The sequence below is a fragment of the Triplophysa dalaica genome, chromosome 17, assembly GCF_015846415.1.
Source record: "Triplophysa dalaica isolate WHDGS20190420 chromosome 17, ASM1584641v1, whole genome shotgun sequence".
In the NCBI taxonomy this organism is placed as follows: Eukaryota; Metazoa; Chordata; class Actinopteri; order Cypriniformes; family Nemacheilidae; genus Triplophysa; species Triplophysa dalaica.
Window position 1 is genome coordinate 21,284,810 of NC_079558.1, and position 144,179 is coordinate 21,428,988.

Genomic DNA, 144,179 nt, shown 5'->3' on the forward strand with positions numbered 1-144,179 from the left:
TTGTTATCAAAGTGAAACTGCACTCTTCCATTCTGGATGGTTCCTCTACAGCTGGGGTCATTGAGATGAAAAACTTGAGCTGAGAAACCAGCTTCAAAGAGCTGACAGCGAGACAGAGATATAGATCCTGAACTGCTCTCACAGGTTTGAGACGAACCTGAGAAAAAAATTGTCAGCTTTAAAAATATACATTTTTAACATTTGAGATTATCTTGTGAAGTAATTCTAACCAAAGGAGTGAGGTTCAGGTCTGGTGTTGTTGTCTTTGCAGAAACAGCCGTAAACACCATTTCTCTCTCCACACCGTTCATTTTCAGTACAGTTGAGTGAAAGGCATGGATCAGTCACAGCTAAAAGAAAGAACACAGAGCGATGAAGCGCATTCATAATACCCATTGAATAGTCCACTGAATAATAATAGATGAGGACTCCACACCTTCATAAAGGTAAAGGATGGAGGGAATGGGATGGAAGTTTATTTCTATATACTTAATAACTTTCAAAAATGACATGATCTACAGAAGTCTATTCTGTTTCATAGGCTAGGAAGTTGCTGGATGTTACGATGTGAATGTCTAATCCATTTACTAATTCACATGAGCACATACTCCTTTTTAAACAAAATAACATAAAAGTACTTATGGATCAATTTGGCACAGCACATACTGGTTTTGGTTTCTGTGGTTGACGACATCTTACTGGTCGTTGTTTCTGGGGTTGTGGGCGTGTCAGTTGTCGTTGTTTCTGTGGTTGTGGGCGTCTTAGTTGTCGTTGCTTCTGTGGTTGTGGGGGTCTCAGTGGTAGTGATTTCTGTGGTTGTGGGCGTCTCAGTGGTAGTGATTTCTGTGGTTGTGGGCGTCTCAATGGTCGTTGTTTCTGTGGTTGTGGGCGTCTCAGTTGTCGTTGTTTCTGTGGTTGTGGGCATCTCAGCGGTCGTTGTTTCTGTGGTTGTGGGGGTCTCAGTGGTAGTGATTTCTGTGGTTGTGGGGGTCTCAGTGGTAGTGATTTCTGTGGTTGTGGGGGTCTCAGTGGTAGTGATTTCTGTGGTTGTGGGGGTCTCAGTGGTAGTGATTTCTGTGGTTGTGGGCGTGTCAGTGGTAGTGATTTCTGTGGTTGTGGGCGTCTCAGTGGTAGTTGTTTCTGTTGTTGTGGGCGTCTCAGTGGTAGTGATTTCTGTGGTTGTGGGCGTCTCAGTGGTCGTTGTTTCTGTTGTTGTGGGCGTCTTAGTTGTCGTTGCTTCTGTGGTTGTGGGGGTCTCAGTGGTAGTGATTTCTGTGGTTGTGGGCGTCTCAGTGGTAGTGATTTCTGTGGTTGTGGGCGTCTCAATGGTCGTTGTTTCTGTGGTTGTGGGCGTCTCAGTTGTCGTTGTTTCTGTGGTTGTGGGCATCTCAGCGGTCGTTGTTTCTGTGGTTGTGGGGGTCTCAGTGGTAGTGATTTCTGTGGTTGTGGGGGTCTCAGTGGTAGTGATTTCTGTGGTTGTGGGGGTCTCAGTGGTAGTGATTTCTGTGGTTGTGGGGGTCTCAGTGGTAGTGATTTCTGTGGTTGTGGGCGTGTCAGTGGTAGTGATTTCTGTGGTTGTGGGCGTCTCAGTGGTAGTTGTTTCTGTTGTTGTGGGCGTCTCAGTGGTAGTGATTTCTGTGGTTGTGGGCGTCTCAGTGGTCGTTGTTTCTGTTGTTGTGGGCGTCTCAGTGGTCGTTGTTTCTGTTGTTGTGGGCGTCTCAGTGGTCGTTGTTTCTGTGGTTGTGGGGGTCTCAGTGGTAGTGATTTCTGTGGTTGTGGGCGTCTCAGTGGTCGTTGTTTCTGTGGTTGTGGGCGTCTCAGCGGTCGTTGTTTCTGTGGTTGTGGGGGTCTCAGTGGTAATGATTTCTGTGGTTGTGGGGGTCTCAGTGGTAGTGATTTCTGTGGTTGTGGGCGTCTCAGTGGTAGTGATTTCTGTTGTTGTGGGCGTCTCAGTGGTCGTGATTTCTGTGGTTGTGGGCGTCTCAGTGGTAGTGATTTCTGTTGTTGTGGGCGTCTCAGTGGTTGTTGTTTCTGTTGTTGTGGGCGTCTCAGTGGTAGTGATTTCTGTGGTTGTGGGCGTCTCAGTGGTCGTTGTTTCTGTTGTTGTGGGCGTCTCAGTGGTAGTGATTTCTGTTGTTGTGGGCGTCTCAGTGGTCGTTGTTTCTGTTGTTGTGGGCGTCTCAGTGGTAGTGATTTCTGTGGTTGTGGGGGTCTCAGTGGTAGTGATTTCTGTGGTTGTGGGGGTCTCAGTGGTAGTGATTTCTGTGGTTGTGGGCGTCTCAGTGGTAATGATTTCTGTGGTTGTGGGCGTCTCAGTGGTAGTGATTTCTGTGGTTGTGGGCGTCTCAGTGGTAGTGATTTCTGTGGTTGTGGGCGTCTCAGTGGTAGTGATTTCTGTGGTTGTGGGCGTCTCAGTGGTAATGATTTCTGTGGTTGTGGGCGTCTCAGTGGTAGTGATTTCTGTGGTTGTGGGCGTCTCAGTGGTAGTGATTTCTGTGGTTGTGGGGGTCTCAGTGGTAGTGATTTCTGTGGTTGTGGGCGTCTCAGTGGAAGTGATTTCTGTTGTTGTGGGCGTCTCAGTGGTTGTTGTTTCTGTTGTTGTGGGCGTCTCAGTGGTCGTGATTTCTGTGGTTGTGGGCGTCTCAGTGGTAGTGATTTCTGTTGTTGTGGGCGTCTCAGTGGTAGTGATTTCTGTGGTTGTGGGCGTCTCAGTGGTAGTGATTTCTGTTGTTGTGGGCGTCTCAGTGGTTGTTGTTTCTGTTGTTGTGGGCGTCTCAGTGGTCGTTGTTTCTGTTGTTGTGGGCGTCTCAGTGGTAGTGATTTCTGTTGTTGTGGGCGTCTCAGTGGTCGTTGTTTCTGTTGTTGTGGGCGTCTCAGTGGTAGTGATTTCTGTTGTTGTGGGCGTCTCAGTGGTCGTTGTTTCTGTGGTTGTGGGCGTCTCAGTGGTCGTTGTTTCTGTGGTTGTGGGCGTCTCAGTGGTAGTGATTTCTGTGGTTGAGGACATCTTAGTGGTCGTTGTTTCTCTGGTTGTGGGGATCACAGTTGTAGTGTTTTCTGTTGTTTTGGGCAAATAAGTGGTAGTATGAGTAAAGTTGTCAACACCGTTAGAAATGGTTAATTAAGAACCAAACAATCAGTTATCACTTACAAATTCAGAAGCATCTGTAAATTTATTTACGGACACAGTATGTTAAACTGCAGCAAGTTGGTCTCACAAACTAATAAATGTTACACGATACTACACAATAATCAATACACAACTGATAGCTAATTATTTACTATGCTTTGGTACCCCCATCTTTTCAATATTATAACTGTCAAAATATTTTTGTACTTTAAAAATTTGTTTTTTCCAGAACTTATTTATTTATCTTCTTTGCTGTGAGAATTTGGAAATGTTATCAAAGATGACCGTCACCGTACATGCTACTCATTGACATCTCACAGAAGCAGTCACGTCGTCGTATGCTCTATCCCATATTCGATGGGCAAGGGCATGAAGAACAATGCAGATAATTTGGGGCAAAACAATCACAGCGCCCCCTGCGGACTTTGTGTCTCAAAACTATTAGCAATAGTAACCTGATGGTATGTATTTTGTGGTGCTGCAAACAGTTTACAGAGGTATGTATATCCTTTGACACCAGGTTGAAAAATATCGTATAACAACTTTTGGAGGAAAATTAAAGTAATGAAATTGTGCTTAAAGAACAAGTGCTCTGTCAGGAAAGCTAAGAACACTGAATCACTATACAAGAAGAATAGCTAACTTTAGCCTCAAGAGGAGAGCAATTCGTAAGAAGTGAAGCAAGTTTTATATTGTGTATCATGCGCGATTCTCATTTTTTTTATCACTAATGTTAATCTTTAATAGCACACCATTATGTAGATGACTTTGGGCATTAAAGATAAAGAGTTTTTTTAATGGACAAGCTGATAATAAGTTGGGAATATTGTCTCACTTAGACCGCATGTCCGTTTGTAGTCATGGCAGCAATCCTTATAATAGGTGCATTTCTCATCACAATAACATCCTCGATGGCAGTTGTGGTCTTCTCCAGGACAGCAGAGTACTGGGGGGCGAGCACATGATCCTGAAAGACAAGCAAATCACACACATTAATACAATGAGCAGAGAAATCAATTCTGTCTTTACTTACCCACCCTAATGATTCTGTGTACAAAAAGAGATGATGTATCAAACAACATTCTTAATTTGTTTTGAATATAACAAAATAAATAGTACAAATATCTTTATGTAATTATAATACATTTTTAAAGAGACAACTATTTTTATATCTGTTTGTATTCATTGGGGTCCAAACCTGCTTTAATCGCTTTGTGTTTGTAAGGCATTTTTCCATATTCTGGGAAATATGTTAATGTTAACTCAGTGTTATTGAAACCGTAATCATGAACTTCAACATGTTGTCTTGCCTGTTCTTAAAAACATTTCACCTGAGGCCCTGTTTCCCATTTCTCCAAACACATTTGGACCCCGATACTCGTTGCTTGTGGGCCATTTGAACTTTATAATACTGCAAAAGTTTTGTTAAGGCTGGTAAGGATGATAGTAAGATACTAATTAGTGATGCACAAATGTATCTGCCGCTTTAACATCATCGACATTTAGGCAATAGCATGAAAAAGGCCGATACCTATGGTATATTAACTAACTGCATGGAGGCACAATTGAATGTTTTTGGAATTATCCAACTTTTTTTTATGAGCAAATAAGTAACCTTGATAAAACAAGATGCAATCTTTAAAAAATATAGCTTATAGTTATAAAAATGTATTGATGTTCTAATGTAAACCAAGCACCGGCAGAAAACAATTGTTCAGGGATGGCCAAAATGTCTTGGACAAATTTCTAACAGACTTCACTTGGGCTGCCCTTGACTTGAGATTTATCTGGTCGACTAGTTGTTCATTTAGGTCAGTATCCTATTCTCACGTTTAAGATATAAATTTAAATATTTAAATAAATAACATTCAGATGATGGTTTAAGCGTCACATATTAAAAATATACTTTATTTAACATTGCAAACGTTCTTATTGTCAAACAAAAGCTATTAAAAACAATAATAATGAGCTTTTAAATATGAATTAAGCGCTGAAGTGCATTCATAATGCAATCCGCTGTGACACCACCATAAGTTATGAAAATACGTCTCAATATAATTTTTGTCTAGTCTGCATAAGTGTCTTCTGGTCGAATAAGGAATACGTGACTGAAACGGGGGAGGCCTAGACTTTGCAGTTTGGCAACAACGATAAAGTTTATTAAAGAAATGTTCAAATAAGAAAGGGTCAAATATGAGTTAATGTTCTTGATAAAATAAATTTTGGATATCAAAAGTCCCCTTTGTAGATTGTCATGTTGTCTTATTGTTATTTTTATCTTAACTTGCACCTCTCTGAAAAAGTTGGTCAGTTGAATGTGAAACGGATACAATCCATGTTCAGTCAAGTTAATTTCATGCATAAAAACAAGCTTGTATTGTATAGTACTGTATGTAACAGACCAATATCGGTGTCGGAATCGACGGATAGTTGTTTTTTTAAATCGGTATCGGCCCCCAAAAATCCTATCGGTGCACCGCTAATACTAATACTTAATGTTGGATAATAATAAGCATTAAATGAAAACATGAACAAGTTGAAAAATTATGATTAATGAAATTAATAATGTATGAATACACTTGTTTGGGTGGACGAGCACATACTGTAGGCCTTTATCAAGTTTATGTGAATTTTTGTAGTTGTCTGGCAGGGGAACATATGAGTACTGGAAGTCAACCGTTTGTCTATTCAGAGCTACTCGTTTAATAAGAACTACAACAAGGCTTTAGCGAAACACAACCCAAGTGTATGGTTTCTGTAAACAATTCTTTTAAATAACATTAACAAACATGCTTCAAAGCTTGTCGCAGAAATCAAAGATCATCAAGGTCAAGTGATACAAGTGTTAGTTCACTAAAAAGAAAACTGCAACAGGAACTATAAAGCTAAATGGACCTTCATTTGCACACTCTGTAAAGTGCTGGGTTATTTTCAACCCAGCGTTGGATCAAAAAGGGATGAACCCAAACATTGGTTTGTCAATTAAAATGTGCTGTTTTTTTTCAATTAAAAATGCTGGGATGTTTGAACACATTTTAATAAATAAAGCAGTTCTCTGTTAAAGACTGGAGAAAGAAAAAAAACACCCTTTAGAAAATCCTTATTAAATAACAATTTTGATTTTAGCAAGGGAGAGCAAGGGATCAAAACATAAAGTCAATGTCAGTACAGTAAAGACATAAGGTGGAAGATTAATGACAGTCAGTACCTGGTTTGTGTCCATTGATTATTTCACCTGTTATATACAAAATACAGTATAACTTTGATGATGTAATATTTGAACTGTTCACACATTGAAATAATTATTGAGGACAACACTTATTAGATGTAAAATGAAAGACTCACAATTAATCAGCAACAGAACACTCACATACAATGAGATTAAAAGCCTCATTGCGACAGACTACCCGTCCTGCACCTGCACACATAATGTATGAACATGAAACATTCACAAAATATGTCAACATTTTTAATATAATACTAAACATTCTTTATTGCACATTTGTAGTTAAAAATTTAATTATTCAAAGAATTTACCATTTTATATTAAAACACATCTTACCTGAATATTACTTGAGATAAACTGCTTCTGCAGCACAAAATCAGAAAGATTATACCTTCAGCAGCTGAAGCAGAGAGGTGATGCTGGTGGTAAGATGCTGCTGGTTTATATTATTAAATGTGGGTGGAGCTTTAAATATTCACAGAAATTAACATACTCTAAACTAGTTTTTCTTCATGTGACAGGGAAATATTCAATGAACAGTGGGCTTCCTCATAAGTCACCGATTAAATGATCTCAATGCAGATGGAATGCATGAGGATATACAGTATGATCTTTTCATGATGACTCATATGGTTAAATCACATCAAGTATGGTTCTCCCACTTTAAGAATAGCTTTTTTTTTTAAAGTTATAAACACAAAGCACAGTCAACAGTAAGGGCAAATGCTGTGAAAAATCATTCATGCCTCTGACAAAGGTGAACTCCAACATTTTATTTTATTCATCATTTAAAATAATGAATTCAATCCGGCTTCTGTTATTGAAAGTAGTCGAACATTATTATATGCTCTATGTCTTACACGCTATTGGAAAAAACTTCCCCTGTCCCAATGTGATAGTAAACATAAATAAGTTGATTATTTCATGGTATGACATTAACATTTATTTACCTTATCGCTAAATAGTTGAATTGATGGACACTAACATACTGGATTATTAAATGTGATTCTTAACATACAGTATTCACTAGTTTAAGTGTTTAAAAATATGGACATAAATGAATTGAAATGAACCTAATTTATTCTTCACAATTATAACACGGTCAGTTCTGGTACTTGATTCTGGATGGCTGAGCGGAGTTCTAAGCCATTATAAAAGCCTAGATTTGTAACGGCTGACCGCAGAACATAGCCTTAATATATATATATATTTTATGAAATCTTGCCACGCACATGGAATAACCGTTTTATAAAAGAAATGAGCCCCCGTGAAGAAGTGAGTTACAGTGCATTTTTTAACAGCTATGAGGTTTAAAGCACACCGCTTCGCACCGTGCCACAACGCCCTTACCTGTTATAAAATTTACTGTAACCCACTGCTTCGTGGGGATTATTGCTTTATTATAAACCATATTTATGAATAAATTCATATGTTACATGTATATTATGAAATGTACAAAATGCTTGTATTAAATCTGATAACCTTTTACGTGCAGCAAAAGATTTGTAAAGTACATTAATTATACACTCTTTATGGGAAATGATGAGGCCTACAATGGAAACAAAGGAACATTGAGTTATAATGTTGACTCCCTCTTCTAAAATACTTTGTGTTCTGCTTAAGAATTCAGATCTGTAAGCCAAAATTTTAATGCAGCAGTATACAATATTTCAAAGAATTGCATGTCGCAACAGTTTGGGAGAGGCCTTTTCTAATGTAACAATGCCTCTGTACAAAGCAAGTTTCTGGTTCAGAAGAACTTGACTGTCCTGCTCAAAACCCAGACCTGAATCTACTGGAACACATTTGGTATGGCTTGAAATCCAGATTACCAACCTGTCATTACCCACAATCAGTGCCTTTTAATTAACACAACAGTGATTTTGAAACAGATACAAACTCTTTACAAAACTGCAACAACGATGGATTCAAAATCCTTTGGAAAGTCATTGGCATAGTTTTTTGTGTAATCAATTTTTTTATAACCATTATAATTTTGTTAGAGTGAACTCACTGAGATAAGTTTAACTGGTCCTACTCGCCAGGCCTTGGACCAGTGTCAGTCCGACATGGGAGACAGGGACTCTGACGAGGAGGCTAAAGACAAAAAGACAAAACTGAAGAACGGCTAAAGACAAAACCCACTCAACTTTCTCTCTCTCGCTGGCCTATGTTACATTAGGTTTTAGAGTCCAAGCTAGAAGACCAGTGTTATATGAAGACTTGGAAACAAGCGTTTTGTAAAGAATCTTATTCTGTAATGTCACATTCAATTAAATTTTGACATTCAATTTTACTTGCTGATCTTCTTCAATTTCCCTTCATCAGACTGAGCACAATAACAATACTAGAACTTTGTTTAGCCTTTGTAAGGCAAGATGTATGAAACTTTGGTCACTACCTGAAACATTTAATCATGTAATTAAGTCTCTGTGATGTTCTGTTGAACAACATTAGAAGTAAAAGTGAAACAAGACATTTCTCCCGTAAATGAGTATCAGTGCTGTCACATTGAAAAATAAAAAAAGATTTTATAATTATAATACAATAATTAAGGAGATGTGAAGATCCACACCTCTGTCAAAGAAACACGCCTAAAGAGGGAATGCTTTTCAACGCATGATTAAGTCTATATGTATGCTGTTAGAATGCCCATAAAATATAAACCACAGTTTTGATTTCGTCTTAATTGTCTTGAGTGCTGCTCTCCATGGTGCAGCATAAGAGATTCTAATGTGATAAATTGAGTATTTTATTAAACATTTTGTTACATTTTAGACACAATATTATGCTTCGCTAACAAAAAGCCATAAACTAAACGAGTTTCCAGCCCTGACATGGTGATGTTCGCTATTTTTAACCAGCATAGACCTAATTTTGTTTGTAAACAGTGTGACACGGTTTTTGTAGGCATAGAAAAATTGGTGGTAGAAAGCGTCACAGGTCAGCGTTAAAATCCACCTCGCAACATTGGATCATGGATTGTCCTTATACCTCCTCGAACTATTTGATAGTTTACAAGCAGAAAACCAAGTGTCTTGAGTGGTGTCTTTTTTCAGGAGCAGCACTAAGGCCACTGAAAAACTGATTGTTGCCCAAGAACGAATGGGCAGGCAGTCCCTGAAGCTTCTTCATGAAGTGGACACCAGATGGAACAGCACGCATGATATGCTGCAAAGACTTGTTTTCTTCAGAGAGCCTGTTGGTGCTTTGCTTTGTCAAGCGATATTATGCCACTTTCTAGTGCTGATTTTGACACCACTTTCGAAAGCCTGTAGGTTCTGACGCCCTTTAAGTATTCCACCGAGGAGCTATCTACAGAGAAGTGAGTGTCAGCTTCCCAATAATTATGATGATTCAGCACAAGGTGTCCCAAAAAACAGCCCTGGCAAAACATTCATCTGCTATATTCTTAGGGATGTATCTTCAACAGTGCATCAACAAGTAGTGCGGTAATGTTGAGTCTATAATGTGCTTGCAATGGCCACATTGCTAGATCCCAGATTTAAGACCCTTGGGTTTGGCAACCAGGATTGTGCTCGTGAAGCTGAAAGGCTTTTGACGGGTGAATCCGGCTTACCAGGGAGCATGCCTCACAAGCAGAAGCATCTACATCTCAGGCATCTGCATCTCAGATTCCACCATCCTCATAGGACCTGTGGGAGCTTCTGGACTAGCCGGGTCTGTGAGACAAAACAGCATCATAGCTTTAATGCTGATGCCATCATTGAGGTTAATAGACACATCAATGACGCATAGCTGCCCTGAAGTGAGGACCATATCAAATACTGGCAGGCCCATAAAGTGTACCCCCATCTGCATCTTTGTAGCTAGAAAATATCTAGCCATTACAGCCACATCTGTTCCATGTGAACATATATTTTCTAAAGCTGGGGATGTGATTTTTAAAAAACGGACCCGCTTAAGCCCCAGCACAGCAGAACAAATAATAGTCTTGAATAAATATGTGTTATTGCATCTGCATTTGTGCATTTGTGTTTTTAATTATGTGTGTTTGTGCCCCCCTCCCACAATGTTAACGTTCCTTTTTTTACCTGCGGATTCCAAGTGTAATGAACAAGACACTGCAGAGGGTTGAGAATCCAAGAGCAGGTGGACTGTGAGATGCTTGGTATGCAGTAAAACATAGTACTTCACAAAGCATACACATGGTACAGATAAGGCTTGAACACAGCTCAAACAGGAAGTCTGTGAATAGTGAGTGTGTCCCTAGACCATAAGGGGAGAGGATGAATGGATAAAAGGCCCATTCCTTGAACACAGTTGTAGAAAGTGAATGTTAAGATGATAATGAATATGAAAACCATTCTCGCTCTGCGTCAAACTCATGCGTCACGCTAAAAATAAATTGAACAGAGTTTATAGAAGTGTAATTTTAATTTCACTGCGAAAAATCAACAATGGAGCAAATGAAGGCGTGTGAAACACAAGTCTTTAATTAACTATCAAATATACATGTATTTAATGAATCAAAAAAACAAACAAAAAATACAACATAATATGCCCCTGTGACACATGTCTGTAAACATCAAATCATCAAGCAAAAGATTCAGAAAATGCTATTTCAATGTGCTGTAATTTGATAAATAAGTTGTTTTTTTATTTTAAAACAAGTTAAGTAACATAAAAAACATGTGTTGCCATGATTTGTTGATCATATCATTTTTAAAAGGGTATCCACAGAGGTCTTCTAAAGGGTTTGGGACCCATATATGAAACATAGATAAACATTTGTTTTCATTGGTTTTTCTGTACCAAACTGAATGCCTCAACCTTGAAGCCCAGGGCCCCCCTGGGCTCATGGTAGTCAAGGGCCCCTGGGCACTGGCTTCGTTGCCCCCGGTCAGTAATCCTTCCCTGGTTATATGCTCCAAAGTGGAGGGACCTGAAGCTGCTTGATGTGATAACCAGAGAGCAAAGGTGGGTAGTTATGCGCTACATTTACTTGAGTCACATTTTAAAAAAGATGTAGGCTTACTTTTAAATCAAAGTTATAAACTTTTTCTCTTACTTGAGTAAAATTCTAATAGAAAATATGTACTTTTACTTCGCTACATTGCGTGACGATCCTTCGTACCTTCGTTTTAAAATATGCATTTTAAAACGCGTTGTTTATTTCAAGGTTGTCGTCTCTTTTTACGTGATCAATTCTTCAATTCACAATTCTGTTTGAAAGTTTGAAAGCCATTTACATTTAGGCATTTGGCAGACGCTTTTATCCAAAGCGACTTACATTGCTTTATCCTATACATTTTACATAGGTATTTGCAATCCCCTGGGATCGAACCCACAACCTTGCGTTGTTAACGCAATGCTCTTACTTAATTTAACCTTAATTTAACAATGGGCAAAACCATTTGAATGGGCTAATGAATCAGTTTAAATGATTTGTTCAGTTCGCAGGACGATCAGAATCATATGAAACGGCGGGTCACTCGCTCCTCGTAGCGCAAAACTTAAAATCACGCAGAATACAAAGAGTGTTGGATGAAGTGGATATGAATCTATTTCTATACATTCAAAACTGCAAATGTTTCATATTGTCTACCACCAATGATAGATGCCCTGCATATCCACGCAACCTACTCTGTCAGACACAGACACGTGGGTTTGCAAAAATATACATTTGAAGAACAAAAGGAAGAAAACTTGTTGATGGGCGTGTGGTTCACTGTTTACTGTTTGTTACAAGTAAGAGCGTTTCACAACACACAAGTGACACAACACGAGAAAACATGAGCTTTGTCAAAAATCTGTATTTAATTTAAGAGAGCACCGCAAATTCTAGATCATCTGAGGAAATGCACTGAGTTTTGTTACATGCATTTTAAACGCTTCATTGTCTATTATTCTAAATAAATTGTGTAAACTTGACATCAGGACAAGATTAAATTTATAGAAATGCTTGTCACTTCTGTGTCACTTTACCCACCTCTGCCAGAGAGACCTTTTGATAGATTCAGCCCTCTTTCTCTTCTAACTAAACCTATAACCAAAACAAATAATGACCAAGCAATATTACATAACATTCCTGTAGCTTTCCTGTATCTCAGTGGTCAGAGCATTGCGTTAACAACGCAAGGTTGTGGGTTCGATCCCAGGGGATTGCAAATACCTATGTAAAATGTATAGGATAAAGCAATGTAAGTCGCTTTGGATAAAAGCGTCTGCCAAATGCCTAAATGTAAATGTAAACATAAATGTAAATAACATATACTACCACCATTTGGTAAGGTTAAATTATAGCAAATCAAAGAAGAAGGTTTCCTCTCTATTTGTTTGAGCATCCACACACTGAAAGTCTGGTCATTCTGGATCCATGGCTGTCTCCCTGAAAGACGTCCTCAGTCAAATTATATGATCCCAAGGTTTATCTAAGATTGAGCTCTGTCTAGTGCACAGTAGCTACATGTCATATAAGACATATAATATTACTGTATGCCCCGTTGATTAAATGAAACTAATGCTGTAATAGTTAAACTTTATTTGAGAAATTTGGCATTAGTGTGAAAATCTTTGCTTGACAGGGACAGCTGCCTCTCGACCTGCCACTGCTTCACAAGTAAGAAGGGAAAGTTCTCATAACTTTGGGTAACATTCCCTACTGGTTATGTTAATATTTTAAAGAAAACATTTACATGTCATGTTCAACGAATGGTTTAAAAAATTGAATAAGGTTAAACGTGAACTGGGAAATAACCTTTTGATTAGAACATTCCAACAATGTTCTTGTAATGACATGTGTGAACAAATAACATTTTGCCAGGAGCATTTTAAAAACGTCTTGGGAATGTTGCAAGGCACCAAATTAAAATGTTCTCGTCACATCATCGTCACAATGTTTCATAATAACAAAGTAAGAACACATGGTAACCACCTTAGAATACTGTTTCTTACTTAATGTGTAACTAAGAAAGGAATTACTGCAGAACTAACAGCTAATTCCTCATTAATACTGACATTTGCACTCTTAGAAATGAAATGTTGTAATTAATTAATAAAGTTATGTCAACTTGTCCCACAAAACTTAGTTGCTTAAATGGAAAAGGTAATATACAATTAATCGTAACATAATGTTTTAAGTAAATCGCTCATAACTTTGTTAATTAAATGGTACATCACACACTTATTTTGAATAAATGTCAATTATTGTCTTGAATTTAATGACTATAGCTTGATCTAAGATGACCTGATTTAGTTCAATTTATTTAACAGAAATAAGCTTTGCTAATGTTATCCATTTGTGTTGATTGTACTTAATGATTGGAACTTAGAGCAACTAAGTCTGTAGGTCAAATAAAAACACTAAAATAAAATGAATTGCTCAACATTTTTTATATTATACATTTGTAACATTTAATAGACATTATCTCAGTTAACTTCAAGAAAATAGAACTCAACAGAAATGCAAAACAATTATTGTTACCGCCCACGAACTAACCAAAGGCAACACTTTTCTGAACAAGGGTAACCACCAAACTCAAAAATATAACTAACTCTTTAAAACTTTTAAGATAAATGAACATTAAACACTAAAAAGTGTTTCTTTTTACTGAAAAGTGCACAATATAAAACACTTATTTAAGAAAATAACTCTCAAAATGCAGTGTACGCAAAGCATGCTGGGAAATATAAGTCCTCTGCCCTATTATAACTATTTTATGTTAACACATCACAACTCCTTTATGTTGTCCCAACATGAATGGATTCAGTTATATGACTAAACATAAAACAATCATGTTGTAACCATATTTTCCAAAAGTTGTGTTGATTTAACTTAAGCAAGTTAAGTAAATTGAACAGGCAGCAAAAACATTTTTTTTGAGTGTGCTTTATTAGCTATATGGAAGATGTGTTAACAAATCAGTATGGACTAGCATTTTATAATTTTGTCAAGTAACAGTTAATTTAACTATAGCTTTTGAATTCACTCATTCATCCTTACGAACTACTATTAGTTTTCTACTTATTCAGATTCTACATATATAACTATGAAGTAACTACTAATAAACCATCATATACACAATTGACCATCACAATGATCAAGTAGCGGATATATCTTTTTTATTTACTATTGAGTACTACTATTGTGGAAAAACACTACTATTCCCACTATTACTGTTATAGAAATGCAATATGTATTTCTTGGAAAATGCGAAGTAACCAATTATTGATGTATGGAGAATTACTACATAATTCAGAGAGAAATACTTAGAACCTGGAACAGTATTCTAAAGTGGAAATGTAGGAAATCCATTTAGTTATGCGGTAATGCTTAAGTAATTATGAACGGGTTCCCTACATTTCCACTTTAGAACACAGTTGCAGGTAATTCTCTCGGACTTATGTAGTAATTCTTCATACATTAACAATGGGTTCCTTGTATTTTCACTTCCACCAGTTATTGCCTTACATACAGTGAAATTCTCTACGGTTACGTGATATATTCTGTGGAAAACAGACACAAATACTGTACTTGAAGATCATAAACCTGTTTGAGTTAAGTGGCTTATTATGACAAGATAATAGGAGTGGGGGAGTTCATTTCTGTTTAATCAAAACAGAACAAAATATGTTGTGATGACTCTTTTGGAATACAATAATTCAATTAAGTACATATTACATTTCTATAATAGAGGTAGCAATAGTTGCAAAAGTACACTGTAAAAAATACATGTGAAATCTACAGGAATCCACTGTGTTCATGCACTGGGAATAACTGTATTAGGGGTCACAGTGAATTACTGTAGTTTCAATGAGAAATTACAACACTGGTAAAAATATTGCGAAAATCAGATTAAAGAGGATGTGCTGTACAAAGTCACAGAAATCAGTGCTGTCCTGTAGAACATTACGTCATTTAGCAGACGCTTTTCACAACAAACAGCAGACGCTTTTCACAAAGAAAGTCACAACAAACAAGTTCATGCACTGGAAATAACGTATTGTGTGTCACAGAGCATTAAAGTATATTCAGTGAGATATTACAATACTGATCAAATATTGTGAATATAACATTAGAGGAATGTGCTAGAAAAAAACGACTTTGTTAACCTAACCAACCTGTGGTAAATCACAACAATCAAGCATGAATGTTCATAGTTCTTTATTATAAAGGGTTTAAAATATATATTTTCCCAGTTCACAGGTATTACAGTTAATCTTGGAATTGAGAAACTTCTGTGTGATATTCAGGGCACCTCTGAAATGGGACATAATCCAAAACAATATGATCATTATTTAGAGGATACAAATGTCTTGCACAAGCTTTTAATAGCTTTTATTCTTTTGAGTCCAGCACAACTAGACTTTAAACATTGAACTGTTTTATAACCTTCTGTAAATAGATACTTAAATATGTTTGTGAAAATAGACTTTTCTCAAATAAATAATTTATTGATTTGTGATGAGGTTTCGTTTACAAGCAGCAAAAATGCATGGCATTGACACAGGCTTATGATGTAGGGTACTGGTGGTTCTAAACTCTGTGGTTCTAAACTCTGTTTGTAACTCCCTAGTAATGACTTTAACGTCATGCAGCGCTGCGCAAATCCGATCACAGAAATTACATCAAAATACCGTGGCAGGGGAATCTGAGTGCAGCTTGTTCCGTAACTATTACTATCGCTCTCGAGGTACTTTGATGTCACACGCCAAAGACTATAGATACCAAGAGCCGAAACTCAATAGAATGTTCCATTAATGACTTCTTCATTTTCTTTGGCATATTAAAATTCACAGAAATCTTGCAAACATCAGATTTCAGTGTGGGCATGCAGAATGTCCTGCTGCATTTCTGACAGGTTCCTTGTCAGTATTAACCAGAGTCCAGTAAGTGTAGTTCCAAGGTTCAGAGAAGCCAGAAAACTGGAAAGTCAGTACACCAAAAGAGGTCATACATGAACCCACATGTCATTTCCTTCATCCCACATGTCATTTCCTTCATCCCACATGTCATTTCCTTCATCAGAGACTTCACAGAGTTTGACAGGCAAAATAACTTGTAATAACTAGATAAGGTCAATATAAAATAACTAGATTGAGGTCAATGCTTATTTAATCTAAATATTTTGTAAATCTATATATTATAATTTACTATTTATTATTTGTTTTTCAGAAATCTTCATGTGGAACAACACGTTCAGCTGTGAATTATTATTATTTTTCTTAATTATATTTTAGCATTTTGTTGTTTGTTTAGGAAATGTTTTCAAATTGTGTTTTACCTTAAAATAGAGACAATGTATTTGTCAAACAGTGTGATCCACTTGTATAAGTCCAAGCATAAAGTGCTGGAACTCCATTGCATTTGTACTGTGTTTTTTTTCCTTAATGGTATTATTCTTAAAGTCAGAAACTTTAAGTCGTAAAGATACCAAACCAGAATAAGTGATCTGTGATTCATTTCGGTTTTGGCTCTGGTTCACTTTTAAGCAATCATCCTAAGAAAGTAAGTAAACTAAAACCACATTAATAATTATATTTTTAAGTCAGGGGCTGTTTCCAAATCATACATTTTCTGTAGAAAATCACAGTAACTAACTGACAGCCATTGACAAGTAACTTACTGTAATAAACAATCATAGTTAATAACTGGCAGCAATTGACAAGAAACTTACTGTATTTTTAAATACAGTGTACTTGTCAATGGCTGCCAGTAAATAACTGTAATTTTCACAATATATTTCTTACAGTGTAGTGCATTTCCAAAATATGTGGTTACTGTAAGTTACCTGATAATTAACAAAATTATAAAATTCAGTAGCCTACTTATGTTATCGTTTAGGAGTCTGTATGAAGAATATTCACATACTGTGCTTAAAAAGAGTGTTTGAATAGCTGTATAGGCACTGAAACCAGTCTGTTTAGTGCATCTCTCTAACAGTCACACTAGTATTGATAACATTTCATGTTATTTTTATAAATAACCTTGCAATACATTGTAATCTTGTTAATGGCAATTTGGTGAATTAAAGTCCCAATGTCCTGAAAATCTGTACATTGTTCCATTGTCCCCCCAATGTGAATACATACATGCAAACTATTTTTTTGTATATATATGTGTTTGTGTGTGAGTATGTGTCCCTGTACCCTTTGTGGCATGCACGACATTTACACCTGTTTAAAAGCATTGTTAGTTATTAGTTTGCACTACATCAAAACAAGAAATTTAACATTTCAACAGAAAGCAGGTTCCCCATAACTACACTAGGCCTAATCGTTAAAAATACTTGATGAATAAAGTTTTTTGTGTTCTATTCTACAAAAGTGTCATGTTAATGTGAAATTCTTGTAAATTGTATATTATAAATTGCTGAGATTCATTCTTAAAAAATCGTTTTCAATCATTGAAACCAATTCCTACTTGGTATTAAAAGTTTTAACTAATGTTTTAGTGTAGTCCGAATTTCATTGTTCAATTGAGTGAATTGTTCGCCATTGAAAAGGTAAGTTTAGCAGTTAACGGTATCTTATACCGTGTTGAGGCTGAGTTGGTTACAATTTGAAGAGAGGATGATTTCCAGGCTAAAAGAATTATAAAGTCAAAACTGGGTCTAACTCTAAATTATACTACATTTTGTCCGTCATGATACACGTGTTAAAAATAACATCCCTCCTGTTTCAGAACTTGGCCTCCTTAAGTTCACCATTAAAAAGTTTTTTATACTGTGTACCTTTTCAATATAATGTTAAAAACGTACAGCCACGTTTAAATGTGTAGCTACCAATAGTATTTGATATTGTAAAGTAGTGGAATTCTTAGCCGTTATGTTTTTACTCTATTCATTTGAGATATCAATTACATGTTTTCAGTTGCTTTGTTTACTCGTCTATGAAAGGATAACATTTTGTTTGGTTTGTGACTTCTGCTGCAAATTAGTTTGAATAGATTACATAGATTCGCTTAATAGGACTAGGTTTTATAATCCCACTATTTCAGAACAGTTGAATTGCCCAATAGGACATTTACCACGCCTTATGCAGGGGGAAGCAGTCAAGAATGTGTAAGGTGGAAAGAAGGTCTGAGGTTTCACTGGTTCGTCGGGTAGGCATCCTCTTTTCTTGCCAATATCAGAGAGACATCTGATGATTCAAGAGATCGCCCTGCAGCTAAAGAACTGGGATCGCCCCTAAATTGTTTAAATAATTAAAGGCATGATTGTGTAACGTAACGCTAAACAAGGGATGACAGAAAATGATTGATACATTTTTTATCATCAATTAATTAAATATTTCACCTGGGTGATGAGGATCACTCAGTAGTTTTGTTTCAAACTTAAATGCTGTTAATGTCACAGGGTTTTTGACTAGCGAATGTGTGCAAATGTGCATTTTGTTCCTCTTTATCTAAACGGAGACATCACTGTTTTAATCAACAGGTTACAACGTTTTTGTAGCTATACGGGTGCTAAGTTTTTCTGTTGTAAAAAAAATTGGCCTAAATCCTTTACAAATTGCACAGGCTCAGAGGTGAGGATCTAAACGCAGTTTATTTTAGGGGTGATCCACAGGCAAATCCGAGAGTAGGCACAGGTCATACAATAAAAAAATCCAGGGCAAGACATTGAACACGATGAACGGAAGGATCTGTGACATAAACACAAAACCAAACAACGAATTACTGACAAAGCCAGGTTTAAATAGACAGAACTAAATCCATAATAAAATCAGATGTGAATGATTAAACAATGAGTGCAGGCACTTATGGGAAATGTAGAGAAAGATATTATGGGTCATGTGGAGAGTGGCCTCTTGTGGCTTTGAGACAGAAAGCAGCTGATGACTGTGACAAAATCTAATTTATAAAAGATGAAATGCTACTGTGCGCACTGACAAATAAGTGTAGGTAACTGCTAGCCCTCCGGTCCAAAGTTTCTTAGACCTCAAATACATAAAATATGGACATTTTCGATATAATGTTTTTTCCGTGAAGAAAACGCTGTACTTCTTCAATAAAAAGATCTTATTTCACTATATTTAGCCTTGCAAGACGTTCAGCTGCTTTGGAAAGAACTGCCGTTCATTCCGTCAAGATATAAGGGGATAGAGCCACAAGATTTTACTGACAGAGCCTACCCAACAAGATTAAGTCTCAAGGTCTTTTTAAACTCTCAATGGCTACATTTTTGTAGAACAGGCAGACAGATGTAAAGAGTCACCTATAGTATTGACTTAATGGAAAAAAACACCACCATAATAGGGCACTTCAGAGTGTAAGGCAAAAAGAGCATGTGCTCTGCTCAGGTTGAGACCTATCTGTGCATGTGCAGAGGTTACAATGAGGCAGGCACGTAACACAGTGACAGGTCGTCAGGCATGAGTGGCAGGTCGACTGGCACTTCCCTCTTCCACTCAAAGATTTTGCAACCTCTACAGCAGGGGTGTCCAAAGTCAGTCCTGAAAGGGCCGGTGTCCTGCAAAGTTTAGCTTCAACCCAAATCAAACACACCTGAACAGCTAATCAAGGTCTCACAAAGCAGACTAGAAACTTCCAAACCTGTGTGTTGAGCCAAGCTGGAGCTAAGCTCTGCAGGACTTTGTCACTCCAGGACCGACATTGGACACCCCTGCTCTACAGAGTCAGCTTTGTAATTGCATCTAAATTATAGTTCTTAACCACATCATTTATTTTGTATTTTTGTGTGATAAACAGTAGAGAAAATTTTACCTGATATGAAAAAACACTGAAACAAAAATTCCGGATGATTTCGTGAGTCCAGCCTGTTCTTTTAATGGCTTGTTTAGCTTAACATGGGGTATTCCACATCGGTATTCCATAGAAAATAATGCCATAATTTCTACGTATCCTATCTTGACATTCAACAACAACAATAAAACATGTTTTTGAAGGAATTGTCTTTTCCGTTTCACTCATTGCTGCCTTGTTTCCACTGTTTTTCTCACACCGGTATTTGCGTGCAGCTGGCAGTGACATTACATTTACATTTACTTTTATGCACTTGGCAGACGCTTTTATCAAAAAGCGACTTACATTACATTAACCTATACATTTATACCTAGCTATGTGCAATCCCCTGGGATCGAACCCACAACCTTGCGTTGTTAACGCAATGCTCTTACCACAGAGCTACAGGAAAAAAGCACATGATCGTGATGTCAACTACTTTAGAGAAAAAGGTTGAGGAAAAACATCATGTTTTTGTCCAGTGGTTGGCTGGTTTTAGCTAGATAAGTTGTCTTTTAGATGGGTTTTGGCCGGTTATTTAGCGTGTGAAATTGGTTTTTGCTGATCAGGATGGAAATTGGCCACATTGGTCTAAACGGTTGGCTGGTTTTAGCTGGTTTACGATGGAAGACATTGGCTTACACTGGACAACCCAGCCTGACAAAGCTTGTAAAGTTGGTCAATCTGAAGCTGACCAGCTTTAAAAAGTGACCTGATCCAAACCAGTTTGCTTTACCAGTTTAACCGGGCTGAGAGAACACCTTAATCTAACAAACCATGTAGTTTTAGCTGTTATTTTTAGGAATGCTGAGTGTTTTATGTGGAAGTGCATCGTCATTCCTCCGCTCACGTAGAGACCTTTTCCACCCCAACCTGTTTCCCCTTGCCTCGCCCTGGTGACCAAATATGAGTCAAATAAAAAAAAATGTGTGTTAGGATAAGAGAGAAACTTTGGAGGGCAGATTATTTACAATAATATTTATTATAAGTGTAAAAATTACACAAAATCGATATTGCTGTTTTTTTAATCATGATCTTTGTACAGAACCCCTCTAATCTTCTTAGTCCAGCTCCTTTAGCACCATACAGTACCTCCACAATACATCAGTCTAATGACTCATGACAAACAAGAAACCTTTAAACAACTATAAAACATAAACGAATAAACATAAAAACTGTCATTGATTGTTTAGTTAATATCATACAGTATTAAGAGTCATGGGCGTGTAATCTTTTGCACTGGGCTATTTTTAAGAAATTATTTTATTATTCTTTAGTGTGAACTTTATGTTAAGATTTCATTAGTGAAACAACTTGCTAAGGGCAGGACTAAATTAAAAATAAACCTTAATTTTCAAAAATCCTCTTTGTTCCCCAAACATTTCAGCTATTTACAGATTCTCCAAGGGGTGTGTAAACTTTTGAGCACAACTGTATGACGTGATTTTTCCTGCATCTGTGTTTCAAGTTGTTCATTAATATATAAGTCATGTAAATTTGCAAAATATAGAGTCTCAACCAAAAGAGATATTTTATTTAAAAGAGGAGGCTCATCCAAACCTGCCTAAACGCCATGTAAATACACGCCCCAACATTTCTACGTCAGTTTGTGAGAAGCGTTGAAGAACCAAAATGTATATACAAAGAAAGAAGGCGTGTCTAAGTACTAAGTCTAAGCCTGTAAGTATGTTTTCATTATTAAAGAATTTCAGCCATGTATCCTATGGTAGTTCTCCCCTGTAGTGTGATTCTTCAGGTTTGAAATATAAGACATTATATATACCATAACTATGTCCCTGCTGGAGGCAACAAATGCCTCGTTAATCATAATATTTTTCATAGAGTTTGTCACGGTTGGTCGAGACACAGCATCAAAGGCAGCTTATGAAGTTTGCTTTAGTTAGCTAATTGTCAAACCTTATAGTTTTTTTTAAATAAAACCTTACCAATCTGTTACACTCTTCTGGCAATTTCGCACTCGCAATTAATCCGCTTGATCAAATGCATTTTCTGAATCATATTCGGACTTGAACTCACACTTGAACTCATACCAGTAACATTATCAGCTGTCAATATGCTTTCAAGACTGTTGTTCCGAAATTATGATAAGGGGCGTACATTTCTACCACATGCTTGAGGTATTAGGCCAATCGGAAAGTTTCAGAAAGGCGGGGCACAGAGGAGAAACCGTAATGCACGGTATATGAAAAAAATATATATTTTTTTGGCAGTTAACATTGTAAACACACTGTATTACACCAAATACACACAATAATGTTAGTTTTAGCCATCCAATAACCCCTTTAAAGAATGAACTCGTATAATGAACGTTGCCTTTTCTAGCTTAAACTATGGCCATACTTTTCTGTCGTCAATGACAAAGTATTTTTAGCCGGTGAACTACTCTCCGAATATTTGTTGTGCCCATTCTCTGTAAACCCTAGATTTGAATGTACAAGTTGGTAATAATAATGTAGACGAAACACTTATATCGGCTCTTCTGGCACCAACAGCCAGCAAAGTTAAAAGTCAATGTCAATTTCAGATTGGTGTAAATTTTATTTTGACACAATGCAATTTTATTCAAACACATGAAAAATCTGTTTTTAATTGAGTATTTAAAAAAGAAAAAAGAAATCAACAATCAATTAAAATCTTATTTTATCATGCAAGAAAGAAAAACAAAATGGTCATAAAAGACCATTGCTGTATGTTCATTAGAAAACTAATTAAGATATACTAAATGAAAAGCAAATTTTAGGATATTTTATAGATTATAAAATGTAAATGCATTAAAAGAAAATTGTGTAAATATCCTAGTAGATGGTGCAGGCACTCAGTAGTGAAACCAGCAGAACGATCAAGCAACCACAGAGACCTGGAGCTCCAGATGTCATCAGTTTTTCTGGTCTCCATGTATCTGTGAATATGGTTCAGTGCATTGTAAAATTACAAAACATGAATTATTAGATTAAAAATAAATGCATGAAATTAAAACAATCATCATTGAAATTAAATAAAGAACAGTGAGCAAAAAGGATATTAAAGTAAATGTTTACCCGAAGTTCCACCAGACCAGACCAGAGGACCCATGGATATAGAAGAACTGTCGTAAAAGTCCAGAGACCTTCCCATCCTCTGGTGATGTCCAGAATGACAATCCTAAAGATTAAAAGTAGATCCGGGTAAAAATGATTACTATCATAATTTTTCGCAAATTTTTCCCTTCAAGACTCACATATACTATAATGTATACTATATTATCTAACATACAGAGATTTAAGCTGCAGTTGGTGTCCACGACACTATGATCCTAGCGCCCTCTAGTGACGTAGCACGCAAGAGCAGCACAAATTCCCATTCAGAATGCAACGGTTCTTTCCTGAGACCTGGCGACGACACGGTTATTCTGCTGGACACCAAAGCGTTTGTGTTATATACCACGGGCTATTGAATGCTTCAATCTGATTGGCCGATGACGCTCTACGGGTTCATAATTTTTTTCAATGAAACGCACGTCTAAGAAGTAGTTCTAGACTTTCGACCGAATTATAGCTCCATATCACTACAGCAAGTTTAACTGAATAAGTTTATACAGTAAACTACTGTCCACCACTGCATACGGATCTAACAACAGACAAACTTACAAATTCCACTGTTTGAGGAGTAAATATGAATATTTATGGACAGCATGAAGATTTCAACAACAATGTGGCGACAGCGCTGCACATGACTGTTCGGAAGAAAAACTAAAGCATATATCAAAGGTAATGGCAAACTACATGACACAATAAACTGGTTTAAGATAGAACATGAAACACGAAAATAACATAACCAGAAGTGTTCACGCTCAGTTCCGGACAACTGGGATTTCGGATATTTCCACCTCAACCCAGAAATAAATGAGTGGAACGGGACTCATAGTCGGATATGGGACCTCTAAACTCTCAGATCAGACAACCCCGTCTTAAGTCAAGGTTTCGGCATTGGCTGTTACGCTTTTTGGGCGTAAGGTCGCAGGCTTTCGATTTATTGGCTTTGTCGGAGCTACCCAATTTCAAAAGTTTGACCAATCAAATATGGTTCATTGAATTCCAGCCATTCAAATTAGAGATTGCAAGCAGCATTTCAGCCAATCATAATGAGGAAGTTTGAACATTCAGCCAATCAAATTAAATAAGACCGAACATGACTGTCGGGAGGCAGGCACTCATGACGGCGGTGTAGTGAGATGCGAGAAGGCAAACATAACAAAGCTAACCTTTTTACAATAAAAATGAGAAATGGTAGGATTCAGAGACTCAACTACATATCCTTTTCGAATTTTGCCATTTTGAAACATGGTTTGTCACATGATGTAAGATTTAACGTGTGTCAGACCTGATATGCTAAAAACATAACAAATAACTTTATAGCATATAAAGCAAAGGATATGACTGTGTATGTGATTTATTTAATTAAGAATTCAATAGACTGCAAGAGTATTATCACAGGTAATGAAATGATAGAAATTATGTTTTTGTGTTCGAATTTGTATTAAACACTGTTGAATCAGTTGTTAGGAAAATTATTCCTTTAGTAAATAAATATGTTTTACCAGCATTATGTATAATTTCTGTTTGTTGCATATTCCAACGTGCATGTGTTCATTCTTGGTTATGATTCTGTGTGAGTTTATAGATTTAATAGACATACATTTTTAATAGATATATGCATTGTCACAAAGTGTTTATCAAAAGTCATTATGTGCATGATTATAGGTGATTAAAAGCCCTTCATCTTTCCTGGTTTGGGACCAGGGTTTCCGCGGGGTTTTGAAAAGAATGAATAGTCATTAAATGGATTTTGATCCAATTAAGGCCTTAAAAGGCATTAAAAAGCATTAAATTTACATTCTGAAGGCATTAAAAGTATAGGAAGTTTTGAAAAAAATAATATTACCACTTATTTTTAATGAACAGGTGTTTGGCTGTTGCAAAGTTGTAAATTTATTTGCTAAAAACACAGAACCAGTTTGGTAACTGCTTCAGGCCGGTGTGGATTTGCGGTAATGCTGGATGTTTGGATATTGGTGGGATGAGACCTAGCAAAGAAGGTGCACCATGGGGAAGTGCAAATTCCATGAGAAGTGGCTGGAAGACGATGATTTTTAAGACATGGTTGCTGCCCCTTCGTGGTCAACCAGGTGAAGGATTTTGCAGTGTTTGCAAAAAGAAATCTAAGCTAGCTACGATGGGTGTAAAAGCTGTTAAATCACATATGCAGTCTGATAGCCACAAATCGGCTATTAGGGTCACACAGTCGCAGCAATTCACTATGTCTAGTTACTTTAATGCGACCGACAAAGTACCCTCTGCTGCTGCTAGTACTTACAACACCACTACAAATGCTACTGCTGCTGCTTCTTCCATAGGAAAATCAACAACCTTCGACAGCGTTTGGTTCGAATGCAACACTGCAGGCAGAGGTGCTCTGCTGTCTTAACACTAAATCCACTTTTTTCATACTTTATTTTGCAGCCTATAAGAGTAAAGAGGTTTATAGTCTTGCTAGAATGGAATTTGTTAGCTGATGATGCCAATGGTTGTACTGTGGCAGTATAATTTACAGACAGTTAGTTTTGGCCAAATTTTTCACTCTTTATAGCATCCAGCGTGTAAATGATTGGTACTTTGTTGAATCAGTATTGAAATTGTAAATGTTACTGCAAATAAATGTTTAAGCTGTCATCGGAGTAATTTCTAATTCAGGTTAGTCGTTGACCGGTTATGGCATTAACCATTTTAAAAATGGCATTAAAAAGCATTAAATTACGTTTGGTTATAACTGCAGAAACCCTGTGGACCATTAGCCTTCAATTATATATGTAAATTATTTGTAAACTCACCGCTGAACAGTGATTGTTGGTCAGAAGACACAGATGAACAGAACAGTGCAGGTAAACTTTAGTTGCGTTTGCGTTGAAGATAAACATCCTGAAGGAGAAACGGCTGGATGTTGAGACACCATTCTGAAGAAGCTCCACTGTGTTGTCTTGTGGATTTGGACACCTGAAGATAAAGATGATGATTTATTGAACTCAAACAAGTCTTTAAACATGTTAAGAAGCTCGAAGTGATGTTTGTGTCTTACTCTCCAGTGATGAGATCCCAGCGCAGACTGTAATCTGGATCATTCACAGGTGTAGCCCAACATGTGTCAATCACTGTGACAAACTGACGACTGTCAACCCCGTCAACACCAACCTCAACAAACATCTGCTGGTTGAGTTCTGCATCCACACGACCAGTGAAGGGCTGAGAGAACTCAGAATCCTGATATGGAACCATTCTCACCCGATACCTCCCTTCACCAGCAGGAAGAACCCTGTGTGCAATGCTGGTAAGATAAACAATATTGAGAGTTAAAACACAGTATTCACACATGTAAAAAAAATTGCATTAAAGTTTAGCAAAGTAGAAACTGAGTCTCACGTCTCCAGTGGGTTGATATCAATCATAGAAAGTGTTTGTGTTTGTGGGTAAATACAGCTGAAATTTAGCTTCAGTATTTTCTCTCTGCTGATGAGACCTGCGGCTGACTCTGGTGTCCCCAAAATAAAGTTTCATAGATGATATGAGTGCCGTTGGCCTGTGGAGAACATACTCTTAGTTTAAAAGTCAGAAATAATTTTATTGACAATTGTTCAGTCTGAGTGTATGTGAAATGTATGTTAATATTGAGTCTTACCACAAGTCTGGTGCCACAGATGTGATCATTGTAATCAAAGTGAAACTGCACTCTTCCATTCTGGATGGTTCCTCTACAGCTGCGGTCATTGAGATGTAGAAGGTGAGCTGAAAAACCAGCTTCAAACAGCTGACAGCGAGACAGAGATATAGATCCTGAACTGCTCTCACAGGTTTCAGAGTAATCTGAGGAAAAAACATGATCAGCATTAAAAAGAGAGAGAGAGAAAGGTTCACATTCGTGATTTTGTTGTGAAGTGATTCTAACCGAAGGAGTGAGGTTCAGATATGGTTTGGTAGTCTTGGCAGAAACAGCCGTGAACACCATTTCTCTCTCCACACCATTCATCTTCAGTACAGTTGAGTGAAAGGCATGGATCAGTCACAGCTAAGAGAAGAACACAGAGCGATGAAGCGCATTCATAATACATATGTCCAATGAATAATATTAGATGAGGGCTCCACACCTTCATAAAAGTTAAAGGATGGAGGGAATGGGATGTTTGTTTATTTCTATATACTTGTAAACTCTCAAAAATGACATGATCTAGAGAAGTCTATTCTGTTTCATGCTATGCTAGAATGTTGCTGGGTGTAACTTGGTGGCTCTTAAATCCATTTACCAATTCAAATGAGCACATACTCATTTTTAAATGATAGAACATAGGAGTATGGATTAATTATGCCACAGGACTTTATAGTTTTGGTTTATGTGGTTGTGATCATTTCAGTGGTAATGGTTTGTGTGACCGTTTCAGCGGTAGTATGAGTAAAGTTATCCGTTAGAAATGATTAATCATTAAACACAGAACAATTTATCACATACAAATACATGAGCACTTGTTTATGAATTTTACTGTAATGTATGTGAAACTGCAGCATGTTGGTCTCACAAACTAATGTATACTAGTTTTGACTCTAACAGATGTGTTAACAAACCATTACAGAAGCTATTCGGTATAATGGCTCACTTTATGGGTAATGTTTCGGCTACACCCGTTTTGGCAATAACCGTGACATCAAGAGCCTTAGCAGTGTGTACCATTGATTATTTATTAACCCTCCTATTATCCTAGGGGTCAATTTGACCCCATTCAATGTTTAACATCTGTAAAAAAAAAAAGTATGGAGATGGTGGTCTAGTGGGTTAAACCACTGAACTGGTAAATCAAAAGGTTGCTGGTTCGATCCCAGCAGCCACCTCCAGTGTGTCCTTGAGCAAGACACTTTAGTCCATGTTGCTACAGGGGGATTGTCCCTGTAATAAGTGCACTGTAAGTCGCATTGGATAAAAGCGTCTGCCAAATGACTAAATAAATACATGATTACCATCAGTTTTTATCCTCCAGATTTAATGAACTTTCTTTATTTAATTAGGACAAATCAGTAAACACAATATTAACAATGTAAAGCCACCAAGTTTAACTTAAGCTTAGGGATGCTAAGACGGTGCTTGTATTTAGTACGCGCACGCTTGGCTTGCTTTTAATTAGAATATCCACACAAGATGTTAGAATGCTTATTGTTGTAGATTATCAAATCACATTGGGCTTCCATTACACCTGAGCAGTGCACAGACTGATGCCTCCATGCCACGCCACATTGATGCAATTCATGCCAAAGAAGGCCCAACCAAATATTGAGTGCAAAGAAACGAACATACTTTTCAGAAGCCCGACATTTCTGTTTAAAATATCATTTTTTATTGACCATATGAAATATTCCAATTTTTTGAGACACTGAAATTTGGGTTTTCATTTTCTGTAAGCCATAATCATCAAACTTTCAAGAAATGAAGGCTTGAAATATTTCACTCTATGTGTAATGAATCTATATAATATATGGGTTTCACTTTCTGAAATGAGTGAAACAAAATATTGACCTATTTCATGATATTCCAATTTTAAATGTTCCTGTATTTAAAATTAGGCACTATGACTAATGTTGGTGTTGCACAAAACAGGAGTATCTTGTTTCCCTCCTGCGTTTAAATTGTGATTTACTATGCTTTGGTCCCCCCATCTTTTTAATATTATGACTGTCAAAAGTCATAATATTAAAGAATCAAAAGATTTTTGTACTGTTCATCCAGTACGTATTTATCTATATTTCTTGCTGTGAGAATGTGGCAACTGTCATCAAAGGTGACATCCCCACATTTACTGCTCATTGACATCTTACCGTAGCAGTCGCGATGTCCATTTCTGACTGTACACTCCATAGTTGTTGGGCAAGAGGATGGTGAACAACGCAGATCATTTGGGGCAAAACATTCACAACGGTAGGAACATTCTGAATTCCAGAAGTGTTCACCAATCTAAAATAAAAAGGATAACGTTTACTTTTCTGGTTTCTGAAACCAAACCAAAACATGTTTACTACTGAGTGCAATGATGTCGCATAAAGAATATGTATGTAAATACAGTAGTCAACTACCAAACATCTACCAATATAACAGTATTTATAACAACATAAAATGTAATGTTTCAACACTCACATCATAGTAGAATCCATCATACAAGCATCCGCATTGCTCCACAGGCACACAGTATTCTCCACTCCTCACAAATCCATCATTACAGAAACATCCCTCAGAGCATGTGTGTTCACAACTAGCATCAATGCTGCTGGCGCATGTATGACCGCAGTCTGTACCACACAGCTCATAGGTACTGTTGTCTGGACATATCATGGCTGTCAAAGGAACAACAAAAAATCATTAAAAATTTTAAATGATCTAAATATTTGGTCTGTAATTAAACTGGAAAATTTCCTTAGCCCACTTATAGCACTTACCACAGGATGCTCTTTCTCTCCAGGGATAGACAACAGCATTGGCAGATTGACAGGCCCTCACATAGGATTGGATAGAATGACACAATACATCATGAAGGTTTCCAGAGAGGCAAACATCAAATGAACAGTCATTAAAGTACGCTTGTGGATCTACAGAAGGGTGACAGAAGCTAAAGGGGCCCAGGTTGTCTGTGATGATCTCACACATGGCATGAGCAGTGCTCTGATCTTGGCACAGAGGACAGTTGTCCCCACACCCGTCATTGCATGGCATATCGTCCTCAACCTTCCATTCTGCCCCAAACTGTTCTGCTGAAGCAGCCAAAGAACCTGAAGGAGTCATGAAGTCGTCCTCTGTGTGACCGTTAAAGTTGCCACAAAGTCCACACGTAATTCCTCGGTAGTCTGCTGGTACATTGATGTTTACCGCCCAGAAGCCATAAGTCACACTCAAACCGAAGTTAGTTGAAACAAGAGTGTTCGATCCAGTGGAGTAGATAGATACTCGGCCAGAATCAAGTAGGATGGGAAGGTTTTTGACCTCTCCATCAACCTTAATAGAAGAAGAAAATGCTTTTTTTACTTAGCAAACAGAACTGTCCCTTTCCAGACACATTATCCAACATTTTGACAATGCTAGGCTCTACAACCTAAAATCATGTTATAGAAACAGGAGTGTTCAATCTGGCCAAAACATGTGTTCAAAGCAATTAATATTAGATTGTCATGGCCTGATAAAAAGCCAAGCTTGTCAAAAACCATATGTTCCCATCATTGAAACTTTTGAGTCATGTTTGCTTACCTGAACAGAAGAATAACCATTTAGGTCCTGTGACATGTGGATGAGGTGTCCAGAGACATTGACAAAAACCTCAACGGTAATGGAAACGGGGAGTCCATGCCAAGCCTCATTTCTTGCATCCACCTGGAAGTGTGATAGACCACGAGTGTCATTACATACTGTGGCCAGCACATATCTACATGTGCCCTGGAAATCAAAGTAGGTCCCATCAAAAGAGATATAATGGGGGTCTCCTGAAGCAGAACAACTAGCATGTGGACTGGGATGGCAGCCATACTCTCCCTCGACGACACTGCAGAGTTCCTGTTCACTGCATGAGGATGGTGAGCAATGGACATTTCCAGTAATCCCATCACAAACACACAGAGACTGGCACTCCTCATCACGCCAGAACTGCTCTCCAGGCTGTCGATAACGTCCAGCATAGCGACAACCACAGCCCATGGGTGGCACACAGTGATCTCCATTCAAAACAAGCCCATCATTACACTGGCATCCCTCCTGGCACTGCAGGGTGCACTGAAAGGGAAATGAGAGACTAGGGCAGGATGCAGGACAGGATGTGCCACACAGATCATAATGGGCATTCGGTGGGCAGATGGGTTCTGGAATCACAAAGCACAATGACAAGCAGCAGAGTGAGCAAGATTCAAAAGTAATGAAGAGGATTCGGTTTCAGCCTGCATATCACATATGTTATAAAATACCTACCACAGTGGGTAATATTCCTCCACTCTCCAACTGCAATGCCATTCTCTTGGCAGAGCAGAGTGTATCCCCGCAGGGCCTCACAGAGAGCCTCCCTGGCTCCGCTGGTCTGCTCCAGCATCTGAATGCAATCTTGGATTCGTTGCGTAGGGTTTAGTGTTGTGCTGCACTCAGCAAATGGTCCATCGGGGAAGGTCATGATGCTGCATTGCTCACTGAACTGGCTGTTCTGATAATGTCCTGATTCCCAGCGGTCAGATGGATCCTCACAGTGTGCTGATAGGGACCCATCACGCCAACTGTCTGCAAATGTATGGGGATCATCCAGCAGGACACCATCTGGACTTATGAATTCATCATACATATTTCCATTGAAGTTCCCACATAGACCTCCAAGTGAACCACTGTAGGTGCTCGGCACTGTTATCCTGACAATGTGTGGCCAGTCAGCTCTAATGGTCAACCCGAAGTTTGTTTCCAGAACAAAACCCATGACACCACTGTGATAGATGCTGATTTGACCGGATCCAACACTAATGGGCAAACCAACCATCTGTCCATCTACCTGTCCGTGAGAATTAAATGATTAATTTGAATGCTAAGTTGGCTTTTTTAACACATGAAATTCTTATGAGGAAGTGTTCTGGCTAACCTGCACATTGCTACCTTCCCCCATTTCTATGGAGACATGAGTCCCTTCTGCCTCAAACTTCAGGAACCTAGCAAAACCTTGAAGGCCTCGTGGTACTTTCTCCGCTGTCAAAAGGAAGGATGGTAATTGGGATGGTGCCATAACCCTTGCAAGGGTCAGTCCACAAGCTCCTGGATATCTGAAAGCTTGTCCATCAAAGGTATGATAGAACCATAGGCCTTCAACTGAACAAGAAGCATAGCTGGTGGGTCTGCAGCCCCTCACACCGTGATGAACTTCACACACCTCTGCTGGACTACACTGGTGCTGATGGCAGATCATTGTCCGGCTGCTGCAAACACACTGTCTCCCACAGTCCTCATCCAACACTACTGACTGTCCCTCAGCATAATAGAATCCCTCAAAGGTGCAGCCACAGTCTGCGTCAGGAACACATGTTCCAGCACTGAGAATGTACCCAGCATCACATATACAGCTCTCTTGATTGGGCAAGGGACAGTTCATCGGGGCAGAGGGATCAGTACATGTTGCAGGGCAGCTTGTTCCTTGAGGCTCAAAATGGCTGTGCTCAGGACATTGAATCTCTGGAAATGGATGGTGTAAATAAGAACATTCAACAACCACCTATATTTAATCTTTCAAATGGATTGAAATAGTTTGGTGCAAAATAGCACTGTAAAAATAACAGGGGTCTTACCACAGAATCCCTGCTGTCTCCAGTGGCCAAGTTGTACTCCCTGCTGTTGGCATTGAGCAGCGTACACATTGAGAGCCTGGCACAGAATGGGTTGGTACCCTCCTCCTAAGCAAAGATCGTACACACAGCTCTCTGTGTATGTCTGAGTTGAAAGCACAGAGTGACAGGGAGCAAAGGGGCCAAACATGTCTTCTAGGATCCCACAGTGGTTTGTATCACCGTAAACACTCATTTCGTCATCGCTGCAACCAGCACAAGCCAGACCCGTGCACCTGACATTATGACATTCCGGGTCTGTGTCCCCCTCTACCTTCCAAGAGTTGGCAAAGTCCACATCTGAGCTCAGTATCTCCCCAGAAGGGGAACGGAAATCATCTTCAGGATACAGGTTAAAATTCCCACACAGACCACATGTGGCATTCTGGTATTCATAAGGTACAGAGATGGTGACCCAGCTGTATGCATCATATGTAACAACCAGACCAAAGTCTGTGCTGATTGCCAAGCTAAAACCTGACTGATAGACCTGGATGGATCCATTACGCAGACTGAAAGGTGTTGCTGTAAGGGTCCCATTAACCTAGAAAATATTGTCATGAAAGATTTTAGAAATTTGAAAACATGACCAAATTCAAGTCAGCATTCCAGCAAACAGTGATACGAACCTTCGCCTCATAATAGTGATCTTTAATAAGTTCAATTTCTTCATCATACACCAATACTCTGACCATCCGTGTCCATGACACATGTGTACTACCACGGTGGTCATTTTTGCCCTCAATGCGATAGTACGGCAAACCATTTCCACAAGCCTAAGCAATGAAACAAGATCAGAATCACTTGAAAACTGATACATTTATCAATTATTTATCATTAACCCAAAGAAACTGTCAGTAGAAACTAACCTCTGATAGAACGTAAGTACAAGTTCCTTGAAAGTGAAAAACCTGGTTGTCAAAGGTGTAATAGTGAGGATCTCCAGAGATGGTACAGGTTTGCCTTTGAATGTTCTGACAAGAGTATTGGAAAGCGTCTCTACGGCATGCCTGGGAATAAGTGCAGGGCTCCAGGCTGCACTGAAGACCACTACTGGTACAGATGCATCTCTCCTGACAGGTGGAATCACTCCAGAAAGAATCTCCCAGCTGCACTGCTAAGCCTACAACAATATATTATGAGTATACATATACCTAAAATAATATACTGAAAGAGCTCAAATAAATTCAACAGCCATTGTACAAAGAATACGTAGAGTATTAATATATAGCTTAATTTTAAATATCTCTGGAAACAAACTTACCATTGAACTGACAACCACGTGATCCATGATCTGTTCTGAATGCCCATCTGCCTGCTACATTGACATTGCTCCTGTATGTTAGGTCTGTGAAGTCACTTTGGAGTGATCCAGTGATTGAAAAATGGTGGCTCGAGTCGATTGTGTCATAGCCGGCCTAATGTTAAGAATTTGCAGATGTCTATTTAGACAGTTGGTGACAGATAATACAATCTATTGTTTTTTTTTCAGTGTGTACCTGCACATATCGCTGCGATGGAGCAATAGTACCATAATTCATTATTACAAATGAGAGATGGCCATCTGAAATCAAAACCACTTGGAAAGATGTTTCCTGCAAGAATATAACAAAAAAAATTATTTAATATTTGGATTGTTCTGTCATAGAAATGTTTTTTGGACAGCAGGGGAGTGAACTTCTTACTGTGCCTGAATTTGAATAATATGCCACTCTGTCCCATGTTGCAACAAAGACCCATGAAGCAGAAAAGCTCAGGTCAGGGAAGTACTGGTTGATGTCTTGTGAAGCCTGTGTCAGGACATCGCCAGAGGTGTACTGCTGATATGAGATAACACCATTTCCGCGGTTATCAATATCAGTCCAGAATGGTGCGATGATGTCTTTACCACCATGACCTGGGAATGTGTATGGAGAGTAGCTGGACCACGCCCCATCAAACGTCAAGTGTCCATTGTTGTTGACCTAAAAAATTATGGATTTTTTATGTTTTTCTAGATATAACAGTGTAGCAACAGAGCCATTCTTGAGTAATCATTCAAAAACAGATGTACCTTTAAAATATAGAGTCAAAGTCAAAACATGTTTCTCTTTTATAAACCTAACTTACATGTATTTGGATGTATGTATGTCCAAAAAATATAAAAGGTTGCAGAAGATAAATCACTTCAGAACTTCCATCATCAATGCGTCCATTCTCCATGTCTCCAGTTCCAAATGGATAAAATGGCCCATTGCCTGAAATAAATGAAATACAGTTGAGAAATGAGTAATAGATAATTCTCGAGAAAAAGAAACCATAACTTGTGCACTATTTTTAACATATCTATCACTATTTCACCATAGCATCCTCGACGTCCATCTTTGACTGCACACTCCATTGTCGATGGGCAAGAGTATGCGGAACAACGCAGATCATTTGGGGCAAAACACTCACAGTGTTGGGAACATTCTGATGCCAAGAACTGTTCACCAATCTATAAAATCAACAATAATGATTAACTTGATTTTGCTTTAACAGAGCAGTGGTGTTTACAATTTCATATCATGATGTCACCACACGTAAATAATCATACTAAATATTTGTATGCATATAGAGTAATCTACAAGGTATTTATTAAGTCGTTGCAATATCCTGTTCATTATAGTATCCAATGTTTGTGTTGTAAGGGACTAAGGAAATTTATTAAACTGTGATAGATTAATGATGTGTATTCAATCCCAAAGGTAATGTTCCAACTCCTTACATCATAGTAGAATCCATCATACAAGCATCCGCATTGCTCCACAGGCACACAGTAATCTCCACTCCTCACAAATCCATCATTACAGAAACATCCCTCAGAGCATGTATGTTCACAACTAGGATCAATGCTGCTGGCGCATGTATGACCACAGTCTGTACCACACAACTCATAGGTACTGTTGTCTGGACATATCATGGCTGTCAATGTAACAAATAATTGCATTCATGGTTAAATGAATGATGTAATTTAATGTTTTAAATGAAACAAATGACATATATCTTATAAACACATAAATTTAGGAAACTAAATTTAACTGAGGGTCTTCTTTAGTACGGTTTACTTCCAGTCACTTACCACAGGATGTAGTTTCTCTCCAGGGATAGACAACAGCATTGGCAGATTGACAGGCCCTCACATAGGATTGGACAGAATGACACAATACATCATGAAGGTTTCCAGAGAGGCAAACATCAAATGAACAGTCATTGAAGTACGCTTGTGGATCTACAGAAGGGTGACAGAAGCTAAAGGGGCCCAGGTTGTCTCTGATGATCTCACACATGGCATGAGCAATGGTCTGATCTTGGCACAAAGGACAGTCGTCTCCGCACCCATCATTGCATGGCATCTCGTCCTCAACCTTCCATTCTGACCCAAACTGGTCTACTGAAGGAGCCAAAGAACCTGAAGGAGTCATGAAGTCGTCCTCTGTATGACCGTTAAAGTTGCCACAAAGTCCACACGTAATTCCTCGGTAGTCTGCTGGTACATTGATGTTTACCGCCCAGAAGCCATAAGTCACACTCAAACCGAAGTCAGTTGAAACAAGAGTGTTCGATCCAGTGGAGTAGACAGATACCCGGCCAGAATCAAGTAGGACGGGAAGGTTTCTGATCTCTCCATCAACCTAAATAGAAAAGAAACTGCTGTTTTATACAAAGCAAACAAAACGTTCCCTTTCCAGACACATAATCCTAAATTTTGGCTATGCTAGGCTCTACAACCCAAATTCATGTTATAGCGACAAGAGTGTTCAACCTGGTCAAATTAGTAGTTTTGTCAAATTTGCTTATTACATTTAAGAGTTCAAAACGTTCAGTAAGGGGTTGACAACATAGTCATTTTGCTTGCCCTCGCTATGCTAAACATATATATATTTTTAAAAGTATTATTTATATTGGGAATCCAGATAATGTTCTGCAGTCCTCTGGTTCAGTTGGGTAAATGATTTAGGACAATTTGGCAAAAGTAATGTACAAACACCTATTAAAATGCACTTGTGCAAGTGTCAAATCGGAATCAATATTATATTGTCATGGCCTCATAAAAAGGCAAGCTTTTCAAAAACCATAAGTGCCCATCATTGAAATGAAGAGTCATGTTTGCTTGCCTGAACAGAAGAATAACCGTTTAGGTCCTGTGACATGTGGATGAGGTGTCCAGAGACATTGACAAAAACCTCAACGGTAATGGAAACGGGGAGTCCATGCCAAGCCTCATTTCTTGCATCCACCTGGAAGTGTGATAGACCACGAGTGTCATTACATACTGTGGCCAGCACATATCTACATGTGCCCTGGAAATCAAAGTAGGTCCCATCAAAAGAGATATAATGGGGGTCTCCTGAAGCAGAACAACTAGCATGTGGACTGGGATGGCAGCCATACTCTCCCTCGACGACACTGCAGAGTTCCTGTTCACTGCATGAGGATGGTGAGCAATGGACATTTCCAGTAATCCCATCACAAACACACAGAGACTGGCACTCCTCATCACGCCAGAACTGCTCTCCAGGCTGTCGATAACGTCCAGCATAGCGACAACCACAGCCCATGGGTGGCACACAGTGATCTCCATTCAAAACAAGCCCATCATTACACTGGCATCCCTCCTGGCACTGCAGGGTGCACTGAAAGGGAAATGAGAGACTAGGGCAGGATGCAGGACAGGATGTGCCACACAGATCATAATGGGCATTCGGTGGGCAGATGGGTTCTGGAATCACAAAGCACAATGACAAGCAGCAGAGTGAGCAAGATTCAAAAGTAATGAAGAGGATTCGGTTTCAGCCTGCAAATCACATATGTTATACAATACTAACCACAGTGGGTAATATTCCGCCACTCCCCAACTGCAATGCCATTCTCTTGGCAGAGCAGAGTGTATCCCCGCAGGGCCTCACAGAGAGCCTCCCTTGCTCCGCTGGTCTGCTCCAGCATCTGAATGCAATCTTGGATTCGTTGCGTAGGGTTTAGTGTTGTGCTGCACTCAGCAAATGGTCCATCGGGCAAGGTCATGATGCTGCATTGCTCACTGAACTGGCTGTTCTGATAATGTCCTGATTCCCAGAGGTCAGTTGGATCCTCACAGTGTGCTGATAAGGACCCATCACGCCAACTGTCTGCAAATGATTGGGGCCCATCCAGCAGGACACCATCTGGACTTATGAATTCATCATAAATATTTTCATTGAAGTTCCCACATAGACCTCCAAGTGAACCACCGTAGGTGCTCGGCACTGTTATCCTTACAATGTGTGGCCAGTCAGCTCTGATGGTCAACCCGAAGTTTGTTTCCAGAACAAAACCCATGACACCACTGTGATAGATGCTGATTTGACCGGATCCAACACTTATGGGCAAACCAACCATCTGTCCATCTACCTGTCCGTGAGAATGAAATGATTAATTTGAATTTAAAGTTGCCTTTTTTAACATATGAAATCCTTATCAGAAAGTTTTCTGGCAAACCTGCACATTGCTACCTTCCCCCATTTCTACGGAGACATGAGTCCCTTCTGCCTCAAACTTCAGGAACCTAGCAAAACCTTGAAGGCCTCGTGGTACTTTCTCTACTGTCAAAAGGAAGGATGGTAATTGGGATGGTCCCATGACCCTTGCAAGGGTCAGTCCACAAGCTCCTGGATATCTGAAAGCTTGTCCATCAAAGGTATGATAGAACCCTAGGCCTTCAACCGAACAGGAAGCATATCTGGTCGGTCTGCAGCCCCTCACACCGTGATGAACTTCACACACCTCTGCTGGACTACACTGGTGCTGATGGCAGATCATTGCCCTGCTGCTGCAAACACACTGTCTACCACAGTCCTCATCCAACACTACTGACTGTCCCTCAGCGTAATAGAATCCCTCAAAGGTGCAGCCACAGTCTGCTTCAGGAACACATGTCCCAGCACTGAGAATGTACCCAGCATCACAGATACAGCTCTCTTGATTGGGCAAGGGACAGTTCATGGGGGCAGAAGGATCAGTACATGTTGCAGGGCAGCTTGTTCCTTGAGGCTCAAAATGGCTGTGCTCAGGACATTGAATCTCTGGAAAAGGATGGTGTAAATAAAAAGATTCAACAACCACCGATCTTTAATCTTTCAAATGGATTGAAATAGTTTGGTGCAAAATAGCACTGTAAAAATAACAGGGGTCTTACCACAGAATCCCTGCTGTCTCCAGTGGCCAAGTTGTACTCCCTGCTGTTGGCATTGAGCAGCGTACACATTGAGAGCCTGGCACAGAATGGGTTGGTACCCTCCTCCTAAGCAAAGATCGTACACACAGCTCTCTGTGTATGTCTGAGTTGAAAGCACAGAGTGACAGGGAGCAAAAGGGCCAAAGATGTCTTCTAGGATCCCACAGTGGTTTGTATCACCATAAACACTCATTTCGTCATCGCTGCAACCAGCACAAGCCAGACCCGTGCACCTGACATTATGACATTCCGGGTCTGTGTCCCCCTCTACCTTCCAAGAGTTGGCAAAGTCCACATCTGAGCTCAGTATCTCCCCAGAAGGGGAACGGAAATCATCTTCAGGATACAGGTTAAAATTCCCACACAGACCACATGTGGCATTCTGGTATTCATAAGGTACAGAGATGGTGACCCAGCTGTATGCATCATATGTAACAACCAGACCAAAGTCTGTGCTGATTGCCAAGCTAAAACCTGACTGATAGACCTGGATGGATCCATTACGCAGACTGAAAGGTGTTGCTGTAAGGGTCCCATTAACCTAGAAAATATTGTCATGAAAGATTTTAGAAATTTGAAAACATGACCAAATTCAAGTCAGCATTCCAGCAAAAAGGGATACGAACCTTTGCCTCATAATAGTGATCTTTAATCAGTTCAATTTCTTCATCATACACCAATACTCTGACCATCCGAGTCCATGACACGTGTGTACTACCACGGTGGTCATTTTTGCCCTCAATGCGATAGTACGGCAAACCATTTCCACAAGCCTAAGCAATGATACAAGATCAGAATAACTTGAAAACTGATACATTTATCAATGATTTATCATAAACCCAAAGGAACTGTCAGTAGAAACTAACCTCTGATAGAACGTAAGTACAAGTTCCTTGAAAGTGAAAAACCTGGTTATCAAAGGTGTAATAGTGAGGATCTCCAGAGATGGTGCAGGTTTGCCTTTGAATGTTCTGACAAGAGTATTGGAAAGCGTCTCTGCGGCATGCCTGGGAATAAGTGCAGGGCTCCTGGCTGCACTGAAGACCACTTCTGGAACAGGTGCATCTCTCCTGACAGGTGGAATCACTCCAGAAAGAATCTCCCAGCTGCACTGCTAAACCTAAAACAATATATTATGAGTATATATACCTAAAATAATATACTGAAAGAGCTCAAATAAATGTAACAGCCATGGTACAAAGAATACATGGTTCATTCATTTAAAGCTTCATTGCAAATAAACTTACCATTGAACTGACAACCCCGTGATCCATGATCTGTTCTGAAGGCCCATCTGCCTGTTAGATTGACATTGCTACTGTATGTTAGGATTGTGAAGTCATTCACAAGTGATCCAGTAATTGAAAAATGGTGGCTCGAGTCGATTGTGTCATAGCCGGCCTAATGTTAAAATATTCAGATGTCTATTTAGTCAGTTGTTTACAGATAATACAAACTAATATTATTTATTCAGTGTGTACCTGCACATATCGCTGTGATGGAGCAATAGTACCATAGTTCATTATTACAAATGAGAGATGTCCATCTGAAATCAAAACCACTTGGAAAGATGTTTCCTGCAAAAATGTAACAAAAAATGTATTTAAATTTTTTTTTGGTTTGTTATACAAATGTTTTGCAGTGAATTTCTTACTGTTCGTGACTGTGGAAAATATGCCACTCTGTCCCATGTTGCAACAAAGACCCATGAAGCAGAAAAGATCAGGTCAGGGAAGTACTGGTTGATGTCTTGTGAAGCCTGTGTCAGGACATCTCCAGAGGTGTACTGCTGATATGAGATCACACCATTCCCACCGTTATCAATATCAGTCCAGAACGGAGCGATGATGTCTTTACCACCATAAGCTGGGAATGCGTATGGAGAGAAGCTCGACCACGCCCCATCAAACGTCAAGTGTCCATTGTTGTTCACCTGATGACAACAATTACAGTCAGGATCATTTGCTGTCTTATATTTGATACATGTTACAGGTGGAAATATTTTGGTAGAGTCACAAGACAATTCAAAATCAATTCTCAATAGCGTTAAAATAATTGTTTTAAGTAATGCATTATTCTATTTGAACATTTGCTTCTATGGTTTATTTGTTTGTTCTTTTTTAATTAATCTGAAGTTATATTTAATGTACTTGTATGTTCTTTTCTTTCATGTTATCATTCTAGCTCAGTGATGATATTTCAATTTTTATTTCAAATAAAAAGCTATAATCACAAAAAATCATCTCTCAAAGATTATACTGATGAGCATATTTGATACATCATTGCGTCCCATTTACAGTAGAGTTGGCACCTTTCACTCAAACATTGTCTAACAAAATCACCACCTACTGTAAAGAGCTGCGGTTTTGTCAAAATTACTTGATTTGTATTTGTATATATAGAGTGTGCATATTTAATGATAAGTTATATTCATGTTCACACACTCTTAAAATGTATTCATTTTAACACAAGGTTTGTGTCATCCCGTTTGTGTAAAATTGTATTTTTACCACAAGTTGTGGTAAAAGTAACACAAAACATGTGTCCCAAGAAATAACGTATGTAATATAATGAAGAAGAATATAATGAATTAACAAAATGTCTTTTTTTTAACACAAATTTGCTTTAAGTGTATGTGAATTTTTTTATTTTGTAAATCAATTTGAATAGCTAGGACATTGAATTTAATGTGTGAATCTATAATTCCCCGACCACCACATTCTACACGCTTCAGATAAGGACAACACACAAATGTTTATATTAACACATCCTTCTTAGAGTGTACTCATTATTCTAAACTTGATGTTACACAGTAAAAACCAGAACATGATTCTATTTTAAAATCCTAACTTACATTTATTTGGTTGTATGTTTTTCCAAAAAATAAAAATGGTTGCAGAAGGTAGATGACTTCAGAACTTCCATCATCACTACGTCTATTCTCTATATCTCCAGTTCCAAACGGATAAAATGGGCCTGTTACTGAAATAAAAAATCTCATATTATATATATATATATATATATACTGTTCATATTAGCAAAGACAAGAGATATAAGACATAATTTATTAGACCATAGATAATAGATATGAACAAGATGCTACAACTCTATTGCTATGAATGGGGAGATAATATAACGCTATTATAAATCCCATCTACGATAAAGACTGATTCTCATGAGCAGTCGTTCCCAAATCTAGTCCTCAGGTCCCCCAAAATGTTTAAAATCTCTTCTTATACAAAGCACCTGAATCAACTCATCTGGCTTCTACCAGAAACCTGGAGATAGTAATAACACTGACATGAGGAGCTGAATCACGTGTTTTATAAAAAGAGATATTTAAAATATTCTGTAGGCGGCCCGAGGAGTGGATTTAGGAATCATTGCTACCAAGGAAGGGCTCTGTATAGTGTTGCGAGATGCTTTCCAGTCTTAGCACATCTGTTGAAGTCAATTATAAGCTTAATGCATCAACAATTGTTGTTCTAGTTCTAATTTATGGTACAATTTATATCAGGTATAATTGTGGGTGGGTAATATGTTGTTTGATTGTGATCTTGGCAATCTGTCTCCCTCATTCAAGTACATAGAACTTGGATGACTGAATTGGTGCCCAAAGGTATTGCAAACATGGCAGCCTGTTCAACTTCCCTAGAGACTTTGAGATTATACATACCACCAGCTTTAAAAGAGTGTCAATAGTTTTGGTAAAAATTACATTAATTCCGCAAGAGAGATTCAAAAGCATATGGAGAAGTCTTTTCTCACTTGCGGTAATGTTATACGCCGACAGATTTGAGCAGTGGCGCATTCAATTAAACGCGTCTAATCCTTAAGATGTTGATTAGCTTGTTTAGGTGTGTTTGAACAGACTTGGGGCTAAACTCGACAGGAAAATGGATCTCGCGGGAGAGTTGAGAAGCACTGCTCTAGTCTGTAACAGTAGCAGAAAACTGCACATACCATTACCAGCTGTGATCGCAGTGGTTACTGTGGTTGAGGTTGTCTCTGTCCTGACAGTACTGAACCTTCTTTCATCTAAAACATGAATAAAATATGTATATATATAAAGAACGAAAGAGTATATATGTTTGAATTGTTTAATAGGGAAAATTCTCTACCTGCACAGTAAGCAGCACAATCCATTGGTCTTACAAACTCATAAACATAGTAGTTTCCTGGACAGGCTTTGACTCGTATGGGATGAGATTCAGAACCACAGCATCCATTCCATGAAGACCTACAGACGTGTTGTGTGACCACTCCATCTTCCAGCTGTGGATGAGGGTCTCTGAGATACAGTGGGTTATATGTGCCACACATCCCTTCACTGAGACATGATTCTGACATCTGAGTGCTCTGACCGTTGATGAAGAGTCTGTACCAGCCATTCCACTCAACATTATAATCACACATGACATTGTAGCTGTTGTAGTCATAGTTATAGTAAGAATTATCAGTGGATCTCCAGGGTTCATCCAGAGTGGTGTAGCTGTCACAAGGGTCCACACTTAGAGAGCTTAAAGGAACTATAATAAGAGAAAAAAAAGGTTTTGCAGATTAAAAGTATTCCAGATAATAATACAAGTAAGGAATCTTCAACAAGTCTGCACAGGTAGTGGTAGTAAATAAAAATTAAATGTAATTCATGACAAACATACAAAGTTGATCATGGATTGTAGCAGAATGAATGCACCTGCACAATATGAAGGAGCTGGGATGGCTAGATTTGGTCTGGTCAGTTCATAGACATAATAATCTCCAGGACAAGCTTTGACTTGGATTGGGTTGGATGTGAAACGACTGCACTGGTCATAATAAGACCCGTAGACTTCACGAGTAACAACTCCATCTTCTACTCGAGGATGAGAACCACCAAGATACAAAGAACTGACACCTCCACATGTCATGTAAGTAAAACACCACTCAGGCATCTGAGCACTCGATCCATTGATGAAGAGTCGATACCAGCCTTCCCATTCCTCAAGTGTGTCATCATGTCCAGTTATATATCCATACAAATACCAGTAATTGTTTGTGCTCCTCCAGTAGTCGTCCTGTATCTTGTAGCTTGAGCATGGGTCACCTGAGATTAAAATAATGTAATGAAACTATAAGAGTGTATTTAAATAATTGTGCTTATCAATGATGCAATCTACACTGACAATAAAAGTGAAAGATATATCTGTATGTATCTACATTATACTATTCAGTCATTTTGAACAAGCAATGTCACCAATTTATTTATAATATAACATAAACACAGCATACAAAAACAGTCACAGTTGTTTTTTTAAATGTACAAATAATCCAAAAGTACTGAGGTGAAATGATGGATTTTTTGGAGTAAATGATCACCATCTGCAGTAAATCTTCATATCTACTCAATTTCCAGGTCAAACACAGGTTTAAAATTATAGCCAGAGGAAATGCTGTATTATCTTTGATTATAAAGTGTAATTTGCCCTTGTGTATCTTGTGACCAACTGCGTCATTACGTCAGTTTTAATTGTGAAGTGTTATTTGCCCTCGTGAACCATTGAGTCATGATTTATGCCTGAACGAGATGTCTGTGTGTGTTGCATTCATGGAAATCTTCTGATCTGAGCCAACATTTCATGGCTTCAGATCAGAAGGTTGGCAACATACGTTGTTTTGTAATATTTGTATACTGTTTGACAATGTATGCACTAAATACCTCATGTGTTACGTTTTGTATGTTAAGGGTGGGGTTAGGGGCTACAAAATCCTCCAAAAGAACTATTGATACTTTTACAAATACAACTAATGAAATCCATAAAGTGAACAATCTAAATCAATGGAATACCCTGCACATCAAAACATGTTACCATAGGTCGTCATAAGCGGCTGCTAGAGAGTTTCTTAAACAACCTTCAATATAGGGATTTTTTTATAGTGAGTACAGTCTCTCAAAAAAGTTATCAAATGTCAATGTCTTTTTACTTATAAATGCTAATGTATGCCTGTAGTGGAGTAGACGGGGCGAGACCGTGGTTCGAGACCGGTGAGTAATTGTGAATGAGCGCCAGCTGTGCGCACACCGGGCTCGAATCACGTAGGAGATGGGAGCATATAAGAGAACAAGCGACCGGACCGTCGAAGAGAGAGGACCGGGCCCGGACACATGTTATGTTTATGTTTATGTTTATGTTTATGTTTATGTTTATGTTTATGTTTATGTTTATGTTTATGTTTATGTTTGTGTTTGTGTTTATGTTTTGTATTTATGTTTTGTTCGCCTAATGTGTAATGTTGCATAATAAAAGTAATGTTTTCTTGAATTAGAGAATTTGCAGAAGTTTGGTTTCTTCCATGAGATATTGTTAAACATGAAGATCAACTATAATCCCAAATTATTCATAATTTCGCAACGGTGGTTCAGCAGCACTTCTTGTTTAATTTTATATTTTTAATCATACATAGTGTTAGGTAGTTATTTTGGACCAGCAATGTTTATGTTTTCTGAAGTGGTCTATAGATTATGGGAACTTACTCAAGACGACGCTGGATCCAGTAAGGAAAGCTGTTGTTGGTATGAAATCTGTCTGTGATATAGTGCTGACATCTGAAAAAAAATGAGTAATGGGTTAGTGTTATGTACAGTTTTAGAATTGCAGTACATGTCCACAGCCTGGGAAGTTTTATTCCACCCTAATTGTCTTAAAATGTCTCTTCTTATCCTGATTGTCCTAATTTAAAGCCTTCATGTTGTCACTGGATTTCGTGGGCTTTTTTTATATCTATCTACTGTTAGGATACTGTTACGTTTGTCAAGTCTAGTTTAGTCATGTTCAAGTCTTTGTTTATTCTCTTTGTGTCAAATAAACTGCACTTGGCCTTCGTTGAGTTGCCTCTCGTGGATTACATGACAGAACACTGAAATCATTTTAATCCATTTGTAAGATATATTCAGAAAGTATGAAAAGCTGTACCTGTGCAGTATCCTGAACATTCGCCGTCTATTGGATTTACAAGTTCATAGACATAATAATTTCCAGGACAGGCTTTTACTCTGATGGGTTTTGACTTGTAATCACAGCAGCCACCCCAAAAGTCCCCCGTACAGACCTCCCGGGTCACCACCCCATCTTCTATCAGCGGGTGAGGACCATTGAGGGACAGACCAAATACTGTGTTACAGCTGTATGGATGAACACAGCTCTCTGACATCTGGATGTTCATCCCATAATGATAAAGTCTGTACCAGCCACTCCAGGAGAAGATTTCATCACAAACGTACAATCCACTTTCAGTTGTTGCTCTCCAGGGACGATCCAGAGACTCATAGTTGTAACAGGGATCATCACTGATGCTGCTGAAAGAAACTGTCATGGAGAAAAGAGATGTTAGTCAATGTTCCATTCAATTATTGTTTATAAAGTAGTTTGTTCTGGGCTTTGACTTCAGCCATGACCTACTCTATTACTTCATTGCTTACATATACAACAATTTAAAGTATAATATATACGAAGCAAAATAAAATTATAGATCAATGGTCTAAAACAATTACAGTATATTATAACCAGTAGTGTCAAGAAGAGGTTTCAGTTTCTTATTAAATTCCATTAAAATACAACATATCAAAACTTCCTTCATTGTGACCGTAAACACTTTACCTTCATTGAAGCTGAAACGAGGAAAATCTTTGTTAAGACATGTTTTGAGTAACTGTCAGTAACAGACTGTGTTACACAACATCTTTAGAGCTGTTTAAATCCATTAGGATTTGTCAAATTATTGTATTATGAAATATTATCCCTAAATGTGCAATCTTCTCGTAATACTCATTTAAAAATATCTTAAAAATAAAATATCAGAAGTGTTTGATCTTCACCTGCACAGTATGAAGGCTTGTAGATCGACACATCTGGTGTGGTGAGTTTGTAGACATAAAAGTCTCCTGGACAGGCTTTCACCTGAATGGGATCTGATCTGTAGCTGGCACACTGGTTGTGGTACCACCACCACATATTAGTCCCCATGACCTCACGGGTCACCACACCATCTTCAAGTCGTGGATGAGAACCACTGAGAAACAGTCCTGTTTCACCCCCGCATCCCATATTAGTCACACACCCCTCAGACATCTGAGCACTTTCTCCATTCAGATACAGCCGATACCAGCCACTCCACTCAACAAGACTGTCATCATGGCCGTAGTCCAGGAATGAGTTCAGGTGTATGTCTCTCCAATATTCATCAATAGTGTTATAATCAGAGCACGGGTCTGAGATGGTGGTTGTAGATACTGAGAGAAAAGAGAAGCTTCTCTAACAACACAAACCAACAGTAACAGCTCATGGAAAACAGTACCCCCCAGATTTTGACCCAATAAATAATACAGCACATACCAGTTACAGTTTCTATGTTTGGGGTTGGAGTAGTGTCACTGTATCCATCATCTGAGGGGGGAAATTGATGACTATAAAGTCAACAAAGAACTTTTGTACGCAACAAGAAAAAGTAAATGTATTTACCTGCACAGTATGCCAAGTGGCAAGTAGATGGACTGACAAATTTATAGACATAATAATCTCCAGGACAGGCTTTGACTTGTATGGGATTGGACTGGAAATGGCAGCAGTCATTATTCCAGTGACCACAGACGTCTCTGGTCACCACTCCGTCCTCAACTCTTGGATGTTCACCGTTCAGCCACAGAGGTGCATGAGTGCCACAGCTGTACTGAGCAACACATGTGTCCGGCATCTGAGCGCTCTGACCATGAATGAAGAGACGATACCAGCCCCCCCAATTCACGTACATGTCACACATTAAACCAGAGTTATACTGATTACTGGTGGCTCTCCAGACATCATCCAGAACATTGTAGTTGTAGCAGGGGTCAACTTCTGTTTGAAAAGCATTAGATAAAGTCAAATTTAATATTTTTTGATATACATGATACAATGACAAATAAGTTGGAACACTTACTAAAAAGAATTCACACTTGTCTCAAATAATTTAACAGAATTATATCTCATTGTATCATCTGTCCAAAGGACATTCACACAGAAGCATTGTGATGTCAATTTTTATTTTAGCAAGTTCCAGGTTTGATTTGATATATTGTCAACCCCTCTTTGGTTTAGAAAGCAACATGTGGCATGATCACACACTGATATATATTTATCTAGGAGTTCAGCTTGTTTTTTGCTTTTCCCTTGGCTTTTTGTTTACTACTATTATTTTACTACTATTTTTATATTCAAAATTTATATTTATTTTCTTCTTGCAGTGGCGTTCAGGAAGGCTGGCTAGAGTTCCATAGACCTTCAACATTTTTACTACAACTGTGGTTACATCTTTATCTTTAATACGTTATCTTTAAACATGCTGGTGTATACATTTTCCTAATGAGCTTCTTTTCACAACGAATTCCATTTCTTTTTTCTATCATCATGTGCACCGCAGTCAATATGACCCGAGAAAGTCATGCAAATATTTTTCTCAAATAAAATTGGCTCAAGTAACTGTGCCAGATTGATTAAAAATCCTTAGTTATAGGGTTTAGGGGACACTAAATGAAAAAAATAAGTTGCAAGAAAAAACCCAAGGAAACCTTAAGGATGTCCGTAAGTATTTGGCTTTGACTGTTAAAGCAGAGATCGGCAACCTTTTCGTCCAAAAGAGCCAGTTATATAAATAATAAAATCAAATAAAATTTGCCGGGGGGCGCAAAATATAAGTAACCTTTAAATTACTATAATACAGGTGATTATGCATGTAAGGTAGTTACCCCAGTAAGTATAGTGTGATTTTTATTGTATTTAGATATTAGCTTTTTTAAATTTGTATATTTTTGTCCGTGGCAAGAAATGGGAGTGTTGTAATAGGTGAGTAACGTTACGGTGTTGCACATGCTGCATTAGTTATACTTCAGCTTTTTTCTATAAACTTTTGTTTTCAGTTTTGTTTTTGCAGCGTATGATGAATGGCCACAAGAGACTACATACTACTCTGCATACGGATATCATGTGTAAAAATTATGAGAAGTGTATTATCCAGACAAGATTTAAACTGTGCCGGCTAAAGACCTCAAAGTCAACATGAGACGGAAGTTGCGATTGACTTCTTTTCCGTATTTCGATGTGTATCCGAGTGAAAGGCTTCTGAAATGAGAAGAAAATGTAGGTTGAGGCTTTATTTTGCACTTCCCTTTTTGTTTGGTTTCATGTAAATTAGGACTGGAGGGGAGGGCTAGAAATGACTGGCCATTGGACAATCAGTTTAGTCCTGCCTCTTTTTTGTTGCTGACATCATGTGGTGAAGAGTTTTTGTTGAGAGAGTGAGAGGAGCTTAATGTTTTTGATTAAAGATTACAATTGAACATTTATTTTGAAGAAATAATGCTGTGCAGGGATAAATCATTAATGATAATCACTGCAACACTGTAGGAAACACAAAAATAATTTTGCTGTGTGATTTCATTGTGGGGGGGCACGGTGGCTTAGTGGTTAGCACGTTCGCCTCACACCTCCAGAGTTGGGGGTTCGATTCCCGCCTCCGACTTGTGTGTGTGGAGTTTGCATGTTCTCCCGTGCCTCGGGGGTTTCCTCCGGGTACTCCGGTTTCCTCCCCTGGTCCAAAGACATGCATGGTAGGTTGATTGGCATCTCTGGAAAAATTGTCCGTAGGGTGTGAGTGTGTGAGTGAATGAGTGAGTGCGTGTGCCCTGCGATGGGTTGGCACTCCATCCAGGGTGTATCCTGCCTTGATGCCCGATGACTCCTGAGATAGGCACAGGCTCCCCGTGACCCGAGGTAGTTCGGATAAAGCGGTAGAAAATGGATGGATGGATGGATTTCATTGTGACGAAGCAGAATGTTTTCTCACCATTCCATACACACACTTACAGTGTAAGGCGCTGTCTCACATCGGTCAAAGCAGAAATAAAACCGCTGCACTCTGTATGTTTTTAAACTGTCCTCTCCGGTCACGCTCAAACGTATGTACATTGCATGCACTTCTTTTTTGAATTTGAATTAAATATCTAAAAAAGGAAACACATTTACCCGCCAGGGTGTTTGGCTGTGTATGCTTTTACAGATATTTCGCAAACAAATCAGGCAGAAGTGGTCAAATGTGCCTCATTTGTCCACTTGTGATCTGATCGACCAAAACACATCTTGATACCAGGCATAAACAGGGCCTAATAAAAAATGCTGTATTTTACACATACCGTGCATGTTTGCATCCTTTTTAGAGAACTCCAAGTTGAGTAAATGATGACAGAATTTTTTTAGGCAAACTATCCCTTTATGTTCTGTTAAAAAGGTATTACTAATTTACCTTAAAAAAAATGAAGGGATCAATTCAGCTCCCTTTAGTCTCAAAAGTGTTGACTGATATCATGATTATTGAATAGGAGGAAGTTGTGATATTATAATATATATGATAAGCTTTTTGGAGCTTTAAAGTATCATGCAGGGGAACCAAAATGTCGATCATTTTACTTCCATGTGAGTGAAACTGAGTGAGAAAACTAAATGTGGTGTGCCTCGTGTTTATCCCTGAGAGGATGCATGAGCCGTCTAATTTATGTCATCGGATATGGATAGTCACTAGAGGGTGATTTTAACTAAACTGAAGAGGGCACATCAATTTGAATAAGACAATGATCGACACTATTTAGAATGGACATGGCAAAATACTGTATCATGAAAAAACATTTTATTTTATTATTAAAACATAAAGGAAACATGACAATACTTTACCTGTGATTGTGATGGGCGGAGTAAAATATTCTGTGGGCGGAGTCTCTGCTGTCTGTATTGTTGGAGCCACTGTGGTGAAGTTTGTGTCTTTTGTGATCAAAAACATTTTAATCAATGTCAATTATGCTTCATGTTTACATGTTTAAAGCTAACAACTTTGGCTGCCAGCAGCCAATCAAATTTCAACGGCGAATAACGTCAAATCTGAATGGAAAAACTTAAAAAAATGGACATTTATAGACTTCTCCAAAAAGGAATGAGTGAAATTGCCCACACATGGGCGCTTAAATAAGCATTCGCACATTTTTGCCATTCATGCCCAAGCTTGTGTTGTGATAACATCAAACTTGCATTAAGAGTTGTATATTAAATTTTTATTTGAAGAATATTACTAAATGTAGAAGAAAGATTTTACTAGCTGATAAACTGTTTATAAATGGACGGGTGAATGTTGAGAATTGTCAGTCTTACTGAGACCGCATGTCTGGATGTAGTCACTACAGCAGTCCCCAAGCATGACGCATATCTCATCACAATAACATCCACGAGAGCAGCTGTTATCCTGTCCAGGACAGCAGAGTGCTGTTGGCTGAGCACAGGATCCTGAAAGACAAACATATTCAGACACACACAGAGAGTAGAGATTATTCCCCCAAAATAAAAGTCTGTCGTCACTATCTCACAATAATTCTGAGTAATAAACATTCTTAAATTATTTGGGTAAACACATGTAGCAAAATACATTGTAGAAAGATGTACACATTTTCTTTAAATGACAACATTTTAATTATTATATGTGACCCTTCCTGTGAAACCCAGCCCTAGCTAAAGTTATTTTAATTTACTGTTTTTTATTTGAAAAATCAATCTATGTAATGTAAAGAACATTCTGCGAAAATATAACCCTAATATCTTTAATACTAAGTGTAAAGACATGTCAAAGATTAAAACTCATTTGCTGTTGAGGGGGTGTTTTTGTATTCTATGAAACTTGCCGTATTAATGATACCAAAACCTCTTATAAGTCTAAAGCTCACATGATTATATCCTCGCCCTTTAAATCTAATGCTGCCATTATCCTTAAATGCATAGATCTTACTTATACAAACTGGTTAAGTTATTAATTTGCCATATAAGTGGGTGAACCCGATGAAGTGATTTTTTCTTTTCTAAAATGTTTTCTATTTCATTTTTTTTCTCTTCAAGAGGCCACACTAAGGAAAAAGTTTTGATAGCTAACACTTAGAATGCAATACCAATACTGACCACCAGGTGTCCCTGTCAGCTGTCATTAAGAGTGAAATGTTGTGCTTACTGTGCCAATTCTCTGCTGATATATTGTTTGATATCATTATCTTGTAAAGATATCTTGTGTTTGAGATTGCATTTGTTGACATGTGTAACAACTCTGGTTATTTTTGTAGCTTTAAGATAGATGTCAGTCTATCTCTGTAATTCTCAACAGCCAGACTGCGTCCGGTTCCTGGACCTCAGCTTCATTACATACTAATAGAGTATTAATAGACCGAAATCATTTGACCTTTTAAATACTATATATGACCAGAGCGTCCACACAACATCACAATCACACAGACTCAGGGATATTTATGTTGATGATCTTTTACCCTCAAATATCTAGGCCAACAAGCATTATTTTAACCATTTCTCGAATTGAATCAAGTCTTACCCACCATAAGAGTTTTTATTGGTGGGGGTGGGGGTTAGTCTCACTATTTACAATTTTTACGAATACACAATATATTTGATCATAATATGCATAACTATATACTATTTATTATAAACAGGCTTACATAAAATAACAGGCTTATGTGTTGATAAAGAATAATTAGTCCAATGTTGCATAACAAAGAGAGATAAGCTACTATTCTTCTTTTAAATGGCTTAATCAAATTTATACTGGATTTAGAGGGTGACAAAGCAGCAGACCCTAAAGAGCAACTGTGGCAAAAATACCAGGGGACTACACATAAAGCACTTGAAGATCCGTAAAAGCATGTGACATCAAAATACATCGAAATTTCTCAAAAACAGTAGAAAATATTCAGATGGGTTTCAGACTCACGGAATGGTATTCAGATTCAGCAGTGGCACAGGAATAAATATTTCATAATGTCTCAGAAAGTAGTAATAAATGAGCTGTCATAGTTACGTCCGGTAGGTGGCGGCAAGGGACTGTTATGAGTGAGTCTGTCAGTCAGAAGAGTTTTCAACCATCTCAGTGGAAAAGTCTGCTTTGTTCAGGAACTAACTATGGCTGTCAATATGTCAATCGTAGCTATTTCAAGAGTAAATCCTGCTTTTATATGCCGATGTAATTCACAAAACGTTGCAGCGTGCATGTGGCCATTGGTTATAGCAGCATGAAAAGAAGTTTTATACAATTCTGAATGAATTATATATAGCACAGAAACCACACATCGAGCACTACCTTTATAATTACTAAAAAGCTCATCTTGATCTATAGCACCCCAGAACCAGCTCTTATAATAATTTACGCAAGGAATACAGAAGCCTTACATGGAGTTAATAAATATAGTGGAAAGATATAGAGAGAGAGAGAAAATGACCCCTCAAAAAAGTATGTGAGAAGATTCCTCTGCCCGACTGCGATTGGAGGTTTATTGTTCTCTTATTTTTTAGTTGAAGTTAGTTTCACCAGAGCGACAACAATCAAGCAGTCATGTCAACAATGTCCTGCGCTTAGAGGCCTTTAGACCTTAAAAGAGACATGACAGCTAGACCATAAACAAACTTAATATAAATTATTTCAAATAATTAATTCTCGAAATGTACCATCCATTTATTTGTCACTATCATTTTTAATCATATACAAATATCTGAGTGACCCCCCAATCTATTTTTTACCTTTCATGTATGCACCATGAACGGGATCCCTGATGCCTTGTGGAGGGTCGAGTAGCCCCCCTTTAATTCGAGCACTGACTGATTTTAACCTTTCAATCTCAACGCACTGCTTCCCTGACCAAAACACGCTCCAAACGTTCAGAGTATCTTTGGTTTGTGGCTCAGGTACTGAACTAATAGTTTGACTGGCAACGGTGCTGGATCATCGATTGCATACATGTTAATTAGACTGTTTAAACGGGGAAGGCCACTAAAATTGTTACGTTTTTAATGGTAAATCATCTTTATTTCGCTTGGTTGTTATTACCTATAGATTATGCTTTTTACCTAAAGATGTTATATTTGGTGTTCAGGCACAGGACGCAGTTTGATTGCCAACCGTGCCAGAGTGCAGATTTCAATACAATTAAATGCCTCCTGTAGCTTCAGCTGTGACCGTAAGAAAACTTCTGATATGCAGCCATGTGTCATGGCGTCCAATACTGCTCCAGAAAGGCCTATTAGTAGTTGGCTCTCACTAAATCCTAGGTCTTTTGAGTCAGATCCGTGGGCGTGGATTGTTGGTTTTGACTAAATCCTTGGTGTTTCAAGTTTGCGATACCTTTAACCTAACCCACACCCTAACCTTACTCTAAATATGTAAACTACATATGTTTGTTAATGTTACAAAACAAATATTCTGGTGATGACGCCAGAGTCGAAACACAATGGATTTAGTTAGAGCCATTCGTAGTTGTTACACATAACAACAAATAACATCTCAAACACAGGATGTATCAGCAGAGAAGGCACTGAAGGCACAAGATTTAATTCTTGCTGACAGTGACACCTGGTGGTCAATGCTGGTACCACATGCTTTTTTGCCAGCAAACTCTTTTAACTTGTGTGGCCTCTTGAAGAGAAAAAAAGATTTTGGTTTAAGAGAAACCAAGTTAACAAGAAAAAAAATTGAAAATTTAGGAAAAGAAAAACAATAAGGAGTCTTGTGCTATGGGGGGGTGTATTTGTGATGTAAGATTTTTTTTCCTTCACTGTCTGTTCTTTAAAATTGTTCAGAGAGCCTGTTCTCCATTTTACTGAAACTGCTTGGACCCCAATAATTAATGATTGTGGCTATATTAGAAATTTACAGTAAACGTTTACAAATGAAAAGATTACAGACCTGATGATGGTGATGGTGTGGATGGTGAGGATGATGATGAGGCTGATGAGGTTGTATATTCTGTTGCGTCTGGTGTTGGTGAGTCTGTTGTGCCTGTTGAGGAAAGTATGGAAGAATAATTTGATGTGATTGGGGATAATGTAAATAAATAAGAGTGAAAAATAGTCATGATACTGTAAGCACAAAGCCATTAAATTAAACAATGACATCGCACTCTTACAGTTGCTAAAAAACTATGTGAATGTAAACTACTCCCTCAGATTAGACTGAACGTCATTGGGTGCGAGAACGATGCAGTACGTGGTGTTTGGATGAAAGGGACGTTTTAGAATTATAAAACTTTTTTAAAGTTACTTAATTACCCAGTTACATTTCCAGCATTTAAAAGATTTAAATCGATTGCGATTATGTCTAGGCTATAAGGATATTGACAGCTCTCTGACAACATCACCACGACCAACCGTAAGAATGTTTATTTAAACGTAGTGCTGTGCACCGATTAGATTTTTTATCGCGATAAATCGCATGGCTAAGCGTAAATCCTATTATGAACTCGAAAGTATTGTATTGTCATCTTTTATTTTAAATTACTGCTAAATTTACAAGTGCAAAATATTCAAATAAACTATGTGCTTTTTTACAACAGTATTTCCTTTACATAGTAGCATTAACAATTTTAAATGAAAATATGTAGGCTAGTGCAAATCTTAAACATTAATGTAATCAAATTAAATAGAACCAAATCTATTCGCCACTGCTATTTCATTGACGTTCTGTCTAGTTTGATATAGAAAAACAAGTGATTATTGATTTTATTGCTTTCAACACTCTTTCAACACAAAGTATAAAATGTACTATATTTAAAGTGTATTTAAAGCACATTTTTAAACAACTCACTTCTTACATGCACTTTTATCTTTATCTTAAGCATTCTTATAAGGAAAAATCATTCCTTTAATACGAGTGAGTGTTTTGGGCCCGTCCTTTGTTGTTTGAAGAACATTAGCTATAAACGGAGATCTTTATTATGCTATTGCCCTTTTAAGGCGCTCTGTACAGATTTATTGATCTAATATACTGTGAGATCCGCAGCTTTTAACGTTCATAAAATGGATAACTTTTATAAGGAACCTTTGCTAATATGTGAATTTAGACATCATTTGGCGTATTTGTCCGTTTCAGAGTGAGAAGTAGTCTGCACTCAGACTCTCGCGCATAATTAAACATGTTTTTTTTCTTAGACTCACAAAAATTCGCTATCTTTGCTCTTTTGTAACTAAGTCGGGAACATTTTTGTATTTTGCAGGCAATAAGTTTCCTTCAGCTTTTTCATCAATAGCAATAGGCCTTCTACACCCAAGAATAGATAGATAAACGCACGGCTGAAGGAGGGGACAACAAAATGAGTTGTTTCTTTTGTCAACTCCGCCGTTTGGAAGAGATTTAAAATGCCCATGTTAGAGTTCGATACCATTCATCATTTAGTTCTGGACTTCCTGGTTCATGTGCGCGCTTCAGCAGTCTGAGACCAACTCCAAGTGCTCTAATTACACGAGACGCGTGCTGAGGGCCATCCCAAGCCAGTACCGATCAACATCCCACCCCTTCTGTGACCCTTGGTTTGTCTATCAGTAGGTTTGAGAGCCAGTGAGCAACGAAGTCTGGACTTTCGAAATTAAGTAATTCTTTTAACGCCGCGTTAATGCAAATACAATGATTGTCGGCGTTAGGTAATTAATGCGTTAGCGCGATAATAAGGCGTTACCTTGCCCAGCCTATTCAAAATTAATGATGTCTGTCACCCTGACGATGAAGCCGACCAAAGGAATCTTACATTTCTAGGTGTGTGAAAGGGACCCGGTGTTTAAAGTTTTTTTTAAAGATTTGGAAGAACGTTTTACTACCATGTAGTAAATTGGTCCATGTGTCGTTTACAGTAGGTACTCGAGTAACAGTATGCTGTCAGAAGAGCAACAACTGAGACGCAGACATTTTATCATTCCAAGCCATGCATGAATAATTTCTCAACTTCCAGTTATGAAACGTAAAACTAAATAAAACTAAAAAATGATCCGTTTTATGAAGTCTTAACAAGTCATTTTAGTGTTAGTTTTAGGTTTGATAGATTTGGTCGAATTAAAAAGCTTTTAGATTCTGCTATGAATAAAATAAGAGAAGGTTTAATTTTCATTTTAAATTGATATCTAAACGCATTTTCTTTTTATTATTCATTATTAAAGAATAATTTTAGCCACGGAGAGCAAAGTGATCATGAGATTCAATGCTAGGATTAAAATATTACAGTACCTAATGTTTGTCCATTGGTTATTTCACCTGTTAAACACAAATAGTCATAATGATTTTAAATTTGACAGTTTGCATGTTTGAATTATTCTTAATTATACTTAATGGTGTGTGTAAAACACTCACTATTTTTCAGCACCAGGAGACAGACGTACAATGAGATTAAAAACCTCATTGTGACAAGCGCACCTGCAATTACAAAATGTATATATACAAAATATGAAACAAATCTATATCTGAATATTAAAATAGATGATTTAATAGTAAGAAGACAAAAGGACATTTATTATTACCTTAGATGAGATGCCACTGCAGAGCAAAATCTGTGAGATTCTCTCTTCAGCAGTTAAAGCAGAATAATGATGCTGCAGGTAACAAAATCTGTTTTTAATCATGAAATGTGGGTGGTGCTTTACTGGAACCAAAAGTAATCATTCATCAAACTTAACTAGTTTTTCTTCATGTGACATCAAAATATTTATTTAAACACTTTCTTTCCTGGTTCACATTGACAAACATTCTTTGTCTTTGCATGAACGGATCTGAATGAAGGAATTAACTTAAACTATGAATGTGTTTCCACACATAGATCTTATTGAATGCTGTCAGCCTTTTTTTTAATCATTACGAATCAGTTTAATAAACATTTATATGTTTATTCTCTTCTTATAAATATGTATCTTTTCAATTTAAAGTTTATATACTGCCACCGAAATTAGAGAGACGATTTCAAAATCAGATATTCTGATTGAAACATTTTCTCTTTATAGGTATGTGCCTATGGGTTAAATGGTTTGGTTTCATTCTGTGAACTACCAACAGTATTTTTCCCAAATTTAAAATCAACATTGTGTGCATTTATTTGCAGACAATGACAAAGAAAAAGGTGAAAATAAAAGAAAAGATGCTCTGTATTTTTTCAGAATTCAAATACTGTAAGCAGTACAGCAGTTTAGTAAAAGTTAAAAAACTATTTTCTATGGGATAATCTTGATTTTTATCACATAATTTACTTACAAAATGGTTCCATGTTTATGAATATCACAGATATAATTATTTTACCGTGGTATTACATCTGCAAGCTTGAAGCTTAGCAACACGATTGAGAAATGTTGAGAATAAAAAAAAATCTACCACAGCTGATGTCAAAACAGGTCTCAGTTACCAATCTTATCGACTGCTTCTCAGCACAGACCTCATCTATATCTAGAATGTTTCAGAACTCAGAGGAGATAAATGTCCTCCATACAGTTTTCAATGAACTTTATAGTGCTGAATATCTCAATATAAAAGAGCAGATGCTGCCATGTCATCTGCCACAGTTGACAACCTGTTTACAATGCAAGATAACGATCTGACATATGACCTCTTACATTTCGTGTCATGCAGCATTCTTTCATCCAACAAATATTTCAAAGTTGTTGCACATGCATACTGCTTAAGATACTGGAAACCTTATTCAGACATTCATACCCAACATAGATTACACACTGTCAGTTATTGTTGAATGGGTGCTCTGCAGGTCAATTAAAAGACCATCAGCTTTTTCAAAAATTAACTTTTTTAATGAAATTATATCATCATCTCTGCACTGGATGTCCATTAAGTTTTGTACACATTTCAAAAATCTTTCAAACAAATTGGAAAGCTATCACATATTTTCGCACTGTTGTTATTAATTCCCAGAATACTAAAATCCTCAAATGTTGGTAAATCTTTTTCATCCTTGGAATAACCATTCATTCACAGAAATAAATGCTAAAGTACATGTCATGGTTTTAATGGAGTCTATTCATAAATATCATTTTTTACAGTTTTTATATCATTTGTTCTTTTTAGCTCATTTTCATCTAGCCTGGAACAAGATGTCTGGTGTAATTTGACATCGGTTATCTGTCATGTTAACCCAGTAAGTGTCTCAGTGTCTCATGACTAATGTTTAAAAACTGTCATCTCATAATGCATTGAAGAAAGGTATTTTTGACAAGCATTATTTCCTTGAAATGGTTATAATTAACGCAGTTGTTGTCAATACAATCATAGGCTTCAGAAATACCTGTGTCAGTAAAAGGAACCTGAGATCTGACCTGTTTTCACTATGTGACAAGGACAAATACACTTTAAATGACCTATAAAAAAAGTTCCAATGACTATTCTAAAATTGTTTACAGTTACTATCTCTTCTGTACTTCTTTTGGAAAATGCAAAGAACATCACACAGCACGAACACTACTGACACCATAACTGACATGCTCTCTGACAATGAAAAGACTATTTAGCTGAATTTGGTTTAAGTTTCTCTTCACTATACAGCAAACAAACAAGACCATTGTTTTACTCTCTAAATAAACATTTAACCAGTGTAACAACATTCTTCAAAGAAGCGAAGCAGGTCACATCACTTCTCTAAGGTGAATGACTGTCATCACATTGATAAATAACAAGAAATAGAAACACTTTCAATTTCTCTTTCTGCATGTTTTTAATATATATGTTAAAAGTACCTTTCTACGAAATTCGTTGGGATGGTGCTGCGATAATGGGCCAGAGCAATTCCGTTTACATTTACATTTTCATGACCGAGAGGTCACTCTGCAACGTTTTGATCTTCTATGGTCTCATGCACTCAGGTGATGTGAATTCACAGGTCAGAGTTCGCCAAACTCGAAATGCGGAATATATCTTAGGACCGGCATGCGTTCTGTCCCATTTGTATGTGTGTGTAGAAGTCAATAGAGAGAAAAGTCAAGTATGACTGCAGCTTAAACGTATGCAATTTTTGTGTATACACAAAATACATTATACTGTGAATTTGAGGATAAAAAGATGCAGTGCTTGAGTTTTATAAGAGAATGATTATTGGCTGGAAGACACTGTCATGATTCCACCTCACCTTGTGAGGTATTTCTTGGTCTAGAGGTGGAATCATACAGGATCCTCTGTTTCATGTGGGAGAGAGATGATTCCTTCTCTCTCTGGTCTGCGTCATCGTTCCTACCCTCCTTTTTCCTAGTTTGTGTTAATTACCTCTCCTTGAGTGTTTATCCCCTTCACCTGTTCCCTCTTAAGTTTGTTCCCTATAAGGAGTCCTCATGTTTCATTGTCCTGTGCGTGTTCATTGTAAATTGTACCTGTAGTTGTTTGCTGTTCCTGTGAAAGGCTTACTGTTTCAAGTTCCTTGTCTCCCGAGTTCCTGTTTCCGTGACTTGCAAGTGTAGTGTAGTGTAGTGTAGTGTAGTGTAGTGTAGTGTAGTGTAGTGTAGTGTAGTGTAGTGTAGTGTAGTGTAGTGTAGTGTAGTGTAGTTTAGTTAATGTAAGTGTTAGTGTTGATCAAGGGTTTGTTTTCTTAGTTTTAGTAAGTCAGTGTCCTTGTCAAAGTTATTATTTATCCTTTCTTGTTTTCCCCCTTGTGGGTTTTGTTTTGCCTGTTTTGTTGTCTTATGTTATAATAAATATTGTTAATCCCTTCATCCACCGTCTCTGCCTGCAATTGGGTTCTTGCCACGCATCCCATAACAGACACAGATGAACAGAACAGTGCAGGTAAACTTTAGTGGAGTTTGAGCTGAAGATAAACATCCTGAAGGAGAAACGGCTGGATGTTGAGACACCATTCTGAAGAAGCTCCACTGTGTTGTCTTGTGGATTTTGACACCTGAAGATAAAGATGATGATTTATTGAACTCTAACACGTCTTTAAACAAGTTAAGAAGCTCAAAGTGACGTTTGTGTCTTACTCTCCAGTGATCCCAGGGCAGACTGTTTTCTGGATCATTCTCAGGTGTAGCTCAACATGTGTCAATCACTGTGACAAACTGACGACTGTCCACCCCGTCAACACCAACCTCAACAAACATCTGCTGGTTGAGTTCTGCATCCACACGACCAGTGAAGGGCTGAGAGAACTCAGAATCCTGATATGGAACCATTCTCACCTGATACCCCCCTTCACCGGGAAGATTCTCGATCACACGGCTGATAAAATAAACAACACATCTGTGTTAAAAATGACTTTTCTTTGTATTAAGGGTTAAAACACAGTATACACTTTAAAAGTGAATCATGTGTTGTAGATTGATACATATAATTTTTCCACTCAAATATGTAAAAAAAATCTCCAGTGGATTGATGTCTATAATAGAAAGTGTTTGTGTTTGGGGGTAAATACAGCTGAAATTTAGCTTCAGTATTTTCTCTCTGCTGATGAGACCTGCGGCTGACTCTGGTGTCCCCAAATTAAAGTTCTCATAGATGATATGAGTGCCATTGGCCTGTGGATCTCAAACTATTTCAATATTTTAGTTCAAAACCAAAAAGTGATCAGAAAATGATTTAAGTCTTGACAGTTTCACCTATGAAAATAATCCTATTGTTTAAGTGTGTTTTGATAGTATGTTAATATTGAAATTTACCACAAGATTTGTGCCACATATGTGATCATTGTTATCAAAGTGAAACTGCACTCTTCCATTCTGGATGGTTCCTCTGCAGCTGAAACATGACATGTACATGATGAAGAACATGAGCTGAAAAAACAGCTTCAAACAGTTGACGAGGCAGAGATGTAGATCCTGAACTGATCTCACAGGTTTCAGAGAAATCTCATGTAAAAAAAGATTTTCAGCATTAGGAAATAAAATAAAATTATCTACTCTGACAGTAACATATGCAACTTTGTTGTCAAGTGATTGCATAAACAGCCATAATCACCATTTTCTCTGTGCAGAACCATTCATCTTCAGAACAGTTGAGTGAATGACACGGGTCAGTTACAGCTAAACGAAAACACAGATTCAGTTATGAGACATACATCAAAAATGTCAAATTCAAAGTGTTTAATAAAAAATACCTATATCATTAATAAAATAAATTATGTAACAGATTTACAAATCCATGTTCAAACTTGGAATCAGGACAACACCTCACCAGTTGTGATGGGCGGTGTAATAAATTCTGTGGGCGGAGTTTCTGGTCTCTGTGTTGAAGCCAAGCTTATGATTTCTGATATCAGGATCATACAGCAGTTAATATTTGACATTGAAATAAAAATAAGGAAAGTAAAAGATTAAGTGATTATAAGTAAATTAACTACATGCACAGTAAGCTGAACAGCCGATAGGTCTGACAAACTCCTACACATAATAGTTTCCTGGACAGGCTTTGACTCATATGGGATGAAATGCTGCGGACATACAGACGTGTCGTGTGACCACTCCATCTTCCAGCTGTGGATGAGGATCTTTGAGCCAGAGTGGGCAATAAGTACCACATTTCCATTGAGTAACACATGATTCTGACATCTGAGCGCTCCGACTATGTTTAAACTCTCAGTACTAGAGAAATATTTGTTCAGGGAGAGCTTAAAGACAATAAATTAAGTTCTAAACATAGATTCAGGAGGAGCCTAAACATTCTGTCATGTCAATCATCATTCAGGGTGTATACAGTATAAGCTGTGGTCTCCATGCTGCCCCAGCGTTAGCTGCTCCGACATCCCTCCTCCTCCCCATCTCCTCCTATTTTTCTCTCATTCTTCCTCCTTGTAGTTCTGTCACAGGGGGTGTTAAGCTTGGAGCTTGAGGAGAGGCTCGGTTTCGAGCTCCCTTCGAAAACAGCAAGCCAAGTTTGTTTACCATTTTCTGTTAGATTGAATGGGAAGGCGAACTTGTGAAACAAGCTAAGTAAATAAAACATTTTGCAAAGTCCAATACATATGATGCCTCACTACTGAATAGGATTTCATCTTATGAACATATAAATAACCTGCTTTTGATTTTAACATCAGCTCTCTTTAAAGGACAAAATTTTGAACAAAAACATGACTGAAAATGGCTTTAAGTTATTGGTTAAAAAATATGCTGAGGCACAGTTTAAAAAAATAGAAAATCTATTTTCAAGGAGGTAAAAATACACCGGTCAAGAGGGCTGGCAGTACCTAGGTTATAATGACTGGTATAGTTGAAAAAAATACCCAAGATGGTCATCAGTGACCAATCAGAATCAAGTATTCCAGACTTTCATGTAAAATGTAAATATGAATTATTTGAAAGATTGATGACAGAAGCCTAGCTAATGATTGTCCATGTATTATTTTACAATCTAAATACAATAAAATCATTTATGAATGTATATTCGGAAATGATATTCACTTTACGTTTATGGATATACACTAGTTTCATTCTAAAGCACAAGACACACATGCAATGAGAATAAGAACCTCATTGTGAAGAACTACTTCAAAATAAAAATGATCTTAATAATAATTATATATACATATGCTTTATACACATTAATTATCTTTTGTATAAGAAGACAATTAAAAATGAGGATTTGCATAACCTGAGATGAGATGTTACTGCAGGGACACATTATCCCAGAAAATGCTTTGTGTTCAGTTTAAGTGCTTTACGGGAACCCTAAGTATCGTTCAACCAGTTTTTCTTTTCATCACACAACAACAATAGTTATTTAACAGTTCTCTTCCTCATTCTGTTGCTTTAGGCAAAAACATTTTGAAATATACACACTAAATATTGTGTGTTGGTTATTGTTTCATTTAGACATGTGTATCTGTTCTTTTACATTTACATTTACATTTAGTCATTTAGCAGACGCTTTTATCCAAAGCGACTTACAGGTGGGGTAGGCAATGGGAGCAATTGGGACAGCATAAGTACAACAAAAGCATAAGTGCAATCAAAAAAGTATACACAGTATACAGAACCATTCATTCATTGATTCATTCATTCTTTAATTATTATTTTATTTTTTTATTTTTTGAAAATAGAAAATAGAGTCAGAACAGATCAGTCAGATGTTTAAACTATTGTAAGATTAAACTTACAGTAGCATTACATTTCACATGTTTTTACTGAATGACAAAATAAAAGGGAGTCTAGATAATGACTTCATAAGTTATAACTTTTTGTACATTCTATTAATTATTCAAATAATTTGTTCTTTATGAAAGAGTCAGTGTCTTAAGTCAGTGTCTCTGGGTGTTGACTCACAATTTTTTTAATAAAACAGTTTTAAAGCTGTAATGTATTGGCCATGCATCCACTCAATATGGACATTTTTTATTCACAAATGTATGGCACATTTAAGAATATAATATATATTGACTGTATATTGAAGCATTTTTATTTTTGTAATGAATAGATTGTACCTCATTAAAAAATGTGGTTATGTTACAAAGAACTGAAAGAAAATGTGTTTAATAGCTGGATATGTAGCTACTGTATTTCGAGAAACAACAAATTTACGTGACAGAAAATGAGGTTTAACTGGTTTTTCTGCATTTCTCTAGAAGTAACATGACTGGACAAGTTTAGTGAACTAATTTAGTTTACTGCAGCCCACTCTTTCAGTATATTGTTTTCTCGCACTCCTATTCGTAGAGTGTGGCCTACAGGTTAATGATGACAAATTTATCTTTTTACTCCCATACAAAAACACCTTACTAAAAAAAGGCAACGCAACATGCATAATAAAAAGTGCAAACGCGAGGAAAAATAAAAGATTTTCAGCATTAGGACATAAAATGTAATTATCTACTCTGATAGTTACATATGAAACTTTGTTGTCAAGTGATTCCAACCAAAAGGTTCTGGTCTGGTTTGGTTTTCAGTGCAGAAACAGCCGTAAACACCATTTCTGTCTTCACACCATTCATCTTGAGTACAGTTGAATGAAGGACACGGGTCAGGCACAGCTATAAGAACACAGATACAATTATAAAACATACATTAAAAGATTTACGAACCCATGTTCAAATTATCCATAGTGGTGATGGGCGGGATAATAAATTATCTCACTCTAATAAATAAGAGTCTCTGCTCTCTGTGTTGAAGTCGAGCCTATGATTTCTGAAATCAGGATCATACAGGTGTTAAAATTTGACAGTGAAATAAAATACAAAAGTAAAAGTGCAAATAAGTAAATAATCTACCTACACAGTGAGCTGAACAGCCGATAGGTCTGACAAACTCATACACATAATAGTTTCCTGGACAGGCTTTGACTCGTATGGAAAGAAATGCTATACCGTAGCAGTCTTCATGAGGACATACAGACGTGTAGTGTGACCACTCCATCTTCCAGCTGTGGATGTGGATCTTTGAGCCAAAGTGGGCAATAAGTACCACATTTCCATTGAGTGAGCCTGTAGAGGAAGGCCAATCTGGTTTCTTCCGTTAAAGTTTCTTTTTAAACGCCGGGACTTTGACTGACCTTACATTGTTAAAATAAATCTTTCGTCATTTTCAAAAAACAAACTGTCAAAACAATAGCGTGACTAAAGTGGCCAGGAGAATCTTTCTGCTTTCACCTATATACTCGCCCATGAAAACGAGTCACACGGTTAACTAACAAAAAAGGGCTCTATACTCAAACAAAAACATTAGTTTAAAAAACTAGCAAAACCTCCAGGAACTACACGAATGAGACGCGACATACACCTAACTTGGTAGACACAAATCTGTGAAGAGGAAACATCAAAACAAATCGAATCCACAAATGTTTGCCACCAGAGGACCCGTGGATATGGAGGGACTGTCATCAGTAGATTTTTTTAAGGAATGCCAGGACAATCAAGAGATTTTTACATAAAAGTTGTTATGCAGTACTTTTTTTCCAAAAAAAAAATGCAATTGCTGATTTAGTAAGGATTGATTATGTTCTATTCATTTCATTACACTACAAATAAAGAAGATCTGATCACGTTACAGTAAATAAACAGTAAATAAAGGTGACCTTATTGTTATTCAGCAATTCAGCTTTGTTCCATCTGTTCCTGTCGGAAGTAGACGTGATCATTTTGCTGCACTGTTCTGCTGAAGGGATGAACATTATCTAAAACAATACTTATTTAATTTAATGTTGCATTTTATTTGCTTTAACCATTCTTCTCTGCCATCAACAACAAGGTTTTTTCAGACAGTGATCTGCTCTCCAAATATATGTCTGCCCATTATCTATAAATGCCAAATGTAAAATTTGTGTAATAATAAAGGCGGACCAGTAATTTCTAATATACACAAAGCAGCTCTTCTGGCAACAACAGCAAACCAAGTTCATAGACAAACAGACAAATCTGCATTTCTGCTTTGTGTGAAGTTTATTTTGACAATATGCAATTTTATTTAAACAGAGGTAAAACCTTGTATTTGACATTTAAAAATAGAAATCAACAGTCAATTAAAAATGTTATGTTATCATTCTAGAAAATATTAATCAAGTGGTCAAAACAAGATCATTGCTTTATGTTCATTAGAAACAAAGTTAGATATGAATTAGCAAAATGTTAGGATATTTCATGGATTATAAAATTCATTAAAACGAAATTGTGTAAATATCCTAGTAGATGGTGCAGACACTCAGTAGTGAAACCAGTAGAATGATCAAGCAACCACAGAGACCTGACGCTCCAGATGTCATCAGTTTTTCTGGTCTCCATGTATCTGTGAATATGTATAAGTGCATTGAAAAGTTACAAAACTTTAATAATTAAATAAAAAATGAATACATACAATATAATAGCCATAAGAAGTTTAATCCTCAGCATAAAGAATTTTCAAGTAAAAATGTACCTGAAGCTCCACCAGACCAGACTAGAGGACCCATGGATATAGAAGAACTGTCATAAAAGTCCACAGACCTCCCCATCCTCTGGTGATGTCCAGAATGACAATCCTAAAGATTAAAAGAAGATCCGATAGTAAAAATGTTTACTTTTAAAATTACTAGGTCTATGTTCACTATCAAAATACTTTTATAGTTTTCCTCGTCATAATTTTCCCATTCAACACTCGAATATAATCCTTTTTATGAGTCAATTAGTAAGTCAAGTAAATACCTTTTTATTCCTTAAATCAGTATGTGAGCTTTATTTAAAGTTGAAATTTGCAAAATATTAGATCACAATGAGATGCATTTCTTCTCATTTTTACGAAACATGAGTGAACGTTAATAAAGGTTTTGATAGATGTAGGCCTATGTATTGTCACGATGTGTTTATAGAAAAATTGTGTGCACATGAAAGTAAATTGCGATTTGAATCTGCGTATAGCCTAGTATTTTGTGAGGATTGGTACCACTTACAATCACACATCAATTTAAGTGGCTTCGGACCGTTGGGCATTAAATTATTCTGTAAATTATTTGTAAACTCACCGCTGAACAGAGATTGTTGGTCAGAAGACACAGATGAACAGAACAGTGCAGGTAAACTTTAGTGGCGTTTGCGTTGAAGATAAACATCCTGAAGGAGAAACGGCTGGATGTTGAGACACCATTCTGAAGAAGCTCCACTGTGTTGTCTTGTGGATTTGGACACCTGAAGATAAAGATGATTTATTGAACTCAAACACGTCTTTAAACATGTTAAGAAGCTCAAAGTGATGTTTGTGTCTTACTCTCCAGTGATGAGATCCCAGCGCAGACTGTAATCTGGATCATTCACAGGTGTAGCCCAACATGTGTCAATCACTGTGACAAACTGACGACTGTCAACCCCGTCAACACCAACCTCAACAAACATCTGCTGGTTGAGTTCTGCATCCACACGACCAGAGAAGGGCTGAGAGAACTCAGAATCCTGATATGGAACCATTCTCACCTGATACCTCCCTTCACCAGCGGGAAGAATCCTGTGTTCAATGCTGGTAAGATAAACAATATGGAGAGTTAAAACACAGTTTAAAGATAAAAAAATGTGGACGGTGAAAATATTTCATATAGTAATTGTGCATACAAGTGTAGCAAAAGGGAAATGTAGTCTTACGTCTCCAGTGGGTTGATATCTATCATAGAAAGTGTTTGTGTTTGTGGGTAAATACAGCTGAAATTTAGCTTCAGTATTTTCTCTCTGCTAATGAGACCTGTGGCTGACTCTGGTGTCCCCAAAATAAAGTTCTCATAGATGATGTGAGTGCCATTGGCCTGTGGAGAACATACTCTTAGTTTAAAAGTCAGAAATAATTTTATTTGAACCAATTGTTCAGTCTGAGTGTATGTGAAATGTATGTTAATATTGAGTCTTACCACAAGTCTGGTGCCACAGATGTGATCATTGTAATCAAAGTGAAACTGCAATCTTCCGTTCTGGATGGTTCCTCTGCAGCTGCGGTCATTGAGATGAAGAACATGAGCTGAAAAACCAGCTTCAAACAGCTGACAACGAGATAGAGATATAGATCCTGAACTGCTCTCACAGGTTTCAGAGAAATCTGAGGAAAAAACATTATCAGCATTAAAAAAATAGAGAGAGAAAGGTTCACATTTGTGATTTTGTTGTGAAGTGATTCTAACCGAAGGAGTGAGGTTCAGATATGGTTTGGTTGTCTTTGCAGAAACAGCCGTGAACACCATTTCTCTCTCCACACCATTCATCTTCAGTACAGTTGAGTGAAAGGCATGGATCAGTCACAGCTAAGAGAAGAACACAGAGAGATGAAGCGCATTCATACTAGATAGAGTCCAATGAATAATAATAGATGAGGGGTCCACACCTTCATAAAAGTTAAAGGATGAATGGAAATGGGATGGATGTTTATTGCTATATACTTTTAAACTCAACAATTCCATGATCTAAAGATATCTTTTATTTTTCATGCTAGGCTGTTGTGGATGTTACTTGGTGGCTCTCAAATCCATTTACCAATTCAAATAAGCACATACTCATTATTAAATAAAATATATGATTAATTGGCACAGCACATACGAGTTTGGGTTTCTGCATTTGTGGGCATCGCTGTGGTAGTGGTTTCTGTGGTTGTGGGCGTCTCAGTGGTCATTGTTTCTGTGGTTGTGGGCATCTCAGTTGTCGTTGTTTCTGTGGTTGTGGGCATCTCAGTTGTAGTGGTTTGTGTGGTTGTGGGCATCTCAGTGGTTGTTGTTTCTGTGGTTGTGGGCGTCTCAGTTGTAGTGGTTTGTGTGGTTGTGGGCATCTCAGTGGTCATTGTTTCTGTGGTTGTGGGCGTCTCAGTTGTAGTGGTTTGTGTGGTTGTGGGCATCTCAGTTGTAGTGGTTTGTGTGGTTGTGGGCATCTCAGTTGTCGTTGTTTCTGTGGTTGTGGGCATCTCAGTTGTAGTGGTTTGTGTGGTTGTGGGCATCTCAGTGGTCATTGTTTCTGTGGTTGTGGGCGTCTCAGTTGTAGTGGTTTGTGTGGTTGTGGGCATCTCAGTTGTAGTGGTTTGTGTGGTTGTGGGCGTCTCAGTTGTAGTTGTTTCTGTGGTTGTGGGCATCTCAGTTGTAGTGGTTTGTGTGGTTGTGGGCATCTCAGTGGTCATTGTTTCTGTGGTTGTGGGCATCTCAGTTGTAGTGGTTTGTGTGGTTGTGGGCATCTCAGTGGTCATTGTTTCTGTGGTTGTGGGCGTCTCAGTTGTAGTGGTTTGTGTGGTTGTGGGCATCTCAGTGGTCATTGTTTCTGTGGTTGTGGGCATCTCAGTTGTCGTTGTTTCTGTGGTTGTGGGCATCTCAGTTGTAGTGGTTTGTGTGGTTGTGGGCACCTCGGTTGTAGTGGTTTGTGTGGTTGTGGGCATCTCAGTTGTAGTGGTTTGTGTGGTTGTGGGCATCTCAGTGGTCATTGTTTCTGTGGTTGTGGGCATCTCAGTGGTCGTTGTTTCTATGCTTGTGGGCATCTCAGTGGTAGTGGTTTCTGTGGTTGTGGTGTCAGTGGTGGTGGTTTGTGTGGTCGTTTCAGCGGTAGTATGAGTAAAGTTGTCAACACCTGTTAGAAATGGATAAATATTTAACAAAGAACAAGTTATCATCACGTACAAATACATGAGCACCTTTGCATGTATTTACCTAACCAGTATTATAAACTTCAGCAAGTTGGTCTCACAAACTGATGAATATTAGATTTGACTCTGACATATGTGTTTACAATAGAAACCATTACAGAAACTATTGGATGTAATGGGTCACTTTACTGGTAATGTTTCAGCATCTATTGGTAGAATTAGGGAGTGTCACAATACAGCCATTTTGAAAATAACTGTGATATCAAGAGCCACAAAGGTTGTATAGCGCAATGAGTTAGCGTAAGGGTTTATTGCACTCAAATCATCTAAATCTGAAAAGAATCAGTTCATATCTAAAGTGTAGCATTAAATAAGCAGTGTGGAACGTTGCAGTTTTAGATGACACAAGTAGGTGGTGAGAAGTTTTGTGGGAGATTTATATTTTTAGGTAAGCTGTAGGGAAATGTGGGAGACTAGTGTAGTTATAAAAGATTAAAGTGAATATGAGTAAATTCTCTACCTGCACAATAAGCAGCACAATGCAGCTATCAGACAAACTCATAAACATGATAATCTCCTGGAAAGGCTTTGACTTGAGTGGAATGAGATTCATAACCACAGCAGCCGTTCTATGAAGGTATACAGACGTGTCCTGTGACCACTGCATCTTCCAGCTGTGGATGAGGACCATTGAGGCATAGTGGACTGTAAGAGCCACACACCCCATAACCATTTACACAACAGACAGCAAATTATTTACTATGCTTTGGTGAGCCCATCTTTTTAATATTATAACGGTTCACTGGGACGAGTCAAAAGATTTTTGTACTGTAAAAAAATGTTTTGGCTCTGAGAATGTGTCTATATCATCAAAGGTGATGGTGCACATGCTACTCATTGGTATCTCACCGTAACAGTCACGATGTCCATTTCTGACTATACACTCCATATTCGTTGGGCAAGAGGATGATGAACAACGCAGATCATACGGGGCAAAACATTCACAGCGTTGGGAACATTCTGAATTCCAGAAGTGTTCACCAATCTAAAAGAAAACCAAAAGGTTGAACTTTTCTGGTTTCTGAAAACCAAACCAAAACATGTTTACTGTCGCAAAAAGAAGTGGTATGTAAATACAGCAGCCAACTAGCAAATATCTACCAAATATCAAGAACATTTGTGATACTATTACTGTATTTGAGAAACAATAAAAACGTAATGTTTCAACCCTCACATCATAGTAGAATCCATCATACAAGCATCCGCATTGCTCCACAGGCACACAGTATTCTCCACTCCTCACAAATCCATCATTACAGAAACATCCCTCAGAGCATGTGTGTTCACAACTAGGATCAATGCTGCTGGCGCATGTATGACCACAGTCTGTACCACACAGCTCATAGTGACTGTTGTCTGGACATATCATGGCTGTCAATGGAACAAAAAAAACATTTATGGTGAAACATGTAATTCAAGGTTTAAAATATGACGGAATGAAGCATTACGTAAATGAGCAAAACATTTGGTCTGTAGTTTAACTGGTCATTTTTCTTAGCATTGCCCACTTCCAGTCACTTACAACATAATGCACTTTCTCTCCAGGGATAGACAACAGCATTGGCAGATTGACAGGCCCTCACATAGGATTGGATAGAATGACACAATACATCATGAAGGTTTCCAGAGAGGCAAACATCAAATGAACAGTCATTAAAGTACGCTTGTGGATCTACAGAAGGGTGACAGAAGCTAAAGGGGCCCAGGTTGTCTCTGATGATCTCACACATGGCATGAGCAGTGCTCTGATCTTGGCACAGAGGACAGTTGTCCCCACACCCATCATTGCATGGCATCTCGTCCTCAACCTTCCATTCCGCCCCAAACTGTTCTAATGAAGGAGCCAAAGAACCTGAAGGAGTCATGAAGTCGTCCTCACTATGACCGTTAAAGTTGCCACAAAGTCCACACGTAATTCCTCGGTAGTCTGCTGGTACATTGATGTTTACCGCCCAGAAGCCATAAGTCACACTCAAACCGAAGTCAGTTGAAACAAGAGTGTTCGATCCAGTGGAGTAGACAGATACCCGGCCAGAATCAAGTAGGACGGGAAGGTTTCTGATCTCTCCATCAACCTAAATAGAAGAATAAACTGCTTATTTATACTAAGCAAACATAACTGTCCCTTTCCAGACATATGATCCAACAATTTTGCTATAGTAGGCTCTTCACCACGAATTCATGTTATAGCAACAAGAGTGTTAAACCTGATTTAATTACTACAAAGTTTTGAAAAAAAAATGCTTATTGCATTTAAGAGTTTAAGCCATTTGACCACATAGTTTGTTTTGCCAGCCCTCACCATGCTGAACATAGTTTAAAAAAATATTTATATTGGGAATACAGTTTATGTTCTTTAGTCCTCTGGTTCAGCTGTTTAAAGGGTTTATGAAAAGTTGCCAAAAGTAGTGTATGAACACCTATTGAAATGCACTTCTGCAAGTGTTCTGGAATGTAATTTGGAATTAATATTAGATTATCATGGCCTCATAAAATGGCAAGCTTGTCAAAAATCATAAGTGTCCATCAGTGAAAATTATGAGACATATTTGCTTACCTGAACAGAAGAATAACCATTTAGGTCCTGTGACATGTGGACGAGATGTCCAGAGACATTGACAAAAACCTCAACGGTAATGGACACTGGGAGTCCATGCCAAGCCTCATTTCTTGCATCCACCTGGAAGTGTGATAGACCACGACTGTCATTACATACTGTGGCCAGCACATATCTGCATGTGCCCTGAAAATCAAAGTATTTCCCATCAAAAGAGATATAATGGGGGTCTCCTGAAGCAGAACAACTAGCATGTGGACTGGGATGGCAGCCATACTCTCCCTCCACCACACTGCAGAGTTCCTGTTCACTGCAAGAGGATGGTGTGCAATGGACATTTCCAGTAATCCCATCACAAACACACAGAGACTGGCACTCCTCATCATGCCAGAACTGCTCCCTGGGCTGTCGATAACGTCCAGCATAGCGACAACCACAGCCCATGGGCGGCACACATTGATCTCCATTCAAAACAAGCCCATCATTACACTGGCATCCCTCCTGGCACTGCAGGGTGCACTGAAAGGGAAATGAGAGACTAGGGCAGGATGCAGGACAGCTGGTGCCACACAGTTCGTAATGGGCATGTGGTGGGCAGTTGGGTTCTGCAATCACAAAACACAATGACTAGCAGGAGATAATCACTTTGGAGCCCAATTGAAAAGTAATGAACTGGGCTGCGTTTCCCGATAACGTTGTCTCTTAGCGCACTACGAAGACTCTAAAGGTACACCTAAACTCAAGTTATACCTTTTCTAGCCGTGTTCCCAATCGATTGTTCGCTCTACATTGCGTAATAGAGTGGGTAAAGTATTTAGAAAATAATTTATATGTATTTATTTTAAAGAAATGCTTTAGAAATTGCATTTATCGGGGCTCACTGAAATAGTTTAAAGAAAGAAAGAAATATATATATATTGTATATAGAGTATATGTGTATGTGTCAAGAAATACGTGGAGGGGGAAGAACCGAATTGCAAGACAGTGGTTGGTGAAGGGGTTTTGACAAGAATTTATTAGGACACAAAGCTTAAACCCTCAGGGGGTGAAACAGGAATAAGATTAATAACATAGACAGGCAACACAGGAACATAAACTGACTACACTGACACTTGACAGGATCACAATAAACTAACACCATGCTAGACTTACTTAATTAGGGAAGACACTTCAGGCTGGAACAATACATGAAAATCCAATGCATGGAAACAAAAGTACACCGGATACCAACACAACGACGGAGTACAGGACAATGAAACATGAGGACTATTTAAGGGGGAAGAAATCAAACAGGGACATGTGCTGGGCATGAACTAATTAACAATCAATAATGAGACGAAAGGGCTTGAAACACAGACGAGACCCCGAAGAGAGTGGAAGGCCAAAAGCCTCACAATCAAGAAATATCTGACAAGAAGAGGTGAATAATGACACTATGTATACATCATTTTGCAATTGTCCGATCCCGCACCCTCACAGCCATATGTTTTCTGCGTTAACCACCAAAATTTACTGGTTGTTTGGCGTCGCATGTCTTTGAAAGGGTAATTTGTATTCTAATAGTTTGCCATCATTTGTTAAAGCGGCCATTCCCTGCGATCGCATTTTCAAACTTTAGTTAGTGTGCAATATTTCTAATATAGCATAAATAATACCTGCAAAAGGATAAAGTTCAAAGTTAAATGCCAAGCGTGATATTGTCTTTCAGAGAATTCACTTTTCAAGGTCTACAGAGAATGGCTGGAATTGACTACAACCCTCTACATCCCGGGGGAATGATGTCAGTATTCCGAGTGCTATTAATAACCTCTGCCCAAAGTAATACGGCAAAAAAGGCCGCTGGAGTAGTGTTCGGTTATCAGAGATTGAAAACATTTGACTGAGCTACACACATTCTAAGATAACCAACGGTCAATTAACTGCTTCCGTGACTTTAACATCGACTGTGAAAGCTGTTCTGTGTATCACACTGACATTGTATGTGTGTGTGTGTACGCACGCGCATACCTCTGTCTAAAACACTTCTATGGGATGTCCTCTGAAGTCCTGATTGCAGTCTCTTAGTTAATTTTCTTGTTTTATTTATGTAGTGGAGTAGGCGGGCGAGACCGGTGAGTAATTGTTAATGAGCACCAGCAGTCTTGAACCACGGTCTCGCCCAGCCAGCTCCACTACAATTATCAAACTCAGGTCCAATGTAAAATGGCAAAACTAATGCTTCTGTTATTAGTGATAGGGTCTGACGGCATTCGATCCGGTATCATTTCCCTCGCCATGGTAAAAAATTGCGACCTCTAACAAAGATTGACATATGGACTAGCAGACCTCCTTTACACTTTGATTGATCCGCATGTTTTTAACTGATGAAGTGAATTTGACACCATTGTTACTGTTCATTGCTTAAAGGCAAAGCTTGATGAATTCACATGCACTGAGAGGGGCACCGACCAATCACAACAGCTTGAGGAGCGGAACTCGCTGATATGGTTTGGGTGGGACATTTTCACACACACACACTCTAAGAGGGGAACCAAATACGACAGACCTGGTCAGCTTTACCAATCAGAGCATTTTAGAAGGTGGGACTGAAGAAACCTATCCAGTCGTTTCGTGAGAAATGAGGCACCGGTGGACGATAGACTTGAAATATGTGAAATATAAAGGGGTTTTATTCATCCTGTGACAGTCTAAATTTTTGTAGTATTTACTCATCTGACATGGCAGCCAGGGGACTAAACTGTTCTCTACTGAAATTGTGAAAATACAAATACTGGCTCTGCGGACGGCAGCATCTTTGATTTAACTATTCGCTGTCTCTCTGGCATAGTTTGACCAAACTCCTCAAACATTCATTCCCTTTATATAGACTATGCCTTTCCTGTCAAATGGCTTGCCAGCTGATGTGCCTTGAAGTGATGGCCGATATATTATCGTTTGCGATACACATTTAAAAATTGTCCTCATAAGAAAAAATTCTTTTCAAGCCATAATTGCGAATAGTCTAGATGATGAAGTATTTTTGTTATCGACCGAGTCACTGTTCACGTGCGGAGTGAAAAAGAGCATAGCGGAAGACTATAGTCATGGACAAATTCATAGACACCGTGGCATTTTGTCTGGCAAAGAACACGTTTTCTTTCGGGCAAAAGTGTCATGGTTCCACTATCATGTCATGTTTTATTCCTGTCTCGAGTGGAGCCATGCCATTGCCTGAAGGTTTTATGTGGGAAAGCATGGTTCTTTCTCGTGTCTTGTCATTGTTCTCTACATCTCGTTCCTCGTCAGCCTCTCCTTAGTGCTAATCCCCAGCACCTGTTTCTCGTTAATGATCCTGTGTTTGTTCCCTTTAAAACACCCTTGTGTTCTTTGTCCTGTGCTCGTTCATTGTAAGCTGTACCTCATTCAGTGTAGCTGTTGTGCAAAAGTTTACCTTGTTACCTTGTTACCTTGTTACCTTGTTACCTTGTTACCTTGTTACATTGTTACATTGTTACCTTGTTACCTTGTTACCTTGTTACCTCGAGTTGTAGTAAGTCTAGTTTTGTCTTTGTACCAGTATTTAGTTCCTAAGTTTAGTCAGTCAGTGTTCTTGTTTGCTGTTAAAAGTATCCTGTCTTGTTTTCCCCATTGGGGGTTTTGTTTTTCCTTTTTGTATAGTCTTGTCTGTTAATAAATCCTTGTTTACCCCTACCATCCCGTCTTTGTCTGCCTGCACTTGGGTTCTCCTGCCATGTCTTCCACTAGAATCCATGACACAAAAGACATGTTTCCTTTCCAAACTGTCGAAAAAGAACGATTCAAGCTGATGATCCATAAACTGGACCTAAGATAGAACATGCCTTCAAGGAAGTACATTTCCAAAACAGCCCTGCCAGCGATGTATGAGTAGCAGAGCGACGGAGCCGTACATTAGCCTTGGGGTCCACTACATAATGAGTGACTGGAGTTTGAACAGCTGTTGCATCCAGAAAAGTTTCTTCCCAGAAGACCACACGGGTGACAACATCGCGAGTGGCTGAAGCAGTTTCTTCAAGAATTTAGACGAGGAGAAACAGGTGTGCCTAACTACGGAATGCGGGGCCAATATAATTTCATCCATTATTTTAATTTTAACTGAACTTAAACTTTTTCTTTTAATTTTTTTTGTTTTCATTAGTTTTTCATCGTATTTATTTCTTTCTTTCGCAAAAGAAACATAAATAAAAACCCACAAATAAAAAAATAGTTTTGTTGTTGTTTTGCAAGAGAGAAGCATGAGACATACCAGGATAGACAGAGCTGTGGGGGTCTGTAAGAAGATTGTCAGTGTTTTTTCGCACAGCTGGAAAAAGAAGAGTGCACTCAAAGACGCTCAAGTAGAACTTGGCCTTCCGCCACATAAACTTGTGACTGAATGCAGGATATTGATTGTAGTGGAGTAGGCAGGGTGAGACCGTGAGTCGAGGCCTGTGAGTGAGTGTTTATGAGCATCAGCTGTACGCACACCGGCCTTATATCGAGGAGAAGATTGGGAGCATAAGAGAACGAGCGACCCGACCGTTGAAGAGAGAGGACCAGGCCTGGGTTTTAGTTGTGGTTTGTTTTATGTGTCGTGTTTTCCGCCGGCAGTCATCCATGAGGGGCTGGCGGCTGTCTGTTATTTTGATTAATTGTTTAAATGTTTGCCGGTTCCCGTCTCCTTCCTTCCTTTTAAAAGGACATTGTTATACTCGTGCCGAAAACCCAGGAGGAAGGAGAGACATGCTGTCGGAGAGTCCTTGCCCTCAGAGAATGTGTTCAGCGCTGAAGGAAATGTAGTGAAAGGTAGCCAAAGGTCTCTTCTGAAACCAGCTACAGTGAATATGTTGGTCTTCTTGACAAAAAATCTAAAGAAATGAGCCCTGTTCTCTTTTTGAAAGTTACTGAATCACACTATTATGTGTGTTATACAACTTGCACTATCAGACATGATCATGTCAGCCTCATTTCTACAGTTTGCTAACAATTTAAGAGTATATCAGTGTTTGCAGTTTATTACACTTTTATTTAATTTATTGATTTGTTTTTTAATTTATTATATTGTGTTTTGCACTATTTTGTAAACTATCTGAAGACATTATTACTTTTTGATGCAGTGTTTTACAAACTGTTCAATGGGACAAGTGTTTAAATTTTAACTACCTAATTGGTGAGAGCATGTTCCTCAAATGTATTATATTTACTTTCACAGAGTGTGTCGTTCTCTCTGAACTTCTTTACTTTAACATGTTTGTTACTTTATCAGGATTTACTTGCAGTTGTACTTGTAATTTTGAAATGCAGACATGGTTGGTGATTGTTACTTTTGCTGTTTGCAGTATTTTTGCCACTGTTGCACCATGACAGTATAAATAAATACAGAAACTTTGTTAATTTATTTTAATTATTATTGTGTAATTGTTGTTGTGTGATGTCTTTCAACACAGTCACTGAACACAACTAAAACATAACATAATCTGCTTTTAACAGAAGAAAATAATTTATAATAATAATATATATATATATATAAATTATCGTCATTTGTATCGTTATCACAATAAATACCTGAAATTAACGGGATAATTTGTTTAGGTCATATCACCCATCCCTAGTGCATTGGGATAATAGGCTTTAATTAAAACGCTAACAACCATCCGTGTATGACAATTTCATTCATTAAAAAAACTTAGTGCCTACACTGAGTGTATTTAACCTGAGTATTTTATTTGTTAAATTAAGAGTAAGTTAAAGTAAAAATGTCAATTTAAAACTATATAGATATATATATAATGTTTTATATTAAATTGTTGTATACAATTTTATATGTGAAATTAAACTGCGATGTAGAAAAGCTTTTTGCATAGCGTTATAAACCATCAAAGGCGATAGGGTATAGCTGAGAGCGGTCCGGACCAACCTTACGAAATAATGACTTACAGAAGGTATTCTTAACTAATAAGGTTTCGAGAAACACGTATCAACGTTAAGGTACAGCTTAAGGTATAACTTAAGAACGACGTAGCGTTAAGGTTTCGTAAAACGCAGCCCAGAATTAAGTTTTTCATTCTTCAAATTTCATAGGTTATAAGATACTAACCACAGTGGGTAAAATTCCTCCATTCTCCAACTGCAATGCCATTCTGTTGGCAGAGCAGTGTGTATCCACGAAGGGCCTCACAGAGAGCCTCCCTGGCTCCGCTGGTCTGCTCCAGCATGTGAATGCAGTCTTGGATTCGTTGCGTAGGGTCTAGTGTTCTTCTGCACTCAGCAAATGGTCCGAAGGGCAAGGTCATGATTCTGCATTGCTCACTGAACTGGCTGTTCTGATAATGTCCTGATTCCCAGAGGTTATTTGAATCCTCACAGTGGGCTGATAGGGAACCATCACGCCAACTGTCTGCAAATGTCTGGGGATCATCCAGCAGGACACCATCTGGGCTTATAAACTCATCTGTAATATTTCCATTCAAGTTCCCACATAGACCTCCAAGTGTACTACTGTAAGTCCTCGGCACTGTGATCCTGACAATGTGCGGCCAGTCAGCTCTAATGGTCACCCCGAAGTTTGTTTCCAGAACAAAACCCATGACACCGCTGTGATAGATGCTGATCTGACTGGATCCAACACTAATGGGCAAACCGACCATCTGTCCATTCACCTGTCCATGAAAATGAAACGTTTAATTTGATTTTGAAGTTGCCTTTTTTAATACATGAAATCCTTATAAGAAAGTGTTTTGGCTGACCTGCACATTGCTACCTTCTCCCATTTCTATGGAGACACGAGTCCCATCTGCCTCAAACTTCAGGAACCTAGCAAAACCTTGATGGCCTCGTGGTACTTTCTCCACTGTCAAAAGAAAGGATGGTAATTGGAATTGTCCCATCACCCTTGCAAGGGTCAGTCCACAAGCTCCTGGATATCTGAAAGCTTGTCCATCAAAGGTATGATAGAACCCTAGGCCTTCAACTGAACAGGTTGCATAGCTGGTTGGTCTGCAGCCCCTCACACCGTGATGAACTTCACACACCTCTGCTGGACTACACTGGTGCTGATGGCAGATCATTGTCCGGCTGCTGCAAACACACTGTCTACCACAGTCCTCATCCAACACTACTGACTGTCCCTCAGCGTAATAGAATCTCTCAAAGGTGCAGCCACAGTCTGCTTCAGGAACACATGTCCCAGCACTGAGAATGTACCCAGCATCACATATACAGCTCTCTTGATTGGGCAAGGGACAGTTCATGGGGGCAGAGGGATCAGTGCAGGTTGCAGGGCAGCTTGTCCCATTAAACTCAAAATGGCTGCGCTCAGGACATTGAATCTCTGGAAATTGATGGTGTAGATAAAAAAAACATTTAACATCACCGGCCTTTCATCTTTCAAATGGATTAAAATAGTTTGGTCCAAATGTCATTATAAAAAAACTGGGATCTTACCACAGAATCCCCCACGTCTCCACTGGCCTAATTGTACTCCCTGCTGTTGGCATTGAGCAGCGTACACATTGAGAGCCTGGCACAGAATGGGTTGGTACCCTCCTCCTAAGCAAATATCGTACATACAGCTATCTATGTATGTCTGTGCAGAAAGCACAGAGTGACAGGCAGCAAAGGGGCCAAACACAGCTCCTAGGATCCCACAGTGGTTTGTATCACCATAAACCCTCATTTCGTCATTGCTACAAACAGCACAAGCCAGACCTGTGCACCTGACATTATGACATCCTGGGTCTGTGTCCCCCTCTGCCTTCCAAGAGTTGGCAAAGTCCACATCTGAGCTCAGTATCTCCCCAGAAGGGGAACGGAAATCATCTTCAGGATGCAGGTTAAAGTTTCCACACAGACCACATGTGGCATTCTGGTACTCATACGTAACAGAGATAGTGACCCAGCTGCGTGCATCATATGTAACAACCAGACCAAAGTCTGTGCTGATTGCCAAGCTGAAACCTGACTGATAGACCTGTATGGATCCATTGTGCAGACTGAAAGGTGTTGCTGTAAGGGTCCCATTAACCTAGAAAATGTTGTCATGAAAGATTTAAGATATCTGAAAACATGACCAAATTTAAATCAGTATTCCAGCATGGAGACTAACCTTTGCTTCATAGTGGTGATCTTTAATTAGTTCAATTTCTTCATCATACACAAATACTCTGACCATCCGAGTCCATGACACATGTGTACTACCGCGGTGGTCATTTTTGCCTTCAATGCGATAGTACGGCAAACCATTGCCACAAGCCTAAGCAATGATACAAGATCTGAATCACTAGAAAACTGTCAAATTGATCATATAGTTCTCATAATACATATAAACCAAAATAAACAGTTAGTAGAAACTAACCTCTGAGAGAATGTAAGTACATGTTCCTTGAAAGTGAAAAACCTGGTTGTCAAAGGTGTAATAGTGAGGATCTCCAGAGATCGTGCAGGTTTGCCTCCGAATGTTCTGACAAGAGTATTGGAAAGCATCTCTACGGCATGCTTGGGAATAAGTGCAGGGCTCCTGCCTGCACTGGAGACCCCTTCTGGTACAAGTGCATCTCTGATGACAGTTGGAATCACTCCAGAAAGAATCTCCCAGCTGCACTGCTAAACCTAAAATAATGACTTCGGTATTATGGATATACGCCTAAAATAATTTTATTATTACTACAAATCTCCTGAAAAGATCAACCTGAATAGGGTGAATTATTTAGAAAGACCAAACATGTAAATGTAAGACTTTGTCCTGGTTACCAGGATAGCTTGCTGTATCACAACATTTACTCACAGAATTCTCAATCTTTCCAATGAAGCTGACTAATCAAGAGAGGCTTGCATTCTCTGCTTATAAGCAAACCACAACTTATGGCGGTGACAGTCAGTTCTGGAGTTTTAAACAAGGTATCTTAACCATGCCAATAGTATGGTATAAAATTCCTGAATGGCATGATTTTGCAGACTAAATTAAAAAGGAATTGCAAACTGCATTTGGAAATGCGTTTTCTATCTGTTTGTGTGAAAATTGTGACATAATTCAAACGCAAATGCAAACCGTTTGCATTTACACGAACGTACAATGTCTGCCATATTTCAAAATGATATGCAATTTTATTTGTGAATGAATTACCTCTGTCTTACGAGTTATGACCCTGCCATATTTAAATCGCAATGGCAATTCCCCATATGCTATTTCACTTCCTCTGGCACGAGTATTAAGCCTGCCAAAACTCAAATGAAATCTCAAATCCCTTTGCATTTGTGTTTCCTCTGACTTGTTCACAAACCTGTCAACCAATGGCAGGGGTGTGCTTATTCAATGGGGCATGTTTGTATCGGGCAGTGATGTTGTTCACCGTCAACTGGAACTTAAGTAGACACAGTAGAAAAGTTATCCATCTAAAAACATTAGGAGTGAAGTTAACGCATGGTGTTTTGTAAACTATTACAACTGCACTGACAATCGGCATTGAAAACGATGCAGTTTTCTGTTTTTTTTGTTTGGAAATAACTTGTGCTGGAACTCTATGGGTTTAGAGCAGCATCACTTAGCATGTGAAACTTACATGCAGGATGGATAATCATCACCGCCTGCAACTTTCCTCTACACATGTTCGTTTGTTTATGGTATTCGTTTTCACAGTACTCCGAAGTCAAAGCGAGGACATGACATTTATTGACTGTGACTATGCTGCATCTTGATTAATATGTGTTGTAAACCATAACAAAACATGTTCACTTTGTATGAATAAACTGCATCCTGCGTCATCATTTTTGTTCATTATGCATTTAATAAGTTAATAACAAATGAAATAAGTAAGTGAATTCTATATCTCTTTATTTGTGTCTCATACCATAGTGAGACTAAGACAAACTTATGCTCCAGTTTTTTGTATGTTTGCTGGACTAAAAAGTAGCTGTCATCAACAAATTACTTGATGTTTCTGTATTTAAACATTCATTTAATTTCCAAACAGCATTTAGTACAACATGTGCAGTAAATGAGCCCATCTGGTGATGCACCAACCTGAGAAGTTAATGTAATGATGAATGATGAATCCACACTGCTCAATATGACTTTTACTGGTAGCTCAGTGAGATCACCACACAACTGTTTGTCTTCAACTGTTTAAGGAGCCCATTGAACTTCTTTAAATTAAACTTTTTAAGTACCACAATTGTGATTAATTGTAAAGATTTTCCCTATATTAAACTTTCCATCTGATCCTGGTTTGTTCCATTATTGTTATTTTGGCTTTAACTGTCGCTAAATCCTTTTAAGCCACAAGCGGTGTCACCCTGACGGTGTGACCTTGTTATGGATTGACTGCCACCAGTGCGACGGTGAATGGCATCACTTACCGATACAAACACGCCCCATACATAAGTCCACCCCCGCCATTGATTGACAGGTTTCTTTACAAGTCAGAGGAAATGTAAATGCAAAGGGATTGCGATTTTTATTGAATTATAACATGCTTACTACGCAACGCAAGTGAAATAGCATATGGGGAATTGCAATTTAGATTTAAATATTGCAGGCACGTAACTAGTAAGATAGGGGTAATTCAATTGCAAATAGACTTTGCTCCTTTTGAAATTTGGCGGACATTGTATGTTCACGCTAATGCAAATAGTTTGTATTTGGGTTTGAATTGTGTCACAATTTTTACACAAAAAAATTGAAACACATTTGCAAATGCAGTTTGAAATTCCATTTTAATTAAGTCCGCAAAATCACTCCATATTGCTGTATGCATCAATTGCTGATGACAAAAGGGAAACTGAAAATAAAATTACCATTGAACTGACAGCCCCGTGATCCATGATCTGTTCTGAATCCCCATCTGCCTGGAACATTGACATTGCTGCTGTATGTTAGGCTTGTAAAGCCATTCACAAGTGATCCAGTAATTGAAAAATGGTGACTTGAGTCGATGGTGTCATAGCCGGCCTAATGTAAAAATATTATATGTCTATTTAGTCAGTTGGTTACAGATATGCAATCCTTTTTTTTCAGTGTGTACCTGCACATATCGCTGTGATGGAGCAATAGTTCCAAAGTTCATTATTATAAATGAAAGATGGCCATCTGAAATCAAAACCACTTGGAAAGATGTTTCCTGCAAGAACATAACCAGAATTAGTATTGACTATTTTCATTGTTTTGTTACAAACATTTCTGACAAATGACATCAAGGGAAGTGAGTTTCTTACTGTTCCTGACTGTGGATAATATGCCACTCTGTCCCATGTTGCAACAAAGACCCATGAAGCAGAAAAGCTCAGGTCAGCGAAGTACTGGTGGATGTCTTGTGAAGCCTGTGTCAGGACATCTCCAGAGGTGTACTGCTGATATGAGATAACACCATTCCCACGGTTATCAATATCAGTCCAGAACGGAGCGATGATGTCTTTACCACCATAAGCTGGGAATGTGTATGGAGAGTAGCTGGACCACGCCCATCAAACGTCAGGTGTCCATTGTTGTTCACCTGATAACAACAATGATACATTATTATTTATTAATTTAGCAGATGCTTTTATGCAAAGCGACTTACAAGTAGGAGAGCATTTAAACATTTTGTCAACACGCTAAACAGTACCATTAGTTTAAGCCATACAGGATCCTTTAAAACTATTCCGCCTTAAATTTGAAACATGTAACTGGTGAAATAAAATTGTCATGCTTAAATTATTCAGATCATCAAACAGATTTTTATATTACTCAAAGACAACCAGAGTAAATACAAAATGCAGTTTTTAAAAGATGGTTTTATTCATTAAGGGATATAAAAATACAAACATTTCTGACACTATGTGGAAAAGTAATTGTTGGTAAATCATGAATTAACTGTGTTGAATTTCACTAGCCACACTCAAGCCTAAATACAACTAGACCCATTGAATCAAGAAATCACTTAAGTAAAACCTGCCTGACAAACTGAAGTAGTCTTAAAGATCTCAAATAGCAACACATCATGCCACAATTCAAAACAGATGTGAAACAAAGTCATTGAAATGTATCAGTCTAAAAGGGTTAAATTTCTAAGGCTTTGGGAATCCAGGGAACCACAGTGAGAGCCATTGTCCACAAATGGAGAAAGCGTGCAACAGTGGTAAGGTGCAATCTCAGGAGTGGACGGGCTACCAAAATAACTCCAAGTGCACAATGACAACTCGACCAGGAGGTCATAAAAGATCCCAGAACAACATCTAAAGAACTGCAGGCCTCTCTTGCTTCAGTTAAGGTCAGTCTTAATGATTATACAGTAAGAAAGAAACTGTGCAAAAATGGCATCCATATAGAGTTCCAAGACGAAAACCACTGCTGACCAAAAAGAACACAAAGGCTCTTCTCACATTTGCTAAAAAACATCTTGATGATCCCCAAAACTTTCGGGCAAATATTTTGTGGACTGATTTGAGTTGAACTTTTTGGAAGTTGTGCGTCCCGTAACATATGGCGTAAAACTAATATATTATTCATAAAAAGAACATCATCACTACCAGGAAAACTCTTAAAGAGAATGTCCGGCCATCAGTTTGTGACGTCAAGCTTTGACGCACTTGGGTTATGCAGCAGGATAATGATCCAAAACACACCAGCAATTCCTCCTCTGAATGGAATTGTAATCAAAATAAGGTTTTGGGGTGGTCTAGTCAAAGTCCAGACTTAAATCCAATTGAAATGCTCTGGCTGTTCATGCTGCAAGACCCTCCAATGTGCCTGAACTGAAATGTTTGGATTGTTATTTCCCTTTAAAAAATCTGAGCAAATCAATCCAATCCTCAGGTCCTTACACTGGTTACCAGTTACTTTTAGATCAGGATCAAGTCAGTTAGAGATAACAAGGGTTCAGTCAGAACAAGGCATGTAAATGAAGTGAAATATGCTTTATAAATAGACTTGCGTTGCCTTGCCTTGCCTTGCCTAATAAATAAAACAATCATTTGAAAACTGCATTTTGTATTTACTCTGGTTTTCTTCTTTGTAATATAAAAATGAGTTTGATGAGCTGGATCATTTAAGCATGACAAATATGTAAATATCTGGAAGGGGGCAAATACTTTTTCACACCACTCTATTATGTATTATTTTTTACACAAGTTGTGCTTAATGTAACACAAAACACATTGTCCCGAGAAATAACACGCAGAGATGTGTTCAGTTACGGGTAACACATTAATGTGTTTTTTAACACAACTATTATTTCAGTTTATGTGTAGTTTTTAATTTCTAAATCGATTTGAATTGAGAGGAGATTGATTTTCATTTGTGAATCGAATTCTCCCACAACCACATAATACATGATAAAAACAGCAACAACATTTTGTGTTCAGTTAAGGAAAACACACAAATGTACATATTAACACATCATCTTTAAGAGTGCAGTTATCATTGATCTCTGAGCTGGATGTTACACAGTCAAAGCTAAAACATGATTCTCTTTAAAAATCCTGACTTACATGTATTTGGTTGTATGTATGTCCAAAAAATAAAAAAGGTTGCAGGAGGTAGATGACTGCAGAACTTCCATCATCGACGCGTCCATTCACTATATCTCCATTTCCAAACGGATAAAATGTGCCTGTAAATAAAATATCTCATGTCATATATATACATGGTAGCAAAGACAAGAGATATTAGACATAAGATATTAGACATTAGATAATAAGTCAATTGCATTCAAATCTGCAAGTCATGATTCCGCCATCATGTCATGTTTATTCTTGGTCTTGTGGTGGAGTCATGGCATAGATTTAGGTTTTGTGTTGAGGGAGAGATAGTGAACCTATCGGCTTTCCATACTCTCTCTCCGGTCTGCATCTTTGTTCCCGCCATCTCGTTTCCTCATTAGCTTTCCTTCAGTGTTTAATCCCCATCACATTGTTCTTGTAATTATCCTTTGTTAGTCTACCCTTATATACTCCTCATGTTTCATTGTCCTGTGCACGTGCATTATATTCTGTGTGTGTGATTATACATCTGTGTTCTCTGGTGATCGTATTGCCCCAAAGTAAGTCCAGTCTAGTCTAGTCTTTATAAATCCAGTTTTAGTCTATGAAAACTTTTCTTAGCCCTTAATCCCCCGCTGCCTGCAATTGGGTTCTTTCCAATAATTCATGACAGTGCACCCTGGCACCGGTTGGCAATCAAAAAATGAAATATATATGAACTGTATATATACATCTGTTCTCTATCATCATCTCGTTTCGAGATCCACCTGTTGGAATGGCATCCGTACCTGAAATTATCCAATTGCACGAAGACAAACAGAAGCGCCCCCTATGCCAGGTGAGGACCAGCCCCCTCACATAATGCATAAAGGCTGAACTCGCTACCTTTCCTCAGTTGACATTAGTTTCTCGCGATATCTTTGCTACGCAGCTTTACTGTGCTTGTACTTGGCCTACAGAAGGACGTATCTCCGATCAGCCTTCACCTTGGCGTGTTGTCAGGATTTTAAGGTTGGATGCGATTTATCTTCGATTGGTTTGCTTGGCACCCACGCTCGCATTCTTTCTTTTACCAGGCTACCCGCCTGTTTCTCCGCATGGATAAACGATCTGCTCCCGAAACGTACCCGCTGTCGTTTCCAAGGGATACCCATCCCTATTGCCTCGTGTGTATGGGGTTTAAAAATAAAACGTCATTCTTTCCACCCTTCTTTTGAAGGGGTTGGAACGGGTGATACCATCGCATCTGTGCAACCAGGGCTTTATTCCCGTTATTTCCCAGTCACGAAAAAGGACGGCTCCCTTCTTCCTATTCTGGAAGTGTTAAACATGGACATACAATTTCAGAATGTTGACGTACGGCACTCTCTCTCGTTCAATTCATCAAAACGACTGGTTCACACCAGTCGATCTGAAAGAGGCTTTTTTCCACATACGCATATATCCCCCACACAGGAAATTTCTTTGTTTCGAACTGAAAAAAAGTGATTCTTGCGGCATAGTTAATATTATCCATGCAAATCAGTTAAATTCTACTTACATATAATAGGTAACAAAGTCAACTATATGAAAACTTCCTGAATCTACTCAATAAAATTGAGGCAAGGATTTCCACACAATTAGATTGAGTAGATTTTATTCTATGTTTTTAAGTAAAGAGTACCTAAATGTGTCAGAGATGAGTCATGGCACACTAAAATAAATAAATACTACTTAATATTTCTCAATATTAATTACTTACAAAAATAGTAATATTAGTTTATAATTCCGAAAAAAGTTCATCTACTTATTATGAATGATAAATATTGAATAATTAAACAATAAATATGACTTATTCTGAGAAGCTTGAATTGACCTACAAATGGTCAGAAACAGGAGATGACATCAATTGATTTTATTGACCAAATAACAAACGTCTACAAAACCCCTTTTTGACAAAGAACACAAGATTCATTTGAAGCCACCATTATTGTGATCAGGGGCGATTCTAGGATTTTCATTTTCAGGGGGGCTTAGCCCCCAATAAGGGTATGATTAAAAAAATATTATTTGACTGTTTGGGTAGGGTTGTATACCACTAGCCTTATTGCTATTCACTATTTCATTGTATTCCCTGTATTTCATATATGGGAGTAGGAGTACTGACTGAGCCATATACAACACTGTAAACAAATTTTGAAACATTTAGATGTGAGAAGACTTCCTGATTCATTATTCACTGTACAAACACAAGTATTGTGATTCTAAGAAATGGCCCTACATGCATATTTTTTAACGATTAATTGATTTTGTTATGAATTAATATAAACACCTTAACATATATATAATATAGGGATGTTTGTGTGTAATTTAAACGAAAAGACAATACAATTAATACTTATTGGCGACCAGGTCAATGTTGTGTCTGGATCAACCTTAGCTAACCACGTGTATGTCAACTCGATATCTCTTACTCATTTTCATATTTATTTTCGTTATAATTTATTCTCATTTTGTCTCTGTAGTCAAAGCGAGATGGCCTTTCCTGGTAAGATATTCTTCTGACCATGTTAACTTGTATTATATGTTATATGTAAACCAATTCAGTTTAGCTGCAGACGTATTCAACTTTTTTATAAAAAAATCAATAATTGAGCAACAATAACCACAAATATGTTCAAACTCAAATTGAAAACATAAGTCGCATATGGATCTTGATTTGAGTTGTTAAAGAGATGATCCAACTATCTATCGTACATACAAAATACCTCTTTTATATTTTCCATTGAATATTTTAATTTAATAATCTGGATTAAAATGTATGTGCACTTTATGTGGGTTTTATCACGTTTGTGATTGTTAGTGCTCAATTAATTATGTATCTTGTTTTCTTAATAGTAGTTGTTGGCTGGCTAATTAGGCCTATTATATGGTGATATTATTAGTCTTATTTGTAATAATACTTGAAAATAATAAAAAAAACTATTAAATGATTATGCAGTTGCACTGTCTTGTGATTTCAAAAAGTTTTAGAAAAATAAATCTCTATGAATTTGAATGAATTATACAGCAGGGGCGTAAAACTGCATACTCCCCCTACTGGGGGAATAAGGAACAGCAGGGGCGCAAAACTGCATGCTCCAGGGCTGGGTTTCCCAATAACGATGTATCTTAGCTCTTAAGAGCGTTTTCTACGTGCAAACTTACGAACGCTCGCAGCAATTCCACGAGCGTTTCCCAAAAATGCACTTAACATGAACGCGCGAGAACGCGCTCTACGTGCTACTTACGAGTCGCTGTCCATTCGCGAAGTGCTGAAATTTAACCTTATATGGAATCGTATTCTGAACGTTTAACCTAATAATTGTCATCTGTTTTGGATTACCAATCAAGACATTCAAGTCTATATAAAGCACCTACATACAGGCGGAGACACTGACAAAATGGCTGAACAAAAAAAAACAAGAAAAGATACCTTTCAAAAGGATGAAATTAATGTCCTCTTAGAGGAGATAGAGAAAAACAAAGATGTGATTTTTACCAGATTTAAAGGACACCATACTAATAAAGAAAAACAAAACATCTGGGAGGACATTGCTACCAAACTAACTGCAACCAGGGGTGTTCAAAGGTCAGGGAAGGAGGTCCGCAAGAAGTGGCAGGATTTTGCAAGCCTGGCAAAAAGGAAGAGGGCACTGCAGAGGACTGAAATTAAAAAAACAGGTGGTGGGACCAATGAGTCCCCCCTTCTTACAGCCGAGGAAGAAAAGGCATTGTCAATACTTGGCACAAGTGCTTCAGATGGAATTAGTGGTGGTATTGACATCCATGGAGGAGTAGGGATAACTCAACCTGAGGCTGAGCCTGAACCTGAGTCAGGTCCTTCATGCTCAGAGGTACCATTAGTTTCATCTGCCATCTCCGAGCACCTACCATCTCCTAGTCCTCCAAAAAATCCTCCCAGGCCACAGCCTCCATCTTCAGTGGTCCAGACTGCAGCCACAACAACTCAGCAGTTTGAGAATGTCTGTAGCTGTAGTCAGGACCTAGTGCAGCTGGAGAGAGAGAAACTAGATGTCTTGAAAGACATTAGGCAATGCCTTCAAGAAGCCAATGAGAGAGACAAGAACTTCCAACAGCAGCTCATTGAGCTCAAGAAGGCCAAACTGGCCTTAGAAGAGAGGAGGCTTGCACTAGAGGAGATGAGTTTTGCAAGGCCCTCAATTTCTGTGCCAATTATCTTGCCAGAAGACACAGGTAATGTGATTTATTGTTTCAGTAATTTGTGCAATGTGAAATGTTTTCTATATGTAGTTATGACTCATCTCACTGTACAATGTATTTTACAGGTTGTGGGGAACTGAATAACCCAAATTAATAAAACTATGCAATGTTTTTTATTAATAAAGCTATATGCAGTGTTTTTGATGTCCATGTCTTTGTTGAACCATGCACACGAGGCCTAAAACATATGAAATAATATAATAATTGTTATGAGTTCTTCCAAATGTTTCTGAAGTAAATGGCTAATGGTTGATGATTATTTTCAGACATAAGCATTTAAGTTTCAATATTATTAATATAAAGTCTATATATTTGGCGTGACAGATAACACAAATATATATACAGTACTTCATCTAGCCAAAACATTTCTACAGGTATAGACAAAAAAATCAACAACATTTTTTACCAGTACTGTTCTATGTATACATTTTTATAATAAGCACAACTTTTCATCATTATGAACAGAGGATAGATTAAAGGAATATAATATGTAATCTATACAGTTTCTAAGTATGCCACACCTTCACTTTCTTCAAGGTAGGGCCTAATGTCATTACTGAAATTGATGATAGGCAGTGGGATATGTGAACATTATCACAGCCTGATGACCTTCACATGGTTTCTTCAATTAAGCTAGGATTAGAATAGAGTTTACACCTCACTAGACTTGCAGAGGAAATCATGGCTGCACTACAGCGTGTTCTTCAATTGAGGGTCAGAGAAAGACAAAGACAGAGACGACCACGAAGTAGACTGGTGACTTTAAATGCCTTCATCAGACAGCATCAAACCCCCTTGGATATCCTTGATGACATGGCTATAATAAGGCGATACCGTCTGCCAAGAGGACAAATAGCCCAATTGCTAAATAGCATTGGACCTCAGCTGATGCGTGCCACCAGGAGAAATTTTGCCTTGTCCCCTGAAATCCAACTCCTATCAGCCTTGAGATTTTATGCAACAGGCAGTTTTCTCCAGGTACTTGGTGATGGGCTTGGACTAAGTAAGGCATCAGTTTCAAGAGCTGTTCAAGCGGTCACCAATGCATTACTTCCACTTGCTGTGGAACACATTCAATTTCCAGCATCAAGACAGGACATCACAGAAATACAACAGTATTTTTAACACATCATCACATCCCACAGGTCATTGGAGTGATCGATGGTACCTTGATCCCTATCCTTACACCATCTGTGGATGGCCATGTATATATATGCCGCAAAGGCTATGCAGCTATCAACTGCCAGGTGATCTGTGACCATAAGGGTTTGATTACAGACATTGTGGCAAGGTGGCCCGGAAGCACACACGACTCCTTCATGTTCACCAATTCATCTGTTGGTCAGGAGGCACAAAACTTACAGGGACAGTGGAGGCTGCTTGGGGACAGTGGTTACCCACTGAGGCCATATCTCTTCACGCCTGTGGCTAATCCTATGAATAACAGGGAGACAAATTTCAACGAGGCACACCGTGTTGCACGTAGTATTGTGGAACGCACAATAGGGAGGTGGAAGATGCGCTTTCGGGCAATTCACCAGTCCAGCGGTGGTCTATTGTTTGCTCCACAAAAGTGCTGTGCAGTAATAATAGTAACAGCTATGCTGCACAACATTGCAGTGCAGATGAGAGTGCCCTTACTTAACAGGGAGGAAGATGAAGAGATGGAGGAGGAGGAGGAGGATGTGGAGGACGAAGATGGCATGGGACCACATGGCCAACCAAGAAATGCCCAATACATGGCTGGTTTTCGCGCACGTCAGCAAGTCATTGACAGATTTTTTTGAAATCATTCCTATTTTGCCCAGTCTTTGAAGCAAATTTCCCACATTAATTCTTTTATGATTTTTTTTGTTCATTCATTTAATTTAGATGTGTTTTTTTATCTTGTTTTCCCCTTTTTATTTATTTCATTTATAAATTCATGTAAACAAAAAACGAGTACAATAAAGTGTACAATAAAGTACAATCAAAATATTATTATATTACTCGCGTTGGAGTGTGTTAAATCTAGATAAAAGTGTAATCTGCCGGTTGTCCTGCAGGTGTCCTCATAAATCTGTCTTCTTACGATGCACTTGGGGATGTACGATTACTCCAGAGCACTCGTAGATCTACGAAGATTTTCAAGTGCTACTTAAGCTACGATGCTTTTGGGAAACAGACCGTAATATTAAGATCCATCGTACGATCGTTTTTACGATCAATTTAGGCTTACGATGCTTTTGGGAAACGCAGCCCAGGTCTGCAGACTCCCCATATAGTCCATTTGCGACAAATGATGAACGCGTTTGACCAATCACAACAGACTACACCATCTGACCAGTCAAATGACACAATGTAAGCGGGTAGGCGGGGCCTAGACGGATGAATTGCGGAACGAATCATTTGAGAGTCAGTCAAGTAGTAAGGTACGAATAACAGACTATTATTACGAGATTATAGAGTTTTTACACATTGTATTTACATAAACTTGTTGTTGGAAACTCCATAAACCAAAGTAGGGCCTTAAAAACACATGCAAGATACTCTTTAAAAGCAACCTTGCCTTAATTTTATTGAGTAGATTAAGTAAGTTTACATATAGTTTACTTTGCTACCTAATGTATGAAAGTAAAATTTAAATGATTTGTATAGGGTAATATTTACTAACCCTACCATGGCGTGTGTTACGAATTCACAGTTACCCTTCGTGTTCGCATTGAGCCCGAGAGTGTTGTGTCTGTGTGCCGTGGCGGGTCTGGTGCCGCTCGGAATAGCGGGTCTAAGAATCGTCACATTTATTGAAGATTGGCTTATCATAGCCGATTCCCAGGAGAAAGTGATGGAAGACACACACCGTGTGGTTAGGGTGACCACCTGCTAATAAGCCCAAGGGGGGACAAGGGGTATGTTTCTGAGGGACAATGTGGGACATTGCATGGCGCGGCGGTGCCCCCACCCCTCGGACATTTCTAGCACATACCACCTTACATTGTATATTAATAATGTCCTATTCCCCTAAACATCTGTAATTGCTGATGTATGCTCATGAAAAGGCACCCAATGTGTATTTTTTTTTAATAATATTGTGGAGACACACACAGATGGGATGAACTTAAAAGAGATTCTCTAAAAACAGATTATTATAAAAAATACAAGATACTGCTTTACTGTTTTAATCATGATTGATTTTCTATAAATATTATCTATATAAATATTTATACCTTTTCAAAAAGTATAGTTGCTTTTGTTTTTTTAGTTTGGGAGATAACGAATGGTGAAATGTTGCTCACAATCATGTAAGGATACAGAGCCTGGTTTCACGAAGGCACGGATGAGCAGCATTTTTCTAACAAGCTACAAATAATTTTTTTAATAAGCCCAAAAAAACGCTACCCGCAATTTAGGATTTTTTAACGCGATTTGATAAAAAAACAAGCGGACTTGGCAACTATGTTCTCAGTGTGTGCATGTGCGCGCACTGTCATGACAACAACGGAACAACCTAGTCAGCAGTTCAACTGAGGGGTGGGTGTGGCAACAGTAGCGTCCTGAACTGTCAAGTAATGTTCGTTTGGCTGTCTGGGGCTCGAGGATATAGAGCGACCAACTTTTTTTTGAGCAAGCATTGATTATGCGTGACACGGCCTCAATTTGCGGGACGCATGAATTGGGCTTCAAACGCTGTGCGCGCACGCGCTACGCGGGACGGGTGGTCACCCTACGTGTGATTAATCAAATCACCTCTCTTGGCATCATAGTGAACGAGAGCAAGAGCAACTTTTCTCCGAGCCAGATCACTGTTTTTGAGTGTCTGATCTTTGGATGGATTAGATGTTTAATTGTGCACCCGTCTAAGAGGAGTAATTTCACACACAACTTGAGAAAAGAGAGCTCAAATGAGTCCAGGCGTCACCAACTGATGATATATTAAGAATGTTATTCCAGTTTACTCTTTTATCTTGTCTGTATTGTTTTATGCTTATTATATTTTAATTTAATACCATGTGTGTAAATCCCTAAGTGGTGCGGATGTACCCTCCATCCGAGGGTTGCCCCCTCCCCCCAAATCCATTAAACATTCTCTATTGTCATAAATATATTTATGTTTACCTAAACTAATTGTGTAATAAGAATAAAATACAAACTAAAAAATGCGTTTTAAGTTTATAAACCGTTGAGTTCCCCCCTCCTCTGCCTCTCACAGTGGTTTGGTCCACTGCCTGCTCGTCCCGTTCATCTGACCTGCGCATTGCGCAACACTTTCAAGTCAGGTATGCGTCTCACTTCATTAGTGGCTGTTGAACTCCAGTAAGAAGTCTATTTTATTCACTTTAAATGAAGTGATTCTCTTTAATGTATTTGATCCTGATTCAAAAACCCATATGATGACTACAATTTCGAGGACCGTGACGTCGCCCGGTATGGCGCAGCCGGGGCCCCACCCTGGAGCCAGGCCCGGGGTTGGGGCTCGTATGCGAGCGCCTGGTGGTCGGACCTTCCCCCATGGGGTCCGGCCGGGCTCAGCCCGAAGGAGCGACGTGGGACCACCCTCCCGTGGATTCACCACCTACAGGAGGGACCGTAAGGGGCCGGTGCAAAGTGGAACGGGTGGTAGTCGAAGGCGGGGGCCTCGACAACCCGATCCCTGGACGCGGAATCTAGCTCTAGGGACATGGAACGTCACCTCTCTGACGGGGAAGGAGCCGGAGCTTGTGCGTGAGGTTCAGAGATTCCGACTAGAGATAGTCGGGATCACCTCTACGCACAGCTTGGGCTCTGGAACCACACTCCTCGAGGGAGGATGGACTCACTCTGGAGTTGCCAAGGGTGAGAGGCGGCGGGCTGGTGTGGGTTTGCTTATAGCCCCCCAGCTCAGCCGGCATGTGTTGGAGTTTACCCCGGTGAACGAGAGGGTCGCGTCCCTGCGCCTCCGGGTCGGGGATAGGTCTCTCACTGTCGTTTGCGCCTATGGGCCAAATGGCAGTGTAGAGTACCCGGCCTTCTTTGAGTCTCTGGGAGGGGTGCTGGAAAGCGCCCCGACTGGGGACTCCGTCGTTCTGCTGGGTGACTTCAACGCCCACGTGGGCAGCGACAGTGACACCTGGAGGGGCGTGATTGGGAGGAACGGCCCCCCTGATCTGAACCCGAGTGGTGTTCTGTTATTGGACTTCTGTGCTAGTAACAGTTTGGCCATAACGAACACCATGTTCAAGCATAAGGGTGTCCATCAGTGCACATGGCACCAGGACACCCTTGGCCGGAGGTCAATGATCGACTTTGTTGTTGTTTCATCTGACCTACGGCCGTATGTCTTGGACACTCGGGTGAAGAGAGGGGCGGAGCTGTCAACCGATCACCACCTGGTGGTGAGTTGGATCCGATGGCGGGGGAGGAAGCTGGACAGACTCGGCAGACCCAAACGTACTGTGAGGGTCTGTTGGGAACGTTTGGCCGAATCGCCTGTCAGAGAGATCTTCAACTTCCACCTCCGGCAGAGCTTCGACCAGATCCCGAGGGAGTCTGGAGATATTGAGTCCGAGTGGACCATGTTCTCCACCTCCATTGTCAACGCAGCCACTCGGAGCTGTGGCCGTAAGGTCTCCGGTGCCTGTCGAGGCGGCAATCCCCGAACCCGGTGGTGGACACCGGAAGTAAGGGATGCCGTCAAGCTGAAGAAGGAGTCCTATCGGGCCTGGCTGGCTTGTGGGACTCCCGAGGCAGCTGACAGGTACCGACAGGCCAAGCGGACTGCAGCCCGGGTGGTTGGGGAGGCAAAAACTCGGGCCTGGGAGGAGTTCGGCGAGGCCATGGAGAAAGACTATCGGTCGGCCTCGAAGAGATTCTGGCAAACCGTCCGACGCCTCAGGAGGGGGAAGCAATGCCCCACCAACGCTGTTTACAGTGGAGGGGGGCAGCTGTTGACCTCGACCGGGGATATCATCGGGCGGTGGAAGGAATACTTCGAGGATCTCCTCAATCCCGCCGTCACGTCTTCCATTGAGGAAGTAGAGGCCGAGGGCTCAGAGGCGGACTCGCCCATCACCCGGGATGAAGTCACCGAGGTAGTCAAGAAACTCCTCGGTGGCAGGGCACCGGGGGTGGATGAGATCCGTCCTGAGTACCTCAAGTCTCTGGATGTTGTGGGGCTGTCTTGGCTGACACGCCTCTGCAGCATCGCGTGGCGGTCGGGGACAGTGCCCTTGGACTGGCAGACCGGGGTGGTGGTCCCTCTTTTTAAGAAGGGGGACCGGAGGGTGTGCTCCAACTACCGGGGGATCACACTTCTCAGCCTCCCCGGGAAAGTCTATGCCAGAGTACTGGAGAGGAGAATCCGGCCGATAGTAGAACCTCGGATCCAGGAGGAACAGTGTGGTTTCCGTCCCGGTCGTGGAACACTGGACCAGCTCTATACCCTCTTCAGGGTGCTGGAGGGTTCATGGGAGTTTGCCCAACCAATCCACATGTGTTTTGTGGATCTGGAGAAGGCATTCGACTATGTCCCGCGCAGCATCTTGTGGAGGGTGCTCCGGGAGTATGGGATTCGGGACCCTTTGCTAAGGGCCATCCGGTCCCTCTACGACCGGAGCAGGAGCTTGGTTCGCATTGCCGGCAGTAAGTCAGACTTGTTTCCGGTGCATGTTGGACTCCGGCAGGGCTGCCCTTTGTCGCCGGTTCTGTTCATAATTTTTATGGACAGAATTTCTAGGCGCAGCCAGGGGCCGGAGGGCGTCGGGTTTGGTGACCACACGATCACATCTCTGCTCTTTGCGGATGATGTCATCGTGCTGGCCCCATCAGACCAGGACCTTCAGCATGCACTGGGACGGTTTGCAGCCGAGTGTGAAGCGGCGGGGATGAGAATCAGCACCTCCAAATCTGAGGCCATGGTTCTCAGCCGGAAAAGGGTGGCTTGCTCACTTCAGGTAGGTGGAGAGTTCCTGTCTCAAGTGGAGGAGTTCAAGTATCTGGGGTTCTTGTTCACGAGTGAGGGAAGGATGGAGCGGGAGATTGACAGACGGATCGGTGCAGCTTCTGCAGTAATGCAGTCGCTGTACCGGTCTGTCGTGGTGAAGAAGGAGCTGAGCCGCAAAGCGAAGCTCTCGATTTACCGGTCAATCTACGTTCCTACTCTCACCTATGGTCATGAGCTGTGGGTCATGACCGAAAGAACAAGATCCCGGATACAGGCGGCCGAAATGAGCTTTCTCCGCAGGGTGGCCGGGCGATCCCTTAGAGATAGGGTGAGAAGCTCGGTCACTCAGGAGGAGCTCAGAGTAGATCCGCTACTCCTCCACATCGAGAGGGGCCAGCTGAGGTGGCTCGGGCATCTTTTCCGGATGCCCCCTGGACGCCTTCCCGGTAAGGTGTTCCGGGCATGTCCCACCGGGAGAAGACCCCGGGGAAGACCTAGGACACGCTGGAGGGACTATGTCTCCCGGCTGGCCTGGGAACGCCTCGGTGTCCCCCCGGAAGAGCTGGAGGAAGTGGCTAGGGAGAGGGAAGTCTGGGCATCCCTGCTTAGACTGCTGCCCCCGCGACCCGGCCCCGGATAAGCGGTAGAAAATGGATGGATGGATGGATGGATGGATGATCCTGATTCGTTAATAAATTAGTTGTTTTAAAAAATGCTGATTACTGACGTATTTTTTCCATGAATGTGCTATGCTAGCGATCAAAACGTTACTTAGCTTGTAAACGTTAGCTTGTTACAGAGGACGTCATACACTGCAACTAACACGCCGAAGCCGTTTCCGATACATTGTTTTATTTTTTGCGACCTGGCATGATGTGAACATTAACGGCCACAATTAGTCACCAATCCTGACATTCAGGTCCCGTGTCAGATACAGCCGCGCACATACAGGTTACAATTCTGTGACGTTGTCACTATATGTAACGTCCACAAAAGCTGCACAGCTTTCACACAGTTGGAGAAGGTCGTTTTCTCAGCATCTATTGTGTGCAGTATGTGCGGGGCGGATAAACTAAACATTCAGTTTAATGAATCTCGGGCGATTCATCAACGAGTACAACACAGAATTGAAGCATCTGTCACTGTTACTGACTGTTTGTTTGGGTACACGAACATGAACAAAGTTTGTTGGCGGAGGCAGTGCACTACGTGTTGCAGTATAAATCAGTATATCAAGTGTTTAAAAAGTGACTCATTTTTAACATAGTGTCATGGGTTGTGTGTTTTTATATTTGTTATATTTGTATACAAAAATATATAAATGGAAAAAAGCTTTATTGTTTACTTTAAGTACAGTATGTGACAGTTAACTTCAGTTATAATATGATTCCAAGTCTGCATGATAAACCTATAAACCTAATGCATATTGTCACTTTGTACCGTAGTTAGTACAATTTGGACTGTATTATTTGTGTCCGATTCAAAATACCCTCTTGAGAAATTTTATGTGTATCGTTCCCCCCTACTGTTCAATGAGATTTACGCCCATGATTTGCCTCCGTTATTTATTAACATTAAACTTAAGCGCTGGCCCATGGAACAGTCATAACTTCTGCCATGACAAAAAAAGAAAACACAGCACCCCCTACTCAAAACACGTTCCCGCGGCAATGTTGTTACATGTATTTACTTTAGAATTTACTATAATTTATGCATAATAACATGTTACTAACCCTGAGCCAAATCCTAACCCTACAGCAATTTAGTACATGTGGTTCATTTTTACAACTCAGTACTTAAATGTAGAACTCCACTGTAACTACCCGCAACAAAGTTCACATTTTCATGATGAAAAAACTTTGGGGGAAAGGCTTTTTGTTCAACTCATCCTGTATGTCATTTATTTTCCCTAACCATAATAAAAACCATTAATGTGACGACAAAGGCATTTCTGCACAATTACTTGTTATTGTTTTAAACTTAACGAACAAAACCTCCGAATGTTCAATAACATTGAATGTATTATTAAATAGTGAAGAATTAAATTTCCCTGACGTTGATGAAGCCGAACGATAGAATGCTTAATTACTAGGAGTATGAAGGGACCAGGTTTTTTAAAGTTATTTTTTAAGATTTGTAATAACGTTTTATTACCATGTTCATGCATTAGTCTGTCAGAAGCGCAACAAGTGTGAGATGCAGACATTTTAATTTTTTCTAATTCATGGATGGATCATTTCTCAAGTCCCATTTTATAAACGTCAAATTGATGAAAACTAAGAAAATGATATATTTTATGACATCTTAACAAGTCTTTTTTATTTTTGTCTGAAATGAAGCGCTCTTATAAATAGGGTCTAGGTTTAGTTTTAAATCGAAAAGCAAACACATTCTTTTTATAATCCATCATTAAAGAATAATTTAGCCAAGGGGAGCAAAATGATCATAAAATGCAAGTTAAGGAAAGATTGATTACAGTACCTTGCCCATTGCTTATTTCACCTGTTAAACACAAAAAGTCATAATCATTTAAAATCTTGACAGTTCACATAATTAAATTATTTTAGGACACAGGACAGATTCTTCACGGGGTGTGTAAAACACTCACTATAATTCAGCACCAGAAGGCACACGTACAATGAGATTAAAAACCTCATTGTTACAAACTACAACTCCTGCACCTGCAATAACAAAATGAATATATAAAAAATATGTAAAGAATCTGTCTGAATATCAAAATAGGTAATTTAATAGGAACAAGACAATGTTTTTACCTGAGATGGAATGCTACTACAGAACAAAATCTATGAGATTCTCTCTTCAGCAGTTAAAGCAGAATAGTGATGCTGCAGGTAAAAACATCTGTTTTTAATCATGAAATGTGGGTGGTGCTTTACTGGAACCAAAAGTAAAAGTTTTCTTCATGTGACATTAACATATTTATTAAAACTTCCTGGTTCTCATTTTTTTCTTCGCATGAACGGATCTGAATGGAATGAAGGAAATAACTTTTCACCTACAGCTCTTATTGCGTAATGTCAGCCTTTCGTTTTTACTTTATTATTAATCAGTTTAACATTAATAAGATTTTCCCTCAAGAACGTTTTCTTATAAATAAGTATCTTTTAATTTAAAGTTTATATACAGCCACAGAAACAAAATAAGAGACGACTTAAAAAACAGCTATTCTGATTTATATTATGCTATTCTATTCTAGCATATTCTATTCTATACAGCTATTCTGATTTATCATTTTATATAATAAATATACTCTTTATTGATATGTGCCTGAAGGTCACATTATTTTGTTTCATTCTGTGATCCACTTACAATATTTCTCCCAAATGGTAAATAAAAAATATTGTTTCTATCCGCATTTTTTTTTATAAACAAAAAACTGCAAAGAAACAATTGAAACTATCATAAAAGATGCTCTGTATTTTTTTCAGACCTCAAATACTGCAGAGGAAACAATTTCAGATTCACTTAACAAGAATCGTATTTAGGAAACGTTATCAAAGCCTATAATTTACTTACAAAATGGTTCCATGTTATGAATGTCATGTTTAGATGTAATGTATAGATGTAATTACATCTAATAAGCTTGAACCTCACTAACAACACATTTTAGAAATATGAAAAAAAATAGGTATAACCGCAGTTTAAGAAGTATGTGATTATTTCAAGAAACACCTCTTTACCAACGCAAAACATATTTTTTTGATGGACTCTATCCAAATCTAAATACAAAAAAGGTTGATCTTATCGACTGCTTCTCAGCACAAACATCATCTACATGTAGAACGCTTCATTGCTCAGAGCAGAAAAATATGATTCATCAAACAAAGGTTGACGCACCTGTGTGCGATGTTTGAAAGGAATCTGACATTTGATCTGTCACATTTCGTGTCACACAGCATTCTTTAAACTAACTTTAAACTTACTTAAATAATTTATTGTTGGTGGGTAAATGTATCTTTTATGAAATTATATCATAGTCACTGCACTGGCTGTCTGTTGAGTTTTGTCCACATTTTAAAGCTTGTAAAGCAATTACATAATTTTGTCCTGTTGTTCTTAATTCCCAGAACCCTAAAATCCTCAAATTGTGGTACATCTTTTTCATCTTTGGCCATTCAATTTTGGAACAACCTTTCCTGCCTTGTTAAGGATCCAGACCAAATCAACTAGTTTAGGTCTTGATGAAAGATATACTGTATATCCACTCTGTCATCTTATTCACAGTTTAAGCATGCCGTAACAGTCATGCCTGAGCGGAACCAAACACACAACAGAATTCTTTTACATTTTTTGTATTTTTCTACCTTCTGTATAATCTCAAAGTTCATTCAAAGTTCCTAATTCCTTTAGAGTATAATTTCCTTATAAATAACTTTGAATAAAAGTGTCAGTTAAATACATAAATGTAAATTCAGCAACTTTATTGTTAACGTATAAAGGAGAGCTGGCCCTCCCGGTTGAATGGAGTAGTAGTTTTTGGATAATTTTGGGGTAGTTTTTGCTTTTAATATGATGATCCCATTACAGTTTTATATACCCGTAACAAATTAATTCTCAGAAAGAAATGCCAAAGAACATGTTATGGTTTTAATGTAATCTAAATTCGTTTTCCCATTTTTGCTCATTTACAGTTACTATCTCTTCTGTACATCTTTTGGAAAATGCAAAGAACATCACACTGCATGAACACTGACGGCATAACTGACATGCTCTCTGACAATTAATAGGCTGTTTTACTGAATTTGGTTTAAGTTTCTTTTCACTCTACAGCAAACAAACAAGAAAATTGTTTCTGCCTAAATAACCAATTTAGCCAGTGTAACAACATTCTTCAAAGAAGGGAAGCAAGGTCACATGATCCGTGTGTCCATTACTGTTGATCTCATCTGACTCTTGCTCAGTGTTAACCCTTAGTCACTTGTCAGATCTGTCCAGGGATTGTCATCTTGCTGAGGACTACGAGTGGCCGTTTGGATCCTCGGTATGGTTGGACTAAATCTGTAGACGATCGGAGAGCAGCATCTAGACACCTCTCACTTTGTCTTCCTCCGGTTCATCGTCCTGTTGTCGCTGTCCTTATAACATTAAATATTGTTACACTTGCAATTGGATTCTGTGTTCTCTCAGCTGTGACAAAAAGACTGTCATCGCCTTAATAAACAGCAAGAATATAAACACTTTCTATATCAGTTTCGCATGTTTGTAATAAATTTGAGTCTGCATTTGTAGACAAATCCAAAACATGGAGAGAATTATAGTATGGCACCGGGATTTTCCACTGCAGTCCGTGCACGCTGTTATCAAGTCATAAACGTTTAAATACAGCATATATATAACAATATGGACAATGTATATGAACACAAGCGATCATTACATAGTATAAAGAAGAGGCCATTATCATTTCTTAGTATAACACAGATTTTTGACCGCCACTAGTCGCCATGTTAGCTCCCTGAATCTTAGTGCAGAGCAAAACGTGATTGACTAAAGTTAGAACGTGGCCTATTGGACAACAAAAGCGGAAGTTAACCGATTGGCTTGCGTTGATAGTGGGCGTAGTCCACCTATTTGTGGATTGTGCGCACGATTTGACGTTAGAAATGTTTCAAACTCCACAAATGCACAAAGCGCAATCCACAAATGCGTGCAGCGATTCACAAATGCACAGAAAGCGATTCACAAATGCACAGAAAGCGATTCACAAATGTGAAGAAGGCGATCTACAAATAAATATCATTAAAATACATTTGTAAATATTTTTACAAATTATTACAAGAAATTTTTTAAAGAAATTATACAATAATTTATTTTTATTTGTGAATTCCATTTAATTTTGTCAAACGTCTAACATGTATTTATGGTTCGCTTTTTGCGCATAAGTGGATTTAAAAAATGTTTGTGAAAGTGTCTATATTTATTTGCGAATCGTAGTTTATTTATACAGAATAATGAAACAATTCTGATCCCATATACCCCATACCAAAATCGTCCTAAAACGCACTAGGAAACCATTTTTTTACGATTATTCGCTTCCTCAGGCTGTTAGCATTCCAGCCTTTGGTTATTGCATATTGCCTTATTGCTTAAAGGAGGCATGAATTAAAATCACAATTTTAAGAAGAACCTTTGTTCTTCTTAACCAGGGCCGGCCCTAGCGTTTTGGGGGCCCTAAACTGATTACATAATGAGGCCCCCAATAATCAAATGTACACAACAAACTAACCTTACACAGATTATATCACATATATCTAATTGTATCTGACAATGTCCAATTGACCACACAATAGAATTTCTTAGCTTTCCTGTATCTCAGTGGTTAGAGTATATGGTTCTTGCGACGCCGAGATCATGGGTTCGATCCCAGGGATTGCACTCTTAAAATCTTCTTGATCCTTTCTTTTCTCATCTTCTTTCCTCTTCTTCCTCTTCTCTGCACCAGACTGATAGTGCCGCCTTTTCATTTTTAATCTTTGAACAGTTTAAAGCTAACGCACATGATGATTGACACTGACAATTTGGATGCCCGATGTAATTTATCTGTGCACAATTTTTTTCCCAAAAGTAATGTCACGATATCTTTGGATTCGTGGATGATGTTTTGCTGTTGCCATGTTACTAATTCACTCCGTCTTTCAAATAACTTGTAGGTTGATCCTTTACTTTTCCTTTGATACTTGCATATGGATGTCTTTTGAAATACAAATATTCAATCATTGAAGTAAAGAGAAATACATTTATTCAAGGTTATATGTGCTCTTATAGAAGACGGTGCTAAAAATGCTTGTCAAAGTTAAACTGCCAAAATGCTTTAATTTATCTCTTTTTTAAGGATTTCCCCCTCTGTTACATTTTGTATGATCAATGAAATCACGATTAAAAGACAAAAAAAACAGTTTTCAATTGTCTTCCATTTTGATTATGTAACCCTCTTTCTCTCTCTCCGCACGCTTACTGGGCCCTAGCACCGCCTCTGCTACTCTGCGTTGTGTTGTGTGTGTTCGTGGGTGGTGGTAGAGAGCGGGGACTCAGAAACAAAGGGGTTCGGGATCGTGGCTCGACCGTTTATTCCACAGCACGGCATCTGTAGTGTTGATAACATGAACTCAACTTAAGTTTTCAACTAGCAAAGTACATTACAATGCACAGGCAATTCGACAGCAAGCTCGTGCTACTTATATTATCATACATAGCTTTGCATTAGCCAACATGGGTAAATCACATTTCAAAGGCAAAACAAAACATTTTAACCCTCTACATTATGCTGCATTTAGATCGTTAGCAGTTTAAAACACAAAGTATCTCAATAAAATGAACTTTAGTGCGATAAAAACAAATATATTTTAAATTGCCCCTTTTCCACTAACGTTAACGTGGCTTACCTGTAGTGTTGATAACATGAACTGAAGAAAAGATGGCGCACTACTCATGTATCAACACTACGGTACATCAAAAAGCTCAAATAGCGCGAACGGCACTTGGAACTATTCTATGAAAACATTGTTATGGGGACATCTAGTGGGCAACTCAATACACTGCCTTACATCCACCCCTTCTCTAATTGAAGGCGTCCCGGCCATCCAATTAACCAAAAATCAAGTGTGGTCTAATCTATGACAATCAAAATAAATAAATGTGTTGTGAGTGAATGTTTAGCACATGATGTGTGTAATAAGCGTGGGCAGCTAACTACCATCAGGGTGCATGCAGTGCCCTGTTGCTCCTCTTACTTCTGGCCTTTAGCAACAACTTTCTCCCTCTTTCTATCTTTTGATGGTCACTCTCTAGTTTCACCACTTGGGTCTCGAGTGAGAGTTTAATTGGGGGATGTCGGCTCCTTATTGGGTTTCTTCTTGGGGGGTTGGGACCTTTAGTGGGGGCGGCATCACTACCAGTCACAAGCACTCCCTCTCCGCTACTTATTTCTTCTGCCCACATGTCAGCTTCCCCTGTGCTCATTTGCTCCTCCTCTTTATCTGCTGTGCCAATTAGGGGTCTGTCCAGCATCTCCTCTGAACAGTCGCCGATTGTTCCCTCTTCGGCCTCTGATTCAATGCCGGTCCCACATATCTCATCATCTGACTCACTCCCTTCTACGATCACTCCTCCGTTTCGCTCCACTGGGAGAAACATACACTGTGTCAAAAGGTTCCTATGTACCACTCTCTCCGCTCCCCCCTCCTCTCGTCGCACCACGTACACAGGCAAACCTGGTTGCTTCTTTACCACAACATACGGCAGTCTCTCCCATCGGTCTCCCAACTTCTGCCTCCCCTCCACATGACAGACCTTGACTAAGACCCTGTCCCCTGAACTGAAGTCTTCACCCTTAGCTTTTTTGTCATAATACTTTTTCTGCTGTTCTTTCGCCAGTTGAGATGTCTGATCAGCCAGGGCATAGGCCTGCGCCAGGGAGTCATGCAGGGTCTGGACGTACTCGCTGTATTCATACGGCTGGTTTGTTGTGGGGGACCCGAAGATTAGGTCCACTCGGAGCCTGGGATGTCTACCAAACATAAGGTAGTATGGGCTATATCCAGTGGAGTCATGTCGAGAGCAATTATATGCGTGTGTCATGGAATCCACATGTTCATGCCACCGGGGTTTCAGGTGCAGCTCTAGTGTTCCCAGCATGTTCATCAGGGTACGGTTGAATCTTTCGGTGGTCCCGTTACCCTGGGGGTGATAGGGCGTGGTGTGGGTTTTACTGGTGCCGATACACTTACATAGCTCCTTCACTATAGCACTTTCGAAGTTCCGCCCTTGATCTGTGTGCAATTTTGCAGGGAAACCAAAACGACAGAAGAAATTCCTCCACAAGACCCTGGCCACTGTGCCTGCCTTTTGGTCCCTGGTGGGGTAGGCCTGTGCGTAACGAGAAAAGTGATCTGTAACAACGAGCACATTCTCCATACCACCTTTGGACTTCTCCAGCTTTAAGAAGTCTACACAAACCAGTTCCATAGGGACACTGGAATGGATACTGACAAGGGGGGCCCTAACATTGACAGTGGGAGTTTTTCTAAGGCAGCATCTCTCACAATGTTCGCACCAAGACTTGATCTCCTGAAACATTCTTGGCCAGTAAAATCTTGCCCTTATCGTCTGTAGTGTCCTGTCAAATCCCAGATGCCCCGAGTCATTGTGAAGGGCTGTTTTGACGGTTTTACGCAGCCTCTCTGGCAGTATTAGTTGCTCCAACAACCCTCTATGGCAGTCTCTGACGCTGCGATACAGGATCCCATTTTTTACCACTAATCTCCTCCACTCCTTCAAGAGGAGACTCCCAGTGGCACCCACTTTCATCCTCTCGCTGTGGCTTGGCTTGTGATTCCTGCTCTTAAAGTGGAGGATGGGTCCGATAACTGCGTCTTCCTTCTGTCCCGCTCGAAGCTCTTGTGTGGTCATCGCAGGTAGGGCCTCCATCCCCACATCCACATACGCCTCACTGGGCTCCAATGATGGACCGCCTTCAGGCTCCTCTGCGACCGCTGTGTCCTTGCCTGAGACCTCCCCAGGCTCCTGGGCGGTTTGCGCCTCTACATGTCTTGGTCCACCCATCTTCACCTGCTGCGGGAATGACTGCAGGGTCTCCGCCACTTCCTGATTGGACATACGCGAGAGGGCATCAGCGTTGGAGTTGTCCTGTCCCCTCCGATACTGGATATCAAAGTCAAATATGGAGAGATGAGAAACCCATCGCTGACCTGTGGCGTCGAGTTTGGCTGAGGTCATTACATATTTCAGAGGATTGTTGTCTGTCAGAACTGAGAACTTGCGCCCGTAGAGGTGGTCATGGAACTTATCTGTCACAGCCCACTTGAGAGCGAGGAACTCAAGCTTGTGTGCCGGATACCTCGTCTCAGGGGGGCTCAGGCCTCTGCTCGCATACGCAATGACCCTTTCTGCCCCATCCTGTACCTGCACTAGCACGGCACCAAGCCCCATTCCTGAGGCATCGGTCTGCAGCAGGAAGGGCTGACTGTAGTCTGGATAGCCAAGCACTGGTGCACTTATCAGCTTATCTTTTAAAGACTGAAAGGCCTCCTCACAGTCGGCAGTCCACAGAAATGGCAGGTCAGGTCCTCTGTTTTTCTGGATCCCTCTTTTCTTCTTTCTAGGGTCACCCGAGGTAAGGCGGTATAACGGAGCAGCTATGGTAGAGTAGCCCTTAACATACCTCCTATAGTAACCCGCAAAACCCAAAAACCGCAGCACTTCCATGCGATTAGTAGGCCTCCCCCAATCCTTGACCTTACTGATCTTCTCTGGGTCTGTCCTGATGCCCTCTGCAGACACCCAGTGACCCAAGTACTGCACTTCCTTCCTTACAAGCTGGCACTTGGAAGGTTTCAGTTTTAAGCCATGCTCCCTAAGCCTATCAAAAGCCAGCTGGAGCCTCTCTAGATGTTCATTAAAGGACTTGGAGAAAATAATAATATCGTCAAGGTAAATGAGTAGATGTGTGAAATTTAAGTCCCCAAAACAGGAAGTCATCAGTCTTTGAAAGGTGGAGGGTGCGTTTTGCAGCCCAAAAGGCATTCTATTGGCCTCAAACAGACCCATGGGAGTGCTGAATGCGGTCTTGTACTTGTCGTGTTCTGCAACCTCTACCTGCCAGTATCCCGATGTAAGGTCAAGGGTGGAGAAGTACTTTGCTTGCCCTAGAGCCTCTAGAGCTTCCTCTATCCTTGGCAGAGGGAATGCATCTCGGGTGCTGCAAGAGTTGAGCTTCCGATAGTCGATACACAATCGAAGTGATCCATCCTTCTTGGTAACAACCACCACTGGGGATGCATATGGACTTTTACTGGGGCGAACGACTCCTGCTGTCTCCATCTCAATCAATAACCGCCTCACATCTTGCCACTGGGAGGGGGGTATTTTGCGGTATGGCAGCCGGAAGGGGCTAGGGTCAACCAGGGGGATCTCGTGCTGTACAGTTGAGGTACAACCATAATCCATGGGATGCTGGGAGAACACATCTGCATTTTTGTCAAGCAGATCCTTCAGTAGAGCACGGTGGTCCTCACTTTCCACCACCGCTTCACTTAGGTCAACCCCGCAGCTAGCCACCACATGGTCCAGACTGAGACATTTCCCCCTGTTCCCAGCTTCACCATGCTTTTTATCTGGGAACTCCACCACCTTGTCCACCAAGACCGCACTGGCCAGATTTGTGTGTCGTCTGATTGTAATGACGCGCTGGGAAAGATTCATTACTCTAACTGGAGCACAACCTCTTTTCACATTTGCAAGCACTTTGGCCACCAGGATGTCCTGGGGGAGAAACAAGGAGGGATGGCCTTCTATCAGGGCTGTATAAATCTTTCTTTGAGGGCCAGCTTTAATCCGGCACCTTAAATCCATCTCTATTCCACCAGGGATGTTTATTGTGGGACCATTGTAAACAGCAGGACCTACAACGTCATGCATTTCACTTTGCTCAGCGCTCCCCACTCTCAGTAAAGCTGTGTACCACTCTGGATGCTTCTCATTGACCTGGTACAGAAACTGCGGGCCATAAGCTGCTTGAAGATGGCTTCGGGAGGCTCGAATGACATTGGTTCCCACCAACAGGGGGACTGAAGAGCGATAGTCGGAATCAGGAACAACGAAGGTAGGTACAGCCTTGAGCTCTTTCCCCAGCACTTTCAGGTCAATGTGTAGGACACCATGGTAGGGCACATTCTGACCTCCTGCACCCTCTATTGGTATTTTAGAAGGCTGTAGCTTCTTCTTCTGTAGAGCTGGGTGGCTCTGCCAGTAGTTGTGCGTAATACTGGTGATCTGCGAGCCGGAGTCAATTAGCGCCCTGCATGCCCTTCCATTGACTTCTACTCCTCCTTCATTCCTGGGTCCCACCAGGGGTGTTTCCTCTCCTTCAGTGCAAATCCTCTTGACAGGTGGGTGGGGCCCTTGCGGTGTATCCATGGATGCCCCTGCTGCCATGGGTACTAAGCGTTTAAATGTCGACCCGAGTGCATGTGTCCATCAGCAGGAACCTTAGGCTGCTGGGCTTCAGCTAGGCTAGGGTCCGGAAGCACCGCTCTGCACACTCTGGCTGTGTGGCCTGGCTCTCCACACCGGTAGCACACAAAGCTTAGACTCTGGCTTGCTTTTCCCTTTGCTGGCTGGACAGCTAATGGGGAGGAAAGGGGAGGGGAGGTTATTCTCAACTCCAGTTGTGACAGCTTAGCCATTTGTTCTTCCTGAATGAGAGCTAACTTCTTAACCATTTCTGTCAGCTCTGATACTTCAGATGTTTTATTTGACCTGTTGTTTTGATCTGATTTTGTGTCTCCACCCGTTCCTGGTGTTACATGCACCTGAGCATACGTTTTCTTTGCTGTACTCCGCGTCTGGAACTTCTTAGTTTCTCTAGTTAGACTTCGAAGCTCTGCTTGCAGCTCTCGGAAACTCAAGAGCCTGGGTGCCATTGGTGCAATTCTGGTGTACACATCCTCATCATAAAGGCCTCTCATGAACTGCCGTGTTAGCTTGCTATCTCGATCCAGGAAGGGCTTACCTCCTCTTTGCTTCTCCTCTACTGTTCTTAACTTTGCCTCCAATGCTATAGCATAAGAACAGGCAGACTCTCCTGAATTCTGGCTCCGCTCATAGAAGTCAGCCAGAGGGTCTAGGGAGCCTCGTGTGTCGCTGTATTCGGCTCTCAGTTCCTCCAACGCTTTCTCAGGGGTCTGATCATGTGGAGGTAGGTTAAGGATGAGATTTCGGGCTTCACCCCCCAGGTGTCGCACAACAGTGGAGAAGCGAAGGTGCATTGGGAGCTCTATTGCCTCCAAGAGATAATGCATGTCGCGAATCCAGTCTTCCACCAGTATCTTACAGTCTGGATTTCCAGTGAAGACTTGAACATTTTTCACCTGATGAGTTTGCATGAAACCTCCGTAGGCTGCCATAGGAAGGCACTGGTTGGTGACTGCTCGAGCAGGAGGCCTGAATTGGGTCACATGTGGGTGGGCAGACTGGCTGGCAGATGCAGACGGAGGGGGGACTGGAGAGCGAGCAAAAACATGCATGTTTGGGTGGGAAACTGGAATCTGTGTCTGTTGAGGAGACAGTTCAGGAGGAGCATCAGCGGCTGCATGGCCTAACGCTACCTGAGGGCTGTGTAGAGTTATGTTGGGAGCCCATGCGTTAGCAAATGGGGGTGTCGGAGTGGCTCCACTATAGCCTGGAACTTGAGCAGTGAGAAATGTGGCCTCGGGGGAATGCACTTGAAAGGCCTGCTCAGCAGCTACGTGCTTCACTGTAGTATTCATCACTGGTGTGCTTTGAAGACTCGGCGCGGGCACAGTAGGGGGATATGAATAACTAGAGTAAGCCTGGTGGCTGGGCCTAATAGGCTGGGCTTGATGTGGCTCGTTAACTAGATAGGGTTTGAGCGACTGTTGCACAACTGGCATCTCAACGAAAACATGATGTGTAGAATTTTGCCAAGGCGTGGCTTCTGAGGGCCCATGTCTACTGCGTTTGCGAACAGAGGCATCAACTGACCTATCTATCTGGCCACCTGGTCTCGCATCTGGGCTGTTGTCGAAGCAAAGTGGCGGTACCTGCACCGAGGCCCCAGAGCCTGGCAGCCTTCGTGCGTGGGCTGGCATCACATACTGGTCAGCATAGGGCGAGTTGGTATGGGCTGGTGGGCCAATGGTGACATGTTCTGCTGGCGTTAGGGGACTAGATGCACCGGTGGGAGAGCACTGTATGTCCTGTGGGGAATTTGCATAGGTCTGCGACATCTTAAAATCAAAATGTGTTTACTATGTGCAAGCAGGTTAAGTGGCAGTGTAATAAAATGATATGGTGATGAATATATGTAAAATGATGCAATCCCGTAGAAATACAAATATTCTAGAGTAAGCGATATGTTTCAGTGAGATCAACCCAATGAAAAATGTAACCAGTTTATCCCAAAAACTTAACGATTCATCAACTTAAATGGCTTGTCGGTTTAAACTTAAGTCTCACTGAGTATCAAGCAGATGTACGGTAAAATTAGATAAGATAGATTAGTCTTAGATACATTTCACAAATTTCAATAGGCAAAAATCTTCTCTCATGTCCACAAAACAGAATCAGAAATGTTTTAAATCACAGGAAATTACTGAAATTGAAAATGAAAAGTTCAAATTGCTGAAAGTTCAAAAACAGTTTAGATTCCCAGTAGACTGTAAAGGATATAGTTGTGATGGCAGATATGCATCGCGAATATCACCAGTTCGGTTAAGAATTCCAGTTCGTTCATTAAATAAAGTTCATCATTCAAATCGCGGGCTGAAGAATTCTCTTCGGTCTAGTAGTGCCACGATCCGGGTCACGGCACCAAAGATGTAACCCTCTTTCTCTCTCTCCGCACGCTTACTGGGCCCTAGCACCGCCTCTGCTACTCTGCGTTGTGTTGTGTGTGTTCGTGGGTGGTGGTAGAGAGCGGGGACTCAGAAACAAAGGGGTTCGGGATCGTGGCTCGACCGTTTATTCCACAGCACGGCATCTGTAGTGTTGATAACATGAACTCAACTTAAGTTTTCAACTAGCAAAGTACATTACAATGCACAGGCAATTCGACAGCAAGCTCGTGCTACTTATATTATCATACATAGCTTTGCATTAGCCAACATGGGTAAATCACATTTCAAAGGCAAAACAAAACATTTTAACCCTCTACATTATGCTGCATTTAGATCGTTAGCAGTTTAAAACACAAAGTATCTCAATAAAATGAACTTTAGTGCGATAAAAACAAATATATTTTAAATTGCCCCTTTTCCACTAACGTTAACGTGGCTTACCTGTAGTGTTGATAACATGAACTGAAGAAAAGATGGCGCACTACTCATGTATCAACACTACGGTACATCAAAAAGCTCAAATAGCGCGAACGGCACTTGGAACTATTCTAAGAAAACATTGTTATGGGGACATCTAGTGGGCAACTCAATACACTGCCTTACAATTACATTGAGTCATGAGTTATGAAAATACAAAATATTAGTTATTTTGTATCAGGCTATTTAACCGACCATTCTAGATTCCTCTATTTCTTTTCAGGTCTAAATATTCTATTCAATGTATGTGTAACCCCCATAAATGCCGCTTATGTAAAAGAATGAAGTAATGCAAACTATTCGTAATCTAGAACCCTCTATATTACATCTCTGATTACGCGGTAGATTTAGAAGATCTGCCTAGCAACAATTGAGCATTTGAGAAAAGGAAGTTGCAATTGGTTGAAAAATGTTAAGCTTCGCCGGTTTTTTAGAGGCGAACAAGTGATTGAGTCACGAGGAAAAACAGATAGCGGAGAAGAAAACTCGAGTAAATCCAGCGAGATTGGCTGTTATTATTTAGAAGTTCTTTTAAAGTAAAAGTTATGTATTCGAGGGTGTGGCAGAAGTCATATAATGTTCTTTTGAGTACATTTTTTGATAAAAAGATGTTTATTGAATCTCGGTAAGTGATGATCTCCTTAATAACTATACGGAGGCCACGTGCAGTTAGCATGTGCTTCAATTTCTATGTTATGGAAGTGATGTGTTATTTTTTATGTTAAAAGTAGCGAGATGGTACATGTTTCTTTAAAAGATGTGCGTAATAACATTGTGGTCAGCTTCAAAGGGTGTTCACATGAACCGGAAATAATTTGTTGTTAAAAGATGCAGGAATTTAAATTTTGACACATATTAACTGAATTATGTGTGTCACTTCTTTAATATGTGGGATAGACATATATGCATGTATGCATATCATTCTCAGTCATTGTTAAATTTCAATGTTGAGTTACTTGATGCTAATAATATGCATTAACACAGTGTTCAAGACATACTGATGTATACTAAATTGAAAATGATATTAAGTCCCTCTTTCAATGTAGGCTAGGTTTTTTGATCCCCTTTTGATTCCCCTTCAATTCTCTTCCGGATGGAAGATGGCGAGCCTCCAGTTGATTGTTGTGAATTGTTGATGTCAACTCCTAACCTTCAAGTGATGTGGTAGGACTGTGCATCACATGTTTTTGCAATCCGTGGATTATCTTTCCTTGTTGGAACTTCTATTGATATAGTGTTTTTTGGAATTCTTGAACTTTGGAAAAAACCCAATTTGAGCTCAGCAACGTGGACCTCAATGGACAATCGTTGATAATTAATCACCAAGAAATACACTTACACTGATAACATAAGCACGATACACCTATGTGTTCATCTGATTGTTGTTTAATTCATTTTTGAAGATAATACAAGTTATAATTCTAAACACGTTCTCATTGTTGTCTCGGATTTTTGGCATCTACTGTGAATAGTTACTTCTTGGGTGTTCTGAATTTCCTCATAAACTGTAATTTAAACAACCCTAGTGTGTACATACCCGTAGAAGAGTTACTTATGTTTTTCTAACCTTTGTGTAGTGTTAAAATGCTGGAACCAGAATCACTTCATTTGTTTAATATATCTTTGGTTGGTGGCCTCATGACCATTAAGATTTAGTTTTACTAAAATTAGTTTAATGGGGGAGTCAAATTTCTAAAATTTTAAATTTACACCTGCCAAAAATGTACTTCCCTCTTAATCTCACCTTAATATTATCAGAGGCACATCATAGATAAGATACTGACACATCTTTATATAGAGGTTGTGTCTTTAAAAGCATTTGACTGTAGCTTCAATACAGTTGGTTTATTATAGCGACACATCTCTATAGACAGGTTCTGGAATGCACCTTGAAGGGTTGAACACCACCTCCATAGAAAAATATCGACGAATATTTATCCCCACTGGTTCCCGCATGACGATTCTGAAGTAACACAAATGCCGCGATAGTGCGAGGCATGGGGGTAAATCTCATTTAACAGTAGGGGGGACAATACACATTAAATTTCTCAAGAGCAATTTTTGGAGGGGACACAATAAGTCAAAATTGAAATAACTACGACACAAAGCTTTAATATGAATTAGGTTCATAGGTTTATCATGCAGACTTGCAGTCATATTATAACTGAACATACTGTAATACAAGAGACCACTAAGCTTTTTTCTGTTTATATATTTTTTTGTCTCTGTTGTGAAGACTGGAAACAAATATAAAACACAACCCATGACACTACATATGAGATACTTTTTATCCTGATTTATACTGCAACATCGTCTGACAAAGTCACGTACATCGACATTAATGAGTGGTTATTATTTTCTCCTGTAGTGCACTGCCTCCGCCAACAAACTTAATGCACCTCCTCCGAGGGTTGTCCCCTCCGTCCCCCCCCGGGATTTACGCCCATGGAGAGAGCAAGCAATAAACAAACAAACCCCTGGTTGTGGAAGAATACAGTTTCTGACAGTAATGCGTGGTTAAAGTTTATTTTTAAAGATGTTCCAGCTCATGTGGGAAAAACATGAAGCATTTGATCGTTTCATTTCTCAGAGGATTCCTTTGTGAACAAGGCAGGACACTGGATTTGTGGAATGACTAAAATTAAAAAGCAGTGCTGTGCCGTGAATATTGGATCCGATAGGAATGGTGCAGCAATCTTATACGAGTAAAACATTTTTATACTAAGGGTCACTATTGCTTTGTATAGATCACGATGTGCCATGAGCACTATCGCAAGACATTAGTATTACCTGGTGATCTCTAGTCATTTGTAATACTTGCAGAGGTTGTATGTGATCTTAAGCCCGTGAGAATCGCCATCTCAGTGATTTGGCGGGCTCCTATATAATTTTTCAAGGTTTTGTGGCACTACGGGTAAATGAGAGCACGCTCTCAAATAGCAAAACTATAATATGTCACGACTACGCCACCCCACCATTGAACCAGCTGGGGAAATACCCCTACAAGGGCACACAAGTTCGTTTCCCTCTCTCCCACAATCACAAGACACGTGAATACGTACAGAAAAATGTTATTCTTTATTTGATAATCATAAATTATCTATAAGGCTACGGGGTCAGTAAAAAAATGGTGCTAGCGGGCCAGGCCACTTGTTGAAATATGAACAAGAAAGCTCAGTCAATACACAGACATGCAGACTCTCGGGACGGAGCTGGGGTGCACAATTAGCTGGGCAGGCTAAGCGGTGGGCCTCAAATTAGCCCTCAATTAGGACCCACAACTTCGCAAGCACACACGCACTAGTGAAATACACTACAAGAATACCTCTTCCGCACACTTAAAAAGGAGAATTTCCGTCACCAGGCATAAGATGGCGAGCCTGCCCGCTTTTGGGTCACCCCACTCCTGCAAAAGAAAGAAAACCAATTAACAAAGTATATAACTGCAGCCTCTCAGAAAACAGCATTAATGGCTAATGTTGCCAACAATAAACAATCAACGGCAAAAAAACACACCATTGCTACCAATAGTAGCAAGAAAAAAAGCACAAACCCAAATAAATCAATTATATCCAAATACCGCGTGCGTATATGAGCAACGCTGATGTGAATGGTTCGAGACGTGATTATTACTTGTAAAGATCCATGGACATAGCATCGAACGAAACTTTTCAATGCTTGAGACTGAAGAGAGGGTGAAGGTTAGATGTCTTGACTATTTATAGAAGCTCTATCTCTCTTGAACTGATAGGTCGGGTGCTGTGATTGCTGATAGAGGACCAGCCGAGTTAATTATCTTCTCCTTCTCCTCCCGAACTTAGTTAATAAAACATAATTTAATACAGATCTAATGGATAATGTTTCAGGTATGTGAGCACCTCTTAGTGCAGATGAAGAAACGCTCGCACTTCAATCAGAAACTGAAGGTTATGGTGAAAGATCCAGGATTTACTAGAGAAGCAGGCCCGGCTGCGAGAATCAGTCGGAGATACTAAAGAGCGAGTTCAGGAGTCTGATCGAGATCATCTCCCACGGAGAGGATCATTGTACGAGGTCCGCTTCCTACCAACACAACACGAGAACGTGTGGATTTTATTGGCAACAGTTTGTTCAAATAAAACAAAGGTGGATGAGGATTTCTAGTTCTCAAAATGGTTTTCATGAGGCTGTTATTTTATTTCCTGTAAAGACAAAGAAGTGTTCAAATTAAATATTAATTTATCTTTGAACAAACTGTTGCAAGTACAGTGGGTACGGAAAGTATAAAGACCCCCATACATTTTTCACTCTGTTATATTGAAGCCATTTGCTAAAATCGTTTAAGTTCATTTTTTTCCTCAATGTACACACAGCACCCCATATTGACAGAAAAACATTTTTGCAGATTTATTCAAAAAGAAAAACTGAAATATAACATGGTCCAAAGTATTCAGAGCCTTTGATCAGTATTTAGTAGAAGAACCCTTTTGATTTAATACAGCCATGAGTCTTTTTGGGAAAGATGCAACACCTGGATTTGGGGATCCTCTGCCATTGCTCCTTGCAGATCCTCACTGGTTCGGTCAGGTTGGATGGTAAACGTTGGTGGACAGCCATTTTTAGATCTCTCCAGAGATGCTCAATTGGGTTTAAGTCAGGGCTCTGGGCTGGGCCATTCGAGAACATTCACATAGTTTTTGTGAAGCCACTCCTTATTTGTCACAATCTTGGAGTCCTTCGGGTGTTTTTTTGCGAACTCCATGCAGGATTTCATATGTCTTTCACTGAGGGAGAGGCTTCCGTCTGGCCACTCTGCCATAAAGCCCCGACTGGTGGAGGTTCTGAATACTTTGGACCATGTCATATTTCAGTTTTTCTTTTTTAATAAATCTGCAAAAATATCAGCATTTCTGTGTTTTTCTTTTAATATGTGGTGATGTGTGTACATTAATGAGGAACAAAATATAACTTAAATGATTTTAGCAAATGGCTGCAATATAACACATTTTTATAACATTTGTTCTTTTTTGGCTTATTTTCATCTAGCCTGGAACAGCATGTCTGGTGTAATTTGACATCGGTCATCTGTCATGTTAACCCAGTAAGTGTCTCAGTGTCTCATGACTAATGTTTAAAAACTGTCATCTCATAATGCATTGAAGAAAGGTATTTTTGACAAGCATTATTTCCTTGAAATGGTTATAATTAACGCAGTTGTTGTCAATACAATCATAGGCTTCAGAAATACCTGTTTCAGTAGAAGGGACCTGAGATCTGACCTGTTTTCACTATGTGACCAGGAAAAATACACTTTAAATGACCTATAAAAAACATTCCAATGACAATTCTAAAATTGTTTACAGTTACTATCTCTTCTGTACATCTTTTGGAAAATGCAAAGAACATCACACAGCACGAACACTACTGACACCATAACTGACATGCTCTCTGACAATGAAAAGACTATTTAGCTGAATTTGAACTTAGTTTCTCATACAGTAAACAAACAAGACCATTGTTTTACTCTCTAAATAAACATTTAACCATGACAACATTCTTCAAAGAAGTGAAGCAAGGTCACATGACTCCTCTCAAGTGAATGACATTGATAAATATAAAAAAAAACTTTAAATTTCTCTTTCTGCATGTTTTTAATATATATGTTAAAATACATCTCCACGAAATTCGTTGGGATTGTGTTGCGAAAAAATGGGCCGGAGCGATTCCGTTTACATTTTTATGACCGAGAGGTCATGCTGCTACGTTTTGATCTATTATTGGTCTCAGGTGATGTGAATTCAAAGGTAAGAGTTCACCAAACTCGAAATGGGGAATTTATGTTTGGACCGGCATGCGTTCTGTCCCATTTGTATGTGTGTGTAGATGTCAATGGAGAGGAAAGTGAATTATGACTGCCGCTTAAATGTTTGCAATTTTTGTGTATACACAAAATACATTATACTGTGAATTTGAGGATAAAAAGATGCAGTGCTTGAGTTTTTTAAGAGAATGATTATTGGCTGGAAGACACAGATGAACAGAACAGTGCAGGTAAACTTTAGTGGCGTTTGCGTTGAAGATAAACATCCTGAAGGAGAAACGGCTGGATGTTGAGACACCATTCTGAAGAAGCTCCACTGTGTTGTCTTGTGGATTTGGACACCAGGGCCCGGTTTTTCTAAAGGTTTAATCCGGATAAAATTGATCCTGATTTAGTAATCCTTTTTTTGCGATCCGTGATCACGTAATCCAGTTTACTTTTGGAGCCAGTTTTTTACAACAACATCGGATTGGATCAATCTGATCCGGATAGGAACTTTTCAGGATCACCAAATCTGGATAACCAGTGCTGGATAACCTCCTACCATGGCTGATGACTCCTTTTCTAACAGCAAATACACCGGCGCAGTCACGCTTCAACACTGCTCATTGCAGAGCAAGATGTGCAATTGCGCGTTTAAATGGAGTTCTGAAGATACGCTTTGCATGCCTTAACTACCTGAGAGCGGAACCACAGAAAGCATGCAACATAACCCTTGCCTGTATTGTCCTGCACAACATCGCCACTAAGCGCAATGTCCCTCTCTGTGCTGACAATGATGCACCTGAGCCCCTTGGAGACCCTAACCAACCTCCTGCATTCTACCAGAACGAGCAAACAGGACGTGCAACAAGGGACGCAATAGTTAGACACTATGTCTGATTTGGATTTGTATTGGATATCAAAAATCAGTGATTGCCATTCTTTGCATTTTTTTGGTTATTCTGTAATCATTGCATGCATCACTAATAAATATTCTAAAAACAAAAATAATTTCGATTGTGATGAATATATATATCAATTAGTGACAGAATAAAATGTATTGTTTTTGGTCAATTTTGACAGCTGTTTGGAGGATTATTTTATGAGGCCAAACTCTTTCTACTTTGCTTTAGACCTATACTGAAAGGCTGAATACATTAAAGCCTACCTAATCACTGTAGCCTGATGGATGAACAAATAATATTAAAAACTTATGAATAAATATGATAACTTGTAAGATACTGCATGATCCAAATATAGTATTATTTGATACATTTTTTAAGTTTTCATTACATATTGGTCATGAAATCCACGTTGAATCCACCCTTCTGATGGGATCAATTTAATCCAGATTTTTTGGATCAAAGTTATCCAAATCCTACAAAAAAGTTCTGAAAAACCCAAACTAAAGGTTTGATCCGGATCAAAACCAAGATTGGATTTCGTGATCTAATCCGATTATGTAATCCGTTTTTTCTTTTGAAAAACCCATTTTCAAGATTTGATCCAATCCGTTATCCAAAATCCTAGTGGATTACTTTTGAAAAACCGGGCCCTGAAGATAAAGATGATGATTTATTGAACTCAAACACGTCTTTAAACATGTTAAGAAGCTCAAAGTGATGTTTGTGTCTTACTCTCCAGTGATGAGATCCCAGCGCAGACTGTAATCTGGATCATTCACAGGTGTAGCCCAACATGTGTCAATCACTGTGACAAACTGACGACTGTCAACACCAACCTCAACAAACATCTGCTGGTTGAGTTCTGCATCCACACGACCAGTGAAGGGCTGAGAGAACTCAGAATCCTGATATGGAACCATTCTCACCTGATACCTCCCTTCACCAGCGGGAAGATTCTTGTTCAAACAGCTGATAAAATAACAAAAAGATACGGCTGACTCTGGTGTCCCCAAAATAAATTTCTCATAGATGATATGAGTGCCATTGGCCTCACTCCATCCAGGGTGTATCCTGCCTTGATGCCTGATGACTCCTGAGATAGGCACAGGCTCCCCGTGACCCGAGGTAGTTCGGATAAGCGGTAGAAATGGAATGGAATGGAATGATATGAGTGCCATTGACCTGTGGATCTCAAACTATTTCAATATTTTAGTTTAAACCAAAAAGTGATCAGAAAATGATTTATGTCTTAACATTTTCACCTATGAAAATAATCCAAATGTTTGTGTATTTCGTAGTATGTTAATATTGAAATTTACCACAAGATTGGTGCCACAGATGTGATCATTGTTATCAAAGTGAAACTGCACTCTTCCATTCTGGATGGTTCCTCTGCAGCTGCGGTCATTGAGATGAAGAACATGAGCTGAAAAACCAGATTCAAACAGCTGACAGTGTCTTAAGTCAGTGTCTCTGGGTGTTGACTCACACATTGTTTACTTAAACAGCTTTAAAGCTTAAATGTATTGGCCATGCATCCACTCAATATGAACATTTTTGACTGTATATTGAAGCATTTTTTTTTGTGATGAATAGATTGGGATTATCAAAAAGTTTGGTAACAATGTTAAGAAGAACTGAAAGAAAGTGTGTTAAATAGCTGGATATGTAGCTACTGTATTTCGAGAAACAACAAAAGTTATGTGACAGAAAATGAGGTTTAACTGGTTATTCTGCATTTCTCTAAAACCTACATGACTGTGCAAGTTTAGTGAACTTTTTTATTTAACTGCAGCCCACTCTTTTAGTATATTGTTTTCTCGCACTCCTATTCGTAGAGTCTAGCCTAGGGGTTAATGATGACGTATTAATAACTATCTTTTAATTCTTTTAATAACTATAACGATTAACTATCTTTTTACTCCCATACAAAAACACCTTACTAAATTAAGGCAATGCAACCTTGTTTAGTAAAAAGTGCAAAGGCGAGGAAAAATAAAAGATTTTCAGCATTAGGACATAAAATGTAGTGATCTACTCTGACAGTTACATATGAAACTTTGTTGTCAAGTGATTCCAACCAAAAGGTTCTGGTCTGGTTTGGTTTTCAGTGCAGAAACAGCCGTAAATACCATTTCTGTCTTCACACCATTCATCTTGAGTACAGTTGAATGAAGGACACGGGTCAGGCACAGCTATAAGAACACAGATACAATTATAAAACATACATTAAAAGATTTACGAACCCATGTTCAAATTATCCATAGTGGTGATGGGCGGGATAATAAATTATCTCACTCTAATAAATAAGAGTCTCTGCTCTCTGTGTTGAAGTCGAGCCTATGATTTCTGAAATCAGGATCATACAGTAGTTAAAATTTGACAGTGAAATAAAATACAAAAGTAAAAGTGCAAATAAGTAAATAATCTACCTACACAGTGAGCTGAACAGCCGATAGGTCTGAAAAAACTCATACACATAATAGTTTCCTGGACAGGCTTTGACTCGTATGGGAAGAAATGCTATACCGTAGCAGTCTTCATGAGGACATACAGACGTGTAATGTGACCACTCCATCTTCCAGCTGTGGATGTGGATCTTTGAGCCAAAGTGGGCAATAAGTACCACATTTCCATTGAGTGAGCCTGTAGAGGAAGGCCAATCTGGTTTCTTCCGTTAAAGTTTTCTTTTTTAAACGCCGGGACTTTGACTGACCTTACATTGTTAAAATAAATCTTTAGTCATTTTCAAAAAACAAGCTGTCAAAACAATAGCGTGACTAAAGTGGCCAGGAGAATCTTTCTGCTTTCACCTATATACTCGCCCATGAAAACGAGTCACACGGTTAACTAACAAAAAAGGGCTCTATACTCAAACAAAAACATTTGTTTACCCTCTGTAAAATAACATTTTAACTATAAGACATTCTTCTGATCTGGGTCAGAACACACATCAGAAAAAAACTAGAAAAACCTCCAGGAACTACACGAATGAGACGCGACATACACCTAACTTGGTAGACACAAATCTATGAAAAGGGAAACATCAAAACAAATCGAATCCACAAATGTTTGCCACCAGAGGACCCGTGGATATGGAGGGACTGTCATCAGTAGATTTTTTTAAGGAATGCCAGGACAATCAAGAGATTTTTACATAAAAGTTGTTATGCAGTACTTTTTTTCCAAAAAAAAAATGCAATTGCTGATTTAGTAAGGATTGATTATGTTCTATTCATTTCATTACACTACAAATAAAGAAGATCTGATCACTTTACAGTAAATAAACAGTAAATAAAGGTGACCTTATTGTTATTCAGCAATTCAGCTTTGTTCCATCTGTTCCTGTCGGAAGTAGACGTGATCATTTTGCTGCACTGTTCTGCTGAAGGGATGAATATTATCTAAAACAATACTTATTTAATTTAATGTTGCATTTTATTTGCTTTAACCATTCTTCTCTGCCATCAACAACAAGGTTTTTTCAGACAGTGATCTGCTCTCCAAATATATGTCTGCCCATTATCTATAAATGCCAAATGTAAAATTTGTGTAATAATAAAGGCGGACCAGTAATTTCTAATATACACAAAGCAGCTCTTCTGGCAACAACAGCAAACCAAGTTCATAGACAAATCAGACAAATCTGCATTTCTGCTTTGTGTGAAGTTTATTTTGACAATATGCATTTATATTTAAACAGAGGTAAAACCTTGTATTTGACATTTAAAAATAGAAATCAACAGTCAATTAAAAATGTTATGTTATCCATTCCATTCCATTTTCTACCGCTTATCCGAACTACCTCGGGTATGTTATGTTATCATTCTAGAAAATATTAATCAAGTGGTCAAAACAAGATCATTGCTTTATGTTCATTAGAAACAAAGTAACATATAAGATATGAAAAAGCTCAATCTTAGGATATTTCATTGAGTTTAAAATTCATTAAAAATCATTAAAACGACTTTGTGTAAATATCCTAGTAGATGGTGCAGACACTCAGTAGTGAAACCAGCAGAATGATCAAGCAACCACAGAGACCTGGAGCTCCAGATGTCATCAGTTTTTCTGGGCTCCATGTATCTGTGAATATGTATCAGTGCATGAAGTTACTAATCATTAATTTGAAAAATGAAAAATAAATACAAATAAAAAGTCATAACATCAAGCATAAAAGATATTACAGTAAACGTTTACCTGAAGTTCCACCAGACCAGACTAGAGGACCCATGGATATAGAAGAACTGTGATGAAAGTCCAGAGACCTGCGGCTCCTCTGGTGATGTCCAGAATGACAATCCTAAAGATTAAAAGAAGATCCGAGGGTAAAAATGGTATAAATAATCCTTTACATGACTCCCAGACAGTATAAGAAGATTTATCATTCAAACATGTCAGGATTTAAGATGTAAGTACAGTTGCGCCCTCTAGTGAAAGAGCGTGAAATTACCATTCAAAATTGCAATAGTTCTTTTCTGAGTGAGCGGAGACACAACGATGTTATGCTTCTGATCACGAAACGAATAATGCCAAACGTCTGTGTTTTATATACAGCAAGTAACTTTTTATTACTTTAATCATTTTGAGAGCTTTATTAAGTTCAACTTGCCACGCTTTTAAGAAACATACAGTACGGTATGTCTGTGTAAGATGAACTGCGCATCATGTTTTGCCAAGTGGCCGCTATCCTTAGGACAACATCATGTTGATCCTGGTACAACATTTAATTCAACCAATTTTAAGTTTAATCATACAACCAGGATCAGGTGCTTCTAGACCATTGTTTTTTCCACTCATCATTCCCCTCTGATTTTAGAGGTATGTTATGGTTGGGGTTAGGGTTTGCTGTGGGTTTAGCTTTTATGTATGTAAATGGTGTCCTTAGGGCAACAAAATATTTTGTCCTGAGGACATCAACCACAAAACAAGTTTGAGCGCGAGACAACGGTCATGAATGGTTTAATAGATATATGCATTATCACAATGTGTTTATCAAAAGTCATTGTGTGCACATGACAGTATGTTAAGATTTGAATCTGCCTATAGCCTAGTATATTGTGAGGATTGGTACCGATTAGAGCACAAATAATCTTTACTGGCTTTGGACGCTTGGGCTTAAATTATTTCTATACTCACAGCTGAACAGTTATTGTTGGCTGGAAGACACAGATGAACAGAACAGTGCAGGTAAACTTTAGTTGCGTTTGCGTTGAAGATAAACATCCTGAAGGAGAAACGGCTGGTTGTTGAGTTGCCATTCTGAAGAAGCTTCACTGTTTTGTCTTGTGGATTTGGACACCTTAAATATCCAGAAATAAATGGACTCATCAGACTGCATTTTATTTTAAAATATGGAATGCATTGTTACATACTTAAATGTTTGTGTCTTACTCTCCAGTGATGAGATCCCAGCGCAGACTGTAATCTGGATCATTCACAGGTGTAGCCCAACATGTGTCAATCACTGTGACAAACTGACGACTGTCAACCCCGTCAACACCAACCTCAACAAACATCTTCTGGTTGAGTTCTGCATCCACACGACCAGTGAAGGGCTGAGAGAACTCAGAATCCTGATATGGAACCATTCTCACCCGATACCTCCCTTCACCAGCGGGAAGATTCCTGTGTAAAATGCTGGTAAGATAAACAATATTGAGAGTTAAAACACAATATACACACAAAAGTTTACTATTTAAATATTGCATAAAACGTGTAGCAAAGTAGAAATGTAGTCTCACGTCTCCAGTGGGTTGATGTCTATCATAGAAAGTGTTTGTGTTTGGGGGTAAATACAGCTGAAATTTAGCTTCAGTATTTTTCCTCTGCTGATGAGACCTGTGGCTGACTCTGATGTCCCCAAAATAAAGTTCTCATAGATGATATGAGTGCCGTTGGCCTGTGGAGAACATACACTTACTTTAAAAGACAGAAATAATTTTATTTGAATCAATTGTTCAGTCTGAGTGTATGTGAAATGTATGTTGATATTGAGTCTTACCACAAGTCTGGTGCCACAGATGTGATCATTGTAATCAAAGTGAAACTGCAATCTTCCGTTCTGGATGGTTCCTCTACAGCTGCGGTCATTGAGATGAAGAACATGAGCTGAAAAACCAGCTTCAAACAGCTGACAGCGAGACAGAGATATAGATCCTGAACTGCTCTCACAGGTTTCAGAGAAATCTAAAAAAACAATTTCAGCATTAGAAATCAACTGTCTCAACAGTTTTCAGTTGTATTTTGTTAAAGCTGATTCCAACCGAAAGAGTCGGGTCTGTGTTGGTCCTCATTGCAGAAACAGCCGTAAACACCATTTTGTTCTCCACACCATTCATCTTCAGTACAGTTTAGCCTAGAGCAGGGGTCTATACACAAAAGAAACCAAATTATTTATTTCGCTTTGGTCCTCCCATCTTTTAATATTTGACTGTTCACTGGCGCGGAGTCAAAATATTTTTTTATATTAAATGAAGTTTTTTTTCAGAACGTATTTATCAATCTTTTTTTGCTCTCAGAATGTGGCAACTATCATCAAGGGTGATGGTCACCGCACATGCTACTCATTGACGTCTTACCATAGCAGTCACGACGTCCATTTCTGACTGTACATTCCATAGCTGTTGGGCAAGAGGATGGTGAACAACGCAGATCATTTGGGGCAAAACATTCACAGCGTTGGGAACATTCTGAATTCCAGATCTGTTCACCAATCTATAAGAAAAAGGATAAGGTTGAACTTTTCTGGTTTCTGAAACCAAACCAAAACATGTTTACTACTGAGTGCCATGATGTCACAAAAAGTGGTATGTAAATACAGCAGTCAACTACCAAGAAAATGTGTGACACCATTACTGTATTAGTAATACCGTAAAAAAGGTAATGTTTTAACCCTCACATAATAGTAGAACCCATCATACAAGCATCCGCATTGCTCCACAGGCCAACAGTATTCTCCACTCCTCACAAATCCATCATTACAGAAACATCCCTCAGAGCATGTATGTTCACAACTAGCATCAATGCTGCTGGCGCATGTATGACCACAGTCTGTACCACACAGCTCATAGTGACTGTAGTCTGGACATATCATGGCTGTCAATAGAACAAAAAAATGCATTCATGGTTAAATTAATGATGTAATTTAATGTTTTAAATGAAAAAAAAAAACATATATCTAAGAAACACATAAATTTAGGAAACTTTAGTTTAACTAAGGGTCTTCTTTAGTACGGTTTACTTCCAGTCACTTACCACAAGATGTAGTTTCTCTCCAGGGTAAGACAACAACATTGGCAGATTGACAGGCCCTCACATAGGATTGGATAGAATGACACAATACATCATGAAGGTTTCCAGAGAGGCAAACATCAAATGAACAGTCATTAAAGTATGCTTGTGGATCTACAGAAGGGTGACAGAAGCTAAAGGGGCCCTGGTTGTCTGTGATGATCTCACACATAGCACGAGCAGTGCTCTGATCTTGGCACAGAGGACAGTTGTCTCCACACCCATCATTGCATGGCATCTCGTCCTCAACCTTCCATTCTGCCCCAAACTGTGTTGTTGAAGCAGCCAAAGAACCTGAAGGAGTCATGAAGTCGTCTTCTCTATGACCGTTAAAGTTGCCACAAAGTCCACACGTAATTCCTCGGTAGTTTGCTGGTACATTGATGTTTACCGCCCAGAAGCCATAAGTCACACTTAAACCGAAGTTAGTTGAAACAAGAGTGTTCGATCCAGTGGAGTAGACAGATACTCGGCCAGAATCAAGTAGGATGGGAAGGTTTCTGATCTCTCCATCAACCTTAATAGAAGAAGAAAATGCTTTTTTATACCAAGCAAACAATACTGTCCCTTTCCGGACACATAATCCTACAATTTGGCTATGCTAGGCTCTACAACCTGAATTCATGTTATAGCAGAATGACAGTTTAACCTGGTCAAAACTTGTGTCCACTTAATGATTTATTTCATTAAATTGTGTAAAATTGTTAATTGCATTTAAAGCCATTCATTAAAAGGAATGACCACAAACTTAAATTTTGTTATGATTTATATTGGGAATATAGATCATATTCTTTAGTCCTCTGGTTCAGTTGGGCAAATGGTTTAGGACAAGTTTGCAAAAGTAATCTATGAACAGCTATTAAAATGCACATCTGCAAGTATTCTGGAATGTCATTCGGAATTAATCTTAGATTGTCATGTCCTCATAAAAAGGCAAGTTTGTCAAAAATCATAAGTGCATATCAGTGGAAATTATGAGTCATAATTGCTTACCTGGACAGAAGAATAACCATTTAGGTCCTGCGACATGTGGACGAGATGTCCAGAGACATTGACAAAAACCTCAACGGTAATGGACACTTGGAGTCCATGCCAAGCCTCATTTCTTGCATCCACCTGGAAGTGTGGTAGACCACGACTGTCATTACATACTGTGGCCAGCACATATCTACATGTGCCCTGAAAATCAAAGTATTTCCCATCAAAAGAGATATAATGGGGGTCTCCTGAAGCAGAACAACTAGCATGTGGACTGGGATGGCAGCCATACTCTCCCTCCACCACACTGCAGAGTTCCTGTTCACTGCAAGATGATGGTGTGCAATGGACATTTCCAGTAATCCCATCACAAACACACAGAGACTGGCACTCCTCATCATGCCAGAACTGCTCTCCAGGCTGACGATAACGTCCAGCATAGCGACAACCACAGCCCATGGGCGGCACACATTGATCTCCATTCAAAACAAGCCCATCATTACACTGGCATCCCTCCTGGCACTGCAGGGTGCACTGAAAGGGAAATGAGAGACTAGGGCAGGATGCAGGACAGGATGTGTGACACAATTCGTAATGGGCATTTGGTGGGCAGGTGGGTTCTGGAATCACAAATCATAACAATGAGCAAAATATCTCATCTACTGCACTGTAATCCATAATAACTTCATTAACTCATCTACTGCACTGTAACTTTAATAGCTAATGTCTGTAATTAATGCACACTTAAGTCACTTGCACTATTGTATAGTCTAAATTGTTATCTGTTCATAACCACCTGTACATTAATGTTCACAGTATATATCCTTCTGTATATATTGTCCATAGTACATACCGACTGTCATATTGTCATAGAACATTTGTATAGTATTTCCCTAATATTGTATTCTGTATTTATTCACACTGTATATCCTGCACTTGCTAATTGCACTTCTGGTTAGACCTAAACTACATTTCGTTACACTGTACTTGTATATGTGTAATGACAATAAAGTTGAATCTAATCTAATCTTAAATTATCATCACATAGCATCCCAAATTAAAAATTCAGTTTAAGATCCACTAACATCATTATGTAGGTTACTAGATACTAACCACAGTAGGCAAATTCCCTCCACTCTCCAACTACAATGCCATTCTGTTGGCAGAGCAGCGTGTATCCCCGCAGGGCCTCACAAAGAGCTTCCCTGGCCCTGCTGGTGTTTTCCAGAATCTGAATACAATCTTGGATTCGTTGTGTAGGGTCTAGTGTTCTTCTGCACTCAGCAAATGGTCCGAAGGTCAAGGTCATGATTCTGCATTGCTCACTGAACTGGCTGTTCTGATAATGTCCTGATTCCCAGAGGTCAATTGGCTCCTCACAGTGTGCTGATAGGGACCCATCACGCCAACTGTCTGCAAATGCCTGGGGACCATCCAGCAGGACACCATCTGGGCTAACAAACTCATCTGTAATATTTCCGTTCAAATTCCCACATAGACCTCCAAGTGTACCATTGTATGTGCTCGGCACTGTGATCCTGACAATGTGTGGCCAGTCAGCTCTAATGGTCACCCCGAAGTTTGTTTCTAGAACAAAACCCATGACACCGCTGTGATAGATGCGGATCTGACTGGACCCAACACTGATGGGCAAACCAACCACCTGTCCATTTACCTGTCCGCGAGAATGAAGAACAACGGTTAACTTTATTTCAAAGCAAGTTAAATGTTTTAAATACTTGAAATCCTTATGAGAAAGTGTTTTGGCTAACCTCTACATTACTACCTTCCCCCATTTCTATGGAGACATGAGTCCCTTCTGCCTCGAACTTCAGGAACCTAGCAAAACCTTGAAGGCCTCGTGGTACTTTCTCCACTGTCAAAAGGAAGGATGGCAATTGGGATTGTCCAATGACCCGTGAAAGGGTCAGTCCACAAGCTCCTGGATATCTGAAAGCTTGTCCATCAAAGGTGTGATAGAATCCGAGGCCTTCAACTGAACAGGAAGCATAGCTGGTGGGTCTGCAGCCCCTCACACCGTGATGAACTTCACACACCTCAGCTGGACTACACTGTTGCTGATGGCAGATCATTGTCCTGTTGCTGCAAACACACTGTCTCCCACAGTCCTCATCCAACACTACTGATTGTCCCTTAGCATAATAGAATCCCTCAAAGGTGCAGCCACAATCTGCTTCAGGAACACATGTCCCAGCACTGAGAATGTACCCAGCATCACAGATACAGCTCTCTTGATTGGGCAAGGGACAGTTCATCGGGGCAGAGGGATCAGTGCAGGTTGCAGGGCAGCTTGTTCCTTGAGGCTCATAATGGCTGTGGTCGTCATTACATATGATCTCTGGAAATGTAGGGTTAATTTAAGAATATCCAATAATATCAGATCTTTAAGATTTAAAATTGATTTAACAAGTTTGGTGCAAAATGCAAAAAAACAGGTCTTACCACAGAATCCCTGCTGTCTCCACTGGCCTAGTTGTACCTCTAGCTGTTGGCATTGAACAGCATACACACTGAGAGCTTGGCACAGAATGGGTTGGTACCCACCTCCTAAACAAACATCATAGACACAGTTTTCTATGTATATCTGCGGTGAAAGCACAGATTGGCAGGCAGCAAAGGGGCCAAACACAGCTCCTAGGATCCCACAGTGGTTTGTATCATTGTACACACTCATTGCATCATGGCTGCAATTGGCACAAGCCAGACCTGTACACCCGACATCATGACATCCCGGGTCTGTGTCCCCCTCTGCCTTCCAAGAGTTGGCAAAGTCCACATCTGAGCTCAGTATCTCCCCAGAAGGGGAACGGAAATCATCTTCAGGATGCAGGTTAAAATTCCCACACAGACCACATGTGGAATTCTGGTATTCATACGGTACAGAGATGGAGACCCAGCTGTATTGATTATATGTAACAATGAGTCCAAAGTCTGTGCTGACGGCCAAGGTGAAACCTGACTGATAGACCTGGATGGAGCCATTGCGCAGACTGAAAGGTGTTGCTTTTCAATTTCCTCATCATACACAAATACTCTGACCATTCGAGTCCATGACACATGTGTGCTACCACGATGCTCATTCTTGCCCTCAATGCGATAGTACGGCAAATCATTTCCACAAGCCTAAACAATAATAAAGTTTAAAAATTTCTGAAGAATTGGCAATTTGTATACCTAAAAAAATATATATATATACAGCTGTAGAAACGAAATAAACAAAGGGAATTAAAAGCTAACCTTAGACAGTACATAAGTGCAAATTCCTTGAAAGTGTAAAATCTGGTTGTCGAAAGTGTAGTAGTGAGGATCTCCGGAGACCGTGCAGGTTTTTCTTAAAATGTTCTGACAAGAGTATTGGAAAGCATCTCTACGGCATGCCTGGGAATAAGTGCATGGGTTCAGGCTGCACCGGAGACCCCTTCTGGTACAAGTGCATCTCTCCTGACAGGTAGAATTAGTCCAGAAAGAATCTCCCAGCTGCACTGCTACACCTAAAACAACAACTTGGGTATCATGATATAAATAAAGAAAAATATTTATATTTATTAGTAGTCAGCCCTGCTCAAAAGATGGGTTTGAATTTCAAAGCTAGTCTAAGCTGGTGTAACGATCCTGTCTGTCCCCAGCCGGTTTTCCATGCGTTTTCCCAAGGAATTAATTTCTCCACACTCCCTCACCTGTCCCTCGTCAATGATCCTCACACATGTCCATTATCAGACTCATCACCCGGACTATACAAGAACTCTCACTTGCCCTTTGTTCTCTTTCAGGTCTACTTGTCTTATGTGTTGCTATAAATGCTGACCCAGTTGTTAGATATTACCTGTGCATTCATTAGCCTGTTATCCACAGGTTAAGTAAACCTGTTCACCTGTGGATTATCTCCATTATTGCCTGTTGAGTCTCATTCAATTTGTTGCAATATATTATGTGGTGTGACTTGTCTTGTATCTGGTAAGATTGGTGACAGCTGATTTAGCTTTGTTTTTCTTTCTCCTAAAGCTAGCTGATCATGGGAGGCGTCTTGCAAGAAGCTTTCTATGAACATAAGCAAGGCAGTAGGCCTATCTTGTGATGAGGACTGGCAGCCGAAACACATCAAATGCTGGTGACAATTCATCAACAGTACTGGAGGTTTTTAAACACAGGGTAGCTTCAGGATGTCACTATTTACTTGCCAAACAACTTATTGTGGGAGATATGATGAAACAAAAAATCTAGTTACCATTGAATTGACAACCCAGTGATCCATGATCTGTTCTGAAGGCCCATCTGCCTGTTACATTGACATTACTGCTGTACGTTAAACTTGTAGAGTCGTTTTGAAGAGATCCAGTGATTGAGAAATGGTAGCTTGAGTCAATGGTGTCATAGCCAGCCTAATGTTAAGATCGATATACACGTCTATTTAGTAAATTGGTAACAGGTCATACAGTTTTTTTTATTATTAATTAATCATCTTCATACCTGTATGTATCGCTGTGATGGAGCGATTGTCCCATAGTTCATTAAAACAAATGAGAGATGGCCATTTGAAATCAAAACCAATTGGAAAGATGTTTCCTGCAAGAAGTAAAAAAAATTAATGAATCGTTTTCTATTTGTTGTCGTGCAAATGTTAACCAAGTTTCTTACTGTTCGTGACTGTGGATAATATGCCACTCTGTCCCATGTTGCAACAAAGACCCATGAAGCAGAAAAGCTCAGGTCAGGGAAGTACTTGTGGATGTCTTGTGTAGCCTGTGTCAGGACATCTCCAGAGGTGTACTGCTGATATGAGATAACACCATTTCTGCGGTTATCAATATCAGTCCAGAACGGAGCGATGATGTCTTTACCACCATAAGCTGGGAATGCGTATGGAGAGTAGCTGGACCACGCCCCATCAAACGTCAGGTGTCCATTGTTGTTCACCTGAATTTTTTTTCAATTTATATTATTATTGTCAAAATCATTCCAAAGTAACGCTGTAACAAAGCATACCTTAATTGATACCACTTGTTATTTATTTCTTATCATTCTTAATTAAACAGATTTAACTTAAAACTATATAGTCAGGATTTGATTTAGATGGGAGAATAGAGAGGGAAGGCAAGCGCTTTGTTGAAAGAAAGAAATCACCCCTTTGTATGTATAAGGTATTATTCCTGTGGCTCAGTGATAAGAGTATTGCGTTAGCAGTGCAAAAGATTGTGGGTTCGATTCCTAGGGAACAGACATAGCTACAGTATACGCGTAGTGTAAAGCTTGAATCTACTGTAAATTGCTTTGGATAAATGCGTTTGTTAAATGCATAAATTTTACCTTTTATCATAAAAATCACCACAGTGGGGAATCTTCATAATCATCATTTAGTTTTTTCCCACAAACTATTACTTTGAGTCACAGTTTACACCTGTCTTTGTATTTTATAAATATTTAACCAATATAAAGTGTCTAAAAGATTAAACACGTGAACTTCCTGAGTCTTTAGAACACAAATAACGATATTCACGTGAAATCCAAGGGATTTCCAGGCCTCCTCATAGACATCAGGGTTTCAGTTTTTGCCAAGGTCAAGAAAAGTACTAAAGACATCGTTAAATTGGTCCATCCGTGCATAGTGGCTCAGTTGAATATTTTAGAAGTAATGAGAATGCTTTAAGTGCAAAAAAAAGGCTGACTTTAATCAATATATTTTCCACGGCCTTGTCAGTGTATGGCACGCGTCCACGAGAGCACTTATTTCTCATCTTCTTCCTTGACGAGAGCACTTTCACGCATGTGTATTACTTTTAGGTTTGTGCGCCAAATGCCGCACAGGGCTTGCCCCTATTGGAAGAAGAAGAACCACGTTTTTCGCATTCGTAGTAAGCAGTTTGAGTGGCCTTTTTTTAACAATTCAGAGACACTGTTTAAACTAAAGCCAAACGGAAAAGCGCATACAAAAATTTCGGACTGTATTTGCAAAGACTTTAACTCTGCTATTAGGTTTATTCATGCCGATCAACTGTCCCTTCATCTTCAGAAAGCTTATCTGTATTGGTCAGTTGTTGTCACATGACCTGAGATGCGCTTGCAACATTCTGAAAGTTAAAATTGTTTTAACTCACTGCGGCATTGACAAGCCTGAGTTAAAGCATGTTGCCTTCTATTTGAGCGCACACTTGCACACACAAAAGAGTGAAATGTGAACGGCCCCTTTAACATTTTAATAACAGACACAACACAATACGTCCCACATGTGTGGATCCCCAAGAATCTTAAAAAACATAAATAACACTTACATAAATTTGGCTGTATTTGTGTCCGAAAAATATAAAAGATTGCAGGAGATGGATCAGTTGAGAACTTCCATCATCAACGCGTCCATTCACTGTGTCTCCAGTTCCAAACGGATAAAATGGGCCTGTGACGGAAATAAATGAAAAAGAATTGAAGAGTAATAGACCTGTAAATCTGTAACTAATAACACCATATAATATGTGTGTCTCTCTGTCGAAAAAAGCAAAAATTACACATTCCATATTTCAATACGTTTACTGACCAACATTATCAAAGAATTATAAAACCACAAATAGAATAACAGTATGTACAGTATATACTTTAAAAACAAACATTATCATAGCATTAATAAATATGCTGTACTCAAACTCAAACCACTAGTTGTCATTTGAACACATAAACAGATGATTTTCTCAAATAACTTCAAAATAACTTGACAAAGTTACCATCATATGATACACCATTTATACCATGGTCTGACTACATATTCGATTCTGATCGGATGGAAGGTCTGCAATAAAACTCTTTAATACACAGGTAGCTCCAGTCAGTTTGGTCACCATTTAAGATGCTTTTAATTATATTGCAGACACACAGATTAGAGATCGTAGTGCCTGCCAGTTTGCACAGAGACAGGACTGAATCAACATTGTCCCAGGACATTTCTTCTAAACAACTTCATAGTGTTCTGATGACATAGAGAGAAAGATCATTTTGTTGAAGTTTTTCAAATGGAGGAATTACAGACCTGATACTGGTGGTGATGAGTATGATGAATTTGTTGAGTCTGGTGAGGAGGATAACAGAAAGTGAGTAAATAAGGCAGGTGATGTTGGATTTATTGATCAACCCATTCTCATTCATTTTTCGTTTAAAAACAACAACTTGATTTTTTGCAATAGATAGTTTGCATGGGATGTCACGCCACTGAACTTCTATGGGGAAGGAAAATGAACAGCAACTTTTGCACAAAAAGAAAACCTTGTGGATTCATGGTTTGATCGTTTCCAACAACCAAAAAAACTGCATTTTAATTTTTGTCATAGTGAATTCCTGTGGAGAAAATGACTGCCTGCTCTCTGGCTGCACTTTGTACGTCATCAAAACACATGATTGCAAACAACCTATTGCAATGTCTAATTTTGCATGCATGCAATGCAATGCTTTTTCCCAATAACTTTGGTGGAGTGCTCAAATGTCTTTAATGACACAACCAAATAATATATTGTGTTGTAATTTTGCAATCATGATGTGCAGGGTGTGATAATTGGACATTCTATTGTGTGTATGTTTATTATTTAGTACGCACAATTTAGACGCATTTAACCCGACTCCAAACCCTTAAAGGCGCAGTTTCGGATTAACAGCGGCCACTAGTGTTGTATTATAGATTTGCAACAAATTCCTCAGTATTGGCCACCACGTAAAAAAAGATGTCTTTCTCATGTTGGAGCAGCAGGGCCGTCACTAGGCCCTTTTTAGGGGAGCTTTAGCCCCCCTAAACTTCTGCCCAGTCCCCCTAAAAATTATTAGATTAATTAATTTGTGATCGCTTCAGTCCCCTTTAAAAACTAATTTGAAACGGCTGCGCTATGCGTCAAGTTTCGGCTCCTCCCCTGATCTAAGTCTGCATGGATTCAGCGCGTTATTCAATCTGCGGAGCGAACATCAGAGAGTACAAGGTGTGTGTGTGCATTTACTGATAGATTGCTATGATATGACATCTGCATCGGTGCAGTTATTGTAATTACAGTTTACATAATGTTACTGGACCAATACACGGTTCGGTTTCTCATCCAATACCTGTACGTCTTCACTGCGTTTATCCCTTATCACAGTGTGATAGTGTTTATTTCTTCCAACAAAAATGAATCGATTAACACCCATGCAAACATTTTATCACGTTTGTGATTGTTAGTGCTCAATTAATCGTTTATTTTGTTTTCTTAATAGTAGTTGTTGGCTGGCTAATTAGGCCTATTTGTGTTGTGATATTATTGATCTCATTGGTAATAATAAAAAAATATATTAAATGCTCATGCAGTTGTACTGTCTTGTTATTTCAAAAAGTTTTAGAAAAAAATCTCTCTGAATTGGCATGAATTATACTGCAGGAGCGTAAAACTGCATACTCCCCCTACTGGAGCAAAACTGCATGCTCCAGGTCTGCAGACTCCCCATATAGATTGTGACTGAAAACTTAAGTCCTTCGCGTAAACTGTGCTGAAGTCAGTCACTATTCTGATGTATGTGCCGAACAGTTTGTAACAGTGGCGACGACTGGGGCGTCCGAGAAAATGTGACCACCGTCGGAACTGACTGCGCACGCAACATGTTCCCAGCGGCAATGAAGCTTCCGTATCATCACATGATGTACTCTGCCCATATATTATATGTTAGATCCATAGTAACCTAATTCATAGGTTAAATGGTAAAAAATCTGCTTCTTGGAATGTCTGTTTGTATGATCAATTAGAAAAATTTACCGCCATACCATGTAATTAATTAGATTAAAAAAATGTAATCGCTTGACAGCACTAATGAATATACTTGTTTATGTGGACTGCAACACACTGTAGGCCTATTTTGATGCATATAAATGTATATCTTCTTTATGTTTAGATGTATTTTTGCAGTTGTCCACCAGGGGAACGTCCAACTACTAGAACACTGTCATTTGTCTATTCAGAGCTACTCGTTAAATAAGTACAACAACAATGCTTTTGGGAAACAGAACCCGGTGTAATCCTGTGGTTTGTGTAAACAATTTCTTTAAATAACACAAAACAAAAGAAATAGCCCTACCTCAAATTTTGTGGCAGAAATCTACAGTATATGTTGTTAATCTTACACAGCGTACACATTCTGACTTTGATATTAAAGATAAAGAGTTTTTTAGTCGACAAGCTGATTAAAAGTGAACAAGCGAATGTTGAGAATATGACTTTGTCTTACTTCGACCGCATGACGGGATGTAGTCATTACAACAGTCACTAAACACGATGCATTTCTCATCACAAAAACATCCACGATTACAGGTGCTGTTCAGTCCAGGACAGCAGAGAGCTGTGGGGTGAGCACATGATCCTGAAAGACAGACAGAAATCACACACTTTAATACAAAGAGCAGAGAAATACATTCTGTCTTTGCTTACCCACTGTAATGATTCTGTGTGAAAAAAGAGATGATGTATCAAACGTCATTCTAAAATTGTGTTTTGTATATAACAAAATAAATAATACAAATGTTTATACAATTATAATTAATTAAAAAATGTTTTTAAATCGACAACCATTTTTATATCCGATTATATTCATTGGGGTCCAAACATGAAGTGCTTTAAACGCTTTGTATTTGTAAGGATTTTATCAATATTCGGGGAAATGTGTTACTGCAAAGTTTGTGTGATTTAACTTGTAGACATGAACCTCAGCACACTGTCCATGTGTTCTTTAAAACATTTCAGTTCAGGCCCTATTTCCCATTTCTCCAAACCTGATTGGACCTCAATAATCGTTGGTTGTAGCCATGGCAAAATTGTAACATTACAATACAGCAAAAGTTTTTTATGGATAAATTACAAACTTGATAGTTGTGGTGGTGAGTATGATGAATTTATTGAGGAGGATGAATTTGTTGAGGCTGGTGTCAGTGATGAATTTGTTGAGGAGGATGAATTTGTTGAGGCTGGTGTCAGTGATGAATTTGTTGAGGAGGATGAATTTGTTGAGGCTGGTGTCAGTGATGAATTTGTTGACGCTGCTGACCACACTGTTGAGGATGGTGATAATGATATAAATGATGGAGAAGTTAGTGATGGTGTGAGTGACAAAGAGTGGTGTGAAGAATGATGATACTGTGACCACAGTGGCTTTAACTAAAACAATGTCAACACAATCTTATTGGTATACCATTTTTTTTTGTTAAACTACCAAGCTTAATGTTCATTTACATTTAAGCATTTGGTTGAATCGTTTTATTCAAATCAACTTACAGTACTGTTCGTTCACCATTATATTTGTTTCATGGGATCAAACCCAAATAACCTTTGCATTACTAGCACAATGCTCTACCAAATTAACTAAGTAACCATTATATACATATGGGTCATTTTTGATTGTTTTCCATTAATGTTTTAGAATTAAATAATTTACTCTAAGAATGGTTTAAGATTTGGTCCTTTTGCAGGATCGTTAATGACTCTGACTGGCTGCATAACAGGCTGCCCAGTTTATATTTGGTCAAGAACTATGAATGAGGCAATATTTTTTTGGCAAAAATACAATAACGGAATCAGACTTAATACAAAACTGAAACACAGATTTTAAAGGGGTCATATGGTGCGAATATGTGTTTTTCTGTGTCTTTGGTGTGTTATAAGTTGCCCATGCATGTATTAGACATGTAAAATTGCAGAAATTAAAGTGTTGAAACAAAAGATGCATTCTATCTAAAAGCGATTGCTCACCCAGACCTGCCTGAAACGCCTCGTCTAACCACACCCCCACGAACGTACGTCATTTCGTGGTAAAAGATTTTGCTACGGACTAAAGCGGTTTGAGTTTCTGATGTGTTTATGATCTGCAAATGCAGACAGGCGTGCAACGTTTAAAAATACATTATAGGTCATAAGAATCAGTAATAATATTCCAACTAGAGGCCACAAATATTTTTTTTACTATTTAACATAATTTTTTTTTATGAAACCTGACAAATCCTTTACATCCTGCTCAAGTCGCGCTGGTAAAGTTGATGCATCGACGTGATCATCTTTATATTCCGTATCAGATGCGGGGTCGAACTGAAATAAGGAAGTACCGATGACATTTTATCACCTGTAAACACAATTGCTTTGGAAGCTGACGTTCCCGTATATGGTAAGAGGCGTTCCATTTCTGTGAAACGCTGTAGAATTCGACTAATCACTACGCACTAAGCAAATGGCCAATCATAGCATACCTCGCTTTTCAGAGTGATGAGCTGCGTAAACAATCAACGCGTTTCAGAGAGGCGGGATAAAGAGGAGATACAAACATGCACGGTATGTGGAAAATACAGCGTTTTTGAACCTTAAACGTGTATACACATTACATTACATCTTAAACATTAGGAACATTGTAGTAAATACTGTGTTTGTAACTGTACAGTTTTTACAGCAGTGGTTACAATGTACAAAATAATTGATAATTATAAAAAACATGTCGTTTCGCTTAATGTTTCGTACCACCCCCTCGTCCACACTGCACTCTGGGGCAACTCGTTACTTGTTCTTTAATATAAAAATGATTTCAGTGATACAGTTCTTCGATATAAGATGGACTTGTAGAAGGCTATAAACGTGCTTGCAAGTTGGTTGTGCTTTTCGTTTTAATTAAAGAGATAAGTCTCCTGCTTGCTCTGCAGTTAGCAATAAATATTTAAATTTAAAACTGTTCAATTTGTCTTAAAACTTTATATAATTCGCACAACACGGAAATTGCATGGATAAAACATATTCATATAATCTATATAGTCAATATTAATTTTATTGAAGAAGCGTCATGTATTTAACACATTGTAATGCAAGCTTGTCATTTTATCAGTTCTTCAAACGCTGCCTGCCTGTAGGAGAATGGACAAACACTTTAAGAACTTATGAAATATCCGATTCGTCAACGAATGCCATAATCACTCTTATTTATATTATACGGACATGAACAAGGCCACCGGGATTCTTCCCATACATAATAGACTATGCAGTAATAGTCATAGGCACCTAAGCTATGTAATCAATTTAGCCTTTTAAAAGTTACTGTCTCTATTTATTCATACACGTTGTGCATGTTTTATGTCAAACGTTTTAAAATATCCCCTCACAACAGCACATAGACATGTGCCTATTAATTTCTAATTGATCTACATAGCATTTAGACTGGTGCCATCTAAAGGCCTTTTTATGCATAACAGGCACATTCACAGTAACTCATGAGCACGCAAAAAGGTTCTCGTGAGCACGACAAAACTATCGCTATCGCTGCGCAAATCTATCATCGTATGACATTAAGAACAGCTCAAGAGATTCAAGTGCAGATTGCGCGGTACGCTTTGAATCTATCTCGCGGTACTTTAATGCGATACGCCAAACAATCTGTGCAGCTCAACATTATGTTGAACGCGTCTGTTCCTGAAGTCACTGATTAGCATCTTCAGGTGTTTTATCAGAGTTGGTGCTAAACTCGGCAGGAAAGTGGATCTCGGGTCAGAGTTGAGAACCACTGCTATAGGCTACACACCTTTCTTGGTGAAAAACTGAGTTAGAGCTTGACACCCTTTCCTTTGTCTTTCGTGTCTTTTCTCTCATTCCTTTTTTGAAAACCAGATTTTGATTAGGCAACATTGTGGTCACTATAGTTCTGGCTCATCTACTGACTTCAACTAAACACCGTCACTGAGAGCGCTAAGGCAGAATCAAACCATTTCATGCAGATACAGGGTGGTCGGTCAATATGGATGTTTACATTTTGGTCAATGGGGATTTTTTACTTTTACTGCCAAAAACAAAGAGATCTTTAATTTTATTATTATATAAATATATAATGAATGATGATGGTTTGATAATTTTATATTAGTTTTCAACTACTTTTGAGGGCTCCTGTTAGTCATGGGCCCTTGGCATTATCCTAACTTTTCCACCCTATACGGCGCACCTGGCTACCACTCCCATGCAAGCCAGGTTTAACTCTTTTGTCTTCTGTCTAGCATGCTAGGATGATTGACAATCGACAGCGCACTCGGGAGTACCCACGGAAGAGAAATTCACACGTTGGACGGACATGCACTTGGGCACGGAGATCACGGATCACTAGAGGAACTAGTCCAGAGGCACTCCCACGCCTGGAATCCACTAACCCTCTTGAATTTGCAGAGAGCACCCTGCACTTAAAGTCTGAATAAAAACTCCCCTCTGGGTTTGTAAAACTACTCTTTGTTTATGTGTCATCTCTCAAACCTGCTACACCGGACACTGTACAAAGTACAATATTGGGTTTGTGATATTTTTTTAGAAAATGAAAACTGCAAAGTGAACTACAAATCTAAATAGACCTTGATTTACACACTCTATAAAATGCTGGTTTATTTTCAACCCAGCCATGGGTTTGTATTACATTATCATATGCAGGTTTTTAATCAATTAAAAATGCTGGGATGTTTCAACCCATTTGAATGAATGAAGCAATACTCTTTGTAGACTTATGAAATATAACAAGGCATAATTAAAAAATGAAACAAACCCTTTTAAAAATCCTTATTTAAATATAAATTTTGATATTAACAATGGAGAGCAAGGGATCTTAACATAAAGTCAATTTCAGAACATTAAAGACATACATATATCGTCATGGGTGAAATGAAGATGTGTAAAACATTCACCGTTAATCAGCAACAGAACACTCGCATACAATGAGATTAAAAACCCCATTGTGACAGACTACCCGTCCTGCACCTGCACACACAATGCATATACATAAAACATTCATGAATGTGTCTATTTAGAATCTAGTGTTATACATTCTTAATTGCCCATTTGTAATTTCAAATTAAAGTTTTCAAAGAATTTACCTTATTTTCATAAAACAGATCTTACCAAAATATTACCTGAGATGGACAGCTTCTGCGGAGCAAAATCACTGAGATTGTACCTTCAGCAGCTGAAGAAGAGTTGTGAAGCTGCTGGTAGAAACTCTTTACTATTATTATATATGGGTGGAGCATTAAATTATCACAGAAATGAACATACTCTAAACTAGTTTTTCTTCATGTGACGGGAAAATATTTAATGAAACCATTTGCTTCCTCATTAGTCACAGTTGAAAAGACCTGAATGCAGATGGAATGCATGAAGACATATGAAAAGAAAAATTAAAAGATACTCATTCCCACATGAGCAAAAATATTGTTTATCATTGAAGTCTTTCAGACTATATTTATCCTTTTTTCAGAATAACCCTTATTTAAATCACATCTATTATGGTTTTCTCACACTTTTACAATTGCTTTTTTTAACCAATAAACCCCAAAGCACAGTCAAGGGGTTATAGGCAATTGCTCTGTAAAATTATGCATATATTTTCCAAGTGTTAACTCTAGCTAAACGTTGTGTTCATTTTATTATTTAAAATTGAGTGTGGTTATTCATATGTTTATTCACATTGACATGTGTTTATTCATTCATGAATCAATAATGTACGAAAACATTTCCTTTTCATTTGAAATAATGAATTCACTCTGGATTCTGTTATTTAAAGGAATCAAACATTATTAGTCATATGTACTTCAACATGCTAATTGACAAAGCTTCCCCTGTCCCAATGTGATAGTAAACATTAAATAAGTATAGTATTAATTGTATAAAATAGTATTCAAATTATAGTTTTACTCTATCATTTACATTTATGCATTTCGCAGACGCGATTTACATTGTATAAACTCGATGCACGGAGTGCGGCCTACGAATTTCCGTAACTAGATAAATATGTACTGTGTACATCTTTGTTTCTGTATGTAATACTTGTGCAGTCATCCATGTCTTTGTTCTAGGTGTGTACTTTTTTATGTGTGAGTAAAATGTATTTTGATGCAGCTGTGACATGACACAAAAGATGTCCCTGTTCTAATAGCAATAGCATCCAAGCTGTCCATGTATTTTTAAACGTAAAGTACTTCTCCATTTAACTAGACAGGGGCAGCTGACAGTCTCGCAATGCTGACGAGCATTGTTTATTGTAATCCGGCGACCTTAATGTAAGCCTTGAGTACAAATACTCATCTTCTGCTATGTCATGTTCACAGCTCTAGGTAGAAATGAAAGGCTTCCATTAGGGCAGGGGATGTGTTTTCTGCAGCAACATGTTTGGCACAAATGTGAAGTACATTAATTATTCACTATTTATGGGAAATGATAAGTAATATTATGACAAGAAGTAGGCCTATGGAAACTAAGGAACATGAATGTGGACTCCCCATTCTAAAGGAAACTTTTGTATGCTTAAGAAGTCAGTTCCCCGAACCAAAATCTTAATGCAACAGCATAAAATATTTCTAAGAATTACATGTTGCAACAGTTTGGGAGAGGCCTTTACTATTCTAATGTCACAATGTCTGGATCTGTACAAAGCAAGATACTGCAAGAAGAACTTGACTGTCCTGCTCCCAGACCTGAATCCGCACGTTTGGTATGGCTTGAAATGCAAATTACCAACCTCTCATTAGCCAACATCAGTGCTTTTCAAGTTATTTTGGAACACATGAAGACACTTTCAAAAACTGCAACAACGAAGGAACCAAAATCCTTTGGAATCTCATTGTATAGCATTGGCTTTTTTGTTTGCATGGAGTGTAAATGTCTTTTAAAACCAATTTTATTTTGTAAGATGAACTCATTGAGATAAGAGTAACTGGCCCTACTCACCCGGCTCCAAACAGGTCTCGAACCAGTGTCGGTCCGTCATGGGGGCTAGAGACACTGATGGGGAGGCTAAAGACCGCAGCCCCTAGCGTCTGTCACTACACCTCTTTGAGGTCGGAGAGTAAAGTTTACTCACACAGCTTTCTCTCTCTCACTGACCTCTGTTACAAAAGGTTTTAGATGAGTTATATAAGTCAGTGTGTTAGGTAAGGACTTGGAAACATGCGTTTTGTGAAGAATCTTACTGCGAAATGTTATTCATTTAAATTATGACATTTAATTTGACTTTCGTGCTTCAATTCCAATTTCCCTTCATCAGACAGAGCACAAAAACAACATTATTTAGCCTTTGTATGGCACATTACATGATCTTTTGCTTACAAGCACTTTCTGTAACATTTAATCATGTAATAAAGTCTTTTTGATGTTCTGTGGATTGCATTTTTTCAAAACTGAAACAGAAAAGGTGCCACTTGACTAGGGCTTTGTCTTGCAAAAAGGTTTGAACATTTTAACAAGGAACAACATTAGAAGTAAAAGTAAAAGAAGACTTTTATCACGCAATTGTTTGTCAATTGCAATTGCACTGATGTCACATTGAAAAATAACAAAAGCTATTATTATACAATAATAATGCAATTAAAAAATCCACACCTCTGGAAAAGAAACACGCCTAAAGAGTGAATGCTTTTAAGGCATAATTAAAGTCTGTATGTATGCTGTCAGAATGCCAATAAAATAAAGACACCTGTTTTGTTTTTGTATTAATTAAGAGTTAAAAATAGCACACAAGCATGAGTATCAGCATTAGAAATTCTAATGTTATCGATTGAGTATTTTATTAACATTTTTGTTACATGCTAGACTCAATATTATGCTTCGCTAAAAAAAAGCCATAAACTGAACTAAATGAGTTTCCAGCCTGGCCAAGCTGATGTTCAACTGGCTTTTTTAACTCAGCATAGACCTATATTTTGTTTGCAAGCAGTGTGACACTGTTCTGTGGGCATAGCCTAACTGGTGGCAGAAAGCATCAAGGGTCAGTGCAAAAATCAGCCTTACAATATAGGATTATGGATTGCCTTCTCAAATATTTTTTTAAGTTTACAAGCAGAAAACCTATTGTCTCACATTAAAAGGCCGGCTCTCCTATTTTTGCCAAGCGGTTGATATCCTTAGGACAACAACATGTTGAACCTGGGACAACATTTAAATCAACCAATCAGATTTCAGAAATAGGTTTACCGTTTATTTTAAATTTAATCTTCCAACCAGGATTTGGTGCTTCTAGACCATTGTTTTTCACTTATCATTTCCCTCTGATTTTAGGGGTAAGTTATGGTTAGGGTTAAGGATTTATTTATAAAAATGTTGTCCTTAGGTCAACAAAATATGTTGTCCTGAGAACATCAACCACTTGGCAAAATGAGTCCTGAATTAACCCTTAGCCACGGAAATCAGTTTTCTCAATCAGCTAACTCTTAGCAACAAGGTGAGTGTCACAGTCACCAGGTCCAGTGCCCTCTCAAATTCATAAGAGGGCACTCCCCACATCACCCGGCCTTTCAGGGCACTACAATTATCATAAGCCTGCATGTGGACTCATTAGTCATCCTTGCATTCACCTTTGTTTTGTATGTCACGTATCTTGTGTGTGTATAGATAGTATATAACACTATATATATATATAGTATATAGTGTATAATACTGTGTATATATAGTATATATAGTATATAAGTTTGTCCTATCATGGATTTTCGCATTATTCCTTGTGCCCATTGGTTGGATTAATGTCACTATTATTTAATAAATAGTTGTTTTTAGCATTTGAATCCAGATTCTTCA

At 39.0% G+C, this 144,179-nt stretch overlaps 4 protein-coding genes and 1 pseudogene across 4 annotated transcripts in view; all 5 read right to left on the bottom strand.

Annotated features, from left to right (window-relative positions):
- LOC130438784 (mucin-2-like) overlaps positions 1–6,772 on the bottom strand; it is a 10,463-nt gene extending 3,691 nt beyond the window's left edge. Inside the window, exons 1-7 of the mRNA XM_056770952.1 lie at positions 6,690–6,772; positions 6,473–6,545; positions 6,336–6,362; positions 3,963–4,094; positions 667–3,054; positions 231–350; positions 1–157 (exon numbers count right to left, since the gene is read on the bottom strand). The exon at positions 1–157 is cut by the window's left edge and continues 28 nt beyond it. Coding sequence (XP_056626930.1) covers positions 1–157; positions 231–350; positions 667–3,054; positions 3,963–4,094; positions 6,336–6,362; positions 6,473–6,521 — 2,873 coding nt within the window. The 5' untranslated portion in view covers positions 6,522–6,545; positions 6,690–6,772. The remainder of the gene's footprint in view (positions 158–230; positions 351–666; positions 3,055–3,962; positions 4,095–6,335; positions 6,363–6,472; positions 6,546–6,689) is intronic.
- A 15,841-nt stretch (positions 6,773–22,613) lies between these two features.
- LOC130438778 (IgGFc-binding protein-like) lies at positions 22,614–57,161 on the bottom strand. Its single transcript, XM_056770943.1, is given in 48 exon segments — positions 22,614–22,981; positions 23,121–23,223; positions 25,949–26,111; positions 26,194–26,439; positions 26,535–26,661; positions 26,664–26,691; positions 26,791–26,975; positions 27,058–27,177; positions 28,971–29,106; positions 29,287–29,483; positions 29,586–30,138; positions 30,388–30,992; positions 31,099–31,660; positions 31,748–32,331; positions 32,445–33,024; positions 33,110–33,256; positions 33,350–33,603; positions 33,745–33,898; positions 33,980–34,075; positions 34,166–34,444; positions 34,590–34,717; positions 34,821–34,956; positions 35,227–35,423; positions 35,581–36,133; positions 36,617–37,221; positions 37,328–37,889; positions 37,977–38,560; positions 38,674–39,253; positions 39,339–39,485; positions 39,579–39,832; positions 39,960–40,113; positions 40,194–40,289; positions 40,367–40,645; positions 41,567–41,694; positions 42,676–42,750; positions 42,834–43,241; positions 43,409–43,798; positions 45,227–45,298; positions 45,666–46,058; positions 46,568–46,981; positions 47,085–47,135; positions 47,211–47,585; positions 50,451–50,537; positions 50,922–51,053; positions 54,499–54,591; positions 56,806–56,832; positions 56,929–56,991; positions 57,096–57,161. Coding segments are annotated over 47 exon segments (12,192 nt in total). The 5' UTR covers positions 56,978–56,991; positions 57,096–57,161; the 3' UTR covers positions 22,614–22,877.
- A 3,079-nt stretch (positions 57,162–60,240) lies between these two features.
- Positions 60,241–61,819, bottom strand: LOC130438686 (pancreatic secretory granule membrane major glycoprotein GP2-like; annotated as a pseudogene).
- A 4,082-nt stretch (positions 61,820–65,901) lies between these two features.
- On the bottom strand, positions 65,902–99,612 carry LOC130438779 (alpha-tectorin-like). Its single transcript, XM_056770944.1, is given in 25 exon segments — positions 65,902–66,263; positions 66,393–66,495; positions 66,976–67,138; positions 67,218–67,463; positions 67,586–67,743; positions 67,846–68,030; positions 68,113–68,232; positions 68,525–69,532; positions 70,458–70,593; positions 70,783–70,979; positions 71,131–71,683; positions 72,166–72,770; positions 78,260–78,821; positions 78,909–79,492; positions 79,606–80,185; positions 80,267–80,413; positions 80,516–80,769; positions 82,954–83,107; positions 83,181–83,276; positions 83,371–83,615; positions 83,618–83,648; positions 85,624–85,745; positions 99,257–99,277; positions 99,384–99,456; positions 99,550–99,612. Coding segments are annotated over 24 exon segments (6,423 nt in total). The 5' UTR covers positions 99,433–99,456; positions 99,550–99,612; the 3' UTR covers positions 65,902–66,159.
- A 22,377-nt stretch (positions 99,613–121,989) lies between these two features.
- Positions 121,990–140,553, bottom strand: LOC130438782 (alpha-tectorin-like). The gene is given in 24 exon segments (XM_056770949.1): positions 121,990–122,418; positions 122,533–122,635; positions 123,472–123,634; positions 123,727–123,972; positions 124,077–124,234; positions 124,337–124,521; positions 124,599–124,703; positions 124,914–125,049; positions 125,234–125,430; positions 125,590–126,142; positions 126,619–127,223; positions 127,717–128,278; positions 128,376–128,962; positions 129,067–129,630; positions 129,633–129,747; positions 129,862–130,115; positions 130,850–131,003; positions 131,092–131,187; positions 131,260–131,538; positions 132,891–133,012; positions 133,637–133,675; positions 135,844–135,975; positions 140,300–140,372; positions 140,514–140,553. Coding segments are annotated over 23 exon segments (5,508 nt in total). The 5' UTR covers positions 140,349–140,372; positions 140,514–140,553; the 3' UTR covers positions 121,990–122,314.
- Positions 140,554–144,179: the final 3,626 nt, after the last annotated feature.